The sequence below is a fragment of the Mixophyes fleayi genome, chromosome 9 (assembly GCF_038048845.1).
Source record: "Mixophyes fleayi isolate aMixFle1 chromosome 9, aMixFle1.hap1, whole genome shotgun sequence".
Taxonomy (NCBI): Eukaryota; Metazoa; Chordata; class Amphibia; order Anura; family Limnodynastidae; genus Mixophyes; species Mixophyes fleayi.
The window spans coordinates 32,192,434-32,336,612 of record NC_134410.1 but is presented as its reverse complement, the minus strand read 5'-3'; the positions used below and the strand labels follow the sequence as shown (position 1 = coordinate 32,336,612).

General features: G+C 38.9%; 2 protein-coding genes and 1 long non-coding RNA gene across 3 annotated transcripts; 2 read left to right on the top strand and 1 right to left on the bottom strand.

The window, feature by feature from the left end:
* Window positions 1-23,816: 23,816 nt before the first annotated feature.
* On the bottom strand, window positions 23,817-27,308 carry LOC142101550 (uncharacterized). The gene is made up of 2 exons (XR_012679032.1): window positions 27,189-27,308; window positions 23,817-24,365 (listed from the first exon to the last, which is right to left on the bottom strand). It is a non-coding gene; the product is annotated as an uncharacterized LOC142101550 (long non-coding RNA).
* Window positions 27,309-61,467: 34,159 nt separating this feature from the next.
* Window positions 61,468-91,851, top strand: LOC142102380 (sodium- and chloride-dependent neutral and basic amino acid transporter B(0+)-like). The gene is made up of 14 exons (XM_075187227.1): window positions 61,468-61,662; window positions 63,829-63,973; window positions 67,059-67,190; window positions 68,464-68,625; window positions 69,819-69,954; window positions 70,429-70,561; window positions 73,159-73,299; window positions 74,447-74,675; window positions 75,810-75,935; window positions 79,376-79,494; window positions 80,931-81,030; window positions 83,555-83,664; window positions 84,761-84,928; window positions 88,177-91,851. The coding sequence occupies exons 1-14, from the start codon at window positions 61,600-61,602 to the stop codon at window positions 88,342-88,344; spliced, it is 1,932 nt and encodes a 643-aa protein (XP_075043328.1). The 5' UTR covers window positions 61,468-61,599; the 3' UTR covers window positions 88,345-91,851.
* Window positions 91,852-94,843: 2,992 nt separating this feature from the next.
* Window positions 94,844-128,270, top strand: LOC142102379 (sodium- and chloride-dependent neutral and basic amino acid transporter B(0+)-like). Its single transcript, XM_075187226.1, has 14 exons — window positions 94,844-95,004; window positions 101,007-101,151; window positions 106,029-106,160; window positions 108,878-109,039; window positions 109,796-109,928; window positions 111,515-111,647; window positions 112,515-112,655; window positions 112,997-113,225; window positions 118,708-118,833; window positions 120,060-120,178; window positions 122,471-122,570; window positions 125,211-125,320; window positions 126,155-126,322; window positions 127,659-128,270. Exons 1-14 carry the CDS (start codon window positions 94,948-94,950, stop codon window positions 127,809-127,811), a joined length of 1,908 nt encoding a protein of 635 aa, XP_075043327.1. The 5' UTR covers window positions 94,844-94,947; the 3' UTR covers window positions 127,812-128,270.
* Window positions 128,271-144,179: the final 15,909 nt, after the last annotated feature.

Sequence of the window (144,179 nt, the reverse complement as noted above, 5' to 3'; positions counted from 1 at the left end):
GTGTTCATATGCACTTTTTTCATTCTTAATAAAATAATTTAATGTACAATCATTGGTGTTAGCAGTCAGATGAGATTAATAAGCAGATACAAATTAAGTCACCACCCTGGATTTATTTTTTGTATTCAGACAGGAAAGAGTAAAGCAGAAAGTACTATTTCATACAATGAGATACTGTACCCAGATGATATTGCATTTTTTTGTTACATAGCCAAAGCAACACTTTATTTTATTAGTCTTTACAGTTACCAAGAGAAACATTAAAAGTTTACATTTCAACATATTCATAATATAGTATAATTGGAAATATAGCCACTTCTCCAATATTCTAGTCTGGAACAGTGGATATAATTACTTACAGTTTACAATATAACATTGTGTTATAGTCGCTGCTGCTGCTGCTGGGACCTGATTTCTGCAGTATCATCATCATCATTTATTTATATAGCGCCACTAATTCCGCAGCGCTGTACAGAGAACTCACTCACATCAGTCCCTGCCGCATTGGAGCTTACAGTCTAAATTCCCTAATATAGACACACACTACCACACAGACAGACAGAGAGGGAGACAGACAGACAGAGACAGACAGAGAGGGAGAGACTAGGGTCAATTTTGATAGCAGCCAATTAACCTACCAGTATGTTTTTGTAGTGTGGGGGGAAACCAGAGAACCCGGAGGAAACCCACGCAAACACAGGAGGAACATACATACTCCACACAGATAAGGTCATGGTCGGTAATCAAACTCATGACCCCAGTGCTGTGAGGCAGAAGTGCTAACCACTGAGCCACCATGCTACACAAGTTGAAGTAACATTAATCTAGTCCCAATGGCCGCAGCCACTCCAGGGACTGACCCCAGAATCCAGCACTAACACAGGCTGTACCTACAAAGCTCATCTTCCATCATGCTAAAACTAATATAAGTACCGCCAGCCATCAAACCTTTGCACCTTTGTGGATCTGAAGATTTGGACTCTGAGAACCAGCTGTCCAGATGAGGAAATGATATAAATGAATTTATATGTATGTATGTATATATGGGTGGAATCTCGAGAAAATATTTTGACTAGGGACCCATGGGGTCTTAGTCTGGCTTTGGTAGTCACCAAGTCTATAATGTGGTAATTGTCAGGGATTTATAGTGGGCATATTATATTGGTCACTGGACTCTGCCTTATATATTGGTCACTGGAATTTCTGCTTGTTGTTGAGAGCAGTGGCGGAAGTACAATTAGACCCTGAACCGTCTTTTTGTGCAGATAATCCTTTGATATTTCTACACATTGTAAGGGTTTTTAATCGACATTTCAAAATAAATCCTGTTTAAGAGATTTTAAACATGTGTGGCTGAATTTCGGTCTGTGTTTGTTTGTAGCACAAGCAATCTACAGATAAACATAATGAGCCACATTTATTACGGAAAGTAAGACAAATAAATGAGTACGTTTTTTCCTGGACAAAACCATGTTACAATGCAAGCGATGCAAATTAGTTTAATATTTTGCACATGTTAAATACTGGTTGTTTTTTTATGTAGCACACAAATACCTGATAGCTTTATTTTAACACTGAAATGTAAGGTTGATCTAGGACATGCCCTACCCCAACTATAAATCTGATATCACATTTTAAATTTACCTCCCCCTTCAATGCAACATGGTTTTGCCCAGGTGCAAAGTTACTGATTTCCCTGAGTTTCCCTGGTTTCATTCCCCATTTGAAGAAACAACTACGGCACTTGCAGATAACTAATTTAATTTTAGCTGACATTTGCTTGTTTAGTGCTGCCCTCGTATCTGGCAATTGGGACATGGTGTCTTTAGATAGGAAACCACATTACACATTTCTATTAGGGATGTGCACCGGCCACATTTGGTGTTTTGGGTTCTGATTAGCTTGATTTTTGGGGTTCTGATATGTTTCGCCAAAACACCTGACGAAAGGTTTTGGTTCTGATTTAGGGTTTTGGGTTCTGATTTATTTTTAAAAAAGCATAAAAAGTGCTAAAACCAATTTTTTTTTTTGTTTTTCACTCCTACGCTATTATTAACCTCAATAACATTCAATAACATTCATTTCCACTAATTTCCAGTCTATTTTGAACAACTCACACCTCACAATATTGATTTTAGGCCAAAAGGTTGCACCGAGGTAGCTGGATGTCTAAGCTAAGCGACACAAGTAGGCGGCACAAACACGTGGGCCATCTAGGAGTGGCACTGCAGTGCACTGCAGGCTTGAATGGCTTTTTGCTGCTCCTCCATCCTCTGCAGCATATAGAGGGTGGAGTTCTAGCGCGTCACTACCTCTTGTTTTCGTTGATGACAGGGCATTTTCATTCTTTTTATATTTGGCAGTAACATTGAACGTAATTTTATATCTGATACTAATATTTCTGGACTGCAAGAAGAGTGAACGTATTTTAATTGAGCAGTACTAATATTTCTGGACTGCAACAACAGTGAACGTAGGTAAATGTAGCAGTACTAATATTTCTGGACTGCAACAACAGTGAACGTAGGTAAATTGAGCAGTACTAATATTTCTGGACTGCAACAACAGTAAAAAATGTTATGATTTTTTAATATTTTTAAAATAACTATGGACTTAGCAGAACAAAGCACAGGACAAAAGCACCACTGGACTCAGCAGGACAGAGCAATGGCCAAAGCACCACTGGACTCAGCAGGACAGAGCACAGGACAAAAGCACCACTGGACTCAGCAGGACAGAGCACAGGACAAAAGCACCACTGGACCCAGCAGGACAGAGCACTGGCCAAAGCACCACTGGACTCAGCAGGACAGAGCACAGGACAAAAGCACCACTGGACCCAGCAGGACAGAGCACTGGCCAAAGCACCACTGGACTCAGCAGCACAGAGCACAGGACAAAAGCACCACTCAACAGGACAGAGCACAGGAGAAACTAACTAACTAACTAACCACTGGACACAGGAGCACCACTACACTATCTACAACCTCCCTTTTCCCTGATCTCAGCCCGAATGAAGATGGCGGCCGCAAGCGGGGAATTTATGCTATGCGAGTCTCGCGAGACGTGGACGTCAGAGCCTCGTTTTCATTTTTTTGCCCGCCGGAAATATCCGAACAGTACTCGGATCCCGTTCGGATCCGCACTGTACGGGTGGGCTCGGATTAGCAGAATCCGAGCCCGCTCATCCCTAATTTATATGAGGGGTTTCTGTAAAAAAATATTGGTTAGAATGGTTGGGAACATATAGATTGAACAAAGTATGCTTGGTCCTATCAATGGTTGCATCTAGTATGACATATCTGCTCTCTGGATCTGTAAATTGTTAATCAATTGTGTATGTGAGTGGTTTGACAAATAAGATTGCACTCCCTCACTTTTTGTTGATGTAGGGAGCTGATATGCAGTCTCCTATACATGTGTCCCATAGAGTCATCTTATCTTCTGCTGTCCTGTGAGTTTCTTGCAAAAGCTCTATGTGGGGATTGAGCCTTTTGAGACGGAAGGCAGCTTCTTTCTTTTAACGGGATGGTTCAATCCTTCCAATCCTGGTAAGTCTTGAGTATGCTGCAGTTTGGATTTTGTCCACATGATGGCAGTATAATTTTGTTTATGTTTGTCAGAATGTTAACTGTCTTGTTCCAGCTGAGGAAGCTAGAGAGAAGTTTAACAATGTGCTTGTTCCTATGGCCTCTGCTTGTCTGTGCCTGGATGGTGAAAAATGCTGGTCTGTAGACGATTCCCTAGCAACTTGTGTCCGGTTGGTGTCGACTATATTTCTGCCAAAGCTGTTATGCCACTAATAGTAGGTACCTATCTTTTGGGATCTCAGATTGTGGTGCCTGGTTTTTAAGTTAGAGATGTCAAATAAAATGAAATTATACTTCTGCACTGACCCCTGGTGAAGTAATATATATTTAGCACAGCATGCTCTGTTTCTTTGTCTTGGTAGATAGACTCTTTCTCCAGTAGGTGTTCGTGCAGCACTTTGGTAGGATGAGGGATCCAATTCAAGAGGCCTGTAATGAGTTTTGGTCTGTTTTGAGTTAGGGAGCAATGTTTGAGGGCATACGGTCATGTTGCGATTGGTGACCACTGTCGGCTTCCATTGATAGGTTTGGGTCTCCTGTCCTCTGGACAGATGTAAGAGAAATGTTTTTACTGATTCGTTGGCTGGGTGATTCGTCTGGCCTACCACTGCCCTGGGATAGAGTGTGTGTTCTGGTTTAGCCACAGTTATTTGTCTCTCCATTTCCCGTGGTTTAGTATTTGTGGCTAGGCCGAAAACTGATCAAGGCGTCTTTCTTTATTTATTTTTCCCTGTTCAACATGTCAGTGGGCTACTCTCAGGTATGTAAGGTTCTTCAGACCTGATTAGTGGTGGAGCATCCCACAGTTTTAATGGCAGCGAGCCAGCTGGCTTATGAATTACTGTCCCGCCATTAGGTCCGAGATGGATCTTTTGGTTCAGGAGGTTGGATGGTCCTGATATATGGCTCAGCAGTTTTAATGGAGTTCTGTGAGTGATTTTTATTTTAAGGATGATGTTTTTAGACAGTGGAATCCCTGAAGGTTGTGGATTATCGCTTTCACCTGGTAGGTCTGCTTGGGTGCGTCCTATCTTATGGATCTCATGCTGCCCCTTGTGTACTACTTTAAAGGGGTCTCAATTCACTACATCATTCTGGATTATATACCTTAATCTACTCCATACAACAGTAAAACCAGGAGCACATAGCTGGGATGCATACGGAAGGTCTGGCTAATCTTTCAGGCCCAGGCATTCAGCTCACTTAATTATAATTTGCCACTGAAGTGCAGCCATTATCATCTTTACATTATAAACCAGGTGAACAACAATTCCAAAAATGTTTCCAATGAGAGCAGCATTCAGATGTTTAGATTTCACAAGTGTTCATTCCAGGTGGAGTAATGCACTTTATAACCTTGCAAATATGTCAGTGCAATGATGCATAGACCTAAAATGACCTTGTACTGTAAGTGTTGGGTCAATAAGGATATGTTACTCCCTACGACTAATTTCCTTGAATTGTGAGAGTTCATGGTCTAGCAATTGCTAAAGTGCAGTAATTATCTGTAAGTAAGGAATCTGATGTATTATAAATGACATACCACCAGAACCAAAGGGTGATTTTGAGGAGGGTCATTCAGAGTTGACAACCTGGTACATTTGTTTTACAATAACTGCCAAAATACTATTTAAAGTCAGGCTCTATTGGTTATTTGAAACCACCCAGAACTTAACAAACACAGGAATTGGCAGCAGTTAATGATGCCAAAGGAGGATCACCGATCTACTGACTCAATATTTCCACTAATATTTTACCTTTTCCCCAATATTAATTTTGTGTAAAAATGGACATTGTTTTGTAAAAACAGGGTTTTTTTTTACTTGTTTCGGTATTTTATGAAACAATTAAATATCTGTAAGATGCTGATTAATATGCATAAAAATGTAACAAAATCTGCTGATTAAAAATATATTAAAGAAAGCAAATTGGTAGCAAAACGAGAGGCAGCTGTTGTGACATAAGAAAATCGTGGACATGGCCTGCACTTAATAACAAATACACCCAATCATGACACTAATGACAATCATGACACTACACCTCAAAGAACACAGCTCAAACCAGCTAACAGAAGCTGCCCTCTCCATCCTGCTACTTCATCGCAGATCTTTTTCTCATCATCTCTACAGCTCTAGCTCCATCGTTACAGTCCATGGCTGTAGCCCAATCCACAATTCATCAACCTCCAGTTCCCATCCTTACTTTATCTCTCACCCTCCCACAGATTCCTTCCTCCACCATTCACGTCAATCTCCTCCCTAAATACCAGCTCTCTCAGTCTCTCTCTCACTGTTCAGCACTTCTCAAATACAATCAATCCCTTTTCATATGCTCCTCACTCACCGTAACTTCTACTTCGAAGACTATGCCAAAGATGCAGCCTAATTTACCAGTGCTAGCCCAGTCACAGTAAGCTGCAAATTTGGGTTACTTACTAATTTAGGGATGGTTGAGGTGGCATGATAATGGGAGGCCCTGCTCCCTATGCTGGCTTCACTTGCTTCTAGGCCTATAGAACAACCTAAAATATGTGTACATTCCCACCATACAGAACTGCCACCCTTGCAATTGGAAGTGGCATAATGAGTAGGGGATGATCAGAGGCCTTTGGGCATATGATACGTAATGCAGTACTAAGATGTTGCCTGGAGGTTAAGTATTGTGAGGACGCAAAGAAGGATGGCCTGGCATAGTTGTGCAGGGATGAAAGGTGATAATAATTTCCATCCATGGGGGGCTGGAAGGATAGGGGGCATTGCAGTGGGCAGTTATGTGAAAGATAATGGCAGGGTTATCATCATCATCATCATCATTTATTTATATTGTACCAGCAAACTTAGGATTTACAAGTGGGAACAAACATAGTAATAAAACAATGCTGGGTAATACAGACAGACAGAGAGGTAAGAAGGTACTACCCGCAAGCTTACAATCTATGTGACATTGGTTTTATACATGAGGTTAAGTACTACATATTGCATATTGGTCCAGCTAGATATGCAAAGGTAAAAAGTGCTTAGTGGGCTATATGATCCAGTCACACAGCAATGTTAGTCAAAGGGTTGTTGTCTTTTGTGAACTGTGTAAAGGGAGGTAATAAGGTAACCTAGGGAGGTTAAGAGGGTGGAGGAATATTATAAACTTGCCTGAAAAGGTGGGTTTTCAAGGAGAGCTTGAAGATATGAAGACTAAGTGAAAGTCTTATTGTATGAGGGAGGGAATTCCACAAACTAGGGGCAGACCGAAAAAAAATGCTAAATAGATTGTACGGGTGAGAGTCTGATTAGGGGAAGACCAGTAAGAAGGGAATTGCAATAGTCAATGCAGGAGATGATGAGTGCATGAATTAAAGTTTTTGCAGTGTCTTGTGTGAGATATGTGCAATGTATGTAACATGATTTAGATATAGAGTCGAAGTGGGGGACAAAGGATAGTTCTGAGTCAAGGATAACGCCTAGGCAATGAGCTTGTGGGGTGGGATTTATTGTCAAGTTGTCAGCAGAAATTGAAATGTCAGTTAGGTTACTTCTGTTGGTGGGTGGGAATATTTTTGACTCTGTGTTTGAAAGATTGAGTTTGAGTTAGCGAGAGGACATCCAACATAAAATGGTACCATGGGCCAACACACATGGTGAGAGATCAGGAGAGGTAGATAAATTTGGGAATCATCTGCATAGAGATGATACATAAATCCAAAGTAGCTCATTAGTTTTCCAAGAGAAGTGGTATAGATAGAAAAGAGTAGAGAACCAAGGACTGAGCCTTGTGGCACTCCGACTGATGAAGGGAGTGGAGCAAAGCAGGGGCGCACGCAGGATTGTCCCCAAAAAAACAAAAACAAAAAACACACGCGAGAGAGCTGCTGCACATGCGCCCGCACATGCACAGCAGCTCCGTTTCGTCAGCATTGTACTACACAGCAGCCGCGGCGCTGTCAAAGAAGCATCCGCAACGATGCTGTACAATACAGCATCGTCGCGGACGCTTCTTTGACAGCGCCGCGGCTGCTGTATAGTACAGTGTCGCTATGGTGGGCACTTAGCGGAGGGGGGGTTCTGGATACCCAGAAACCCCCCCTGCGTGCGTCACTGCAGAGGTGGATTCAGAGAACCTAACACTGAAAAAGCGATTAGATTGGTAGAATGTGGACCAGAATAGGACACTGTCTTGAAGACCTAAGGATTGTAGTGTTTGTATGAAAAGAGAGTGGTCAACAGTGTCAAATGCAGCAGAGAGATCCAGGAGAATTGGAAGTGAGTAATGGCCTTTAGATTTAGCAGTGATCAAATCATTGACAACACAGTCTCTGTGGAGTGTTGAGAATGAAAGCCAGGCTGAAGAATATCTAATTGGTTGTGTGAGGAAAGAAAGTGTGTGAGGCAAGTGTAAGCAAATCTCTCAAGAAGTCTGGAAGCACATGGGAGCTGAGATTTGAGACAGTTATTTGAAAGCGAGTTTAGGTTAGAACATAGTTTTTTCAGACAATTAGTAATCACTGCATGCTTGACTAATGATGTAAAGACACCATTAGAGACAGAGAGGTTATAGATTTTAGTTAGGGGTGGGATGAGCACAGAAAACAGAGATCTACTGATTTGTGAGGGTATAGGATCAAGATGACAGGAGGTAGAGTAGGAAGATAAGAAGAAAGTAGATACTTCATCTTCATTTGTGGGATCAAATCAAGAGAGGGTGTTAGCGGGGGCTGGAAAGGAATTGAGCTGGTTGTTTGTTGAGGAAGATGATACCATTTCAAGTTGGGTCTTATCAATCTTGTCCTTGAAATAGGAAGCAAGATCTTGGACACTGATAGTAGTCGGAGGGTTAGCGGTGGGACAGTTGCGAAGAGATTTAAATGTGTTAAAATGGCATTTGGGGTCCAATGCATGAGCAGAGATGAGAGATTGGAAGTATGTTTGTTTGGCAGTGTCCACAGCATTTTGATAAGAGTGGTAGATAGCTGTATATGTGAGGAAATACAAGATTTATGTCAGTGACATTCTGCTTTGCTAGAATTTTTTTGCTGTTTATTTCATGTTGTTTTATTGTGCCGCAGCTAACATCAAAGTCAACATGGAGTATGATGAGCCGCTGGAGCCACTTGATCAAGAGCTGTTGCTAGGGTCTGGTGAAAAGTAGGTACTGCCATATCGGGGAGGAGAGTGTAGAAATTGAGGAGAGAAGGTGCTGAAGAGAGGAGGAAAACTGTTGAAAATTAAAAGATTTCTGCGGGTATGAGGAGGCCTGGTAGAGTTATACAGTAGTGAGGTTACTGTACTGGGTGATGGATGACATAGTTCTAAAGATAATAACATGAAAGGAGAGCATGTTAAGTAATTTGTTAAACATTGGGATTTAGGAATAAAAAGCAAGAAACTGAGTCAAACAGAAACAAAAACAAAATACCTAGTTGCAATGTTCAGTGTACTTAGAGAAGAAGTGCAGAGTTTGTAATAGATGTAGCTTATTTCTGGATGTCTACAGATGGTGTTTAACGTTTGTCCGACTCTTTTGTTTATCTGTACATTTCCCAACACTTAGTGAGAGAAACCCACTTAGTGCAGGGAACCCCAACCACGTCCCACCCCAAACATGTCTCCCCTTAGATGAATGCTAAGATACAGTTGGGGTGAGTACAAACTAGCTATATCTGTACTAATCTGTCAACTGATCAGAGAAAAAAACCAACTATTTGTATTATTAGGCTAGATGAGGCCAGGCCACTATTATAACGTATGCATCAATGACCACTAGCCCAACACAGGTTAAAGCAATAGATAATACATTTCTGTTCCATTTTTAAAAAAACAAAACAAAAACCACAGTTGTACAGATGAGTAGTACAAATTAATAAGATGAGGTTCAGAATAGCAGAGGATGGGGGTAGTAGCTGTTGATATACATACTTTTAAAAAAACACACTTGCACAGAGGGTCTGTATAACTTGGAAGGGGTGTGTATACAATTTGCAATAGTGGGGCGTTTGCAATGCAATGGGGGGGAGGCTGTGGTGCACAGTACAAAGCCATAGGGAGTGCCTTGGGGGCCTGTCCTAAAGACTATGTAGACCAGTGTTATGAGCTTTGAAATGCAATGGGGTCTATGCTATGGGTGTGATGCTAAGTGCAATTCAAGTCTCTACCAAGTGTAATGGGTCTCTGTGCAAAGCGCAATGAGGTCTGGGTCATGTGACTCTATACTATAAAGAAATCCGGGCCAGGGTGGTCTTTGCCAAGTGCAATAGGGCCTGCACAGTAGAGCTCTATAAAATGTGATTTTGGATAAGGAACAGGTATTTCTTTTTTGCTACTGTTATAAATTGTGTCTGAACTATTGTAATTGCATCTGCCTTAATATTTTTTTTTTGTAGTCTATTTTGTTCACGGTATTAATTTATAGTAAGTGAACATTTTCCCCTTCCAAATCCTGTGTTTTCCTTGGCCTCTATCGTTTTAATAAAAGAATTAATAGATGGTATAAACTATGGTATATTTTCATTTGTTTTTTTAGTAACACAAGATCTAGTGTTATTATGATTTAGTATCTGCAAGTATTGCCATTTGCTAATGGAATTATGTAGATTATATGAATTTTGGAATATAATGAACTTGTTATTTACAAGACGGACATGTATGGATGTTGTACTTTCTCCAAACGTTAAACTAAAGGGAAACATTCTTTGACTACAAAAAGCCATTTTCTTATCGGCATTTATTCACATTAATGTCAAAAGGAATGACTATGACAGCAAAATCATTTGAGATATATATCTGTTATCACTTAGAAATCCACAAGACTTAGGTCTCAGGGCTGTTCAGTGTGAAATTGTAAAGGATTTGAAATATTATCCATACTTCCTCCGGCCATCTAAACTGATGATGAAAACCATGTTTTGTTGCAGAAATATATCCATCATTCAATCACAAATTTTACTTGTAAGGATACAAAATCTTGATGATAGAAATAACAGATTATTGTGAATTCTTCTCTTTTCCTTTCTGTGAACAAATTAAGACAAAAATATAAGTTTGTTTAAAAACACATTAAAACTATGGTTGACTAAAAATACCCAATAAGTGCAAATATACAAGTGAGATAATATTTTTAACTTTGAATTCAACCATTGCAACTTTACTAAGCCCTGTAATTACTAAATCAGGTTATTCTATTTTACTGAAGCCTTCCATTCTGAACATATAATATTTGTATCATTCTATATGCAGTTAAGTGGGGGTTTTTTTTTATTTGTCAGGACAAATTGGTCTTTCTTTTGGTTGCATATTGGGATACAAATTTTTTGGGGGATGTTACAAAGAAACATCAACAACAACTAGAATTATTTTACCCATAGATAAAGCTGCAGTTAAATATGATATTAACTATCCGGGACGTAAGCCGTCATCTGTTCCATGTATTTTTTTCTTTCCCCTGATGGATTACAATCTGCCCATTGGATTAAGCCAAGAACAAGAAAGAAAGAAGAATTTAGCTACTTATTATGAACATTTAATTATTTATTATTTATAGGGGGATTATTTATTCATTTCTAATGTTGAGAATATTTAGGACATTAGAATTTTCCTATGGGGGCGACATTAAGACATTTATTAACACTTCTTATTTCTTGATGGGGTCACCAGTTATAGTGCACTCTTGTGGCACTACAAGTGTGAGCATTCAGTAACATTCCTGGGCTGTCAGTGTATGCTGGTACTTGTAGTGCCACAACAGGTTGTACTATATTATTACATTTTAGACTGGTACCCAACGGCCAAAGGTACCAAGTGGGGCCCAGAGCTAGTCAGCATTGGGCCAGAACTATCTAGGTTAAGGGGTTGAATCATTTTTTGGGTCACCCCCATAGTAGAGGATTGAGTCCGATGTTGACTAATCTGGGGAGTTAGCGAAAGGAAGGAAGAGGACATTTTTTATTTAAATGTAGTAACACAAGGGAACCTGGCAGGGTGGCACCCACTGGACCTGCCAAGCCGTCAGGAATAAACCGCTTGCAGCTTAGGGATGTGGAAGTCTCCACACATTGGATACGGTTTCAGTTTTCACCCTCCAAACCACAGGATGAGAAATCCTGAGGTTTAGATCTAAAAACCATGAGCCACACCTGAGTCAATTTCCCTCTATGAGTTATTCAAGATGAAAAGGGCTCTGGTCCCAGACACTTAGGTGCATACTGGAGGTTGGGAATAGAAAACCATCTTATTGTAGCCTGTTCATGGGATGGAATTCCTGATACTTTGTGCAGATGTACCAGCAGGATGCCTTCAACGCTAAAGGTGTGTACATATAATATATATATATATTATAATTTTAGTATTGTGAGACATATTGTTATTTTATGAATAAATTAGTTTGGAGTTTACAGTTGTATGTAATTGTCTCTCATCATTATTGTCATTATTGAATTTATATGTTTGAGGGGTTTTTTTTGAGCGCCTCTTAATTTTTATTGTGAATTTGTCTTTGTATTGGATTGCAGAGCCCCAAGATGCAGCCATTTCTCTTATACAATTACAATTGTGTTTCATTATTTGACCCAGTGGTGGAACTAACATTGGTGCAGCAGGTGCAGTGCACCAGGGCCACTGGCGATGAAAAAATATATAAATATTGCCCCACTGGTGATGAAATAGTTACATATATAGTAACATAGTTGATGAGGTTCAAAAAAGACACCAGTCCATCAAGTTAAATCTATATTGGATCTCCTACGATCCTGCACTTATATTTGAAAATTAATCCAGATTAAGCAACCCCCAATCTGTTTCAATTGGGAAAAATCCCTCCAGACCCAATATTGCAGTCCTATTTTTACCTTATATCCACTACTATCCTTCATTTTAATTAACGATCGTATCCCTGTAAGCACTTTTCCGCTAAAAATTTGTCTAACCCTTTCTTAAACATATCTATTGAATCTGCCATCACAACCTTCCCTGGCAGTGAATTCCATATCTTGACTACCCTTACTGTAAAGAACCCCTTCCTTTGCTGGTTGTGAAACTTCCTCTCCTCAAACCTTAGAGGGTGATCGCAAGTCCTGTGTATGGTCCTTGGGGTAAAGAGTTCTCATGAAAGTTCTCTGTATTGACGCTTAGGGGGGGTATTCAATTGTTGCTCCGGCCGCCGGAAGAACGAGCACGTTAAAACTATTACCGTTTATACGGTAATTACTCGCTGAATTTCATCTCGCAGCTCCCTAATCTGTGAGATGAAATTCAGCGAGTAAACTACCGTATTAACGGTTTTTACACGCAAGTTTACTGTATAAACGGTATTAGTTTTAACGCGCTCGTTTTTTGCGGTCCGGAGCAACAATTGAATACCCCCCTTAATGTATTTTTACATAGTAATCATATTACCTCATAGACGCCTCTTTTCTAAAGTAAATATGTCTAAACTAGCTAACCTTTTATCATAACTTAATGACTCTATACCTATAACCTTTATCAATTTTGTCGCCCTTCTCTGAACCCTTCTAGTTCCAAAATATCTTTTTTAAAGATTGGTGCCCAGAACTATACTCCGTATTCAAGATGAGGTCTTACCAACAACTTATACAGTAAATAGTAAGCAACTGTAATTAATAAAACAAAAAAAACACTTACATTCAATTTATACATTTGGGCCACTAATTTATTCTTAAAATAAATTGTCCCTCGTAAAAAAACTCATAATCATTTTGCCCCTCTACAACAAAAAATGGTTTATTGAAACCGGTGGTAGTCACTTTAACCATGCTGTAAACTCTGTTGTGTTTACAGTGACATAAATAATCCGAATGTAAACACAGCGACATGTGAAAAGCACAGATTTACGTATACACACACTCAGCACAGTTCCGATGTGAGGAGAGCCCGACACTTTAAAATGACTTCACGGTGAACCGCGGCCTGCTTATTTAAAGCAGCAATGCAACGGACCCGCCATACTATCATGTGATGGAAGTATGAACTTTACCGTACCAGGATTAGGGTTAGGATTAGGGTTAGGATTAGGGTTAGTATTAAAGTTCATACTTACATTACACGATCATACGCTGGGTCCGTTGCATTGCCGCTTTAAATAAGCAAGTTGCGGTTCACCATGACGTCATTTTAATGTGTTGGACTCTCCTCACATTGGAACTGTGCTGCGTCTATGTATTACGTAAATCTGTTTTTTTCATATGTCGCTGTGTTTTCATTTACATTATTTATATCGCTGTAAACACTATTGTGTTTACAGCATTGTGAATACGTACTACACCCATGAATACGAAACTAACATTGTGCCTCCTGTTATATTAACATTGCCCTGCAGTGTAACAGTGATGTGTTTGCCAATCTCGCCTATAGAAAGCAGTGTGTTGTATCTGGGGATTTTGATTTCAAACTCGGGCGAGTTTGTGTTTAATCTCCGGCGAGATTGACTACAACACGGGAGAGATAGGTGTTTTAAAATCGACTCAAATCCCCAGAGATTAGATTTAGGAAAGTCAAAATTGCTGGTTAATACATATGGCGATTTTGCACTTCAAATCGCCGGTTATCTCTTGCGATTTGCAGCGATTGTAAATCACTGAAACAATTGCAGCTTGATGCATTTACCCCCAGGTCTTCCTGCTAATCATTGCGAGCATGACAATGACATTGGGGTCAGATGGACACTTTTAATGGTAATAAAGCACTGGAATTAATAGAGGACAATCACTTTATTGCAGACAAGGCATGATGCAGCGTCATCAGAACTTAACTTTGACTGTTCTATTAATAAACTGGATTACTGGAATAAACTGTCAATTTAAAAATAAATCTGCCCTATGTTGTATTGTGTGCCAGAAAGCTCACCCAACGATGCAACAGAGGTATAAAAATACATCTTACTCTACCACCAGATAAGAAGGTCACAAAAACAATGTAGCTAAAATATTTTGAAATTAAAGTTAATGAGTCTTTTATTATGTGGTGTTAGCAAATAGCAGGAATTCCTTGTGTTTTGCAATTACCCTTTTCGGATTAAGGTGTTTTGGTTTTTTGATGGTTTAGAGAAAACATTTGTTGACAGAAGTGATTTGAAAACAGTACAGTCACACAGTTTACCATGCTGCATTCCTGTGTTATCCACTGATAGTCACTATTGCTAAATCTTGGAAATTACCTTGTATAATCATTTTCTTTCCTTTCTCCTAAAACCAGTGTTGAATTTACAGAGGAGTGGTGTCATTAGAAGTTACTAGTGAGGAACTTTATCATTATACATAACTTTTTTCAGTTTGTAAGTGAGACTTTCAACTTTTAACATTTAAATCTTGAGCTGAAGAACGCTACCCTACACTGATGAGCTTCAACAGAATTAGATATTCTATCTGGACGTGAGATTCTGCTTTGGCACTGGCCCGTGTGATGATCAGATAACTCAGTGGGTAAAGCATCCACTCACAGGCCTACCTGTAAATGGTGCACTCAGAAGTGCGAGAGATCACCCCTGATGTTACAGTAATAAGTACATATATGTATAGAAATTGGATTCCCTAATTAACTGCTTATAGTTATAACCGTAACACGTATTAATGTGATTTCTATATTATGTGGCTTTTTATCACACTATGACAGTGCATAATATATTTATTGCTTATATATGGGTTTAGTGTGTACAGTTTTGGAAGAGGTTAACATCCAATAGACCATAGAATATCTTACTGGAATCATTAAAGAAATCTTAAGGAATCATTGTTATAGACAGCAAAAGCAACAGTGAAATTATCAATCTACATGAAGGTGCAACACAAGAACACTAAAAAGAAGTATAAGTTTAACTAAGCACATTAAATACATAAGAGTGAAATAAATGCCAGCTATGTTTACCTTTACTACTTAACTGTAGTTTTGCAACTCTACATGTTCAGGTACATTAAAGGTCGCCTGTTACCTCAGCTTTTCCAGTGTTTATACATTCTTTATTTCTTGTTCTGATTTTTGTTTTCATTTTGTTTTGTTCTTGATTTTGCTTTAACTTTAGTGCTGTTTTTATTAAATTTTTTTCTTTCATTAACATTCATTTTATATGTTTTCTGGCCGAAACATACACTATATGGACAAAATTATTTGGCCACACCTGTTAATTATTGAATTGATGTGTTTCAATATCAGATCCGTTGTCAGAGGTGTATAAAATCAAGCACCTAGCCATGCAGTCTCCATTTGCAAACATTTGTGATACAAAATGGGTCATTATGAAGAGCTCAAGGACTTCAAGCGTGGTACTGTGATAGGATGCCACCTTTGCAATAAGACGGTTCGTAAAATTTCATCCCTGCTGGATATTCCACAGTCATTATTATTAGAAAGTGGAAACGTTTAAGAACAGCAGCAACTCGGCCACGAAGCAGAAGACCACGTAAGATCACAGAGCCGGGGCAATGACTGCTAAGGTGCATGGTGCAAAAGTCGCCAAAGCACAGCTGGTTCCATAGCTGAAGAGTTCTGAATTTCCACTGGTATTAATGTAAGCACAAAAACTGTGCAACAGGAGCTTAATGGAATGGGTTTCCATGGCCAAGCAGCTGCATGTAATCCTCACATCACCGAGACCAATACCAAGCGTCGGATGGAGTGGTGTAAAGTAAACTGACACTGGACTGTGGAGCAGTGGAAACATGTTCTATGGAGTGACAAATCACGCTTCTCTGTTTGGCAGTCAGATGGGCAAGTCTGGGTTTGGTGGATGCCGGGAGAACGTTACCTGCCTGACTGCATTATGCCAACTGTGAAGTTTGGTGGAGGAGGGATAATGGCATGGGGCTGTTTTTCAAGGCTTAGGCTAGGCTCCTTATCTCCAGTGAAGGGCAATCTTAATGCTTCAGTATACCAAGTCATTTTGGACAATGCTATGCTTCCAACTTTGTGGCAACAGTTTGGGGAAGGCCCTTTTCTATTCCAACATGACTATGCCCCAGTGCACAAAGCAAGGACTACAAAGACATGGTTTGATGAGTTTGGTGTGGAAGAACTTGGCTGGCCTGCACAGAGCCCTGATCTCAACCCTATCGAACACCTTTGGGATGAACTGGAACGGAGATTGCGAGCCAGGTCTTCTCGTCCAACATCAGTACCTGACCTCATAAATGCTCTACAGAATGAAGGAGCACAAATTCCCACAAAAACACTCCAACATCTTGTGGAAAGTCTTCCAAGAAGAGTGGAAGCTGTTATCACTGCAAAAGGAGGACCAAATCCATATTAAAGTATATGTATTTGAATACAATGGGCCTGATTCATTAAGGAAAGTTAAGTAAAAAAAATTGAGTAAGTAGTCTCCTGGACAAAACCATGTTACAATGCAAGGGGTGCAAATTAGTTTTCTATTTTGCACATAAGTTAAATACTGACTGTTTTTTCATGTAGCACACAAATACTTGATAGTTTATTTGTACACTGAAATGTAAAGTTGATATTTGTGTGCTACATGAAAAACAGTCAGTATTTAACTTATGTGCAAAATAGAAAACTAATTTGCACCCCTTGCATTGCAACATGGTTTTGTCCAGGAGACTACTTACTCAATTTTTTTACTTAACTTTCCTTAATGAATCAGGCCCAATGTCATTACAGTCCCTGTTGGTGTAATGGTCAAGCGTCCGGATACTTTTGTCCATATAGTGTATGTTTAACAATGTGTATATCATATATTGATCATGAGTTTATCACATTTATGTTATGAATAAATGTTTCTGGTTACACAGTATTCCTTGTTATCATACTAAGTTACTCCTACATACTCCTTGAGTACCATTTAATTTGGTACCTTAGAGCTTTCATTACCATTAAATCACTACTTTAGTAATAGGATTAAGGGTTCTCTATTACCTTCATTTCACAGCAATGCTTTCATTTAATCTCTTACATTAGGGAGCTCAGCTAAGGCCATTTCCTATGCATTAGAAGCATGCCCATCCACAATTTGTTCAATATACTGGAAGAAATGAGAATTTGTTAAAACATAACCTTTACTACATAATCATTATATGCGGTCATTACATGTGGTAGGGACTTAGAATGTAAGCTTCAATGGGGCAGGGCAGAGCTGGATTTAGGCTTTGGGGGGTCTAGGCACTTAAGACAGAGGGAGGGTCTATGGTTTAAAATTGAGAGCATAGTGCCATCATTTATGGAGAGAGAGAGTTACTTACTAACATGGAATCATTTTTTTATATAGTGCTTTTCTGCTTAAAAGACTTAAGCACTTCACATTTGCAGAATAAAAACACATGATGCAAAATAAACATATAAAAGCTTTACAGACTACAGAACGAGCTAAGTGTTTGGTTATTATGAAAGTAGAGGTGCATTAGTGAAATGCTTGATTGAATAAACAGGTAGGTATTTGAAGATTTCTTGAGTGGAGACCCATTAGACTATCCAGAGATGGCGATACCAGAACAGGTATTGCAGTGGTACAAGTACCGCATTCAGTAGCTCAGCAAAAAAGATTCAATTGAGAACACTGCTCATACCTGCCAACCTTAAATTCAACTATGTGACATTGAACACTGTGCACAGGGGAAAAGTGACTGGTGTGGGAAAATGATAGCAGAAGACGGGAGATAGATCTTATAAGTGGGGTAAAGTGACAGCCACACAAAGGAGGAGAAACAAGGGTCAGACACTGCGGAGACAGAGACAAGCAAACACAAAGTGGGGGAAAAAGAGACAAAAATGGGGAGACAGAGGAGTACCTACAAAATTAGAGATAGACACACAAAGAGGAGGAAAGATAGGGAAAGACACAAACGAAGAGGAGACAGAGATGCACACAAACTTAAAGGGCGCAACATAAGCAGGCAGACATAGAGGTACACGTATAAAACTGGAGACAGTGAGGTAAACACAAAAGGGGAAACTGTGCATGATAGATGAAGAAAGACCCGGGGAGGGCATAAAGAAGCAGAAAGAGGGACAATGAAGGAGGCAGAGTTAAAAATAGGCGATCAGGTGCCATGCACTGCCCAGAGGAAGAGTGGAGGTGGGGATAGGTGGAGTACATGCACACTGTGCACAGACCTTATCTAAACCAAGTGGCCAAGCACTGCCTCTATATAGCAACCAATTGTGCAGAGGAATGGGGCGGTCATGCGGGTGCTCCCTTGAGACTGTCCAGTATGATAGTGTTCAGAGCTGATACTATGCATTACAGACCTGGCGGAGCCCCAGAAGAAAATTTAACATATAGCAACCCCAGGACAGTAGTGCAGCTTTAATACCAACTTGCCAGTGTGTCAGGTATGTAAGTTTTATTGTGCTGTGAGTAAAATAAAAATGGTGTCTCCCTGTTATAGTGGAAACAGTCCAGAACCCCAATTTGAAAATAATTTTTTTTTTTTACCATGATTCACAAATTTGGAGCCAAAATTTGTCTGCTTCACTAAAAACAAAATATTTGAAGCTTCATACAACCCTACCCTTATTATCATACTGTAAGCCACATATGCACGTGATTGTGCAACAGAGTTAAAATACTTACCAGCAGGGTAAAACCTAACTCTCCTCAAATGTTCAATAAACAAAATATTTTTTTTGAAATGTTGTACCTGCCAATCTGTTCTAATTAATTGTAAAATGTGAAATTTACAAAATAATAATATACAATTGGTACATTCACACTACTTATTTGGTTTATTTAATCATATGCATAAGTGGTCTACAGCAGGAAGGAAGGGCTAAAAAGAGATATAAACATTCAAGGGATCCAGAACACTGTAACTAATTATATGCACCTTAGTTTATCTAAACATTTAATTACAAAACATGTTATTCCATGTTTTAATAAATGTCTATAATTAGTCAGTGCAGACTTCTTGTGCACTTTATTAAAAATACTTTTACACTGTTAACTGAGCAATTGTACCTGGCATGCTTAAACTATTTTGGGAAAAGGACTCAATGAACTTCACTGATACAATGTAGTTCATTGCAGTTACTTGTTAGACTCCACATAGACCACCACTAATTAATAGAGAGAATCTTTCCCCAGCTCTGACCAATCATAGTGAAGCTGCTCTGTATTGATAAGAAACTGAAAGGCCACCCAGCTTGTCAGTTGTGACGCAGCTCTGCAAGGAGTATGTCCTTGTCGCTCCACAGGGTTTATTATTTTTTCTTAATGGACTGAAATCAGGAAGCGGGTTGTTTTCTTCTAGGGAAAAGACGGCATTTTTTTTGCCTGCCCAATTCCTGTAAGCAGGGGCATAACTACAACTTGTGGGCCCTATAGCAACATTGTGAAGAGGATCCTAAAACTTCTAGAGAAGGACACGTCTCACAACAGTGCCTAGTGCTACCCAGGAGGAGTGTCTAGTGCTGCCTAACATTTTAATGCCCTGTGACATATTTATCTCCATCATAATCGTCTTCACCTGTACAACCACTCATATCACCATCATATTCTTACATCATTATCATTACAATCTATAGTACAATATTCTGTGAATGGATGATGCATATGCAGTGAGTACTATGCGATGTGACAGCCCCTGCATGGACCGCACAGTCTGCCTGCTTCGCATCTCTTGTAAGGTAGTCGCTAGATCCCCTTCAGAGTGTGACATCACCAGTTCATGTGACTGCAGAAGTCACATGGTACACAGTGCAGGAGCTGCTGGAAATCTTCCTGTGTAGCTGGAAGTTACTGGTGGAGAAAAAGATAAGAAGAAGGGGTAATGTGATGGGGAGGGAGCATGTGTGAGTAATGCATGTGAGCAGTGGGGGCATGTGAGTGTGTAAAGCATGTGGGCAGAGAGCACATGTCTGTGTAAAGCTTGTTAGCAGAGGTGTCGTGTGTGTAAAGCATGTGGGCAGAAGGGGCAAATGTGTGTAAAGCATGTGGGCAGAGGGGGCATGTGTGTGTAAAGCATGTGGGCAGAAGGGGCATATGTGTGTAAAGCATGTGGGCAGAGGGGGCATGTGTGTGTAAAGCATGTGGGCAGAGGGGGTATGTGTAAGTAAAGCAGGTGGGCAGAGGGGGACATGTCTGTGAATAGCATGTGAGCAAAGGTGGCATGTGTGTGTAAAACATGTGGGCAGAGAAGGACATATTTCTGTGAAGTATGTGGGCAGAGGGGACATGTATGTAAAGTATGTGGGCAGTGGGGGCATGTAAAGCATGTGGGTAGAGGGGGCATGTGTGTATAAAACATGTGGGCAGAGGGGGCATGTATAAGTAAAGCATGTGGGCCGAGGGAGCATGTATGAGTAAAACATGTGGGCAGAGGGGGCATGTTTTATGAGGGGGGAATAGTAATGAGGGGCACAGTGTGATAGGGTTATAGTAATGAGGGGCAGTAGTGTGATGGGGTTACAGTAATGAGGGGCAGTAGTGTGATGATGGGACAGACATATCTGTTATAAATTACTCTTATTCTTGTGATCGTATAGCTATATAGTGAGATATATATATATATATATATATATATATATATAATTAGCCAGGTATGTAATAAAAGGAGCTGCAAGGAGAAGATATATAAAATATATATATATAAAGTGCAATATAAAGGGAAGTTTGTTTTTGGGTGCTTTATTTATTTTCATTATTTAAGATCTATAATTTATAATAATAAAGTTTTGCTGGGTTTTTCAACACTAAAATAGTCTCTTTCTTTATATTGATGAATATATATTGTACTAAAAACCTTTAAGGACAGGCCGCTTATTATGGGCCAGTGCTGTGTGTGTTATGTCTACCAGCTATCCCCTGGAGACATGGATGGAGTCCTGTGACAAAATTCGCTATAACTTTATATATGAATGGGTAGGCAGGGTTGAGGCAGAGCCACAGGCAGACCTCTGTGCCATGAGCAACACTTCAACCTTATAGATGAATGAATGGGCAGAGTTAGGGCCATGGGCTGTCAAATCCCTGGGTTCCATAGCAACCACAGCCCCTGCACTCTATAGTTACGCCCATACTCTAGGGAATTCAGCCCCGTGCTGAACAAGCTAGGGCTAGTTAACATTACGACAGTTGAACCCAAACGCTTCGGTCTCCATGTTATACAATCACCTGTCAAGCCTGTCATAGCCTAGTGCTGGTAGCAGTTGTTTGGGTGCAACTTCCCAATCTTTGCACCCCTGATTTTGTCACTACCAACCTAAGGTATGAGCGCTGGTGCTGGGAAACTTTTTTGAGGGGGAACATGCCATTTTTTTTAAATTGTTAAAAATAATTTTATATATACTGTATATGTGTCACACATCGCACCAGCTAACCTCTCATTCTGGCTGCCCTGAACTTTTCAAAACTCCCTACATTCACTTGATTGGCTAAGTACCTGTCAGCCTGTCTACTTAAAGCACCTGCATCCTTACTATGGTTGCCAGATCTTTAGGTCTCCTTACCTGTTAGGACGTCTCCTCCTCTGGCTCCTGTTTATTGCTTCCACCTCATTGTATTTAGGATTAAACAATTACTCTGCAGATCGTTGCGCATCTCCTCTGATCCTGCTCCAGGGCTTCCAGCTCATCAGGACCTCAGCGCTTCATCACCCTGCAGTTTATTGCTCTCCTGTGCTTACCTTTATCACCTCCGCAGTCAAGACGCTGTCGCTACTTTGCAGATCGTTTCACATCTCCTCTGATCCTGCTCCAGGGCTTCCAGCTCATCAGGAACCCGGTGCATCAGCATCCTGCAGACTGTTGCTCTCTCCTACAATCTTGAACTTCCACTTACCTGTTGGGCCCGGCTCCAGCACTCTGACATTTCCTTACTGCAACCATTATCTCCTGATCCTCCATCTAGTCACGCTCATCGTCCCCTAGAGGACCACGACCTGCTGTTAGAGATCCTCAAAACCTATATTCCCATGCAGGGAACCCTGGTGAAAAACTCTCTTTCCATTAGACACTGCACCTCTCTGGGGGTAGTATCCACCTGAGCAGACTTTGAGGCCCATCCTGACTCTGATTTCAGGACAATATGAGATGGTGCCCCAGCGTACCCCATGAAGAGGGTGAAGAAAGAAAGCAAAGAAGACTTACCTGTCCAATGATCCAGCGCAGGTAAGCCCTTCTTCTGTGTTTCAGGTCCCAGTGCTGGCAAAAGCGAATCGGAAATGATTCGCTGCCTGCCAATCAGTGCTTGGAACAATGAGCCAATCAGGGCTCACTGCTGGCCATTTTAATTTTTGGTGCCACTGCGAGCCAATCAGTATTCACCTTGTTACCAGTCTGCGCCCACTCGATGGCCAACCGTCCAGTGAGGTGCAGTTTCAGTTCGAAGGCAGAGAGAAACCTATATGGTGCTCCAGAGCAGAGATGGCATGTTCAAGAAAGAAAATGCAGGGGAACCAGCGGAGGCAAGAAGAGAAAAAAGAAGACGGCGACAGACAAAAGACTGCTGAAGACACCTTCTAGCATAAGCAGCAAGGGGGCATCTTACACTGGTGTACAGGGCCCTGGGCATCTTTAAGACACTAGCCCCATGTGGCAGCAGTGGGCATTATGCCCTGGGCATCTTTTAGGCACTATCCACATGTGGCATCAATGGGCACCCTGGGTAATTAGGAGTGTGTAGGTTATTGGTCCATTTTTCTTTTGGCGCATTAGCCTGTGTCCTTATTTGAAGTACATGATTAGCCTGTGGTCTCCGTTATGAGGTACCCTGCCATTGTGAGACTGCACCTGGTCTGTCCTGGCTGTATTGTATTTAGGTGGCCATTGTGCGGTGGTCCCTTTCTCTGTACTTTATTGCATTGTGCTGTACTGTATTATTGTGTAGTATTTTCCCTTATCAGATACAGGATTCAGGCCCCCGTTAAAGGTAAGCTTTTGGTTTCTGTATTCCCTGTGTCTGCATTTTGTGATTTGTGTCTGTGATTGTAGAGTTTGACTTAGGGCAGGACACGGCACCTAGTGCTAGGAGCTTATAGTTGCGCAGCATCTGACACTTGGCATCTGTTTTGGTTGTCAGGAACAGGGCGCTGTTTTGTTATGATTTTAGCTAGTACTAGTGTAGGAAATACATATTAGCCAGGTAGGCAGCATTGTGGATGTGGATGGGCTGTCTTGTGTCGCCCCTTTTCCTAGACGCAGACCGTGGGAGTGCAGACGACCATCAAGAGGAGGAGGCGATTACCCAGTGAGCATTATATATATTTGCTACATTAAAACATCAGTCACACTCACAGCACCTGTGATATAACTGTATCAACTTTGTACTTGGACTTTCCTGCAGACATTTTTATTATTACTTGTTTTTATTGTCACCAAAGCATTGTGTTGCAAAGCACTTGTATTATCACTTTAAACATTTAAAGTTTCCAAGACACAAGGATGACTTAGATTTTTACATTATAGCAGTATGCAAAAAAATTTATATTGTGTAAGTACAAAATTAGCTTGCCAGTAAAGATGGTCGCTGGAACATTTATGTCTATATTCTTGACAACATGCTAGCCTGAGTCATGACTTTTCTTGTGAATAAGTAAATAGCCTCCAGCAATGAAACCTGGCATCGCTGGTTATATTGCAACAATGGGATTACACACTGTCTCTGTAATAGTTCTATATAAATATACACTGATCAGCCACAACATTAAAACCATACTGCATCCTGGTGCCATCTGTTCCCCAGGTAAACGGTACACACGCACATGGCCGTGATTCATCAGACCAGCACATCTTCTTCCATTGCTCCATGCAGAGTCGGACTGGGCCTCCGGGGGTCCACGCTATCTCTAGGTAGGCCTTGATTGCTCCCCTCTTCGTTGGTGAGGGGAGCGGGTAACTTTAAAAAGAAAAAAGAAAAAATTGAAATAAAAATACTGTCGTGACTGCGACGCTCCACGACTCTTCTCTGCTCCGTTTGCACTAAATGTCGGGCTGGACGTCATGACGTCCGAAGTTCAGTGAGGATTTGCACAGAGAGGAGTCGGTAAGAAGAGAGAAGACAGAAGAAGAGAAGAAAGAAGCCGAAAGAAAAGGTAAGTGCAAAAACGGAAGCAAGGGGGAGTAAAGGCAGCATGGCAGAGTGTGATGGGGAAGCACAGACAGCATGGCAGCGAGTGAAGGGGCAAAGGCAGCATGGCAGAGAGTGAGAAGGGGCAAAGGCAGCATGGCAGAGAGTGAGAAGGGGCAAAGGCAGCATGGAAGAGAGTGAAGAGGGGGCACAGACAGCATAGCAGAGAGTGAGAAGGGGCAAAGGCAGCATGGCAGAGAGTGAAGAGGGAGCACAGACAGCATGGCAGAGAGAGAGAGAAGGGGCAAAGGCAGCATGGCAGAGAGTGAAGAGGGAGCACAGACAGCATGGCAGAGAGTGAGAAGGGGCAAAGGCAGCACGGCAGAGACTGAAGAGCGGCAAAGGCAGCATGGCAGAGAGTGAGAAGGGGCAAAAGCAGCATGGCAGAGAGAGAGAGAAGGGGCAAAGGCAGCATGGTAGAGAGTGAGAAGGGGCAAAGGCAGCATGGCAGAGAGAGAGAAGGGGCAAAGGCAGCATGGCAGAGAATGAGAAGTGGTAAAAGCAGCATGGCAGAGAGTGAGAAGGAGCAAAGGCAGCATGGCAGAGAGTGAAAAGGGGCCAAAGAAGCATGGTAGAGTGTGAAGGGGGCCAATGCAGCATTGCAGAGTGTAAAGGGGGGCCAAAGCAGCATGGCAGAGTGTGAAGGGAGGCCAAAGCAGCATGGCACAGGGTGATGAAGGGGTGCCCGGAGAAGGGGGAGGAGCAAAACAGCATGGCACAGTGTGAAGGGGGGGCAAAGCAGCATGGTAGAGTGTGAAGGGGGGGCAAAGCAGCATGGTAGAGTGTAAAGACGGACCAAAGCAGCATGGCACAGGGTGATAAAGGGGTGCCCAGGGAAGGGGGGGAGCAAAAACAGCTTGGCACAGTGTGATAAAGGGGGACCAGGAAAAGGGGGGAGCAAAAGCAGCATGGAGGGCGCAGTGTGACCATAAGGAGGCACAGCATGGTGATGAATGGGCACAGAAATGTGTGTGTGATGGCACAGCGGGTTTGTGGCAACGTAATGTGTGTGTGGTAGGTGGTGGCTAGCTAATGGTTGCTATATTGTTTGTGGGGTGATGGGGCAATTTAATTTTCTAGTGGGGACTATTAATTTAAGATGGGGTGGTTTGGGCGCTATTAATTGAATGCGGGGCTGAGTTTGAAGAGCATGAGGTCTATTTATTAAATGTGACTACGAATTATTTAATGGCAGTGACGGTTGTGGGAAATAGGTATATTTATTAAATGGGAATACTATTACTTTAATGTTCGGGCTGGAGGAAGGCCAAAGTATTAATTGTGGGTCCTATTGATTTAATGCCGGGGCTAGTTGGAATTTTTTAAATGTACCCATTTTTTTTTCCAAATAGGGCCCCCAACATTCCAGAATCCAGACAAGCTGCAACTAAAGAAACCAGCAAGAACAGATAGGACAGTCTATAAAATGTTCTGAGTCTAGTGGAACAATCCCAATTTTTAGTACTGTTCTGCCCAATCTAAGGGGCAGGTCAAGACTGTGTATGCTTTATATACCCACTGCATTCTTTATATACTACACTATGGTGCTAGCTGTCCTTAGTGGGCTGACCACTCCCCCTCTAGTGTCTGGTCTCGCCTCTTTGATGGCTGGCCACACCCCGTCTAGTGGGCCCCTAGCGTTGCATGCCTATTGTAGGCGCTTTAGGCAGTGGACAGGGGTAAGCATAGGCACTCTGACCGGTCTGCGGCTATGTAGCCCCATACGCAGCAAGCTGCAATGCACTGTGTGTTCTGACACCTTTCCATCATTCCAGCATTCATTTTTTTAGCAATGTGTGTTATATCAGCTCTTCAGTGGGGACCAGACACTCTAGCCTTCGCTCCCCACACTCATCACTGAGCCTTGGGCGCCCATGACCCTGGCACCAGTTCACCAGTTATCCTTCCTTGGTAGGTACTAACCACTGCATACCGGGAACACCCCACAAGACCTGCAGTTTTGGAGATACTCAGACCCAGTTGTCTAGCCATCACAATTTGACCCTTGTAAAAGTCGCTCAGACCCTTATGTTTGCCCATTTTCCTGCTTCCAACACATCAACTTCAAGAACTGACTGTTCACTTGCTGCCTAATATTTCCCACTCCTTGACAAGTGCCGTTTTGATGAGATAACCAATGTTATTCACTTTACTTGTCAGTGGTGTTAATGTTGTGGTTGATCAGTGAATACTCAGTTTTACTCACAGTGCTGTCAGTGTACACTGTATAAACAATAGTTTAGTCAAAGTGGAGAAACATAATATTAATATTGTATCCAAGGGGGAGATTTACTAATGTGCAATTTTACTTAAGGTTTTGCCTTCCATGACGCAGGATTTACTATCCAGCTTTTTGGAAAGTGAAAACTCAAACAACTGACACTGTGTAATCCTTTTAAATCCCCTATATCACACGCAGTGCAATCCAAATCATGTACGGTTTAGGGGAAGAAAGTAGTCAAATAAAACTGAGCTCCCTGTTCTACACAGCATCAGGCCCCACACCTAGAGATGCCCTGCCCAAGTAGCACTGGGTCCTTCCTGGTATCTATAGATGTGTCACACTCCAGGCTCTCAGGTTCTGTCACTTACCTCTTCACTGCCTTTCCAAGTTGTCTCTGCGGTCCTCAGGCTCTGCTGGTTTCAGACCTCTCTGTAAGATGCTGTCCAGTCTGTCTCCACTCCAGAGATCCCTCCAGAATCAGAGTATGGGCGTGGCCATCTTGATTCGGTCACATGATTCCTCTCAGCCAATCAGGTGATGACAGTCTCCATTTCAAATTCCCTTCAAAACCAGTCCATGGGAGCTGCCATCTTGGATATAGTCACCTGATCCATATCAGCAACTCAGAGTGCTGCTTCTGCTCAGCTATTTGCTGTCTCCAATCAGGAATCAACAACAACTATAAAAGGACTTCCTGGAACCCTTAACTGTTGTCAGTGCAATGTTGTATATCAGACGCCAACCTGGTTCCCAGCAGTTTGCAGCCTTGCTATCTATCTTGCTTCAGCCTTGATATTAATCCAGCTTTGACAGTGCAGTCTGCATTCTGGCTCCAGTCTGATTCCAGCACTCTGATTCCATTCCAGCATTTCTGTTCCATTCCGGTTACAGCAATCCTCTTCCAGCATTCTGGTTACAGCTTTCTGTTTACAATCCGGACCAGCATTTCAGTTCCAGTCCGGTCCAGCAATCCAGTTCCTGTTTGCTCTCTCCTGATAGTGTAATCACCATCTACACCAGTCCATTCACTACATGCAGAGGAACATTATCAGACCACCCAGCTTTGTCCATGTAGTCACCAGTCCAGCTCCAGAGACACAACCCAGTCTGGGTACAGACAGTCCTCAGGCGTGACAAGATGGAGGGTACCAGGGAAATAAAATAAATCTTATGCTCCCTTGTTTTAAATAAGATGAATGTGCCCCCTTTGTTAAATAAGATATAACTGTCCCTCATTGTTACATAAGAAATGACTGCCCCCCTTTTATGAAATAAGAAATGACTGTGCCCCCTTGTAATAAACAAGAAATTGCTTTGCCCTTTTTTTAGTAAATATTAAATGATTGTGCACTCTTTTATGAAATAAGACAAAATTATATTGCTTGCATTATTATTTGTATATTAAATTCCTTCTAAGTCTTTTTATAATGCAGTGTTAATAGAAAATAGATCTTCAGTTCTTGATCCAACGTAATCCACAGAAAGAAATAAAATCCCACAGAGACGAAACGGCCTGCTCCCGACGCAAAATGAGTTAATATCCGGTAAGCCCATCTACATAATAGATGGCCAGCCAATCAGGAGTGGCCTCTCCTCTTTCATGGAACATAATATACAAAATAATAATGCAGACAATATAACCTCAAAATAATTGCAGAAAAGCTTCTAGACACCACACTTTAGTACATTTTCCCCCAAGTCTCTTTGTTGTCTAACAAACACAAATTGAAAACACTTTAAAAGAGCTCTCAGAAAACAAATGGGAATCTGTCTTTAAATACATTAAAGCTACGGCCACAAATGTCAGCTGACTAAACAAAGCTTGAAACTAGAAAATGAGAAAAATGTTCAAAATTGTTTCACCTGGTTCCACATTGGGCTGCCAAATTTTCACAATCCTACACCAACCACATCACTCAGCAGAATATTTACAAATGCAGAGCGAAATTTCTGCAAAATTCTGTATAGAAAATTATATATCTGGAACGTAGCACCTCGGTGTAACGGGCTGTTCCGTTATAAAACTCGATTTATGTAAAAACGTCATTGTGATTAGGCTCATCTCTACTGGAGACCACTACACCTGTAGTCTTGTATTTGTAGTAAGGGCACATAGGTCCTGGCCCAGGGCATCAGAGTGGCAGGGGAGATACTATGCTGTCTTTACATGTCTTTTTCTTGATTTTTGCACATTGATATTAATTAATTACTTATTATAAACATTTAAACATGGACTACATTATTTTCATATATATACTTTATATACACAGCATGCACTGATGATTGCAGCCATTGAGAGGTGTGGTGGCAGGCAATGAGGTTCAGCAATGACAATAAATGGCCAAGGATCAAATAAAAGGAAATCTCGCCCTGTAAATGTGGTATGTGGTATCCGGTAAGGGTACATTTATTCCCCCATGAACGGTTTTAGTGTTTCCAAAAACATTGGCACCAGGTCGAGTATGTGGACGACCAGTCAGTTTAGATCAAAACCATTAAAATGATCAAAACCATAGTCGGAGCAGAGCTGACCCATACGGAATGCAGGGATTACTTCTTTGTATATTTTTTGAGATATGTGTTTCTAAATATAAGACCATAAACAATATCAAAATCTAGTGGTCACAAGTCCTAAAATTTGATGAATCTCATCTCCTTAACAAATAACACGTAACAGATATTAGTTTGTCATATTTATTTAACAAAGGCCAAAATGAAGAAGCCATGTGTAAAAAAGTAAGTACACGCCATGATTTAGTAGCTTATAGAACCACCATTAGTAACAATAAATTGAAACAATTGTTTTCTGTATAAGTTCATCAGTCTGTTGCATCGTATTTGTGAAATTTTAACCCACTGCTCCTTACAACACTGCTTCAGTTCATTGTTTTTGAGGATATATGTTTATGCCCTCTGTAGGACCTGCCAAAGCATCTCAATGGGGTTGGAGTCTGGACTTTGGCTAGGTACACACTGGAGCTTTTTCGTCCAATCATCATGCAAAACAGCCGACATACGACCGTTCTTTCAGATGTCGGCGTAGTGTGTATAATTACACGATGGTCAAAAATCGCCCCAAAGTGACGATTGTTGGCTCATTTGGTAGGTTGGACTGTTTAATAATCTTGTTCCAATCACCTTAGATCATGTAATGTGAAAAATTTCCGATTGATCCACGACCAACTGCCGATAGTTCCTCAAGTTGCAACTCCTTTCTGATGCCTGTACCTCTCCCACATGGTGCGGTGTCCGCGTGTCACTCAACTGGTAATTAGGTGATTCGAACTGTAAAGCAATAGCAGCTGTCTACTGCATTAATGTGTATAGCATGTCTGTTTGTTTAGTTATACACACTTTGTCAATACAGTCTACAAGAAAAGCACAAGGTGAAATTGATGTGCTGTATTTGAGATCTGCCAGTGTCCTTCCTGTGGTCAAAAAAATCAGGGTAGCAACCAGTCTCTGCTCTGCAGATATGGGTCTCCTTAAACGGGTGGGATCCTTCTGGATCAGGGGGGTGACTAGTTGGAGCAGTTCCTGGAATGTGGGTTCATTCATTCGCAGGAAATTCCTAAAGTCACCAGGGTTGCTGACCTGTATCTCCTGCAGCAGGGTCATATGAGAGAAGGAGTCTCTCCTTTGGAACTACTCTTTAGTCCAATAAGACCTATTCTTTCTCCTTCTTTACTTGCAGTCTTATTGTCATAGCGACTAGTAAAAGAGCAGTTGGTCGGAAAATTCTTCAGTGTGTACCTAGCCTTACACTTGGTCATTCCAAAAAACTTGCTTAATTTTTTTTTCAGCCATTCATTTGCAGATTTGCTGGTGTGCTTACGATCATTGTTGCATGATCCAATTTTGTCCAAGCTTCAGTTGTCAGATGGCCTCACATTTTCCTGTAAAATGGTGTCGTATAAAGACAAGTCCATGGTGGACTAAATAATTTGCAAGGATTTCAGGTTATGTGACTGCACAACAAGTCCATGTCCCGGTAAGGGCTGTAGTCACTCTGCCCCTGTCCACTAAGGAGGGAGGAGTAACTTAGGAAGATCTAGGCCTAAAAGCTAACCAAACTTGGTGGGGGCATTCTTAGGCCAAACATCACTCCCATACAAAAGGAGGAAAGAGGCCATAAGCCGAACGAGGCTAAAATCACGTGTTTGTTGAGCTGACATGTACTTGCCACTTAGGGGTTAAGTCTGCAGGAGAAGCAGCCAATGGGATGCAGTAGGAGTGTCCATAAAATGTTATATCAGCGGGGGGAGATTGAGAGGTGGTTCCTGTTTCCCTGATCCCATACCTACCCATCCACCCGGCATTAGGCATGGTTTAACGTTTAACATTTTCCTTCCATACAGACGAGGCACAGCTTTTTGGTAGCATACAGTACTTACTTGTTTGGTCACTGGTCACTGTTCCCCTCGAAGTCATCAGACTCTTTGATGCTCGAGTAAGGAGTATCTGGAATACCTAGTAAGGAAATAACTTGGTTTAGTCCAGAGGGGGTATAGTCACTCATTACCTATAATAGTACCAGTCAATAGATAAGGTTTAACCTGGAAATGGAAATGTGATGATCTTCCACCTTATTGGTTTGTGCGAGTTTAGCTGGCTGTCCTGCTCTTCGCCACTTACCGTTGGTTTCCTTATAATTATAAGTGACCTTTCTTCCAAAACTTATGTTGGTGTCCGTGTCATCATTTATTGGTTTAAAGTTTAAGTAAGACTTTAGCGGGAAGTGAATGCTACATGGGAAGAGTAATCAGCACTGTGCATTTTAATAAAATAAAAATTAGGACACCAAGTACCAATGTGTAATTCAAGTCAAGTTGCTATTACATTCTTGTTGCTCTCTCACGTAATTATGCAAATTTGTATCCCTTGTATTATGAAACTCGGCTTGATGCCCTCTTACTGCCAGTTGTTAGCAATGCTTGGCTCAGTTATGTCGTTTCACTTTATAAATACATTGCAAAATACATTGGCAGTGAATTATTGCAGTTATAAAGCCTGAAACTCTCTTCAACTTACAATTTTAAGGTAACACCCTTATGACAGGTGTTGGTGACTCAGATACTAGGGGCACTCACTATTAATGAAAATAACGCATGGGATATATTTACTTTGTGAGCAAGCAAAAAAAGGTTGTGAACATTATGAAATAAAGACTTTGTGTAACACAATTACGTTAATGTAAAGTAGAGAATAATCCTAGTTTATACACGGTGGAATGTTCACTTGTTTTTTTGTAAGGTAAGAATGACTATGGCCAGAGCACCTCTTTGTAATCAATATTCATTTCTGCTTATCTGTGTGTCTCTGGGTGCAACAGCAGGGTAGCTAATAAAATCATTGGAATTCTAACAGTAGATTATATCAAGACATGAGGGTACTGAGTTTGTGGGAGGCACTGACCTGTCCATTAATGTTGATAATGTTAGTGAGAACAGTGCTAGGTGAGAGAGGCAGTGTTAAGCAGGGAATGGAGGCAAGCAGGAAGCCACAGACTGAGGCTTTAATATTGAAATGAACAGGGTACTCCAACAGCACAGTTCTGAAGAGTGCACCTCTATAGGAAAAAAATGCATTAAACTTGTTTAGTTTATAGTAGAGATTAGTGGTTCAGATTCTATTGAATCCAACAGTTCTACCATTCTGAGTTAGAACTTGGATTCACTCAGAATATTCCATTTATCTTAGGTCAGAAAGCAAGGGAAAATATTACTTTCCATAACTGTGAAAGCTCACTAGCTTTGACCTCTGAAATATCTCATTCCTTCTGATGGCTGTCAGGGAATTCAGTTCAGCATAATGTACTGCGATGTATGTCCGCTCAATTTTCCTCACACCCCATAGAGGTGCATAGAAAAATGACTATAAATTCCTTACAGTTATAGGCTGAAATGTGCACAGTCGGACATTGCGGTGATGTCCGGCGAAACATTGCTCCTCATTAAATTCCCTCCTTTGAGCGCTGTGCAAAAAAACAGCAAATAATCATCTTAAACTTAATTAATTAATTAATTAGTGAAAGTAATGGGAATTACAGCTCTATAGGCTAGGAAGTTATAGATCAGAAATCTGTTCTTTTTCTGCAGGGCACATACATGTGTATAAGTTTCAGCAATAGCAGAAGCAGTGCACATGGCGCCTGGGTTTTAGTTACTGAATCTCCCTAAAATGATTTTTCAAAAGTTGAATGTAGTATCACTAACTATAATAAAGCTGACTTAAATGTAACAAATGTTAGGATCGCCCTCAAATGAACTAAAGTGTTTAAAGAGACCTGATTCATTTGCCCACATTTTCATTATGACACTTTCGGCATTAAAGGTATTTTATTTCATGATCAGTAGGACGTGAGCAGCAAGTAAAGGAATCTGCAAAATAAATTGAGCAGACAAAGATGTACCTACACACAAACAAGGGGCAAAGGCATATACTGGGAGAGAGAAGCAAATGCAAAGGAAGAGACAGGTGGGTATATATAGGCATATACTTGGGGAGGAGGGGGATGCAGACAGCCACAATGAAGGAAGCAGGGGGGGATATTGTGCATTAAGCATTGTGCATTGATAATTATGCAACCAGAGAATTGCAGGTTTTAATTTCCCTTCATTTTCCAAAAATTTAAAAATTATCTGCTTGTTTTTTACTTGAATTTTATTGGTTGCACGGTCACATTACAGATGAAAAAAGATCTGACATGATTTTTCTTGATTTCTGGCTTTATATCACAAACAGGGTGTGTAGACTTTTTATATCCACTGTATATAAATATACATCATTGTGTCTGATAATTCAAGTCAACAACGGATAACATGTGATACCGTTATAGGGAGTCTGGGTACCACCTCTGCGAATGTAAGAACCTCATCTACCTGGAGCAACTACATGTGACACTGTTATAGGGGGCCTGGGTACCACCTCTGCAAATGTAAGAACCTCATCTACCTGGAGCAACATGTGACTTTCATTATCATCATCATCATTTATTTATATAGCGCCACTAATTCCGCAGTGCTGTACAGAGAACTCATTCACATCAGTCCCTGTCCGATTGGAGCTTACAGTCTAAATTCCCTAATATAGACACACACTCACACACAGACAGACAGAGAGGGAGACAGACAGACAGAGAGGGAGAGACTAGGGTCAATTTTGATTGCAGCCAATTAACCTACCAGTATGTTTTTGGAGTGTGGGAGGAAACCGGAGCACCCGGAGGAAACCCACGCAAACACAGGGAGAACATACAAACTCCGCTCATTATATATTTGTTATCCTGTAGCCCAATAAAAATGGCCCCTAGGATTATTCTAATGATCACATAAAATGTTCTTCATGCTGTTATATTCACTATTTTTATCCAAGTGTATTTGTTATTTATGTCCCAATAATAGGATAGTTTTATACATTTTATATCAATGTTTTAAAATAGTTCAACTTTGCACCAGTGTCAGACCTGATTTAAGAAAGTGCATTTTTATTTCTAATGGTATGCTGTCCTTTCACTGTTTGTTTGTTTAAAACTTTTATTGCTAGTGTTTGTTGGGGGAGTTTATTGAGGGTCTGATTGAAGAACACGGATCGCATGTGTCTGTTAACCATATATAACCATATATAATCATTGTAGAACAACTGCAAAGCCAGTGATGGCTGCATTGCTGTGTATATAGTTCTAAAAGTGTATAGTTTCAAGTGTAAAAAATTGAAATAGCATATTTCGGAGTTATATCAGAGTTAAACAGGAGAAGAACATTCTGCCTATTACCACAGCTACATAAGGACAACAGTCAGTATTCACCTGAAACTCCATATTCTACTCCTGATGTTTCCATCTCTCCCTGGCTACAAGCTACACACCACATCAAGACTGTTTTGGACTCTGATATTATTTTCCTCTCAGCTCATGAAAGTTTGTTTTAACTGTCAGTTTATTTTACTGTCATGACTCTGCAAGAACGCAGTTACTACATCACCTGTGCCTTATTACTCTCCATTCAACAGTTCCACCCACTTCCCCACATGGCTCCCCACATCATTACTCCATGCTATCCAGACATCCAGGAATAAACTACATCTACTGCAGCCTCACTTTGCACTACTCTATTCTCTATCTACACCACTTCTCTTGGAAAACTAAAAAGCTCCTTTGGATTTCAGTATCGTCTCTATGCAGATGATGCACAAATTTATCTATCCTCTCCTGATTCCTCACCATCTGTGTTGTCTCGCGTTACCGATTGTCTTTCTGCCAATTCATCTCGGATGTCTTCTCGACAACTCAAACTCTTTCAAAAACTGAATTAATAATATTCCCACCCAAAAACAGAAACATCTCCCGCATCGATTATTGCAATTCCCTCCTTACTGATCTTCCCAAAATCAGACTTGAACCCCTACAATCTATTTTGCAAGCTGTTCTTCCTCTGCTGAGCTACTCTGCTAGTTTTTATATTGGTTGACTGTTTTTCAACAAATCCAATATAAAATTCTTCTACTAACCTACAAGACCGTCAACAACATTGCACCGACATTCATCTCCTCACTTATCTCAAAATATCTCCCACCTTGACATCTCCATTCTGCGCAAGATCTGCATCTCTCTTCCACTCTCATCATATCCTGACATTCCCGGTTACAGGACTTTGTTCGGTCTGCACCCACTTTGTGGAATTCACTCCCTCACACCACAAGTCTTTCCTCTAATCTTCAAACCTTCAAGTGTTCTCTGAAAACCCACCTCTTCAGCCAAATTTATGATATTCCTCGACCACCCTCTTAATCTCCCTAGATTACCCTATTACCACCCTCTACACAGCTAACACAAGACAACAACCCTCTGACCAACATTGCTGTGTGACTGATCACACAGCCCACTGAATACCTTTTACCTTTGCATTCTAGCTGGTCCAGTGTACAATATGATGTAGCACGTGCCCTTGTGTATCAAACCCCCATTGTCCCATAGATTGTAAGCTTGATTATAGTGGACAAATCTGTATTGTTTATAATCCTGTATTATGATTGTAATATGTAATTGAAAACAATGTACACTGATGTAATTGGCTGATGTGAATCATGTAATTACAATGTTAAAATTGTTTGCTCCCAGCCATGAAGCATGTTGCATCATTTTTATGCATCTCCTGTGTTGCACTTGCTTCTGTCATGGATGCGTATCGTCATATTGACTTTTCTCATTCTCCTCTAACATGGCCGTAAATTCATGTGCAGCGTGCTGACGCATTTCTGATGCATGAGTCACATTGTGTCTTTTTGGCAGGAGCATTTGTGTATAAATAGAACATTTGTATGTACACATGTATGACACATGATAGCGAAACCTGGGTTTGGCTGAAAACATTGACCTATGGAAATATCTGTCTTTTTGAGTGATATTTGTTTTATTGGAGAAGTTGCTTGATGGTAATGCCAAATATTGAGACATGTTCAACAATGTATGCCTACTGTAATCACCCTGAGGAGCAGTGAAAACATATTTAATGAGGAGGTGAATGCTAGGGGCATCATTGTGGGAAAAGACAGGGGGATATATGAAATGGTTCTTTAAATTATCTAGACAAAGGGAATCCCTATGCCTTCCAGAAAATAGATCCGATACCTGTATGCTTATTAAAAATCTATTTGTTGGGAATAATGTATATTAAATTAATACTCTTCACAATGTACACATAGATGTCCAACTGACAGGTAGACAATATTTACATAATTTACTCAAATGTATTCATTATAAAAACTGAGATAGTGAAACGGGGGCTCACTACACAAAATGAGTAGGATTTCCATTATTTTAACACAAAAGACCAATACACATGTGACCTGAACCGTGTTTGGGTCCCCAATGCTTCCATTTGAGTTCTAAATAAAGCAAAACAATTATCAGAACCAACAAGGCATACCAGTAGGTTGATTGGCTTTTGGTAGTTATCGCTTGCTGCTGGGGGTCTTTAGGTAACCTGATTTTCTATTTTGTTGGATGTAATTCAATTCCAATTTTATCTTGTTTGTGGAAAACAATAAATATTTGACTATTCATTAGTCGTGAATGCAGAGTGAATCCAGTCCTTCTGAATACAATACATTACGCTGTCATGTGTTACTGAAAAAGTCCCCTTGTAAGTTGTAATACAGATCAATAGTACCTGTTTTATCATGGCAACTGATTCACATAACTATCCTGCTTAGTGGAAACATATCAAAACTATATTGCTTAATTCAGATTTTATATTGGGCATTGGATTATAGGCAAAAAGATGACAGATGTGTTACGGATAACCCGTCTGCCCAAACAGGTTCTAAACAAAATCTTTCTGCCATTAAACTTGTCATAACATGTGAGTTATGTAAACATTATGACTATTAATGTTGATGAATAGAATTTAAATTAGTGTCAATGAGTTTAAGCATAAGTGGAAGGTTAACTCTAACTGTTCGAAGGCTTTCTCATGGACGATCAGTAAAACTGCATAATACGTCTACTAACCTAAAAGGCCATCAACAAAACGCCACCAACATACATCTCCTCACTTGTCTCAAAATATCTCCCGACTCAACATCTCTGTTCTGCACAAGATCTGCATCTCTCATCCACTCTCATTACATGCTCCCATTCCTGGTTACAGGACTTTTTTTTCGAGCTGCACCCACTTTGTGGAATTCCCTCACTTGCACCACAAAACTTTCCTCTAGTCTTCAAACCTTCAAGAGTTCTCTACCACCCACTTAATCTCCGTAGGGAGCCCTATCACTACTCCTTTACACAGTTCACACAAGACAGCAACCTTCAGCTATTGCAAAAAAATTAAAATAAACAACAACAACCCTCAAACACCTGAGCAGTATTGCTATGTGACTGGATCATATAGACTACTAAGCATTTTCTATCTTTGGTTTCCTGCCCAATTTTCTATTTGGACAGCTAAACCTTAAAATTGAATTCTTCAGATGTGCAACATGGCGATAAAATTCACTCTCAAGCAGTGGTGGAACACTGCCAGACCTCATGCCAAAATTTGGGGCAGGGGCAGGCCGCTCCAACCTCCCGGGCCTGGGTCCTTCTTTTGAGAGCAGAGCAAAGGTTTCGTCTGAGCATGGACCGATCTAGTGTATGTGCAGTAAAGTTTCGTTAAGTACACCTCCCCATGTACCCCTTAATGGCGCCAGTGAACAAGAGAGAAATCAGTGCTTGCAGTGAAAACTGGGGAAAATCTGCTTAGACTGAATTCCTATTTAGGAATGAGTTTGGCAACTCTCACCTTTCCCAGATGTCAGCACTGAGGGATCAAGTGAGTGCGTTACAGTAATGATAATAGGATTAGGGAGTGACGTCCACGTAAGACTGGAAAGAGGAGGATAAATTGTAGAGATTATAAAAACGCGTACAACCCCTTGTACACTTAGTGGAATTGAACAATTCTTATAACACTCGATACAGATAACTGAAGCCTAATCTCACATATTTAGAGTACTGTCCTAACTATATAAATAGGGCAGGACCAAACTTTAAAGCTGCACTACTACCTAGGAAAATATTTTTCAAAGGTGGCAGCTCCAAGAGATTGCGGCTTGTGATTGATCATCCTGCTCATGGACCCCCTAGCACCTATGAGTAGATTGGTCCAAAAATTTAACTTATCAAAATAAGAAAATAAGGATACACAAAAATGAATACAGTTCAGAACAGTTCAACATAGCATTCTATATACTAGCTAGTTTTTAAAATGGAAAGAACATCTATTACTTTAATAGTAAATATTAAAACATTACCAAAATAAAACTACAGTTGTAAACATGAATTTTAGCACTTAAGCTGTACTGTTACTAGGGATGTGCACCGGCCACTTTTGGTGTCTCGTGTTTTGTGTTTTGGATTCGGATTTGCTTGAGGTTTTGGGTTCGGATTTGTTTTGCAAAACACCTGACGAAAGGTTTTGGTTCGGATTTAAGGTTTTGGATTCGTATTTCTTTTGAAAAAAACATAAAAAGTGTTAAAAATCAAGTTTTTTGGTTTATTTTCACTCCTACGCTATTATTAACCTCAATAACATTCAATAACAATCATTTCCACTAATTCCCAGTCTATTCTGAACACCTCACACCTCACAATATTGTTTTAAGTCCAAAACGTTTCACCGAGGTAGCTTTCTGGACTGCATAGTGCAGTGGTCCCGGTACACAATTTGGTACCGGGGCCACAATACCTCCGCCTTCAAATGGTCTGAATTCCACTGCACAGCTGCCTGCTCCTACATCCTCTGCAGCATATACAGGGTGTAGTTCGAGCGTGTCAATACCTCTTGTTTTTGACGATGACAGGTCATTTTCATTAATTTATGATTTGGCAGTAACAGTCAACGTTGTTTAATATCTGATACGCCTCTATCTGGACTGCATAGTGGAGTGGCCCCGGTACACAATTTGGTAACGGGGCCACAATACCTCCTCCAACTTTCAAGTGTAGTGTTTATAATTTATAAAAACTCTAGTAGTTATAGCACGTCAATAACTCTTGTTTTAGACGACCATGGTTACAGAGCATTCATCATTGAGATCCCATCAAGTATGTGAAAGACAGACAGCGTCGAAGTGTTATTTGTTGACTTTGTTAACCAAAAAATTGTCCCTGTTGCAAATATTCGTGCAATGAAGAGTGACTTTTTCATTTTAAGGCTCAAGCTTTCAAGTGTAGTGTTTATAACTTATAAACACTACAGTAGTTCAACCACGTCAATACCTCTTGTTTTAGACGACCATGGTACAGAGCATTCATCATTGAGATCCCATCAAGTATGTGAAAAACAGACAGGGTCGAAGTGTTATTTGTTGACTTTGTTAACAAAAAAACTGTCCCTGTTGCAAATATTCGTGCAATAAAGAGTGACGTGTCGTAAATGGCATATTGCCAACTTTACGTTTCTCCTCAGATGATTTTAAGTTTCTCTTTTTGCTACTTTTTGAGAACTTGGACTTTTTGGATTTTACATGCCCTCTACTAGGAGATTGGGCATCAGGCTTGCCAGACGACGTTGATGGCATTTCATCGTCTATGTCATGACTAGTGGCAGCAGCTTCAGCATTAGGAGGAAGTGGGTCTTGATCTTTCCCTACTTTATCCTCCAAATTTTTGTTTTCCATTATATGTAGCACAAGAGAGCGTACCCCTAAGCCACACACACTCGGCAAAGCCTTTAAAAATTATATGCGGCACAGGAGAGTACCACTGGACTTATACTGCTGAATCAGTGAACTTTGTAATATAGCAGTACCAATGGACTTATACTGCAGAATCAGTGAACTTTGTAATATAGCAGTACCAATGGACTTATACTGCAGAATCAGTGAACTTTGTAATATTGCAGTACCACTGGACTTATACTGCAGAATCAGTAAACTTTGTAATATAGCAGTACCACTGGACTTATACTGCTGAATCAGTGAACTTTGTAATATAGCAGTACCAATGGACTTATACTGCAGAATCAGTGAACTTTGTAATATTGCAGTACCAATGGACTTATACTGCAGGATTGTTTTTGGATATTTTTTTTTAATTTCTTTTTTTTATAATTATTATTATTTATTTTTTTTTATAACTTTTTTAAAATTTTTTATAACTTGGGAATAATGGGGAAATAACAATGCCCTTAGAAGGACAGAGCACAGGACACAGCACCACTGGACTGAACAGGACACAGCACAGGACCCAGCAGCACCACTGAACTCAGAAGGACAGAGCACAGGACACAGCACCACTGGACTGAACAGGACACAGCACAGGACCCAGTAGCACCACTGAACTCAGAAGGACAGAGCACAGGACACAGCACCACTGGACTGAGCAGAACACAGCACAGCACAACACAGCACAGCACAAAACGAGATATAGCAGGACAGAGGACCACCTAACACAACCTCCCTCTACCCTGATCAATGCCCGAGTGAAGATGGCGGCGACTTAGGGGGGAATTTATAGAATACAAGTATCGCGGGATCCGACAGCGGGATTATGACTCAGAGCCTCGGTTTCGGTTTTGCAATTGGCGGGAATACCCGGATCTGTCTCGGATCCGGCTCGGATCGGCAACGTTCGGGTGGGCTCGGATTTCAGATATCCGAGCCCGCTCATCTCTATTATCATCATCACCATTTATTTATACAGTTATACAGCAAAGGTCCAAAAGATGAAATAGAGGTTATGCATCATGCAGCTAATCTGGTAGTAGCGTTGATGGGTGATTGTACGATGCATGTTTCCATTTACTGTAAAGGAAGGTACAATCGGTTAAAGGTGTCATTTTTTTAGAAAAAATTGTAATTTCTGCTTTTGGCATAAATTACAGCTATTGTAAACCAGGTAACCACATCCACATTCTTACGCTAAATTACAAATGTTGTGTTACAATTCATACATTTTTTGATCATTTTTTTTTTTTTTTAGCTGAATCCAAAAATACTTGTTTCTTTATTTATATTCCTTACAGTGGCTATAAAGATAAAACATTGAACATTTATTATTTATTATGCTAGTTTTGTATTTGTTTTATAAAGAACAGAATAGTAAAGTAATAGAGCAGTAAAGTAATATTTGTTTTATATCAAATCTGAGTATTGAAGTTTTTTCACCAGACTTTAAAAACCATTAACCCATTAAAATATATTTTCTTTCTACCCTCTGTTCCCTGTCACAGTGTACTTGTCATGGCTCCCTGTGTGAACATTGTATTAGACTGTGAGAAGCTCTACAGGAGTAACGTTGCTACTCCATAAGACAGTCCATCTTTAACTGGTTTAAAAGAGGTGTCAGAAACTACGACTTCTACACTGAAGTGTTCCCTGATGAATCCTGCAGTGTATAATGACAGCAGCACACTAAACACTCAGCAGTTTGCACCATCAGAGAGTCCTGCAGTGTGATTGATGCTCCCCTCCTGTTATAAAACCAGAAGATTGGCACAAACTCGAACCTGATCATTCAAGCTTCGGCTGACTAGCAGAAGATAGACCCCTGTTGTTTCACACTAAGGGCGTCATGTTGAGCAACAAGCGCTTTTTCGAACTGCGCAAGTTCAGTAGCCAAATATAGGTCTGCTCTCAGACTGAGACGTAAACCCCCTTGCACCTACCTACATTTGAGAGGCGGAACAGGGCAGGCAGTGGGATGGAAGGAGTAAGCCTTGTAATATAAGTATTAACGCTCTTACATTTTATGCCTCTAGGAGGTAAATCTAATGTAGTGTTTTACCCGGGTGTAATATTCATGCTGTTCACCATCAGCATGAACCTTGCTGTGATACAACAACAAAAATATTTTGGGGGCACACAATTAAAAAAAAAAAAAAAAGATTTATTAGCCTTACAGGGCTGTGGGCAATGGTAAGCTTAAAGGGTATCCCAAGTTCGTAACGTAAAATATGCTTAAAGTGTATCTTATGAAAATATATGCAATTCGCATAATATATCTTTAGATATGTGCAGCTCGAAATACTTAGCAAATTACAGGATGCATAAATTGCGCCAAATGTACCTGAGGCTCTGAAAGTTTTACTTATCTCTTATGTCAGAATCTCACATACTGATTCAACTGTTTCTTCTGTGGATGAGGCAATTATTTTTCCATCTCACCGGACTCGAAAAATAGCTTTACTTAATGAACCAAACTTTGTGCAAATTCATGGCCTGATTATCCATTAGGCTGACTAGGCTGCACCCTAGGGCGTAAGACTTATGGGGGGGACACAAAATTTTGTGGGGATGAAAAATTGTGACAGGTATAAAATGAAATTCATTTTAAAATATAAGATAATAGTTGTTCTCCAAAGTAAAAAGAAAATATGAAAGAAAAATGCAATAAGGTTTTAATCTTGATATATTCCCATGGTAAAGGCTGAAAACAAAGTTATCCCTGGGTGGGCGCTTGAGGATAAGCGTTTTAGAGAGGCAGGGATGGCGACAGGTGCAGGCCTCATAGCCCTCTCCACATATACACCCTCAGTGGCGCTTGTTAAAGCCTCCGGTCTGCTATACAGTTCTGTTTTTTATGAAAACTGATTGTGTGACAAAGATTGCTGTTACCTCTTTTGAAAAGCTAAGTGAAGATGTGTAAATACAGGAACATAAGCATTGGGAGGCACTGAAACCAGTTTTAAATTAAGTACGAGTTAGTTTTCTGGCGTTCCAGGCGTATACCTGGCATGGAAGGTCAGGGGGCATTGCGAGCATATTAGCCTATGGCGGCCTAAATCCTTAATCCAGTGGTAATTGTACCACAACCCCGACAACGGCAATACCTACAAAGAAACACTGATTCTTTAAAAAAAAACAACATCAATATAAACAGACTTACTTACAAAGCGACGCTGCAGATTTCCAGTGGGTGGATGATGTTGACCGCAAGTAATTCCGGCGACAGACCTCTCCGGCACTTGACTTCCACGTCACTCAACACTGCGGCCTAGGAAACTGTTCATTTAAAGCAGCAATGTTTTAAATGAACAGGTTAACACTTAGCCTGTAGGTAAGTCTGTTTATATTGATGTGGTTTTTAAAAAAAATCGGTGTATCTTTGTACGTATTGTCGTTGTCAGAGTTGTGGTTCTCGGAAAAACGCACCCAACCCCCTTAATAAGGCCCTGTGTAAATTAGATTAGGTGGATTATTTGTGACTCTCAATACATGTGTGAAAAATACTCCAATAAGTCAAGTGTATCCAAAAGTATTGTCCTTACAAAATCATGGACAATAAAGGCATGTAATAGGTTGACCTTTGGTGGTCTCTTGCTATACATTTCAGATAAAACTCTTTCCACAGGCAATATCAATCAACACTCTATTCTCAACACATTTTTAAAACAGTTGATCAGACCAAACCAAACCAAAAATATAATATATAGTGTGTAGTGTTTTTCTAACTAGGAAAACAAATGCCTGTCTGGATCCAGATTGAGCAAATTGAAATGTGTCTATCATTTTTCTCGGTTGATGACATGGAGCACTGGGACAACAAAAAGATTTGATATATGACCTTTCACCTGGAAGGAATGCACTACTATCTGCATACCTCACACAACATTCCTTGACAAAACATTAGTGACAAAGTTAGCTATGCCCTCGATCTGTCCAAATACTACCATATGCACCCAAACTGAGCCCCTAGTTATGCATCTGTTATAGAAAAGCTGAAATAGATTGTAAAATGTAAACAATTATTTAGAGAATAAAGCCCTAAATTGCTGTTAAAAATGATAATGATATTTACTTTAGTGTGTATGACCCTGATGCAGTTCAATACGAACTATAAACTTGAGGAAATGCAAATTATAGAGAAGCAGTAAAATTAAAGATTCCATCCCTGTTGTAAATATTTCTAAATGCTTATCATGCCTCTATATTTCAGCTGGGATTAGGAAATCATTGAACATATAATCAGCATGGCATTTAGTTATGTGTGTATTTTATGAGAACTAAGAGGCCAGTAAACCAATTTGAACACTTAATTTTTAAACTTTTATACTAGATGGGCACTTTTGTCCAATACAATGCAAGAAGTCTGTTACGACACAAAGTCATAATGTCTCACTCACTGCCATAAATTTCCAATGAGGGGCACTCACTACAGTTTATGAGCTACCAAGGAATGACACACATGTATATAGCACATGTATATAGTAATAACCTATCACTGTAGATAATATAGAGAAAAACAAGTTAGCATGCAGATAGACAAGGAACATAATTGTAAGCAAAATAAAGCTAGTTTGTATGTAGATTAATTTCCCTGAGATATACATCCATTGTCAGTTTTATTGCCCACAGAGGATATTATGTTTCTTAGTTATTCATATGTACTTATGTAGCAGGTGTAACTGTTGCTGTCGTTTTCTTTCTATTGGATACTTTGTATATCATGCTCATCCCACACAAAATTCACATTTTACATCTACCTTCAGATGAGCGGCTCAGGTTCCGACAGATCGGAATTCTGGGGTTCCGAGCCGAACCGAGCCATGACTTCGATTCTCCAGGCCAATTCAGGTCTGAAATCGTGTCAAAGCATCATTTTTGGTAAAATCTCGGATCTCACAAATTTTGGGTCGATATCTTCTATATATAGCCCTCGCCCCCCTGTTCTCATTTACCATTTTAGAAGTGATAGCATGTGGATAGGAGGTTGGCTGCACTTCTGTGCTAAGAAAATCTCTTGAAGAGGATTGGACAGGGTGAAATAGGCTATTTATATTGAAATAGCTGTGATTTTGCTGCAGTTTATTTAGAAATCAGTCTGCTAGAATTGTGTGCTGATAGCAAGGAAATAAAGAGAGGTAGGCAGAAGAGATTGCCTCTGAAATCTACAGAGCCAGAAGGTTGAAGATAAATATGGGGAGAGGGCTATTACAGTAGTAGAGGTGGAGGCTGGATATTAATTTAATGGTGAGGGTGGGTGATAGGCATTTAATAGAGAGTGGGAAATATTAATGTATTTGTGGTTGCCAATGTATTTGATGATGGAGACTATTTCATTTAATAGTGGGTCATTAATTTAAGGTGGTGTAATAGCATTATTTAATTAATGCTAGGGTGGTTTGGGGGCTATTAATTTAATGCGGGCTGAGTTTAGGGAGAAGTAGGGCTATTTACAAATTGTGAAAACCAATTATTTAATATTGGGGCAATTTGTAGGGAAATAGGTATAATTATTAAACGGGAATACTAATTGTCAGGCGCCGTCTCCGCACTTACACTTGCTTGGTGCAGGAGACTGCACCTGCACCTTCTCGTCAGCCGCATCCCGTTGCCTAGCAGCAGAATGCTCTCTGCTCACCTGTCAGTGGTCAGCGTGTCTGACCGCCAAGTCTCCATCACCCAATCAGGATGCACCTTATGGTATATAGAGCACCCTCTGACACATGTTAGGTGCCAGAGTATTGGTTCACTAGTGTTCCAGCACTTACTGAACTTCTGATCCAGTGTTCTTCGGTTCTGACTCTGCTTCGTGTTACTATTTTCTTGTGTTTCATTTTGGTACCTCGCTGCCCGGCCGGTTTAACTATTTGGCTTTACTTGACTTCTCTCTGGAACCTCCCTGTGTATCACACCGCTCGTTTGTCTTTCACCTGGACTGCCTGACTACGCCTGTCTACTACTTTCGTTACACCGGTGACTGTAGCCCAGCACCCTCTCAAATGGTCCCCTTACATAGACTCTGGCAGCATGCCCTATAAACCCCCCTCTATAAATCTCTGCCCCTGGCAGTGGTTACTGGTTGTTGTAATAGCATATTATAGTATATATAGTATAGACATCTGAACTATTACGTGGAGAAAAAGCAGGGTGCTGTATGACTCTGAGCAGTACACCCCAAAAAAACAAATAGATTTCTTGCTTTCAAAATCCCAAATGTTTCAATCTGCAATCAACTGTGTGAGGGACAGTATCTGAGACATCTTTAGTAAGCGGCTAAAAAGCAATGTGTTCTCTGATAAGCGCACCTCCATCCCTCCCAAATAATTTTTTTCTTTTTTTTATTTTAAAATCCCAAGTGTTTCAATATGAAAGACATTGTGTGAGGGTCAGTATCAGTGACATCTGCACAGTGGACACAAAGCAGGTCACTGTGAATAAGCTGGCACCGTGTGCTAGCTCTACTATGCTAAAGGGATGAGGAGGATGATAATAATGCTATAGTCACTGCTGCTGCTGAAGGTGGTACACCTACCCTGTGGGCTGTCACAGTCTTGTCCACATATCCGTAGTTAACTGGAAACTTGGTACAATGGCATTTTTTACTACTGAATCACTTTTTGTTTAACCTCCAGGTACAGCTGAGGAGTTGCTGTATGAGAGCAGTGGAATTGGTAGCGTGGACACATGATCTCAACTAATCTGCTAAAACCTTATGCATTGATGGCGAAAAATTGGACGCACATCCAATACTAACATAGCTGTCACGGCTTTAGTGATCCACTGTGCAACAGGATGCTGGCTGTCATACGTGCAAACACTTGCTTCATAAACAATTGTTGTTTTAAACTGTGCTCACTTTCTTGGTCCCCTTCTCTAGAGAAGTTTCATCCCCAGGAGCAGCAGCAGCAGCAGCCATAGCACAAAAGGATGCCTCTTGGGAATCATGGACTGCATTAGGGGAGTCAGTTTACATTTGAAAATTGGACGCTGGACCACGTACTAATAATAAGGAGGTTGATGATGAAGGTGTTGATGGTGAAGATAGCATGAGGTGTGTATCTATGTGGCTGGTAGCTGATGCTGGACTACTTGTTACTATAGATGATTTTCCACCTTTTGATAAACTACTTGATGGAACTCGCTGAAAATAACATAACAGGGAGATTGTAAGCCTGTGTGCAGGGCCCTCTCACCTCTCTGTCTGTATTACCCAGTATTGTTTTATAACTGTGTTTGTCCTAATTGTAAAGTGCTACAGAATTTGCTGGCACTGTATAAATAAATGATGATGATGATGGTGATAATAATAAAGGTAGGAGGAGCCTATCTCTACTTATTGTGAGGTCACAAAGGCTAGAGATGTCTTGACAAATGTTGACTGGGATTGGCTAATGCCAGCATGGTCTTTTGCCTAGGCATGATAATGCACTTATTATGGGCATGAGGTGGTACCACTGGTGACAAGGGGCAGGCTGGGCTGGAGGGCAGGGTGACATCTGCCCCCCAAGCCAGCCCCATAGTGGGCTACCTTAGGCTGGGTCACTGGGCCACCTGCAGTTTTTTCCTAATAGGCTGCTGAGTCGAGTCTTGTCCCCTGGGCTAAAATTTCCTAGCCCTCCCCTGCTGGTGACTTACTTGGAAGCATACATCATTCTCCTCATTACCTTGTTCAAGTACAACACATTATAAAATTATCAGATCAACAATTGTCCCCCACATTATATTGCAAATTAGCAAGTTCCAAAGTAGCATCCTCAATTTCTATGTCTAAATCATTGTCATTACTACTTATCCTTACATTTTCAAAGGAATGTGGTCGAAAGACATTCATTTGGTCAACATTCAGAAAGTTGACAACATTGCATCGACAATTCTTGATAGCTTATTTATACACTGAAATTTAAAGTTGATATTTGTGTGCTACATGAAAAAACAGGCAGTATTTAACTTATGTGCAAAACAGAATACTAATTTGCACCCCTTGCATTGTGACATGGTTTTGTCCAGGAGACTTAAATAAGACGTTTCTTAAGTTAAGATCCTTAATGAATCAGACCCTTAATGTTTATCCAAAGATAGATATATACGTGTGTATAAATATATATATATATATATATATATATATATATATATATATATATATATATATATATATAGGGCCTGGTACATTAAGGAACACAAATGCTGTTACAGGCCATATTTTACGTAAAAATTTCTCTGCGCATTTTCAGAAATAGAACTAGATGCCAGTGAGCACAAGTGCAGACAACTGCTTGGTTGGTCACATGATCTGCAGATTATGTGATGTCACCTCACAGAACTCTGATAAGTGTAAAAGGAACTGTCACAGCATCACCTGCTCAGTATGTGGGAAGCACTACATGGATCAGTAGCCTGGCATAGAGCTGCAAGCAGTCTACACTACTGTAAGTACAAAAAATGAGGAAAACTGCTAAAATTAGCTAAAGTAATAGGAAAGTTAAAAAAGTGTTTTTTTTCATGATGACCAAACATGGCTACGTCTTCCCTCCTTAAAGACTATCCTCCCCTCCCACCCTTTCCATCAGTATTGGCAATACCAACATCTCTTTCCCCCAAGTTCAATGCCTGGGTGTCATCCTTAACTCCCCTCCTTCACCTCAATGTTCCTCCGCTCCTCTTACTACCCGCTCTTGTTTATCTCTTCCTTCAGACTTTTAGTTCCCTGACCCTGACTCCCCACTTTGTGTTACCTATCAATCTACCCCTTTCCCTTTTGATTGTAAGCCCCCGCAAGCATGGCCTTCTAATCCTCTTGTCCTCCTCCTCTTGTTACCTCTGCCTTCGGCTCCCTAGCCTCACTTTTGTACCTCACACTTTGTCCCAGCCCTTGGTTCTCCTCTTCCCCTTGCCTTCGCATCTCCATCACTGCTCTGATCCTGTTATTCCATCCACACTATTTTTCACAGGTTCAGACTGCTTTAGTTCACTCCCCACCTCTCCTCCTTCCCTTTACTAGCTTCTAAGTGTTCTAGTATTCACTTAGACCTCTTTGCCCTATGCACCTGTTATTAGCTGAGTTGGTTTTAATTGCACTTTGTTTTTGTACTGCACTAATTTGCACCCCTTGCATTGTAACATGGTTTTATCCAGGAGACTTAAATAAGAAGTTTCTTAAGTTAAGATCCTTAATGAATCAGGCCAGTAGACAGGATTATATGGTTAGGGTTAGGGATAGGGTTAGGGAAAGTTATAGGAATAAGGTTAGGGATAGGGATATTATTATCAACCTAAAAATACTGTCTATATTGGAATTGTCAACCTATAAATAATGTCTACCTTTGAATTGTCCACCTATAAATACTGTCTACATTTGAACTGTCGACATAATAATCTTGTATACATTCAAATTGTCACCCTAATAATACTTTGTACATTTCAGTTGTCAACCTAATAATTCTGTCGATGTCATTATTGTCGACTTTCCAACCCTATCTATATTATGGTGTCGACTATATAAATGTCAATCATGTAACTGTCGATCATATTTATCACAGCCAGCAAGAGGTAGTAGCAAGGTGGAATAACACAGTATAAATGCTTCAGCGATTTCATCAAACCATTTCTGTTGTGAAGAGATTGTTAGAAAATAGTCTGTAAATGACTGTAAATGAATGTTAATGTTATAAATAGCAATGTAGGAAGAAAAATAGCTCAAATCACATGATTTTACCTATTGTTCACAATTTTTAACTAAATTCAGATCCAAAACCTAAACCAAAACCAAAACACAAAGATGGTTTTTAGAACCAAAACCATATGTGCACATCCCTACTTTTAACCCCAAATACCTCAGAGCAGTGTCTCAGTCTCTATTGAACTACTGGTATGACCGTACACAAAGCAAGCAGACAACATTGGCTTTAACATTAGGCTAGTTTGTTTACTAGCAGATGATTTTGTAGGTTTTACATAGGTTTGCATTGCTGAAATTATTGTAAATATCAGTTAGGTCATGTTACCACAATTGCACATTAGTGTTTGCACACAAAAACAATAAAAAAAAAGAAAATATTTTTTTCCAGCTCTACATATATTCAGTAATAATGGGCAAATCGATTTGGACAATTCTAAGATTTGGAAGCTGTTGGCAAATTATTTTTCAATTGGTTTCCCATTTGCTAGAAATTTGGCTATCAAATAGCACCCACTGGAGAATCAGGCAATCCTGTCCCCTGTTTACAAAGCAGCAGTGATCAATTACCTATGGTTGGAACCAATGCACTACCATTAATTCCTATGGGAGCTAGTTCCACAGCAATAATTAATCCATTGACCTCGGTGACAATCCAGACATCACAGGATGGATAGGGTTCAAAGTAAAGTAAAGTAAATCATTTTTAAATTATTTATCTTCAACTAGCACTAGACAGCCTAGATCAGGCTTGGCTAACCTGTGGCACTCCAGGTGTTGTGAAACTAAAAGCCCCAGCATGCTTTGCCAATATATAGCAGTTTATAGCTGGAAGGGTATGCTGGGACTTGTAGTTTCCCAATACTTGGAGTGCCACACGTTAGCCAAACTTGGCCTAGATTATGTTCCACTATAAGAGCGAGACCTCGAACGAAGAATCCATCTGTCGTATCAGAAACCAGCTAAAGGCTGGTCAGTGTAAGGCTGGCGTCTCTATGAGGAGGAAAAAGAGCTATCAGCTCTGCTCTGAAAGATATTCTTCACAAAAATCCAGCGCTGAGGGACCTGAGATAATGAACATGATTGGCAACTTGGTCACCCCTGTGGTACCAGTAAAATGGATAGTTTCTTATACAAAAAAAAAAACCACACCGACATCAAACCACTTTATCAAAATAAAAAACCTTCATCGCTTCTTTCTCCATCCTTGAATCTGACATAATTGACATAAAAGAGAAAAATTTGAAAAATCCCCATAGACAAATGCCCCCATCACACTATTATAGACAGGCGCTAAAATTTAAAGCTGGAAGTCTCCAGGCTCCCCTCCACCACCCAGTCAATCAAAACCAGTTTCCCAAGCTGGCAATGAAGAGGGGCTCCTAGTGTGCATAGAGGGGTCTTTCTGATCTTGATTTGTTTTAGTGCCCCTGTTTTTTTCAGTTGCCAGGCTAGTAACCTCTGGCAATGATATGGAATATTCTGTACAGACCAGCCTGGGCCTGGTTTTCACTATAGCGGGGGGATTCCGCACTTGCATATCATGCTGCTGCTCAATGATAAGTCATACACAATTTCAGAAACCCTCCCACGGTCACTGTGAGGAGCGCTGCTACTCATGGTACTGAGGAGGGGAACACAATGTGCAGTGTGTTGAAATGCAAGTATTTTAAAACATATTTTAGGTACAGTGCTGCAAATTATGAGGATGAAAACCCCTTTCCCAGAAGTCACATACATTCTAGATACAAAGATAATTTACCTGTAATTCCCATGAGCTATCTATATATTTATCCGTGGATGTACTCCACTAGTTCATTTCCTTTTGCTGATGTTCTGTTCTCTTTGTTCACATACTTATTAAAAGGAGATGAGAACAGAAGCAGATTGTTCCCAAGAAAAGTTACTGAATACAAATAAACACATGTCAGGATCCTGCCCAGTTACCTGGAGAAATCCATGTGCTTCTTATGGACATTGTGGGCTGTTGTGGGGTTTGTTTGAATATATTTTTAGAGTACACAATAAACCATGAGGAAAGCTCAGTTCAAGCAAACCTATAAAATTTTAAATCTTTAAAAAAATAAATATAAAAACTGCGCAAACAATGGCAATAACTCTAAACAAGTGTTGAACAGTAAATTTGACAAAAATATTTAATAAAGAGTAAAAGTTTTAGCAGGTAATCAGACAATGCTGGAACCTATCTTTTAAAAGGGAGCTGACAGCATCTCCTCAAATGTCCATCTCCTCTCTGCACTGTCCCCATTGGATTGGTAACAAACTGTGAATGACATTAAGCTATTGGGAAAACTTACCATTTAGTCACATAACAGTTTTTTTTTACCATAGAAAAGAACAGGGGTATTTATGGGTTCTCACCTTTGTCCTCATTGACATTTTGTTGGCGCAAGTCGATTTCCTCAGTGCAGAGAAATGCAGCATTTTCCCGCCATTTTTATGCAGTACATTTATGTAACTATAAAGATGTGAACAGCAATTCCCTTTTCAGACATTGATAATTTGGGGATGTATCAGGAGAGGACACCATCGTTTAATGCTACCTGCAGTTATGAGGAAAGATGAAAAAGGCACCTACATAGGTCTACATGTACAGTGCATTTCTAAACTTGCTTCACTTCCACAGAAGCGACGGCAGCCATTTTGTGTGGACAAACTTATCTGGAAAAGCAGAAATATAAAATACCTTCAGTTGACTATAAACTAGTAACATCACTGAGACACTTGTTTAGCTGATTCACATATTAAACAGGTGGTTTCGGATTTCCCTGACCGGATCATATAAAGGCTTATAATTCTAACATGACATAGAGGTATTTGCAGCTTTCAGCTCCCACTTCAGATTGTAATTGTGACAAGTGGGAAGAATTAATCGTGTAACAAAAAAAAGCTTTGAAAAAACATCTGCCAATAGGAGAGTCATTTTTTTTTGTTAAATAGTAATGCATTAAAATGAATGAACTTAGGGTAGACCTTTTGGTGAAGGCTCGTGAACATGCATATTAATGAAGTAAGAAGAAAAAGTAGTTACTGTGTAGCAAAAGTACCTGTGACATTGGATGGGAGGAAAGATTATAGCAATAACACACATGTACTTATAGTAAGCCTATCATATAAACAAATGCTTTATAAAATATAGTATGTATACATATATGTATAGATATCTGGCCAGTTTAAGACTGCTATTTTCATTTTAAAAAATGTAACCTGATTGGGGCAGTAGTAATAGATTCGCCAAGCTGGAGTAAAAGTTTCACTTTTAGGAATCCCTTTAGTCTGACTGTTGTATAGTGTTTAATCCCTTTAAACATAACAAAAACATGATTGGCAGCAGCATTGATCACAGTTTCTTGCCCTTAAAAATGTGTACAAATTAATCATGCATGCATTAAATTAGCCTCTGTCAATGATCATTGGATTTTATTTTTTAAGTATAATGGGTTTAAAGCATAAAAATATATGGTGATAATTGTTTTACAATTAGTTGGTTACACATAAAAGATTATTATCTGCTGTTTTATCAATGTAGTTTGCATTTGCCTTAAACTATTTATACAGAGGGATAATGCTGGAAATCTTTTCTAACATCTTACAGAGATAATGTAAATACCGTTTGACGAGATAACATTTCCTGTTTAATTTAATCATAAGTTAGAAGGCTTAAGAAGAGATAAATGAGTAAGGTTTAATAACAATTTGTTACCATTTATAAAGGGCTTATTTAATCAAGCCTAACATCATACAGAAGCGTCTGTTTCCACATGGTTTAGGCAGATATTATTATCAGGACCATTTAACATTAGCCTAAATTGGGAGATATCAGAGATATCTCTGGTGTTAGACTAACTATCACAGAATAGCGCAGTCCTCATTATTCTCATGAGGGACTGCGATCTGGGCCTGTTTACCAAGCTCTGAAAAGCTTCACGGCACTAATGTGGATTTAGAAATCAGTTTTTGTATATCAAAAGAAGATTGAAGAAAACAGGTGAAAGAATCATTAATAAAATGACAGAGCCATTGAGCCTGAGCAGGGATAGAACAGTGAGTCACCGGACCTCAGAGAGGGGTGTGTGTGTGTGTGTGTGTGTGTGTGTGTGACCGGACCTCAGAGAGGGGTGTGTGTGTGTGTGTGTGTGACCGAGCCTCAGAGAGGGGTGTGTGTGTGTGTTTGTGTGTGTGAACGGGCCTCAGAGAGGGGTGTGTGTGTGTGTGTGTGTGTGTGTGTGTGACGGGGCCTCAAAGAGGGGTGTGTGTGTGTGTGTGACGGGGCCTCAGAGAGGGGTGTGTGTGTGTGTGTGTGAGGGAGGTGGCCCAGCATTTCCGGTCACCCCATTTCTGGGAGCCCCATAGTTGCCATACCCACTTATACTTACACACTCAGGTTTGAGACTCTGGGCGTTGGGCCAGGGCTCACCTTATTTCCACTAGAAAACTCTGATTCGCTTCTATTCATCGTCTTTAATTGAGAAGAGATCACATGATTTAAAAATAAAATAAGAATGGCAACAATAAAATATAGTCCTGCATTTCTGGTGTCAGTGAAATCAGAAGGACTAATAACAATGCTGAAAATAATTACCAAAAAGACATACTGTACTAACATGGTCTAATATGACAGGTCTATTAAACGGCAGATGCTCGGATGATCAGCTCGTCTACGGTTAGAGATGCACTGTTACAATTATGAGGCACATTCTAGTGTTATGACTTTGACGATAGTGGATTTTAGATAAAAGTGGTTATACAGAAAATTCTGTTTGCCGTTGAAATGGTTCTTGCAGTAAACCCCATCCACTGTTTTTGACACTAACTTACTATGTCCAATAGGCTCTGGTTGGAATTAATGGTCCATCTAATCTGCCCTCCTAGCTTGTCCTTTTCCAACCTGACAACCACTTGCTTGGAACCTATTTATCTATCTGTACCATATATTACAACACACTACTTCCCTTACGTTTTACAGAAACTGCAATCAAACTCAATGACCCAGATGCCATTTACAACATGAACTAAGTTACCTTTGTTTTGTACACGGTAGGTGTGACATTCTAGACATAGATACTAACTGTCTGCATATAAAAGGATTTCTTTCAGGATGAGCTGGCAGTGACTGCTATAAGTATTATATCATCTTATATCAGAGACTGTTAGACCCTAAAAGAATGTTGATCAGATAATTATATTCTTAAGAAAGTTGTGATTCATGTTTGCAAAGGAAGATTTCTAGAGAGAACAGGAGTATTAATCCAACATTGTCACCTGCCTTTAGATTTAAGATGATTTATTTGTGTGTTGAAGATTTGCAAGAAACTCAAACAGCCCCATGTTGTCTCAGAACATACACTGCAGTAAATGATTATCTGGAAAGTAACTTAAGCCATTGAAAGTCAAATAACAAAAAAAATCTTAATATTAAAAATTCATGTTTTTAGGATTAATAAATGTCTGTTTTGATGTGGTAGTATCTAAAACAAACTCGAATAAAGTTTGTTTTGTATATGTTTTTTTAACATATGTGTTTATATAAGTGTTTATATAAAGTAAGAAGAAAAGAAGAGAATGTATAACTGATAGAGAAATTGGGATTCCTGTATGTTCCAGTTTTACCTAAAAACACTTTATTAATTTTATTTTTAATATATAAAGCAAAACATATTCCACAACGATGTACAGTAAAATGATAAGCTTAAAAATTAAAGACTTCCTCTAAGAAGAGTTTTAACATGTAAGACCAGGGGGTAAATGTATTAAGCTCCGGGTTCTTCAACAACCACGAGTTCGGCGTCTTCGGCGTTTAAATTTAAAGCGGCGCTGCCTTGTAAAGGGAAACTTCCCTTTACAAGGCAGCGCCGCTTTAAATTTAAGACGCCAAACTCGCGGGTGTTGAAGAACCCGGAGCTTAATACATTTACCACCAGATTGTAAATCTGCTGTTCAGTTCAACTCTGTCCAACAGATTCTTTTTTACTAATACATTTTGCATGTAAGGCTATTATTTTCAGATTGCTCAGTTTATAGGAGATATGTACTTTGACAGCTTCAGATTTGACCATATAACAGAAATCTACATCCTATAGATCTTGGAATTTTACTGTCAGTTGATCTCTGAACTTCCTTATTTCAAAGCTTAGAGACATATGGTTTTGTGAAGTGACAACGCTGAGCACACACACATAGGTGACATTTATAATGAAGAACCTATGTAATTCCCCAAAAGAGAATGGCAGAATGTGATGTACTTGTATACCTTCAATTAACTTCAATCTATTGAGTTGCACTTGCAGAAGCTTTTTGCTTACATTGCTTTAGCTAGTTATTGTTTGAGTATCATTCTGTGATGTCTAACTATTTATTTATATAATCAAAAAGAGTTGCTTATTTTCTTTGCCCTGATACAACAAAGAGCTGCCAGGCTCTGTGCGTTAGAAACTGTTATATTCCGAGAACATATTTGTGTCATATTCCAGAGCAAACAAGGATAAACAACTCTTGTTTGCTCTATAAAATAGAAAACAATGCATTTAGTAACATTGGCAGGAGAACTTATCAAAGCCAATACATTCATGTTGTCTACAGGTGAAAACTGACATTTAACTTGCTCAGTGAAATGCATGTAGGTCATAAACATTGAAATATGAGATATTTTAAGAATAGCATTGGAAACTCACTTTCAGGACATCAAGTAGACATGGTTCTACGAGAATATATATTTATTTCTTTTACTACTTACTTTGTAGTTAGTATATACAATTGGGATGCCTCCAGAACTTCATTCACTCGGGAGAGAGTATTTCATACAAAGATCTGTATGTACTATGATCTGTACTATGCGCCGTAACAGCTGAGGGTTCTAAAGGGCGAAGCTTATCCAAGAAAGAGGATAGCGCACTCAACAACATGCTCTCTTCCAGCCGATCTGGGATACTGTTTCTTTTTCTTAGGACATAGGGCACTAGGTATTATGCCATGAAGCAAAAATATCATTAAAATCATATGACCTGGTGACAGGACCACTTTAAAAATGACATGAAGTTTTCCTTACTCCGTAACACCTACATTATCATCATCATCATCATTTATTTATCTAGCGCCACTAATTCCGCAGCGCTGTACAGAGAACTCACTCACATCAGTCCCTGCCCCATTGGGGCTTACATTCTAAATTCCCTAACATACACACACAGAGACATTTCTCCAGTGAACGCAGTTATAGGAATATATTCTTACTTGTCCGGCTAATCTAAGAGAAGAAGGATTTTCAATTCTTTACAAAATAAGTAATTCAAGTTAATATTTAAGTCTGGACACAAAACCTTGTACTGTCGGAGAAAAACAGGCCATGTAGCCCTCCCGGAGATGGAACGGTGTCCGGGGCCAAAAAAAGTTTACTTATGACTCAGGAAAAAAGAATTTTAATATACAAACTTAGCTCATTATATATTTGAGAAGCGGATTACTTTAATAGTTGCTGCGTAAAACAGAAATTTCCATGATAATAGTTCATCATTTCATTAATAAGTCATTGTAATAAGTAAACTTAGAGCCATTGTGTTCTGCCCTGAATGTCCCTTTAGTTAATTGCACAATAGGTTCACATTCAAGTCACAATATAAATACACTCTGGCAGAAATAATGTTTACATTGGACAATAAATAAGACTTCCTGCTAAGGAGGATTATAGAATGGAAGAGGTATGATTTTGCAATAAGGTGACGTGATAGTGCTATGGCTTGTAATAGCAGAATATTTATCGTTCAATAACATTGTGCAAAACTATTGCTTTGTGATACATTTTTATGCCTTGATGTTCCTGTCACTTCTTCAACGAATGATTTGAAAGCTAGGTAAAATAATAAAAAGACAATTCTGTTACTGATTTATTATAAGAAAGTAATAAAGTATGTTTTTATTTTACCAGAGCAACGTCCCTAATTCAGAAAGAGAGTCATAATTATATTATAGCACTGTAAAAATTATAAGTAGAAGTGGACCCTATACTCAACGATGAGATAACTTATCACGTGTAATATAGAATTTAAATTTTATTTACTCAAGCCAAGAAATCACAGCGCATGCATCACTTAGTGAGAGGGTACGTACACAAACAATATATAAAAGATGAATGTGCAACAATATTGTTGTTGCAGGTAATGTCCTAGCTTTTATAAAGGACTTAGTAAGTTTACGTTCAGATTTTAGTTTGACTGCTGAGCTTTTGTTTTTGCATCTGCCCCTGTTTGGTCCTCACCAAAAGCATCAAGTCAATCATATTCATGTGTGATAATTGTCTCATACTGCAGCACATTGGGGGCATGACTGAAACAGGGGCTGGATCTTATATATTTGGTGATATAGTATGAGATCAGCTCTGTTGTACTCAGGTCTGGATGTCTTAAAATAACACGAAACATGCAAAAGGAAGGCAACCATTAACCTGTAAATTAACTCATGCAGGTATATATACTAAACTGCTCGTTTGAAAAAGTGGAGATGTTGCCTATAGCAACCAATCAGATTCTAGCTGTAGAACGTACTAAATAAATGACAGCTAGAATCTGATTGGTTGCTATAGGCAACATCTCCACTTTTTCAAAAGTAGTCTGCACAGAGAGATAGCGTAAAATATGTGTAGTATACACATACCCTTGTATTGGACACAGGTAATCAAAGCAAATGTTTGATCTTAGAGTGTGTTTAATTTACCCCTGAGCTAGCCATACATGGGGTCATCCTGTCACTTGGCCCATGCTGGATCAATTATGTTTTACAGCTAGACCCTCTTCAGATTGCATTGTCCCACATGTATAATTATAATTGAATGAATTTTGATCTGATAATTATTGAGCATCATGATTTGGGGACCAAATACTTCAATATGGGGCCTGCTGCTCATTACCACTATATCACAGTGTGTGTACGGTCAGGTTTATACAGTTTTATTATCTCTTGCTATATACTGTGACACCACAGTGCCTTTATATTGGTCACTGCATCTTATACTCTACCCATTGGCAGGATTTATACGTATAGACATATAGCGGTTGACTTGTCTAAACGCAAAGCTAGAACCCATCACGTATTTTCTCCAAAACTTCATCATCATCATCATCACCATTTATTTATATAGCGCCACTGATTCCGCAGCGCTGTACAGAGAACTCACTCACATCAGTCCCTGCCCCATTGGGGCTTACAGTCTAAATTCCCTAACATACACACACAGACACAAATGACCTACTCATGTTCCATACTTTGTCCATATTACATTCAGAAAGGAACTAGAAGGAAAATCAACATGCCAAGAAGGAATCAGGTGTAGATATAATGCACATATATAACTTGTGTGCACCGGAACATTTGAGAAACTTCAGAAAATATAATTAAAATCACATATGGACCACAAAATTATATTATCCAGTAAATCATTACACAGTTAAGACTGTCTGCTTTTTTATACAGTATATGGGTCCTTCTATAATACTTATTGTACCTTTCAAACCAGTTTTGAAAATGAATAATATACCTCTGTCTTCCTGGAGCGCACAAGCACATTAGCTGGCAAGAAAAGCTGTTCTCTACGGCTGATTTCATTTACAAGGCTCAGTTTATAGCAGAACAGGCACCATATGCTTCCAGCTTGCAGGATAAGAAGACATAGTACAGTAAATATTTAAGTCTATATATGTGCATTATTGCCGTCTATGTCTATAGCTTTGTGTTTATTTTTAAACGATAGTCATTTTCTAATTTAGGCAATACTGGGCTTGTGTCCTGTCCCTAATCTTCCCAGAGGCAGTGGAAAAAAATATTATACACAGTGCATGCAAACTTTTTTATATGGGAAATTTTAATATGTTTTGCAAATATAAAACTCATCTGTAGATTGTATTATAATTGGTAAGCTGTGATTTCACCTATTATAATCAGTGACAACTGGTTTCAGTGCATCGGAATACAATGGTAATCAGTGTTCGAAGAGCGGGTGTAAATGGTGGTATGTCATAGTGCTACTTCTACTGCTTTGCTTGTAAAACTATCAAATTCCATTCGCTTAGATTGTCATTACATTTTCCATACTGCCACTTATAAATATCCACTACGACCACTGATAGTAATAGAACTTTCACAGCTCATGTGTTTTCAGTAATTAAATGCCCTCTACTATTGTAGGTTAACAGAAGTTACTTGCAGTCTTGGGCCTTTGTATTTTATTATGCTATTTGTTGCGTTCTAGCTTTGCATGGTTCAATAGGAGTATATTACAGGCCTTTTACAAAGTCAAAAGCCATTTTGTGATGTTAAGCCTGCTTATGTGTGGTCATAGTGTGTCAGGATGTTGGCAACTGAGGGGGTGCCCAATTTTGTACCCTCTGATGGGCGGACTGAGCTTTTCCTTGCTGAATGTAGTCTGGGTACAGGAGTACGCTTCGTATTCGCCAAAAATTAGATTTTGGGGTATATTTACTAAACTGTGGGTTTGAAAAAGTGGAGATGTTGCCTATAGAAACCAATCAGATTCTAGCTGTCATTTTCATCATCATCATCATTTATTTATATAGCGCCACTAATTCTGCAGCCCTGTACAGAGAACACACTCACATGAGTCCCTGCCCTATTGGAGCTTACAGTCTAAATTCCCTAACATACACATACAAAGAGAGAGAGAGAGAGAGAGAGAGAGAGAGAGACTAAGGGCAATTTAATAGCAGCCAATTAATCTACCAGTATGTTTTTGGAGTGTGGGAGGAAACCAGAGCACCCGGAGGAAACCCACGCAAACACGGGGAGAACATACAAACTCTGCACAGATAAGGCCATGGTCGGGAATCGAACTCATGACCTCAGCGCTGTGAGACAGAAATGCTAACCACTAAGCCAGCATGCTGCCCCATTTTGTAGAATGCACTAAATAAATGAAAGCTAGAATCTGATTGGTTACTATAGGCAACATCTCCACTTTTCCAAACCTGCAGTTTAATAAATCTAGCCCTTTGTGTTGCAGGATAAGATATTTGAATACCTTTCAAGGTGTAGAGATTGTGCATTTAGGGGGGTGGTCCTGATTTAGCAGGTGGCCTCAGAGTCGAAACATCTGTAACTGCTATTGAAGCCCATACTCCCATACTTGTGAAAAGGAAATTTCACTTGTTTCACGGAGATTGCCAAGGCCATAAAAAAAAACAGCCTATTCTTCCTTTTGGATGCCAAATAGAACAGTTAAATGGTTGTACATCTGAAATTTGTATTATTTTAGACACAGAAGTCTAATTGTCTAGATAATGATCAGTCCAAGTTAAAAATTTACAGTTGCAAAAACACAGGAATTTCCTGGAAACCTTTATATATATATGAAAGTCCTGTACATAGAGATCTCGCACAAATCACAAAACAACATCTTCTCAGCTTCAAAGTTTAGCCAATTTCTATCAATATACAGTACCTCTGTACCGATGCTCTAAAAAGATTAGTCTTATACACCTGCAAAGCACAAGACAAAAAAATTGGCTTGTTGACACTTGTCTGTTTGACTAAGTAGATTGGTAAACTGAACAAAGGCTGTGTTAAGCCTGCTGGAAACACTATCTTACTGAAACTCCCAGCACATTTCATTGTTTTAACAAAAGTGATTTACATGGGATGTTGCAAGATAATTTGTCCGGCCCACTTGTTAAACTCATCATTACAGTAATTGAAGTAATTATGGGAGGTACTGATCTTTCTTCATAAAGGAGCTCTCTTTATACCTGTCTGTCTTTCCTGTAAGGTGAATTGAAGAGGAGGTTGGACTAGTGAGTGGCAGAGCTTCTAAGGACAAACACAAGTACCTAAGAGGAACAAGAACACAATACAGTCACTGTCAGCATCTGGCTGCAAGAATGGGACTCTCTCTGCCAAATTTCCTCAAGTGCTGTAACAGAAAAGCCAGTAAGGATCTCGTGGTAAGTACCCAGCGTGGAGAGAGAGAGAGAGAGAGAGTTATAGAGGGAGCAAGTGGGAATATTAATGTCAACTATCTGAGAAGTATTCCAGCTTGAGACGTATCTCCTGCTTGAGTGGTTCTGCAACTATATTGGGACAATGGTAAAGGCACAGGATATACTGTACATAGAATAAATCTACAAACTGCATCACACTCGCTGTATTTTGCTGTAACAATCACCTATATATGTTTATACAATTAAAATATAAAACAGCTATTTGAGTTACAGATGTGAACATTGCTTGCAATGTGTCATCACACTTAATAATTCAACTTTAACTGACAAAAGTAAGGATGTTTGGTTTTATAAATGATAGGTCAGCTAGACTATCACTATCTACTACTGATATAGTTCTGATTCATGATTAGTAAGGACGTCTCTGCATATTTAGGACAACAGTAAAAACTTTATTGTATATTTGTGTTTGTCTAGGTATGTGAGCTTTTTCTGTCAATCTGCTTTAAATAATGACATATCAGAAGTCAAACTAACCTACTAGTTTCTTGATAGAGTGGTAGCCTACTAGTATGTGTTGTATTTTTCTTGAAATAGGCGCTTGCATACTTTATCCTAATAGATATTGACCACAATTTGCACTGTGAGACTTTAGCGATTGCAGATATCCTCTGTGCAGCAGATTGCTTAATATTACTTTCCCTAAGTACGGATGTTAATAAGTAATTTCCTTGCTTCTGTAGTTTGTAATTGCAGATAGACGGGATACAGTAGCCAGCTAGAGATTCTAGTGTTTCAGAGCAGAACTCTGGGCAGTAATGAGCAACGAAAGCCTTGATTTACTTTGCTGAAACGGCCAACCATTATAACACTGTCTCACTGCAGCCTAGTATAAACACTAAGGGCCTCGTTTAGAGTCGGACGCAAAGACCGTTTTAGGCGCATCGACCACAAAACCACTATCAGGCATGTGCAGCAAGCACCATATCCGCCTGCATCTCGGGCGCAATTTACACTTGCGACAACTTGCAGCTTAGTACGAGGGAAAGGGCAGAATGCGGAATTATATTATTTAGACACAAGGGGTGTGACTCCGTAAGTAAATCCAGGACGCAGTAAGGCGCAGACGCAACACACGTCAAAAAAGGGCTAAAAATGGGCGTCAGGAATTAGGTGGCGCAAGTAGTTAGCTAGCTGGTCGCAGCTCCTTGGGGTATTAAGAGTGGCACGCAACTGGGATTGCATGCCACTTGTAATACCCTACCAAGCTGCGGCACACTCCCACTGCTCCACGTCTTAGACGCACATTGCGTCCGACTCTAAATGAGGCCCTTACACATCATCTACGTCGTTAACATTTCCTAATTCCAGTTCATTTGTTCTATAATTAGTCTATATATTAAATTTCTGTTTCTTCAGAGATGTTTGTTTAAAGAAATATTGTATGAAATGTTATTTATTGCTAGTATTCCCACACTGCTGTGTTTTCCCAAGTTTGCACATTTTTACAGAACTCGTCTATCAGATAGGCTTTATCTGGAAGTCTAATAGGTTAAATACATTTGACAGATTTTGCCATCTGAAGGGAAACATAAAGGAGCTTTTGTAGAATGCATTGAGTAAATATAGAATCTTACACTAGTTTCCTGTTTACAGTTCAAATATTAGTCCGGTACACATACACTATTGAAAAGGTTCATGATAATTTATACTGGATGTTAATGGACAGTGGAGCATTCAATTATATATATGATGACATAAGTGGCAGGAACAGTATGATAAGCCGTTGTTGTAAATAAACACTTTCTCAAAACATTTCAGTTGTACAAAGGATAATAAACTATTCATGCAAATGCAAATGTTCAATACAGGCAAAAATAAAACAAAATCGATGCAACTAAACAAAACAAAGTAAATTGTAATAACAGCAACCTATGAGACATATATGGGAATATGGAAATGAGAAATATATGGGAAAAAGACAAAATACATTTTGCTTATCATGGGCCAGAAATAGAGATCCGGGAAAGACTACCCATGAAGCCTATTGTGTAAATGACAATATATTTGCTCCAGATACAACTGCGGTTTATATCGTGATATATCAGCTACATGCAATGAACCATTTTTAAAACGGTTTACTAACTTATTCTGATTTTGCACGACTAGGATTCAACTGCGAAAAACACGGATGAGAACACAGAACGTGGAAACTGGTCCAGTAAATCAGAATACCTACTGTCCATGGTGGGATATGCTGTTGGTTTAGGAAATGTTTGGAGATTCCCTTACCTCACCTTTCAAAATGGAGGAGGTAATATACTGGAGCTCATTTTCTGTATTTTCAGAAGTGGGGAACATTTTTTAAATATAAGGTACCATGAGAGTTTACACCTAACAACCTATAAAATCCAGCTCTAAAGTGTCTTTATGGCATTTTGCAAACTGCCTCCTGGCTAATCAGCCTTGGCTATCCCTCTTTAATATCACCCCTGCCTCGGGGCGTTGCTGTGGTCCACTTATTCTTTTATTATAAGACAGACATGTACTAATATATTTGGTAGCACATTTCTTATTTTTTTAGATTAAAAATAGCCCCAATGTGCAATTAGATTGTTTCATGCCTTACTGCATAACTGCAATGTTCAAGGAGCACAAGAGTTCCGTTCCTACTTATTAAGGTCTACCAGCATTATTATTTGATTAGAATCTTTATTTTGTGGGTTCTAGCCCTGGCAGCAACTTTCCATTAACATTTATTCCATTTAGGAAATAATATTTATGCCATAACAGATGAGCAAAGAGATGCGACTTCCCAGCAATAGATTTTCACTTTTTGCTTCGCCAGTCTGTACTGCATTTCTAAAGTTCGCTTTACACTGAATTTATAGTCTATAAATAGAGTTGTGACCATGACAGTGTGAATTCATTCTGCTCATGGTGTGTTTGGGGTATAATAAGAAAGATGTCTGGATGGAACAAAAATTACAGGATAATTTGGGGGAATGCTTAAGACCATCTTTTATCAGAGAAACATGATAAGGTTTTTTTCTTTTGCAGGATTATTTATTCTCATTAAGAGCTGTGCCCATGGGGCCCCTGGGCAGCTGCCCATCGTGCCCAATGGAAAAGATGGCCCTGCATAGAAGCTTGTTTTTTATGAAAATGTATTGCAGATTGTTTAACAAGCATGTCACTTAGGGCCTATGCAGAGGTGGACATAATTTACACTTAACTCATAAGTGTAAATTGCATCCCGTAATTTACACAGTATTCCAAGTCAAACGGATCTTTAAATCCATGCAATTCAGAATACTATGCAAATTGCACAACACACCTCTTTATCTGCCTTAAGGGCCAGTCTGCATGATACACTTATGTGTAGCAGTCACAGCAGCCATGTAAGCAGATTACTAAATAAATTAATTAATGTTAAAAAAAAAAAAAAAAAAATGTTCCCTCCCATCCAAACACAACAAGGGTTGGTTATGATGTTTTAATTAATTTTTTATTCCTTTTTTTAATACTGCAAGGTCTATTGCACCAGCAGAAAGCACCCGCAAAAGATATCCTAGAGACTTATCTGCGGCTGCTTTCAGCTCAGCATAGCATGTAAAGAGTGTGAACATGTCTGAGATTGCTAGGCTCGCCCACTACCTCCCCCGTTCCATCTCTCTAAGCGGCGGGAGATCCGGCTCAGTCTGAATACAAACTGAGATGGATCCTTGGCTAAAAGTGCTTACTGTCCAAGCTGGACACTGGATGCAGTGAACGAGGGCAGGAAACCCGACTCATGTGTCATTTAAAAAAGTAATATTACAAGCACTTTATGTATAGTAAATGTCTTAGCAACGGTGATATGTAGCTGACCCGTACAGAGATCATTGTTATACAAGAGGCTGAACATACACCAAATCAGTGAAGGTTTCTATACTGAACTGTAACAAGGTGTTTCGCTAAGTGCTTGAGTCATACTAGTTGAATGGCTCACCTCAATGAATGACACAACTGCCTGTTGCAATACTTTAGAGGAACATGTGTTGTAACACAACAAAAAAAGCATATAAAAACAGATATAAACAATACAATGACCTGGGTTGCACTCTAGTCAATGGATAATATAAAGCACATTATCGGACAAAATGCCACATGCTGGATTGGATTAATAGCAAAACAGTGCAATATACTATAACATGAATATGTGATACCATGAAATCAGCGTCTTCCGTTTCTAATGCAAATTTTCATCTGGTTTTCATGTATCCAAAATACATTAAAACTGCGTAGATAGGAATAAATCCTAAATTCCATGTCTGTTAAAAAACTGTGTTGCTTCTTAAACTTAGATCCACTGTGGGACATGCATACAATAAATGGATGCAAAATTGCCATAGTTCAACAATATTATGTTAATAATTAGTGATCCAATTTATAAAGGGGAACAATTCTACTGTGAAATAACATTTTGTAAACAATGCATCAAAAATGGAAAAGGATGAAATGATGACAAAAAAGTTGAAACACTTTAAGTCAATGATCAATGATCTGACAATTAAAAGGTAAGTCTAACAAAAATAACATTAATGGCAAAGTAGTATTAAATAAGTGTATCTGTTTAAAACAGGACATTTCTGATTTTTTTAAACTTCTATAAAGCAATATAAAGGTTTTCCAGACTATTTCTGAATATTAGATTTATAGACAGTTATATATTTTCAGATCTATTTACCACTATTTTACATCCATTTATGAATATCAGTTCTTGGATCATTTTATTTCTGCACTACCTTGTTTTCATTAAATTGTTTAAAGTATAATATTCAATCAAGTTGGTTTGGAAGCTAAAACAATTCTGCAGCCATCACAATACTGCTCTAAATGTGCTATCTCCACCCTGACGCCCATTAAAATATTTCATTCTGCAGCAAAAAAATTCTAGCTTTTGCATATTATTATATATTCAGGTGCAGTACTGCATAGTAAGCATTCAGCAGGGATTACAGTTTGGTATAATTTGCAATAGCACAAAAATAAAAGCAAAGTGCCTTAAAATAAAACATTTGTGCTATGCATCCACAATCACAGTCCTTAGTAATGTTTCCTGTACTTTCAGGAACTCCTAATTAGCAGCTTCCAGCAACGGTGATAACTAACATAGTAAGAGAAGTTATCTACGAAATTTTTACCCTGATGATATAAGTGCAAGGCTCAGTTATAATATGTATTCTCAACATAATAACATAATAAAACTTATGTATTCATAATAATTCTCATTTAAACCGACCACAACCCTTCTTAAAAGGTTTGCTGTCGTTTTCTATAGGACCTCAGCTATGGATATGCTGCATGTACCCTACAGTAGTCATTATTTTTATAAAATATACTCTGTTTCTTCGTAGGTGCCTTTCTTATCCCATACACCATAATGCTGGCTTTTGCTGGATTACCCATGTTCTTTCTGGAGTGCTCCCTTGGACAGTTTTCTAGCTCAGGACCAGTGGCCATGTGGAAGGTACTCCCTCTTTTTGAAGGTCGGTACAAGTCTCAATGCCTGTATAATTCACACATATCATGCATTAAACATATGCTTAATTCTCTTGTAACTTTATAGTGGGATAATATACTGTGATGTGTACTTTGTAAGGATATTGGGAGTTTGAAGACCTTATACAGAAGTAACTACTAATATCCTAATAAAAATAGTTTAGTAAGTACAATATACAATATTCTTTGCAATGATAAGTTGTATTGTTAGTAATACACATACACTGCAAAGTTTCGTCACACGCAAACATACAAACAGAGGGAAGCACACACTGTTATTATTGTCATGTATGTGTATAGTGCCACAGTGCTCCACGGTGCCGGCTAATGGGAGAAACAGATTATGGGCAGCACGGTGGCTCAGTGGTTAGCACTTCTGCATCACAGCACTGGGGTCATGAGTTCGATTCCCAGCCATGGCCTTATCTGTGTGGAATTTGTATGTGCTCCCTGTGTTTGTGTGGGTTTCCTCCGGGTGCTCCGGTTTCCTCCTATACTCCAAATACATACTAGTAGGTTAATTGGATGCTATTAAATTGCTCTTAGTCTCTCTCGGTCTGTGTGTATGTTAGGGGAATTAGACTGTAAGCTCCAATGGGGCAGGGACTGATGTGATGAGTGAGTTCTCTGTGCAGCGCTGCGGAATTAGTGGCGCTATATAAATAAATAGATGATAATGATTATGATGATATAAATCAGGGACCACGCTGGTACTGGGATATTAACAGACTTCCTCCTTTCACCTGCCTTGCGTGGACACCTCTGTGTATTACAAGGAATAATATACCATGTACTGTAAAGGACCACCTCAGATTTCAATGACCTCTATAAGATCACTCCGACTGTAGCCGTGTGCCTTTATACTATCACAGAATTCTTTGGTGACGTCTAATATCGCATAGATAAATAACAACGGAATATATTATTCAATATATAATCAAAGATTACTGACTCCAGGGGGTTAATGTATCAATCTGCGCATTCTGCAAGTTGTCGATATTCGGCGACTTTGTAGGGCAGATTTAAAAGCACAAAAAAATCATTCTAGAATAAAAGAATACTTCCCAGCATTAAAATAGGAAAAACATAATACTGAGTGTTAAAACACCAGAAAAAAAATGTTAATATACATGTTATTGAGTTTCAAGGTATAACATTTTTTATTAAACTATGCATTGGCTTGGTTTAATATGTTAACATTGTTTATTGTGGTCATAGATCCTTATATATTGATTATAATGTGTGTTTTCTATTTCTCAGGAGTGGGAGTAACAATGGTTCTGATTTCAACTCTGGTCACCATTTATTACAATGTCATTATCGCATACAGCTTGTATTATTTATTTGCCTCGTTTACAAGTGTATTACCCTGGTCCGAGTGCTATGATTGGTCTGACAGCAAGTGCAGCAAAGTACCGAAAGGTTTGTATTTTCATTTATTGATAAATACCTACTATCATTTTCATCTGGTTATCAGTGAGTGCCAATCCCAGGGAAAATACCTTTAAAAAAAAAAAACATACTTAAGGACAAACTCCTTCTAAAAATGAGTTGTTTCTCATTTATTTCTCCTTGGCCCCCAACCACTTGCACTTTGGGGTTGCCATGCCATAGATCTTCTCTTTCTATTTGTATATATGGTTTAATATGACAGCTAACAGAATATTGTTGCTTAAACGTCTGGTTGACAAATATTGTCCCTTAGCATTCAATGTCAGTATCGAACGTTTTTTTGAGCTTTTGTGGTCATTTAATGTCCTGTATTGATATCTAGGGGGTATATTTACTAAACTGCGGCTTTGAAAAAGTGGAGATGTTGCATATACCATCCAGATTCTAGATATCATTTATTTAGTACATTCTACAAAATGACAGCTAGAATCTGATTGGTTGCTATAGGCAACATCTCCACATTTTCAAACCCGCAGTTTATTAAATATACTCCCTAGTGTATGACTCATGCACATGGCTGCAGGTCTGTGACACTTTGTATGTTTTTTTTATCAGGTAACTGATAGTAAAGTGTGTTACCTGATGGTGAAAAGACCAAAGATATGTAGGTTAGCTCCAATGTAGAGGAGTGCAATGACGCTTGTGGGTATAAGCCCATAAAAGTACAAGAATTAAATGTAATTAAGTACTTTGTTTCACACCACAAATTAGTTTGAACCATTGGTCTATCCCTAATAGCATAATATTAGTCCATTAATAACACTCCAGGGGGTATACTTACTAAATTGCGGGTTTAAAATGTGGAGATGTTGCCTATAGCAACCAAACAGATTATAGCTGTCATTTTGTAGAACATTTGTAGAACATTCTAAATAGATGCTAACTAGAATCTGATTGGTTGCTATAGGCAACATCTCTACTTTTTCAAATCAGTTTAGTAAATATACCCCCAGGAATAACTTATTGACAAGTTTAAAACAAAAAAGGACTGTTTAAGTTTACCACACACTTCTGTGGTCATAGATATCCATTAAACATTAAAAAAAACAATACCTCTGTGTCTGACACTCTAATAACATTACAGAGAGATTGAGTATTGAGATGTATTATGCTTTTCTGTTATGTGTTCCTGATAATGTTAATAATGGGTTATCTTTTCACAGGGTTTTGTAACATAAGTATGCTGTCAAATTTCACTGAAACAGTAAATCTTACTTGGGTACGAGAGAATAATTACACATGTTTGGAGAACTCAACTCTGTATATGGAAACTGAACTTCCCAGCAAACAATATTGGGAGTGAGTATACTAATAAACAAATATAGTTTTTCATTAGCTTTTAGGCAGAGACACGTGGAAGTCATAAAATAATCAGATAATGCCTCACAGCATGTCAGTGCACCCAGCCTCTTCAGCATCCCCAGGAGAAGCATTCTGTAAATAGAGATCTATAATAGCATTAAAACTGGGATTATTTTGAATCATTACTTTGAGATCATTTGCAGATTTGTAGATGTTCATTAGTAACTCTGTCCAGGTTCAAACCAATTCCATTCCATTACTTTACATGTTGTTCAGATGAACATTCAAATAGAAACTTCCTATGTAGAAACAGGGCCCGTACTATTTGCTAATTACAATAAAAATCAATATAATAGCAGACTCCAATCTTGTTCTACCCACAGTCAATTTCCTATGGACACAAAGCCATGCGTGCTATTTTATAATGATTAGTCATGTTATGCTGACAATAAATCTTATCACATATTCTAGAAAAGTGACTCTCCGTCGGTCCAGCGGACTTGATGAAACAGGCAATGTTGTTTGGTACTTGGCTCTCTGCCTCCTCTTAGCCTGGATGATAATTGGCGCAGCTTTGTTCAAAGGCATAAAATCTTCTGGAAAGGTAATATCTTACATACTTTATGTGCTACTATTTTATATTGAGTATGAGTATGTCAAAATGTAGGAGATCAGTTTACCATGAAAGTTAGTTTTGTTATGGAAGTTCCTCGCGGTAAACCTATGCTCACTTTCATAATGGAAGGAAAATGATCATTCACCTTAATTAGATAGGCATTGTATTCCCTAGTATTGTACTTGTATTTGTACGTTTTGTTAAATCATAACATATTGAAAGTCAGAAAGTCCTGGTAGAGGGTCTACTTTATTATGAAGCATCAGCAGTCAAGTTTGACTTTGATCCCAGTTAAGAAGCATTTACAACCATGGGATATGAAATGTTTTTTCTATTTGAAATTTCCTACGCTTTGTGTGTTATTTTAAACAGGAAATGACACCATAATTTGAGAAAATTAAGTATAATTCCCAGTTTGAGTTCATATAATCAAGGGCAATTGCTTGACAAGTAGTTTCTCTCAGCAAAGTATATCCTACCCTCAAAGTGCTGCAGCCTAACTCTAAACCCCTCTGTCTCACCTCAATTTTGCCCCCAGTCTAACCTATTCGACAGCTACATAAAACATAATCTGTGACTGTAGCGTGAAGCATGTAGTAGAATTCTTGCAAGCAATTGGGGCAATTTTTTGTGAGGATTTATTCTGGAAGCCAATTACTTTTCATTTTATTTTGAGCAATTGTCCGATGTGGGTGATTCCTATGTCCACATTAAACAATGTTTAATTGAATGCACTCTCTTCAAGTAGTACAAAAAAGTTGTTTTCAATAGCCTATTAAAGTTAGTAATCCTTCTCTACATTATATTAAGCTGTATTCAATCAAAATTGTCCATGGTTTTTCCTCTATTTCTACATAAGAACTGGTTCTTATGTAGGAATAGGAAAATAGGAAAAAAAAATACTGGCCAAGCCAAATACATCCTTGCATGATTAGGGAAATCCTAAAAACATGACCTATTGGCGTACCTGAGCACTAGCTTTGAGAATCTCTGTAGTCGTGTATCCATTTGTTTTGACATTAGCTTAAATTTGTGCATTTAAAATATGTATAAAATTCAAAAGGTGATAGCGGCAAAAGAATAACTAAACAGCATTAAATTGGCAAATGTTTAGCAGCCTGGTGAAATATAACAAAATGTACATGATATTAGCATGTTGATGGTTAATGTATAAACAAGGATGAACACTGTGCTTCTACTTAATGAAAGTCATAGTGAAAGTCAATTGGCTCCTGTACATAGTTATACCTAACATAAAACTATATTGTACTCCACTATATGACATCGTATGCCATTAAAAGATTAAGCATGAAATCCACTACCTGTACTTCTTTTGAACAAGCCCCAGCACTAAAAAAAATACCATTAGTAGCATAAAACATATTAAAATGATTATCCCATAAAGTATGGACCATGAAACTCTACAGAAATAACCTCATAGAAACCACTGCTATGTCTGTCTACAAAGTACATCCCACTGTAAACCAATAAACCATGGCTCTGTAAATTATATATGCAGCCATGCATTAAAATGCATTTTACTGTAAACCATTAAATGGATGGTGTCATAAAGACTCCAAATGACCCCAACCTGAAATTATATTACCCCATAAAGAATCCATTTCTACCAAATATTAACACATGCATGTTAGAGAGGTTTAACACTTTACTGTAAAATCCCAGATTATTTTAGGGATAGTTTAATTTAGCTCCCTGGTGACTGCTTGTAGCCCTGTTGATGTAACAGGTGCTTTGGAACAAAATTGGCTGGTTTTGTTGTAATACAGTAAAATAAATATTAATAGAAGCTGTTATATTATTACTTATGTGTTGATATAGGTAGGATGGATGATAATGATAATAAATAATATTATAGGACCCCCCACTCTAACTGAGCCACAAACAGGGGAGGGCTGGCAAATTTTAGCCAGAGGGCTAAAAGACTTGACTATTAGGAACAGGCTGGTAGGCATTCTATATACTGGCTTCTGGCATGTGTGTTTGGACCATTGAAAGTCAATTTGTTTATATGACACAATCACAAATTTCAGATACAATCTATAATGTAATTTTAAAATAAATTTCATAATGATTTGCTATTTATTTTAGGAATAATGGTTTCTTCTAAAGTTACATAAAAAAAAAATAATTCAACATGAAGTGTACCTAGTCAACTGACTGACCACTTATATCAGGGTATCCCAAACCCAGTCCTCAGGGAACCCTAACAGGGCATGTTTTCCAGGTCACAAGTGGGAAGTGACCTGCGGATCTTTCAAAATGTGTTTGTCAGTAATGAACCAACCTAAGAAGATATGGAAAACATGTAGTGTTAGGACTGCCTGAGGACTGGACTTGGGTAATCTATATAATAGAATCTGCATTACTACTGATCCAGGTTATCTGAGTGACTTAAACAAGACATAAATAAAAAAAAATATTTTGTTGTTGTAAGGAAACCCATAAAACTGAGCGTTAGTGCACTTTAAGAATAAGTTTGGTTATTTTTATGATAATGTTTTGCAACCCTTTGTGAACACATTTTAGTACAGCATGCTGATATCTTAATGGTTGTTTTGTTACAGGTGGTATACTTTACTGCTATATTTCCATATGTTGTCCTGTTAATTCTCCTGATACGGGGAGCTACATTAGAAGGAGCCTACGAGGGCATTAGTTTTTATATTGGAACACAGTCGGACATTTCAAAGCTATCAAATGCAGAAGTAAGTGTCCTTGATGCTGGTAACGATGACATGTACTTTGTATTAGAATGTTATTATTGCATTGGGTTATGTGCAGAATTAACATAACGTGACTTAGATGTTGATGATGATCTATTGAAATACAAAATATACTATTTGGAAGAAGGGATTTTTTTTCAGATAATGTTCCAATATTAAGCAGCAAACAGGCTACCAACAGAATACAGTCAACAACAGGGGAGTGCTTTAGCAAATTTTAACCAAGGGGGTAAGACTCAGCAGCCCATTAGGAAGATTTTAAAGGTAAAAAAAATGAAGGTGGACTGGTGACCCAGCACAAGATAGCCCACCATGGGACCTCTGTCCTCCAGCCCAGCCAGCCCTTGGTCAACAGTATGTTTCCCATTGTCCTGTTAATTTTAATCAGTCCTTAAACCAGTGTATCCCAAACTTTTTCAGTTCAAGGTACCCTTAGCGTATCCATATTTTTTTCAAGGCACCCCATAGCCAAAATAATTACCAAGTTGCCCCCCACCGTGCTTACAACTGGTCCTGGCTGAGGCACCCCTGTGAGTTTGCCAAGGCACCCCAGGGAGCCTAGGCACACAGTTTGGGAACCACTGCCTTAAACTGATTTTGTATTAGTGGTACTTTTACACAATAGTCTCAATTTTCGCACGACTGTCCTGATGTTCATACTCAGGTATGTACTATCAGCCTATCAGCAAGCCTGTGTGGCTTCTCAGAAGTAAAGTGTACACTGGATCATGTTTCTTAAAATCACTCCCCTATAGGATCTGAAAAGTGTGGCTAGATTGCCTCCCAGTACTGTAAGGAGCTCTCCCCCTTAGGTCACACAACACTTCCCCAACCTTCTTCTTCGGGTTCAGATCTGCTTATTAAGGTATCGCTTGTTGTTCCTTGTTCTCATGATTTCTCAAACCACCTTATGCCCAAGCTTGAGAATTCAGTTGACATTCGGTTAAGGAATCCCCTTAAATGCTGTACTCCTCAATAAAACTTAACTTAAAAAAATAAATATATACACATATCTAATATTTATTATCCTTTCAAGGTCCAGTAGACTTCCCTGTGTAGGATTGTACTGAGTAGATCATGCACGTGTTTGTAGACATCTCTGAAATTGTTTTATTGCATCCGGCTTTAGGTCTGGAAAGACGCGGCCACGCAAATCTTCTTCTCTCTGTCCACGGCGTGGGGTGGACTGGTGGCGCTTTCCTCCTACAATAAATTTCACAACAACTGCTATGGAGATGCTATAATGGTGTGTGTTACTAATTGCCTCACCAGTGTATTTGCTGGCTTTGCCATCTTTTCTATCCTGGGGCACATGGCATTCAAAGCTCAGAAAGAAGTCAAAGATGTAGTGGATTCAGGTGAGCTAATAAAGTTTTTTATTTATATCAGACTGTATTACTAGTAGAAGAGTCGAGATGAATTATATGTTTTATAATGTGCTATTATATACAACACAGTGGGCGAAGTGCAAATTTATAAGTGGTGGTATGGAAAAAGTAAGGGAATGGAATTTGATATTCTTACAATGAAAGCAGTAGGAGAAGTGGCGGTACGGCGTACCACCGTATACACCCCCACTTCCACCACGGATACAACACTGATAACTTGTAATAACTGTATATATTATTAATCACACAAAGGAAGTACAGAAGAAGGAACTTCCATGATTTCAAATGTGCATTCCTCAGCAGTCTTCAGCAAACAATAGAGCAATCCCAGGGACCAACCTGGTTGGTAACAAACCAAAGTTGTTATAAAGGAGAGAACAATGCTGATCAAATATATATGTAAACAGAGCTAAGATTACGTTATACTGATGTAAAAAAAAATGTAATACCGCGTAGTTTACTGGGATTTTAAGGGAAAGCCACAATGTAGCCTTGGAGAGCTGCTTCCAGTTCTCGGGGCCTTTACTTGGGCAGCACTAATATAGTGTGGCTACCTCTCTTTACATGTCTTTGCTCCTTAGCGCTTTTCAGTTGAGGACAAACTCAGTAATAAAGCAGATTGGGTATTAATAGACAGTCAAAGCATTAAATGGTTGATTAATATATATTTTAAAATTTCATAGGGATCTAGTATCCTTACTGCAAATAGCATTTACTCTAAATTCTTGATGTGATGATTGTCAGCAGCGGGACTGGCTGGCAAATTTTAGCTGGGGTGAGATTCGGTTCAGTGGCTTATTAGGAATGTTTTAATTGGGAAAAAATACAGGTAGCCCAGTGATCCAGCACTACTATGTGACCGGCCTGGGGAGGGGGGGGGCAGATGGCTCCTGCCCCCCCAGCCCAGAAAGTCCCTGATTTTCATTGTATTCTTTTAGTTATCACGATTATAGAGAATATTTCTGTGGGCAGCAAACATCCTAAGTATGGCTCTGACTTTAGTAGCTGAATAATGTATGTGTGCCATGAATTAAGGGGAGGGACTAGCAGCTCTACAATGAATATCTGTCAGTAATTCCAATGTGCTGTTTTTTTCTGTTGTAGGATTTGCGCTCGCATTCATTGCCTACCCAGAAGCTTTGTCTCAGTTGCCTGTGTCCCCACTATGGTCAATTCTGTTCTTCTTTATGCTGCTGACATTGGGCCTTGATTCTCAGTTTGCCTCTGTAGGTGAGTATAGCTCTACAGCCTGTAGTAGGAGTTACCTTAATATCAGCATCAGTCACTGCTGAGTTTTTGACTTTCTTAGAAAGCAGCGTATTCTGCAAGCAGCAGATATTGGCAATAATCCACAGCTACTAATTAGCGTGGGTTGACTAATTAAAACAAATCTCTGATTGGCTGCTATTGTTTGTCATATCTGTGTTATTAAATAAGCCTGATAGCTGAGCTATAAATAGTTGTTGTGATTAGATGCATTACTTTACAGTTGTTTCTGAAATTGCAAAAACCGTTTACTAAATTAACAATGGTACAGTACTACTGATAGGCTGTGTTAATGCATCTTACTAATTAATGTCCACCCGTCGCCTACACACATTGAAGACGGCCATCTTGCCTAGGTCGCCAATGAGGGGCACCTAAAACATGGAAGAGCAGTGTAATGTCATTTGTCCAGTGTTGCTAATACCGTCATAACGCCCCCCACATGGAGAATGTGACGCTGCCAGCCCCACATGGAGAATGGGAAGCTCCCCTCTTGCTGCTCCCACATGTTAATGTTTCACTGGGAATGAGGCACTTGGTTATGATGTCACAGCTATGCACCACACCCCTGAGGAGCAGTGGATGTAGCTACCCCTCCCACCTGCTCAAGTAAGAAGCAGTGGATGTGGGGATGCAACACCCAAAGGAGGATTCAGCTTTTGAGTAGGGGGTGTTGCCACCTAGGATGCCCAAAGGGCTTACGACGGCCCTGCATCTTGTAGCCTGAATAAATATTCATGATAATGCAGCCCATCACTTTACTAAGAACCATTGTCTCACACATACTGGTCATGCCTCATGGATATTGAAAGAGATAAGCAGTTTCATTTGCATTGATGGTTTACGATATTGGGCCAGTACATCTATTTTCAGCAAATCAGCCACAAATTTTTATTAATGGCTTGAACAATGCAAGTAATTCAAAAAGATATGTGAATATTATAATCATTTAGTGCTTATAATGTAAATTTTGCTCAATTGCTAATTGCTATATTTTAAAAAGGTTGGTGTTCAACAACATTTTAAAAATTTGTTCTAAATTTCAAAACAATATCTAACACGACCTCTGCAAACTATTTTGCTGACTTCAAAATACCAATAGTCGTAGAAATTCAAAATTTGTTCAAATGATTTTCTCATCTCTAAATATTAGGCATCAAGTGCCTTGTTGATGTTGCTGGTTCCTAGTGAAACAGTAAGCAGCATTCTCATGAGTTCAACCTCCTCTGTATACAGGCAATAGGTACTCTATGGGGGAATTCAATTAGCTGCATGGTGCCAACACAGGGGTGCACGCACCCAGAAAAAAAACAAAAAACGAGAGAGCTGCTGCGCATGCGCCCACACAGCTCCGTTTCGGCAGCACTGTACTATACAGCAGCCGCGGCGCTGTCAAAGAAGCGCTTGACAGCGCCGCGGCTGCTGTATAGTACAATGCCGCTATGTAGGGGCACTTCTTTAGCGGAGGGGAGGGGTTTCTGGAGACCCAGAAACCCCCCCTGTGTGCGCCCCTGCATCAGACATCTCCTCGATATCCTTCTGCGCACATTACTCTTTAATACGGTACAGAATCTCTGCACATTTTTTCCCTCACATCTCTATGGTCAGAGGGGAAAATGAGTGGAGGTTTAAGAAAAACTCCAAGGCAATGTGTCTCCCCATCTTATTCAGGAGTCCCATCGCGGAACCTCATGTCTAATTGAGTTCCCCCCATTTATGTCTGTAAAGTTGTAGGCCAGTGCAAGATGCAACAGAGCTACACAGAGTTTAACGCTACTTGACATAAAAGTGAGTTAAAAAAAAAATAATCTAAAAATAAATACATATATAAGGAAATAAAAAATATCCTAAATCCAAGGACTACAAATTTCATTGTTTTTTATAAAGTTCTTACAAATGCTTACTGGAACATTTTGCAGTTGGTTGTAATTAGTGTTTAACCCCTCAGGGTTGAGTCATAGATGAATAATGAGATTAATTTTATGTCCCTCCTTAGTGAGTCAAATAATTTGTTTTATGCTGTGGGAAAATGTTAAGGTTATGACACAACATGTATTTCACTTTATCACCTGTAAATTCACGTCCCTGCAACAAGTGTAGCAGGGAAGCGTTGTGTCATATTTGGTCTCAAGTCACCAAACACATACGGGCAGATTTATCCAATCCTCTAAAAAGGAAAAGTGGAGATGTTGCCCATAGCAACCAAATAGATTCTGACTATCATTTTCCAGAGATAATGATAGCTGGAATCTATACAGTGTTATTTTCTCCTGAGACAAATTTTTAAAACTGTTCGAAGAAATAGACACCTCAATTAGCATTTAAATGCTGAATTGCACGCGTTTCTCTGGTGGAATTCCACCATGAATGTTCCGCAATGGTAATTCACTCACCTTTTTTGCTCCACCGAGAATTATCCACATTATTGTTGTTCCACCTGCTCCTTCTCCCCTTTTCCCAACCACACCAAAGGTGAATGAATTAACACTGCCGTCATTCCAGCTCTATTTATAGACTCTTAATTCCCTAACATGGGGAATACGAGATTTAAGAATGCAGAGTGGAATGGTCATTCAGCGGAATGCTGAAGCAAAAATGGAACTCTAAGACCATCGCTCATTTCTACTCCTGTGAAACTGTGATTATTTGACAAATACAGGAGTTAGTTTATAATTGACAATTCAACATAGTGTTTAGAAACATGGTGCAACTAGCACATCTATGTTGTGGCCATTAGCATCCATCAGATGTCAGCTTTCTATGTGATTTTCATTAGTCATTCAAAGATATTGTGCAATTGGTTTCTGTGGTTTACAGAACACCTATGCTACACTATTCGTACCAAGTTATTTATAAAAAAAATATGTCCTGGATATCCAACCTTGATCCTATAATTGTTTTATTATGTATGTTGCTTTTCTGAAGACCAACGCATTTCTGGGGCACTTGTGTCAATGTAATAATGTAATAAGTACAGTCAAACATGCAAATGGAACATATATTAAAGACAGTCCCAATGTCACCTCACTCTCAAGATTAATTTAAGACATAAATAAGTCTAAAGCCAGCAATGTTTTAGGACACAAATGTAAAAGTTTAAATGATTGAAGGTGGGGGTCCTAAAGTGGGAGTGAGCTGGACTTTGTAGTCATGTTTGCATTGTTTTCACCTAATACATGTTTAGGAGTATAAACCTATAACTGCAAAGTGCAAACGTATCTTCTTTTATAAGTATGTCACCTCTTATAATCTTGGTAACTATGCATAGAGTGAATTACATGTACGCTATGTGAATGGGGTGTCTGGTTCTCTTGTTAAAAACAGAAGCCTTATATAGATAAAAGATCAATTATTTCTATTTCATTTGAAAGCTGATTAAACAGATTCCGTATTTCCTTTGACAGAAACAATAACTACCACCATACATGATGCATATCCAAAAGTGATGAAGAAAATGAGGGGTCTTATTACCGTGGGAGCTTGCATTATGTTCTTCTTGCTTGGACTTGTGTGTGTCACTCAGGTACGGTGTGCTTATGAGGCTTATGAGGCTTTGTGGTTCTATTACTTTGTTTTGTACCTTTTTGAGAAGTAATGGCATTATTGTTGTCGCTCTTTAATAGGAGCACTCGTTTTTCCTACCAAGAAGTTTAATATGGCTGCCCTGAGCAGGACAGCTGGGTATAGATGTGCAGATCACTGCCATATAGGAGATATTCATATGGAGAAATTTTCAGCACTTCTGATATATTGGGTCTTGTCGCCTGTTGAGAGAGCTGACTGGCACTCTGCTGCTATCCAATCAATTCTCTTATCCAATCAATTCTCTTATCCAGTCAATTCTCTTATCCAACCAATTCACTTATCCAATCAATTCTCCCTAATGTCTAAAGTGCTGATATTTAAAAATCAGCTGCAGGATAATTAATCATTATCGACATGCTCGAAAGTGGGGCAGAGGGTGGATGGTGGACAGGAAAACAGACCTCTTCCGTTCTGATGGTTTTGGGATATAGGGGAATCTTCAGTTTTAGTGTCCATATTGGACTATTTTCACAATTAGCTTTCGTCTATAAATGTTCACTGAAATATGTTGGAATTATTCAAATTAGAACCTTTTTTTTATCTATATATCTGCATGTATTAATAACGAGTGCGGGGTGCAATAAAGTTTGCTGTGAAAATGAGTTGGCACAAAACAGCGTATGTGTTGCCTCTTCCTTAACGGAAAAAGTTATGTCAGTAATATACCGAACTCTCACAACTGAACTTCTTGTATACAGTACAGAACGAAGAACCAGTAAATATCCTAGTGATAATTTAAGTATGTAAATGTAATGTTACTACAACAAGTGTTAATCTCTAGCTCCCTGTTCCACAGATCTGTGGGCAGCTATAACATTAAGGCTCTGTACACACTACAGGTTTTTCACCCGATTATCGTGCAAATCACATGATAAATAACATCCTATTGATTGATTTGATTTTACAAACGGACTAAATATCACTATGAACAATGGAACGATGTCGGGCAAATTCTGCAGTGTGTATGCACTGACGACCAGCAGTGTAGACAGATCTCTATAGAGTGTGCAGAGTCACAATCTATTCCACCGATGGTTATGACAGATGAAGTGCACAGATCTGACGGTAAATCGTGTAAAACAAGTATAGTGTGTACGCATGAATCGAAAAAAATTCTGTAGTGTGTATCCAGCCTCACTTGTTTCTTCCCTTGAGATGTTTATCTTACACAGATTGCTAAAGAGCGCCATCTTGTGATCAATGTACAATGGAATATAGCAGAATTCTTTGCAAAACATTTCTCAGACTACGAGTGTTAGTATATTGTTCCTCTCTTGTGTACATTCCTTATGTTTACTTTCTACAGATCACTCAGAATAATTCATTTATATTTTTCACAATATTGTAACTTACTTTTTACCATCTATTTTGCAGGCAGGAATATACTGGGTGGACCTAATTGATTACTTTTGTGCTGGGTGGGGATTACTTATCGCTGCCATTCTAGAGCTGGTTGGGATCTTCTGGATTTATGGTAAGTGAATTCATTTGGGCCAGAAACTACTGTACATCATGTAACAAATGAAATTAGACAACACTGCGATCGTCCAACGATCGTCGCCTCTCTTCCCCGCTGATTATACTCCTCTCACGCACGTATCCAAGACTTCTCCCGCGCCGCTCCCCTCCATTGGAACAAGCTCCCCCGCTCCATCAGAACTTCCCCTAATCTGTCCTCTTTCAAACGAACATTAAATACTCACCTTTTTCTTAAAGCCTTCCAGTCTCATGCCTAAACTCCCACCGGTCAGCTACCTCTCTTTCTCATCCCCTCTTCCCTTCTCCCCCTTCCTCCCGTCTCTCCGTCTCATCCATGTGTCTGTCTGTCTTCCCCTCCCTTTAGATTGTTCGCTCCTTTGAGCAGGGCTCTCCTACCTCCTGTTTCCATCACTTTTAACTGTGCTCTCCAGCTACTCAGCTCACCTCCTCTCAGTCCCTCTGCCCTGTGTCTCCTCTCGCTTCTCTCCGCTCCCCTCAGTGACTCTCAACCTGTCATCCGTGCCCACCCTCTTGGGCCATAGTTACCTGCCTGTACTCACTTTTCCCCTCCCTCCCTCTCTTTCATGCTGTGCCTGAGCCCCCAGAGTTATAGTGCTTACTGTTACTTGTACTGTGCTGTTTCACCTTGTACTGTGCCATTGTTTGTCCTTGTACGGCGCTACGGATACTTTGTGGCGCCCTATAAATAAAAATTAATAATAATAATAATAATGGTGCGTGGTAGTATAACTTCTGGCAGATGTATTCATATTTTGTATTGATTTAAAGTTAATATGGTTAAAAGTTCAACACTCGTATATAAGATACATAAAAGGGATTTTTTTCTTTGATCCAAGAATAAAAATGTATGAAAAAAATATCACCAGGGTAGTTGAGCGATAATTAAACTGTCCCAGGAGGCGGTAAGGGTTAACATAACTCTTCGCTGAGCCAGTCACTGTTGATATGGGCACGGAGAGTTAAAGCTCATATTCGAACTTTCTGATCAACTTTTTAAAATGAAAGAGAAAAAAAGTTTAAAAATAGACAAAAACTATTTAAACAAATTAAAGTATATTTAAAAACCCTGGATATTAAAAGAAAGCTTTATTCAAAGATTATGATAAGGCAATAACAGAATATATATTGTGGCAGTACAGATATTGCTGCAATACTTGTTAAAAAGACTTTTACATGGGGAAGTCAACACTGGCGATAGCAATGTTATTATCAGTGGTAAATCACCTGGGCCAAACCATGATACACTCCAGGGGTTCAAATTTAAAATGTGATTTAGACGGGGTGGGCTGGGAAATTTTAAGACTCGACTTAGCAAACTATTTTAAAGGAAAAAAATGTAGGTGACCTAGCCCAAGGTAGTCCACTATGAGACCGGACCCCTACCCAGCCTGCCCCTGGATTTAGAGGTGGGACGGAGGGCCTAGCTCTACAATAAATCGCAGTGTAAAAATGAAGCTGGCCAGTATTTGTGTGCTATATGATTATATTTCCCTGCATCAAAATATAGTTAATTTGCTTCACTTGCATCACAAATGATTTGTCAGGGTACAAACGTGCACCCTTTATCTGGATTTACTTCTAACAATAAATTAGGCACATTATTGTACCACTACACAGTACTGCACCACTCTCTTAGTGTAAAGTTAAAAAACAAGACACCTATTACTGTGTTTATTTCTAAAGAGGTTTATAAATCCAACAAGTGCACATTACATTTATAACAATTATTTACAATATAGGAAAAAAATTCAAGAGTTTTGACAAATTCAAAGTTGATGTTTTATTTCATGTACAAATAAAGTACAAGACACTTCTGTGCATTTGTGCTTGCTTATGTGCTTTTCGCAGTTTTGTCTGCTTTAAGATAGCAGTTAAGCGGTGGTATTAAAAATGAGGGTGGGCTGGGGGAGGCATAGCCATAACTGTGTGTGTAAATAATAAAATGTTGGATTTGCAAGCTTGATATTTAAATGAGCGAGGAGTTGATTTGACAACTTGGAGGTGTACACGTTACTTTCAAGGATGTGTAGAACTGTCCTAGGGTTAAAGAAGCTGCAAGTTTCTGGTGGGTTTGAAAAGTGGAGATGTTGCCTATAGCAACCAATCAGATTCTAGTTATAATTTTTAGTACATTCTACAAAATGACAGCTAGAATCTGATTGGTTGCTATAGGCACCATTTCCATTGCAGCTTGATACATTTACCCCCTAAAGTGCAAAAATGCTGGATTTTTCCATGACTTCCTAAGTCATTTATGTTCAGATTGTCAACCCCGTGAGTTAAGTATATAGAAAGTTATTTGCTTTAGAAAATAGTTTAGCCATTAGATACAACTTTCTCGTTAAGGAGTTGCCTATCCAAGATCAGCAACGCACACAATGAGGCACAAATGTACAAACAGAACATGTATTTTTATAGCCTAAATGATATATGTTGATCTAAACAGCTCACTGAGTGGTGAATATGTTACAATATTTGTTTTGTTGTATCTTGTGAAGGTGGAAACCGTTTCATTGAAGATATTGAGATGATGATTGGAAAGAAGAGTTGGCCATTCTGGCTGTTTTGGAGAACCTGCTGGTTTTTCATAACTCCTCTTCTGCTTACTGTAAGTCTGAATACAAAACTTGTTGTAAATTATATATGCAATGTTTGTATTGAAAGCATTAATGTCCCACTAAGAGACCTTTGTTACGCATTGCATCATTGTAGTGTATGTATGCACACCTACTACGCAACAAAATAATTCTGGGGGACATGCCTTGTTATAAATCTCAATTAGAGCATTAACATTTGTGATAATAGAACGTAACTTACTCTTCCTAAACTGGGAGTAGAACGGGTACCAAAAGCTTTGCTAAATTGAAGAATTAGGTGCCCAATATATATATATATATATATATATATATATATATATATATATATATACGATTCCTAAGAACCTGTAATTTGTACAACAGTTGGATTCATGCATAGATTAGTAATTGTGTTGCATATGACTGTGTGGCCAGTGATAGCTTTATTTTTACACTGACATTTAAAGTTGATCTAGGACATGCCCTACCCCAATTATAAATCTGACCTTACATTTTAAATGTACCACCCCCTCTAATGCAACATGGTTCTGCCCAGGTGCAAAGTTACTTATTTTTTATGCTTTGCTCTCCTTAATGATTCAGGCCCGTAAGGTTTAAAGAATTTGAATCAAATCACATCAAGGCCAATTTAACCACTTAGCCTGACCACCGAGATACAGGATCATAATCTACTTGGGTCACACATGAGTAGAAAAAATGGATGAGACTCAAACCATTCGGTGCTTGGGTGGAGTGGCAGACACTTTTGGGCTTGTTAGTGTGGTTGTAAAATGACTACAATTAAGAACCACTAGCAGATATTTTCCAAAAGCATTTATATTGCATGCTCGATAGACAGCCAATCCTATTCAATTGTATTATTATCTTGCATTGTGCTTTTTTGGGAGCCACACCCTCTAAAGAATCGTGCCAAGTCCCTATGGCTATCAGTGATACTGCATTGTGTGGGTCACTAGTATCACTGTGTATCTTATCCCACTTCCTTTCTCCATCCCTCCATTCTTACTCTGCTTAATGCTTTATTAAATGGCAATATAGCTAATCTATATACACACAGAATTTGTAATTAAGGAGAGAAAACTCATGTGTTCCTTGTTTAATCCACAGGCTATACTGATTTGGTCTTTGGCTACTTTTTCTTCTCCAAAGCACGGCAATGTGGAATATCCTGCCTGGGGAGTTGCCGTGGGCTGGTGCATGATCATTTTCTGCATCATTTGGATACCTATATTAGCTATTGTAAAAATATGTAAAGGCGAAGGAAGTCTTTGGGAGGTGAGTAGTCTTATTCAGCACTCAACATAGTTCATCATATTGGCTATAGGCACAAGACACGGTAATCAAGAACTGGTTAAACAGAGGCAGGGAAGGCAAACTAATAATGAGGTTACTGTAATTCCAATTATAGAACATTTTCTGGCGCAGCACAACACCTGGTCCAGAGACCCCATCTGAAATTAAGGATTTAATTCTATTGCTCTCTTTCCCCTCAGTAAACAGGCCGTTGCCAGTTAGAAAGACTCCTAATAATGGTTCCATTAGAGCATTGTATATTTAATCCTTAACTGTTTAGCTGTTTAAGAGCTGGATTAAGAACAAATGGATCCCTGGCTGCTATAAGACAGGGCAGCAGTCTTTGGGTGCTCAGTTCTGGTGCCCCTGCACACGACTATACTGTGCCTTCAAAAATACTCAATTGAAAGCCCAATTACACAGACCCCATTGCACAGACCCCCCACATAGCACAGACCAGCCTATATATAGAATGTCCCATATACTGCACAGACCACACGTATTGTGGATGCTTCCTCCTTATATGGAGGGCCAACAATGGCCCCATCCCATAGCACACCCCACGTTACTGCACAGATCCTAATACTGTTCACCTTCCCAATATTACACAGACCAAGCATATTGCACATTTTCCTCCATAATGCACAATCCCTAGTATATTTCAGATATCAGTACAGATACATCAAACTCCCACATTGCTTTGCCTCATTACACTTACCTGCTCCTGAAGGGTGTGGGTAGACAGTGACATTTGTACTTGTGGTGCTCTGAACTTCTCTTGGAAACTCCTAGGGGTATATTTACTAAACTGCGGGTTTGGAAATGTGGAGATGTTGCCTATAGCAACCAATCGAAATCTAGTTATCAATTATTTAGTACATTCTACAAAATGACAGCTTGAGTCTGATTGGTTGCTATAGGCAACATCTCCACTTTTTCAAAGCCGCCGTTTAGTAAATATACCCCTTAGAGTTTTGCAAGTTTTGAATAAGGTCAGAACTTTAACTCTATGAGCATCTCTCTGCTTTTTACTGAATGAAGAGATGTGTATCCCACTAGATGACTCCAGAACCTCATACACAGGGCAAACATCATGCAGAAATTCTAGTGGTGGTACACTGGTTAGTAAAAGCAGGGATGTAAGACACCAGATGCTGACAGTATGGTGATGACTGTGGAGGTGCCGTCAAGTAAACTGGACTCCTGTACTTTGCATAAGCTAGTCTTGCTAGTGGTTGCCTTGCTGATAAATCAGTCCAGAGCTCTGAGTCTTGCTCACTGAGGGATAACTGGCAGCACAAAATGAATTATTTATGGCAACATCAGAAATTCAAATACATTTTTCTTTCTTATGTGAAATGAAATGTACTGACATAAAATGCACACATTCTAAACTTCACAGTTTACTCTTTCTGCTAATAATTTACAGATCACTGACTTACTAACTTTTCAAGAGCATAGTTTCACAACGTCTATTTGATTATCCTCATAGGTATTTTTTGAGGTTTTTCCCTGTGTGATATATGTGGGTCATTACCGACCATGTCAAATCAATGACATCACCTAATGAGGAAATCCTTAAAAAAAATAAAACATTTTTTTTTTGTTTTTGGTGTTGTTTGGCACAAGGACTAAGGGGTTTGTTTATCATTAGGATCCCAATAGCTGCGATAAGTCTGACTTTATGCAATTAAACAACAAGCAAGTTAACACAAATATCAATGTGACAGCTGACAGATACTCAAGTTTGAAAAATGACAACTGCCCTTTAAACTCAACATATTCTGATAATAATCAGAGACAACTCTTATGTCTGAATTTACTTTGCTTAAAGTGCACCCATCATGTTTAGCAGTGGTGTTTAACCTTTTTTTTTATAACTGGGACACCAATTGTCAGTGTACTATTGTTTCTGGCACAATAGAGGATGTTCCTATTAGCATATATTGTTTATTTGAGATTCAGGCTCTGACTAAGCCGATAGGGCGAAACGTACGTCGGGTCATGTGTGACGCGTGACGTCACACACCCGGAAGTTTTGAACTTAATTGATACAAGGTTTACACTTATGGGTATTTTCCCCAGTCAATTATAAGTGTCACAATTTTGTGACCACCGGCTTCCCGGAAGGGCATTTTTAATAATCGTTATCACTTGTCTTTATTTTCATCACCTCTTTATTTTAATAATTCGCCTAGTCTCATATCCGATATTTGAATTTTTTTTTTAATAATCATTAATAAAGTTGATTTTATAAAACTCTTAGGGACAGGAGTGCCCCATATACTACTTTTTTCAGTTGATGTCCATCATCAATTGATTCCCTTTATGTTCTAGAAGTTACCAGCGGTGGTAATCGTTTTTCCGATTACCACCATTCCGACATCGCTAATGCCTCCAAAAAATACACGAAAGAAAGAAAAAGCGATTTGAAAATAATCAGACTTACGCCTGACGTCATCGCGATGTCTGTCACCAAATATTTAAAGTGGCAATCTGAGGTTAAGTGTTTAAACAATTAACCTTAGTGGTACCCACATTGCCGCTTTACATTTTTAGTGACAGACGTCGCAATGACATCAGGCTGCATTGCCGGTCAGTTCTCCAAATGGAATGCTTTGCTGTCATTATGCTGGTTTCTTCGGTGATATCCAGCGTCGTCTTCAAGGTAAGTCTGATTTTTTTTTTAGGTCGCTTTTTCATTCTTTTGTGTTTTTTTTGGAGGCATTAGCGATGTTGGATTTATCACGTACCCAACCCGTTGCCAGACCCCATACCAGTTAAATACTGTCTGTTTTTCATGTAACACACAAATACTTGATAGCTTATTTGTACACTGAAATTTATAGTTGATATTTGTGTGCTACATGAAAAAAACAGTCAGTATTTAACTTATGTGCAAGACAGAATACTTATTTGCACCCCTTGCATTGTAACATGGTTTTGTCCAGGAGACTTAAATAAGAAGTTTCTTAAGTTAAGATCCTTAATGAATCAGGCCCAAGGTTATCTAAAAGAAAACTAAGGACTAAATAGAGTCTGAGGTTTTTAGAAATTAACATGTGCAGACTAGATTAAAAGTCTGGTTCTTATCCGCCGTCAAACTTACCATTTTTATTTTTTTATGTATCATACGTTTGAGGCAATTCCATAGATCCGTGCTTGGAGCTAAAATCTGCTTGTAAAACGGTTAATACTTGTTTTAATTCATTATTATAATCATTCCACAGCGTTTTCGGAAGCTTTGCTCTCCAACTTCAGACTGGGGACCTGCTCTGGAGCAACATCGCTTTGGAAGATATAAAAACACCGGTGACGTCCACAAAGAAGTAAATGGATTGGAAATTCCCACGATTGAAGCAGGCTTGTCAGGCCACGACAACAAAGCCTTTTCTTAATAGACAGAATCAAGCGCAGTGTGCGCAATTGGAACACTATGGAAATTTGTTTTTGTGTTTAAATAATGATGGTATCACCATTTGTCCCGTGAAAAATATAAGTAAGATGCCATTTATTAAATCTCCCACATCCTCTGGAAACATAGTGACAGCAGTAGTGTACATACATTTTTAAGCTCATGCTTGGCCAGTTTGAGTACATCCATCCTGGTTTACGCAGACAGTTCTGTCTATCACTAGAAGCTTAAAATTGAAATTAATTCTGATATAGCTAGGAAATCTGCTAGGAAATCTGGACAAACATTAAGTGGCTGTTGTAGATTTGACCAAAATTGTGTTCAATAAAAAATCACAGCTGCAAAGCAGCAACAACTGCGCCATATGCGCAGGTCTGCACCAGTAGCATCTGCGCCCAGTTTTACGCCTGTCACATACACTTACACCCATGTTTGTTTCGTTTTCAAAATACGTAGTCACTCTTAGGCATTGGTAAAACTTTAAAAACCTCTTTAATACAGGAGAAACAACTCCACATCTCACATACGTTAAAAAAAAAGATTATATTGCATAATATATAGCTGTGTAACGAAGACAGCCCCAATCAGCTTCAATGAAGCATATTCAAGCAGCCAATCACAAGCGGTCCGCTATTGCTCATCATCATCCATTATTTTCCCCTGCCCTTGACCACCTGCAAATAGTACAGAACAGGCTGAGACAGGGGAATAGCATCTGAGTCCCAGATACATCAGTTTGCAATTGCACAAACACTCCCGTTCTGTACTCAGCCTATGTTAGAATGCCACTTCCCTCCCTGGTTCCGCCACTGAAGCCGCAAGCGGGCGTCCGTGCCAGAATCTAAGCATGAGTCGTTGATTTAATTCAAGATACGCTACGCAAACTAGCGTATTACTCACTCTGCATCAACCCCTAAATTCTGTCCTCATACAGCATGAATACTGTAGAACAACTGCATTGCAGTCTAATTTAGGCACAGTATGAGTTTAGAAATGTGTGTACACTGTTCCTTTACTACAAAATGGGAAAATGATAATGCAAATACCATTGCACATATAACTGCACTACTACTGGTGATGATGCCTGGTTCAGCTACACACTTGTGAAATATTGTATATATTCATCAACATAGATTCCACATTTTGTTATGTAATGTAAGCATTAGTATATCTTTTGTAAGTGATTGGTAAATTCTAAATGTAGGCTTAATGAATTCACTACCGTTAGCCCGAGGAGCTATCTTAAACTGCCCATCGAAAACCTACACGATTCTCATTTCATTTTCTTAGCAGTTTTATAGTAGCTTTAGAAGTAGAGTTTGCAGAGCCAAACAAAGAAAGTTATCATGTTGTATATATTGTAGTAGAAAATAATGTACAGAATGTTTACATTTTTGTAGGAGAAGTGAAGAAATACCTCATTGAGTTGTAATATGTAGCTTATGGTGCCCAATGGAAGCTGCAATGTTAAATCTTTCTTTAATATGATTGATAAGTCCATGATTTATTTGGGGAAATATGTCATCAGAGTTGTGTCACTTGGTAATGTATTCGGTACGCATGCAGGAGAACACTTTCACACTATCAAAACAGAAAAAATGACACACTTAAGGGCATAGTCGATTGTTGGCGTTATAGCCAAAATTAACGCGCCGTGTGCACTATTATCGTCATTACGGTAATAGTGCACGTAAATACCGGTATTACGGTACTTTTCTCGCTGGATTTCAGCTCGCAGCTAAGGGAGCTGCGTCTTACTATTACCGTAATGCCGGTAATAGTTTTTCCGCGGCGGAAACCACCAAGAATTGAATATGCCCCTTAATATACAATATATAATTCTAAGTCCGCAAATAAAAATATGTTCACGGCCATCAAGCAAAAGCTGGAGTGATATCTTGGAGTTTGTACAATCTCGATAGTTGACAATTGGAAAATCAGTAACACCCCCTGGTTTTGTTGCTGCTTGTTTTTATATATTAACTACAAACTCTGGTAACCTACAATATAAAGATTCAATTTACGATGTATTAAAGGACTGAATGCAGTAAAGGGTTAAAATGTACCTGCAACGTAAGTGGGTTTAAATGAAAGTTTCCTTTTCCTAACACTTTCACACTGACAGCTTAAAGAATAATAAGTCATCAATATATTGGTCTGCCTTTTTAAAATATGGTTGTTACCTTGCTCACAATCCAGAAAAAAGATAACTTTTGAGAAGAAAATAAAGACATATTTATCTTTACTCAAAACACATTAGCTGCTACTGCTGAGAGATATTGCTCTTTTGTTCAGAGACTTTCCTCAAATGGCCATAACCCAAAAACTGTAGTATCTGAGCAGCTGTCTGTATGCAGTGATGTCACTCACTTCTGTCAGTAGAATTTCCTAGGGAGCAATTTATTTTTGGACCAAGAATTCCAGCAGTCTGGTAATCCAAGGTCATCTTTTTAATCTCCGAAAACCACCCAGAGGGCATTTCAATAACACAACTGACCCATGAGAATGTCACACACACGGACACAGCCCACAGACAGCCCACCTACGATCACTGTGAGGAGCAATGCTAAATAGTTTAATGAGCGGACGACTGTCAGGAGCAATGTGGAGAAATATGGGTCGTTTTTAAATGTAATTTAGTATGTTTTAGACATTGTGCTCCGAATGATAGAATAGGCCCTATCTAGTAATCCTGTTATTATAATTGTATATTTTACTTTTAAAGTACATTCCAGGCATTTAAATTATTTCATTAAGTTGCACTAAGTCAAGTTCTAATGTGGTTGTATGAAAACAAAATTTGGTCCTCTGAGACTAACATAAATTGAACAACATCTGTCAATTCAAACCATCGTTCTATCTATTTGCACCATTAAGTGTTTTCCATATATGAAAGACTATTGAAATGCTTGAGCTTATTGTGAACCATTCTGAAACTTAGCCGATCTTCTGGTACCATTTATTGTCCTCTACTAGTACTGAAGTCAAATGTGACATTTAGTTTTATGATTTATCATTAATAAGTCAGGTTGATAACATGTCAGTATTTAGATGTTGGGTAACTTGAAAATGGGATTTAACGTGATTTTGGTGAATGACAGCAGTGTTAAAGTAAGGTGAGGGGTCAGGTATCTGACATTCTCAATAAGATAGCATAGAAAGTATTATTAGTACAGAACATATGCAACAGAATCATCATTTAAAATGATAGAAATGTTCTAAGGTCGTGGTGAACACAACCTGTAGACGTATGTCTATCATCTGCTCTGCATGCTTTACCCGATATCAGCACAGGAGTACGAGAACAATTGCTGGATTATAAGAAGTGTTTATAAGATCTCAGAATTGCTAATGACATTCTGTCCAATCTTACATGTTTAAAAAAAAATATGCAGGGTAAATGATTCCAAATATTTATCATATATATTTTGTCTAACTAGGTGCATACTTCTGCATTTTATGAATCTGTTTAAATAAAGGTTTTATTGCATATATGGTTTCATTGATATTTTCTGTACAGTGTTTAAAGGAAAAATATACACCTGGCTCTTCCCTCTAATTTGTGTTTTCCACATTAAGGGTCTGGTACTCAGATGGACATATGCCCGTTTGAGTAGAGTAAAATCCACAAATTTGGACTGTGCATGCCCCCCCAAAACACTGCAGCAGAAGGGGTGGGCCTTTCCTGCTGCTCTGTCTCAGTCTCAGAAAAACTGATGGGCAGAGTGCTGTGTGAAAAAAGCCAGTGGACAAGAGCTGCCATGTGTGAGAAAAACTGGTGGGCAGGGGCATGTGTGAGAAAAACTGGTGGGCAGGGGCATGTGTGAGATAAACTGGTGGGCAGGGGCATGTGTGAGAAAAACCAGTGGACAGGCTATGAAAGTATGTAAGGGAAAAGCTATTGGGTAGATGGGCATGTGGGAAAAAAGCTGGGGGCCAAGGGGACATGTCAGTGTATACAGAGGTCGGAACTAGTGAGCTGTGGGCCCCGGTGCTGGGAAGCGGGGAGGAGGGAACCGGGGCCCACAGTTTGCTAGTTTCCCATGCAGTGGGTCTCATTACCTTCACGGGCCCTGGTGCACCCCACCTGCTGCTCCAATAATAGTTCCGCCACTGAGTGTATACCAGGTGTGTGATGTTAGTGTGACCTGTCTATAATCATCAGTGTGTACCAGGTGTGTGATGTTAGATGGACCTGTCTATTGGGTGTGTGATATCAGAGTGACCTGTATATAATGATCAGCGTGTACCAGGTGTTTGAGGTCAGTGTGACCTGTATATAATGATCAGCGTGTACCAGGTGTTTGAGGTCAGTGTGACCTGTATATAATGATCAGCGTGTACCAGGTGTTTGAGGTCAGTGTGACCTGTATATAATGATCAGCGTGTACCAGGTGTTTGAGGTCAGTGTCACCTCTATATAATGATCAGTGTGTGGCATCATCAGTGTGTACCAGGTGTGTGATATCAGTGTGACCTGTGTACAGTGGTCAGTTTGTATTGGGTCTTTATGTAAACTGTGAACTATAGTATATAGTTGATTTAATGGGCACCTACGAATGTAAAATACTCTTTCTTAAGTATCACGAATAGTGTATTTGATACGATTTCATCTTATTATAATGCATGAGATAGGTACACAGTTCTTCATACCCAGCTAAATAGCTCTGCAGTGGTAAAATGTTTGGTCAAGAGGCTGTTATTGTTCAGAATGTACAGGAACTGAGCTTGGATTCTGAAGGTGAGTTGCTTCCCTGAGTTATTTTGCTCATGTCGCTGATGAATAGGTTTCCCAGTGCATGACACTACTATGTCCAATACTTCATTTGATTTTGCTGTATATAAGCTTGCTAAGGTTGCATGTACAGAATATTAATAACGTCCACAAAAAGAAGACAAGAACCATATGCACTGCTGCCACCTAATTATTTTAATGTAGTGGATCCCTCTTAAAGTCGAACATTATGAATGTGTTAGAATTTAATTATATTAACATATGTTATTATAATAAAATGACTCAGGGAGCTCTCCTGGGATAATAGTGAGTACAATACACTTAGGAATACATTCCTAAGCTATTTTATGAGCAAGGAAATGCCAGGTCAGTGCGGGGAAAGACTGGAGTTGGTTTTATATGTAGAGTAAATTTAGTATATTTTATACATACTGCTCCAAATTTAGGATACTAGAACGCATACTTGTACTTAGTGGACGCACTATCTTCCCACTGAGACTGATATGTCACTATATAGCTTGAGTGTATAGGGTAATATCCCTCATCATTGCTTTTAATATCCACAATATAGCCCTATATACTAAAATATAACGCAAGGTACTCACCCTGGCTCCCATAAATTGCCACCATCTCCCAAAATGGAAAAATTTGGGACAAAAACAAGCCACGCCTGATCCAATCCAAACGCACCTATTTTACTGTATGATCAAACATGCCCCTGTTTTCAAAAGTCATGGCTCCGATCTGATAGGTAACAACCCATTTTGGTTTCCAAAATCAGTGCTGTCCCACCAAAAGTAAATTATTGGGAGCTAAGCTTTCTACACAGAAAGGCGCTGCTGTTTGTCACACTGTAGGACTGTGTGACTTAGCAGATCTATAACAAGCATGAAACCCAACATTGGAAAAGCTAAATCAGGACAAAATCGGCCCCAAACATAATCAGTGAAAGCCCCATCTCATCCACCCCCACATCTCTGGGAAGCCATTCCCTCTCTTCAGTAAGCTGTAACTCATGATGGTCTACAAATTGGGTCAGTTCTGTTGGATAATACTATCTCTCCAAGCTGCACGCAGAATCTCATACACATTCATTTTCACCTCCATGAAAACCTTAACATACATATTTGTGAGTGTTACTAACGACTCTTTTATATAAGACAACCAGCGTTGTAGGTTAAGCAAACATTTAACTGCAATAGATTATTGGGAATTATATCACAGCATCAAAGATTTAAATAACTAAAAATTTAAAATTTAAATAATTAAAAGGCATTAAAACAGAGATGTGCAACATGAGAGTTGGAAGCCCAAGGTGGTTCCAGAACTGCATTTGGGGTCCTCTGATTTTCAGATATGAAGTGCATTCTATTGGGAATTTCTTTCTTCGGGGTCCCAGGATAATGACACATGTCCTTAGTGTGTTAAGCAGGAATATAGGGATATTAGATAGATATTAACAAGCCCATAGATGGGTACATTTGCAAGAGCCTGTGCAAGGTGTTATATCTATTTAGCAAATGACTGTCATTTAGTTTTTATTTTGCACAACAAGTCATATATGTACAAATTTCCCCTTTAACTAAAATAACATATATAACTAAATTTCAGCCTTGTTTGCAAATTGTACAGTGTTCTTGAACAGTAGAAATTGTGTGCCAATGAGAGAAACAAGGGGAGGTGCTAGTTAATAGATATACACCTTTGTGAAAGGAAGAAAAGAGCATTACCTCTTTATTAAAGCTCCACAGTACAAATGAACAGTTTGAGAGTGGCAGCCAAAACAAGAACACTGAAACCTAGAAAATTGACGTTGAACTGTTTCAAAGAAGTGAGCTTGGAACTGGGATTATGGGTATGAAAGAGAATCTAATATTCAACAATCAAAATTCTACTGATGCGAAACAGGTGAGTAGTAGCAAGACTATATAAGCAACTAAACTGTTTGCAAATTGCATAAAGTCAGTAAATGAATAACTTACTGAATGGGCTACTGTGTAAAATAATGAGTTCTTAAGAGTCAAGTAAGCAGAAGGGAAATACACATATAATGGTAAAAAAATGGTAATTATGTAAAGTAATTATTGCAGTAAAATAGAATCCATTTAGTTTACTTATTTTCAATTTGCTAAATATGTTTGAGTTTAGTGTGTATATTACTCCAATTCTCAATATTTATGCCTGGGAAATTTACTTCATTTTCATTAAATTCTGCGATGTACTGGCTCCCATTTAATGTCACTTGTAGGCATTACTAGATTATACAGGCAGTTCTTTTCTTCTGCTTGATGGAATGTCTTAAACCAGCTTTGTTATTCTAGAAATTGCAGAATGCTATGTAAATGATGCATACTTCTTTATGTTCACATTCTGTTCCACAGAGGAATGTGACGAAAGGCATTACCATAGCTAGATACCCACCGGCCCTATTTAAAAATATTAGTCTCAGTCTCCCTAACTTGCCTTTCTTCGAACCATGACCTAATATATCTTAGCCTGAGGCTGTATTATATGTTGGAAATGCATAAAGAAATTGCACACAGACCCCAGGTTTGCCATCCATATTGTACAAAGATTCCCATGATAACCAGCCACGTTATGCTGAAACCCTATGATGACCAGCTACATAAAACAGACATGCCCATGATCAACAGCCACATTACACAGAACCTCTGTTTCTCAACCACCCAAGTCATTCACTACACACTTACCAGTTCCAGGGACGCTATACCAGCATTGTCTGGAGGTTCCAGGAAGTGGAGGTTCTATTTGGGCCTCAAATCTCCAGATGATGCAGGAATGCATTGATGGTTCTGGGCAGAACCATATAACAACACTGATGGGGCTTTTGACATTACTCTGCATACTGGGCTCCACAATCCAACCTGACGGCAAGCAATGTAGAAACAGGGGCCCAGTTTGTGATAGAGCAGTGCTTATGGGATCATAGCCAGGGTACCTGTTCCTCTAGGCTTGGTCTGATTTGATATTGCAGCAATCCCAGTTACTGGGCTACTGACTGAAAAGAGCAAAAGCAGTCCTTGCTATAACAAACAATGATATGTTGTTTCATCTTATTTCATATCAATGTATGTTGTCCACAATATGCTGTCCTATGATACTGTACTGTAGGTATGTGCTTTGCCATGCTACTATATACTGTTATGTAAAAGGAGGTAGAAGTTGATTCTGCATATATTTCAGAAAACCATATAGTCAGGGAACCCAAAAATGAGACAATCCCCTTCCAGCGTGATATTATATGGAGCACAGAAATTAGAGAAGGAAATTGGTGATCAAGGCAAATGTCTATGTACATTCATATCATGAGGAAATTGGAAGTCAGAACTAGGAACCTAAAGTGATTTATAGCCACAGCTATCATGACATTAAAACAAATATGATTGTACAAGTGACACCCACTCGTACAATTTCAGGCAAATTACCATTTGTCAGCAATGGTTCTCCTGAGATATGGTATATAGGGGTATAACTTATGGTACTAGAGTATAATATGAGTACCTAGAAGCATATTATCTCACATTCATTATTAATTTCAAGACTAAGTAAAACATTTCTTTGTATCAGTTATTCCCCAAAAATAACTTCAATTTATATGAAATGGAGGAGCAGAGCATAACTTTTATTACATATAGTTTAGGGATTTACACAATTATAACTACCAGAATTTTTTTATTAAAATGCATTTATGATACAGTGTTTTTTTAAACTATCTACATATATTTTATTCTGAAGGAGAAATGCCAATCACCTGCTTTCTAGCTGTTGTTGAACATTAGCCAACAGTTCTAGCTTCTTTATTTAATTTTATTTGTAAGTTCCATTTCAAAAGAACTACTGTTATTCTTTCTGTTCCTAGTACAAATTCTACATTACTATTTAGCTTTACTTATATTAAATAACACATACCCGTTGTTATCACTTTAATGGCAGTGAATCAACCTAATTGTTTTATTTATAATAACATTCCTGGCAATCGGTATGTACAAATATATTACACAACACTGTGCATTGACAAGATCATGATACAAACAAATCACATACAATGACATGAATCAGAAAATGTAACTGGCAAATGAGCTTATACTGGAGAGGTGTGGGGGAACAATGGATACATAAGGTGGAGAAATAACAATTGTAGCTGATGAGATAAGTGAGTTTGGCTACTGTATGGCAGAAGCATTGGCATTTTTGTGGGGTTGACATTAGAGAAAGATAGGAATGTAGAACCAGAAAGAAGAACTGGGGCCTGATTCATTAAGGATTTTAACTTGAGAAACATCTTATTTCAGTCTCCTGGACAAAACCATGTTACAATGGAAAGGGTGCAAATAAGTATTCTGTTTTGCACATAAGTTAAACACTGACTGTTTTTTCATGTAGCACACAATACTTGATAGCTTATTTGTACACTGAAATTTAAAGTTGATATTTGTGTGCTACATGAAAAAACAGTCAGTATTTAACTTATGTGCAAAACAGAATACTAATCTGCACCCCTTGCATTGTAACATGGTTTTGTCCAGGAGACTGAAATAAGAAGTTTCTCAAGTTAAGATCCTTAATGAATCAGGCCCCTAGTCATCTTCTGGCAACCATGACCGTGGTTCACTATTTATCTTAATCCTGCGTTCTTCCTTTTCTGATTCTTGAGAAGGCTTTCATTTTTGTGCTGCATAGGCACCCTTGTGGTTATCCGGAGGCTTGGAGTAGCTGTGTGCCTGGTGCTTTCATTTGGCATAGTGCTAGCTGCAGGACACATAGCAAAGACACGTTCCCCATGATTGCAGAAGTTGTGGAGCAGCTGCTATCACCAAAGGCAAAGACATCACCAAAGTAGGACCTTGGCTGCCAGTTTGTGACTTTTTCATCAGAGAACCAAAATCTCTAGTCCTGGGCGGAGTGGGGCACTTGTGATGGAGTTTGGAGAAACCAGTAGAGAGCAGAATACCAGTCACCTTCCACCCAATGCTGTAATCAAAGCCCTGGCTGTATGTTAACTCACTGGTCCATTGTCTGCCCATAATGGAAGCCACACTTTCCCTAACAGTAATGTAAATATCCCCAACTTATAACTAAATAAACTTCTTGGATGAATGGTCCATCAAATATCTAACAAGCTGGCACTTTGTAGGTGACCACAAGCGGGTAAGATTATACACAGTGAGATTAATACAGCCGGTTAGGCAGGATCGTCTGTCAACATATACTCAAACTCACCAGGTCCTGCAGTCCAACAAAGATGGCAATAGAACAAATATTAAGATTTAATCTAGTGCTCTTTATCTCTCATCGACCCAATAAAATGATGAGCAGGAAGATACTTATATTTGTTGATTGGTGAAAACCTCATAAATCCTCAGTGTTGAGTATGAACATAAAAAGAGAAAACAGAAACAAATAATAGTGCAACAGCGTAATGATATAAGTGTATACCAATTATTTACGTTATATCTAAATAAAATGAATTTCCTTGTGATCCAGTTGTCCTGTGAGGACTATAATACCCCTCTAATGATTTAACTTACAAAGAGCACACTTGTGTTTATGCATCAAACATCTGATCTTATCAGCCACCATTCTTTAAGATAACATGTTTGAAGCATGTATTAGTTCTTTATATATGTTCTATTGTCATATTTTATAAACCAGTGTATAATTGCTGTAAACATTTTTTAGCTGCAATTGAAAGCGAAGAGCTGAAAATCCATTTTCCTTCTTTGATACTAAAGAGGGTAATACTAATAGCAATGACGTTTGAGCTGACTTGCTCCAGCAGCTGAACTGACAGGATATTTTAATAGATCCACAATACAACCCTGTCCTTGATATAATGACACTTCTGAGTATCACCTTGTAATTTCCAACTGCCTTCAACAATTTTTAATTGTTTTATATTTGTTAGAAGATTATTATGTAGGAAGTATGACAGAGTTGATCTAAAATGCAGCCATCTTTAATATTTTTGTTTTGTTTAATAGCATAACCAGTATCTAAGAGTAGATCTGTTGTATATATTATTTTGCACTGGTATTGTATGCCTTCTTTAGATTTGGATGTTTTTTTTAATACAAAGCACTGAGGAAAGAGGATACATTTTGATAAAAGTGGTAACGTATTTAATGTAACCTTTTTATTTTTATTCTAACTTACTATATCACTACTACAGTACTTTTTCTTGCCCTGTAAATACAGGACATTCCAGTATCCCTAAGAGGGCTTGTATCAATTAAACTACATTTAAATTTATATTGAGAAATTAGTCATGACTAAAATGGAGTAAAAGTAGTGTTTTAAATTCCCATCCAGTTTAAACATTGTCAATGCGCCATGTTGGCTTAAAATTACAGAAAGTTTTCAGCACTATCCAGTCCCTTTAATTGGTCAGCACCAAAAGATACTTTGATTACAATACAGGACAGCCTGGTGGCTTAGTGGTCTGCACTTCTGCCTTACAGCACTGGATTCATGAGTTCATTCCCAACCATGGTCTTATCTGTGTGGAGTTTGTATGTTCTCCCTGTGTTTGCGTGGGTTTCCTCCGGGTGCTCCGGTTTCCTCCCACACTCCAAAAACATACTGGTAGGTTAATTGGCTGCTAACAAATTGACCCTGGTCTGTGTGTGTGTGTGTGTGTGTGTGTGTGTGTGTGTGTGTGTCTGTGTGTGTGTGTTGGGGAATTGAGACTGTAAGCCCTAAAAAAATGGGGCAGGGACTGATGTGAGTGCTGCGCTGCGGAATTAGTGGCACTATATAAATAAATGGTAATAATAATACAGGAGCACACCTACTAAATGGTAGATTTACTAAAAATCGTGTTTGGTGGTGGTTTTAAACTCCCACACATCGCCGGTGGTTTAGTGCTCCTCCGCATTTACATAGGGCGGATTGAGGCTACAATGTAAAACGCCTGGGGATGTGGTGTGGTTTAGTCAAAACCACCATAAAAAAAGAGTTTTATACTTACTTCTGATTGGCTTGCCATTCAGAACATAAGAGGAGGATTCATTGACTTATAAATTATAGGGGCAATCATTATTTATTGATTAAGCGGCTAGATTTATTTCTAATTAACTTACTGGGGGCAAATTTTATTTTTCGTTATATTAATTATATCCCCCTTTAACAATCAAATAGTATCTCCAAGTTAATATGATTATATATTCATATTTCACCCATAATATAATACAATAATTGTATACTCTTATTATAATAATTATAATGTAAAAAAAATGCCCCCACAAGTTAATTATAAATTATTTTTGCCCCTTAATCAATAAATAATGATTGCCCCCCTAATTTAGATGTCTATGGTGCACCTCTCACAACCACCGCTTTTTCTCTGTCTAGCAGCAGCTTAGTAAATCTGTCTGTTTATACTTTGCTCATGTTACAAATCAGGATGACAATTTGTAAAGTATTGGTTTGCAAAACTGGTTTTCAGCCTTTAATCTGGGGGTTTGGCTTTTAGTAAATCCTGCGGTTTTTCATCAAACCGCCCTTTAGTAAATCTAGCGCTAACAAAGACATGACACACTACTTTCTCATAAAGCAGGATGCCTTAGAGTGAGGTGTTTTTAGTCACTTTTAATTATTCTGTTAGAAATGGTCTTAGTTAAAAAATAATCAAGTTTAAACCTCTGCTGCAGTGTATTATATTAAACTATATCTTTTGCTTTAAGACAGCCATTGACATTTTTTTAAGTACTTTGCATCATCTCTCAGTTATGTCACTAGTTTCTAGTGAATTGTTAAACTGAAAATGTGTCCAGTTGACACAAAGGTTTCTTCATCTGTGGCAGCTACATACATCTATAAATGTGTGTGTTTTGATTTTCGTGCTGTAGTATTACTAACTATGTTATGTACTTCTGTTGGTTTCTCAAAAGGATTCTCATGGAGACAATGATGATGAAAACATGGAACGTGGAAATTGGTCCAAGAAATCAGATTACTTGCTGTCTATGATCGGTTATGCTGTAGGTCTGGGGAATGTCTGGAGATTTCCTTATCTCGCATACAAGAATGGAGGAGGTAAAGACATCTAACTAAGCATTGTGGTAGACTAATGGAGACTTACCTACTGAGGGCTAAATATATTGAAGGCACACTTCAGCACTCACAAAATATTCAGGTTCTTATGTAGATAATTACATGATGATGTTACACAAGACATATATGGACCTGGGGCCTGATTCATTAAGGATCTTAACTTGAGAAACTTCTTATTTCAGTCTCCTGGACAAAACCATGTTATAATGCAAGGGGTGCAAATTAGTATTCTGTTTTGCACATAAGTTAAATACTGACTGTTTTTTTAAGGAGCACACAAATATCAACTTTAAATGTCAGTGTACAAATAAGCTATCAAGTATTTGTGTGCTACATGAAGAAACAGTCAGTATTTAACTTATGTGCAAAACAGAATACTAATTTGCACCCCTTGCATTGTAACATGGTCTTGTCCAGGAGACTGAAATAAGAAGTTTCTCAAGCTAAGATCCTTAATGAATCAGGCCCCTGTTTATTAAGATTTGGCAATAGGGCTGAATTTCTATTGAAACTGATTGAAGAGATAGAAAACCACCTATTTATCAATACAATGTCACTGTGGTAGCTGAACGATACTCAGCTGGCAAGGCAACACTGGTCAGGAGAGGTAAGACTTAACGCCTCGCCTGGATAGTCACAGGAGATATGCTCATGCGTGACCTAGCCGGTTGGTCTTTTAGTTCCATTTGTTCAATTTATTTAAAAAAACAAAACAAAAAAAAAACAGGTTCAAAATATTTTAACAATTCCATATTTTAAAATAATTCCTATGTGAAAAAATGCTTTATTTAAATAATAAAGCATTTTTCATTGACCTTCTTCTGCTATCGCTATACTGAGATAGAGATGATAAAAAAAATATTGTGGCGTTACTTGTACCCCTGCAATCTTTTTCAAATAGGCTTAAATAAACTTTGCATGGAGAAGTTTTTGCTGGCGAGCGCATCTATCGACGGTGGTAACCATTTGAAAGGTAGGGCGCAGACCTATGTCCGGGGAAAACATCCATTTTTCCAGGGATGCGGCTTTTATCCAGTTAATAAATGGACCCCATAATCTGATAATTTTAGTTCAGTTCTAGCATTGTTACACTTATACAAGTAACAGTTCTGTAAAATATGCATGCACATGTGTATTCTTGAGGACGAAATGGCATTGTATGCTTTATATCTAGCCATGTATTCCTCTAAATTGCATTCCCAGGAAAGAAAATAAGATAGGGATAGTTCAACATCTTTTTCATTTTATTTCCATTTTGCTTAACCTTTATATCATTTTATATTAAAGAATATCTTCACTACATATCCATGATCTGAAAGGCTTACATTAATTTCATGTCATTCTAATGCTACTATTGTTATGATATTTAATTATTTCTAAAACAATAGCAATTCCATAGCACTGTACAAATGCGGGGCTGACATACATTTATATACATATACACACATACATACCAACTTTAATATACGAGCTGGCAGAGGACCCCGCCTATGAAGGAATACATTCTAAAAGGGTTAGGAAGCACATGTGAGACTTAAGGACTGCATGGATAAGAAGGTGTAGAACAAGAAGGTGTGTGTCTAGTCATCATGCCGCCTTAGGCCTTATACACACTGGCCTTTGTTTTGCATTAAATAACACTAGTACAAATGCCAGTGAAACCTAATGTCAAAAGCAAAAGCAGTAGTATAATATATCCTTGTTGGTAATGTTCACTGAATTGGCACATAGAACCATGAGGTGAAGGAGCTATTGAAATGTTAGACAGTATTTAATTAATTTAGTCACCTGCCTTACCAGGAACACCACCCCGCTACGCTATTGTCTCCGCAGTCTAGACACACTAAGCCATGTGATTTCCTATACGAATTGATAAAATGATTCAAAAACAGATACATAGGGGTTTTAAAAAGTGGAGATGTTGCCTATAGCAACCAATCAGATTCTAGTTAGCATTTATTTATTTATTCTACAAAATGACAGCTAGAATCTGATTGGTTGCGATAGGCAACATCTCCACTTTTTCAAACCCGTAGTTTAGTAAATTAACTAGTGAAGCAATAAGCCGAGGGATTTTAAAATTATGTGTGAGGCTTTGAATTTGCACTTACCAATGAGGGTTAATGTCTGGTGTTTACAGTTGTAAAGCCAATAGGATTTCCGCTGGGAGGCGTGGTTTGTGCATAGAAATTCTGCTCCCAGTGGATTCTGGTCCTTTCAGTTCCTGATCGTCAGCGATACCACCCACCCGTCCTGCTTTAAGTTTAATTGGATGACTTCTAACAACAGAGGAGGTGCAGTTGGTAGGAGAGCTGTGCAGTTAGCGACTTATCGAAGGTGCTACCCGGATTGGTCGCTCGTCACTGCGCCTTTTCGAAGCACCATGAATCTTGACCCTTCTGAGGGGAAGGTCCCTTGTTTTGCTTTACGCGGCACGACAATGTCCAGTATAGAAGGGGAGCAGTCATGTGATGCTAGATTTGCACCTGCCAATAGTAAAGATATCATTCTTGTTATTGGTTAAAAGATTGGTTGTTTAGCTGACTGCTATGCTCTATCCATCACTAATAGAGTTTTCATTCAATGTAATAAACTGCAACCTTTAATTTCCAAAAAATTAGGAGTGTCTCTGTCTTATTTCAGTTGACAAGATTACGTACACATTACATGTTGGTATAGAGCAAGAAGGTAAAATTTCACACTATTATTTTAATACTCCAAAATGTTCTTTTCTCTGCAGGCTCATGTTTCTGCAATTTTGTAAATGACCTTTTTAGAAACAATGCTATGTTTTTTGATCTCTCATGGTCAGCTTTGAAAGGGTTATTGATTCGCACGTGTTTTTCAAAGTTAAATCAATCCTGAGTGATGCATTCAAGCATTGGTCAATATGCAAAACATTGCATTGTGTTTTTATGCAGTCACTAGTAATCTGTGACAAGACTCTACATGCTTATGTAAACTTTCACAATACTCTGTCAGATAGAATATAAATACCATTGCACTAGTAATACACACTAGAACAAGTAGTACAGATTTATTGGTCCAGTAATAATTAGTGCAACTGTCCATAGAGATTCAGCATTGTCATTAGTCCACTTTTAATATCCAGCTCAAACATCAGCGTTAGATTGCATTACAGAGATATACCTTACATTCTTCTAGCAGACAAAAGATTTCAAAAATAAACTTAACGATTTATTGATATCCACAGTGGAATTTTTTAATGACCTTCCGTCCTGCTCATTGTGATGAAAGTCATGGTTTTTCTAAATATACAATATGTGCTTAGCACTTTATAAGAGGAAGTATGTAAATATTTTATACACTTACATGGAGTACCCTTGGTACTCTTCCCAGTCAGGGAATATGTCATATTTGGAGTATCAGGTCATTGTAATCCGAGAAAGTACATTTCTCTGAAAGTATTCTTAAAGCAATAGAATATACAATACAAAATTATGTTAAAATGGCTTACCTTTTGTCAGATAATAGAACTGTGCCACAAGAGGACCTCCATTATTAAGGTCTAACTCTTGGGCTTACATACATGGACGATGGGTGCCCCTCCTCTCTGTAGGCCCCCCGCTCTACTCTTCTGAACATGCAGAGGTGATCCTACACATGAACAGTGAAGCCCTTTTCTATAATTTACAGCCCAAATGGGGCCTCATAGCACATGTGCAGATCATCGCAAATGCTTAGAAGAATTGAATGGTGGCCAGCAGAGACAGGCCACTGCCTTCCAGGCCCCACGGCTATAGTTCCATACCTGCCCACTTCATTACTTTCGACCGCTACATGTTCCTCCTAAAATACTTGTACAAACAATGTCTTACATGGCTCCTTGCAGTAAGGGGACATCAGTCCTGTCTTTATTTCATGTGTTACATTTGCACATTTTAGTGTTTTTGTTACATTGGTATTTGTGTGCCTAAAAATCTGCTCAGATGGTGCATCCCAGTTACCGACTCTATAAGGGTACCTGTAGAAGGCAGGTCCTCTAGAAGGGAGAATGAGACGTTGCTATTAATTACCACCGAAATGTGTGCGCTCCATCCTTGAGGCTTATTTAAACATAACATTCCACACAACTAAGTCAGTTTGAGTTTTACCATAATACAATAGAACAGTGTTGGCTAACCTGTGCCATTCCAGGTGTTGTGAAACTACAAGTCCCAGCATACCCTTCCAGCAATAAGCTGCCATACATTGGCAAAGCATGCTGGGACTTGTAGTTTCTCACAACACCTGGAGTGTCACAGGTTAGAAAACACTGCAATAGAAGGCACATTATTTTGCACTAGCCTGCACTGTGCCTGTGGGGAGCATTTTGCCACATGTATAAATGAATTATCCTTAGTAAAATAAGAAAAATGAAGACACATCTAATTTTTATTGTACAAATGACGCATTGGTTGGAAACTACAGCACTAATATGCTTTAATTTCTGGTATATTTTCAGAAAATGGGGGGATATTCTTTTTCAACAACAAAAATGTATTCTGAATCTATCACTTACATATCATGTTGCCATTGGCAATACATTAATGTATACAGTAAAGCAGATTAAAGAGACAGAAGCAAAATACAATAAAAAAAGAACTGAAACTGAAACGGGACAACATTTGCAGCCACATTATTAAGAATATGTAGAATATCTGGCGTGTGATCTATTTACTTTGATGTGTTATGAAATATTTAATATTTAATGCATGGTAACATTTACTGTAGGTTGACATAATGTAAATTACTTTTGTGGTTGCATTTACACAATTATACTTTTTTCACAAATTAGTGTACTCAATTATGTATCAGTATCAATAGCATTTATTGTATTACTAACTTACCTTCCACAGGGGCATTCCTTATACCTTACACAATTATGCTGGCATTTGCTGGACTCCCCGTCTTCTTCTTGGAGTGTTCCATGGGACAATTTTCCAGTTTGGGCCCAGTTTCAGTATGGCGGGTTGTACCAATCTTACAAGGTATCTAAACATTTGCATTATGGCTTTGATATGACTATTTTTGATTCTGCAATTTAATATATGATAACTTTTAGCTTGAAACTGAGATTGGAAGGGGATGTGTCATTTGTGTATTTAATAACTATAATCTAGAAAGTGACATATGATATAACCTGTTTTTACATACACTGCCCTGACATTTCCGTCCTCACTGACTTGCACGGCAGTGCTCTGTACAGTAAGTGCTCATTTCTGTATGTATGAATGAATCACAGAGCAACGGCAAGTATTTACTACTTTCTAGACTTCTATACTTTCCGGATTGTGGAATTTCTGACTACAAGATCCCATACCTGTATACATACATCAAATAGAGCAGCCTCTTTCCCTATTAAAGCATTGCAGAAATTGTGTTCAATAATGTCTGTTTCAGCGTCTCAGCAAGAACAATAGGCTTTATTGACATTATCTTGTATTTGCTGTGGGAGTCTTGAATCTCTTGTCTGGTTTTTGTTTTCAATAGTGGCATGAGGAAGTTGGCAAGACCATTAAACCTCTACCCTTTCATTTCTATACACACAGTAATCCAGGCTGAGTGTACAGAGCCCTTTCACAACAAGGACATCAGTTCACTTAACCCTTGTGTTGAAATACGAGATGGAAATCCACAGATTATGTTCATGCATCTCCCCACCCTTACCAGTGCTTATATCATACCTAATGGGCGATTTCATGCTTCTTTTTCCATCTTGTCGATGTGTATGTATACATAATATAGGGATCTACATCCTGGAGCAGGATTGAGTGTAATGCTTATATTCCCTTTTCTTCCTCCTTATCATCCCAGGCAATGTGTTAACTAGAATGATTTTACCAATGACTATAAAAAAGAAAGTCCCGATCAGCATGCCGATTTATGTGTATGCACTGTACACGTTTTACAAGATTTACCCTCAGATCTGTGCTCTTCATCTGTCATAACCATTGGCTGTCAAGATCATGACTCTGTAACCTCTATTGAGATCCTGATTGTGAGTGCGTACACACTGTAGGATTGGAAGGACTTTCCAACGCTGAAAGAGATTTTAGTTCAGTTTAAAGTTCTCGTTAAGTGATACGATGAGCTTTGGAATGACAATTGTTCATCGTTTCAGTGCACACACTAGAGTGATATTGTGCCGACCGCTCTTTAATCGTCTGATTGGCCCAATAATTGGCTGAAAAGATTGTAGCGTGTAACCATCCTTATATATGACTGCTAATATTTTGCCCTAAGCAAGGTGCTCTAATTTGTTTATTGTGGTCCCAGCCCTTATATTAGCTTCATTTGACATTGTATAAGTAGTATGTATGCAAAATTATTGGTGCATATCCAAACAAAACTATTGTATTTATCTATTTACATTAATCCAAACTTTCCTACAGTTTAATTCATATTATTTCCCAGCATTGTAATGGTTTTAATCTATCTAATACCTTCACCAAACCACATTGTAGAATCAATATTAATACCAGATGAAAGATGCGCAGACACTGAACAATTACGCCAGGCAATTTTCGTGTTTTGAAAGGATTGGTCATTGCTACATATGTTAACCCAAAAATAAATCAGCAATGCCAATCAAAGACTGATCAAGGTCAATCAGACCAGGGGCCAGGGGTTATTTGGTCCAATCGCCAAAAAAGTAAATCTAATTTAGATTAGAGGTGATAACTAATAACTTAAATAATTTTCTTACAAAAATTGATGAAAATTGGACAATTGCAAATGAAAATGAACCTTTTGATGTGTGATGCTTAGAGAAACAATTTGCTACTTCTGAATTTATATTTTCAATTTTTGCTTGTGTAAAGAAGACTCTTTGTAAATACCTCCATAACATCTATTAATATGAAACAGAGAACAAGGATTGTGGAATTGACTCCATATTAGTAAATCAACTTAAAATTGTCTTTCATTGACTTATCAAAACATTTTGAAACATCTTCTTGGAATAAGAATAAAGCTAAAAAATTAAATTAAATTAAATACTCATTCATATATAAACTATCTGTTCTGTCTACAATAACCAGTAGAATAGCAGCTATTCACAACGAGCCTGAGTCAATAGGGAAAGTAAGGCAAAAAAAGGAGTAAATGTACTCTTGGACAAACCATATTACAATGCAAGGGGTGCAAATTTGTTTATTATTCTGCACATAAAATAAATACTGGCTTTTTTTCATGTAGCACACAAATATTTGATAGCTTTATTTTTACACTGAGATGTAAAGTTGATCTAGGACATGCCCTACCACAACTATAAATCTGTCCCCACATTTAAAATTTACCTCCCCCTCCAATGCAACATGGTTTTGCCAAGGTGCAAAGTCACTAATTTTTTATGCTTTGCTCTCCTTAATGACTCAGTCCCAACATGTACCCAATCTCATATTGTTCTGCCTATTTGTGGCCTGTCAACATTTGCATATCAAGATGACAATTTTCGGCATTTGTGGAAGCGGTGGAAACTCCACTTTTGCGGAGCATCAACTTCTACCATGGTCGGCAAGTCTTTAATAGTGAATCCTCAATGAGTCAACCAATGTTTCTTCATCTACCGGCTGACAGTACCTGCTTGGAGGTCCAGTTTAAAACAAATCTAGACTGTATACAGTTTGACTGGTACAATTAAGTTAATTGTGGTATATTGGTATAACCAGATACAACTAACCATTTTTTTTAAAATTTCTTTTAGGTGTCGGCATCACAATGGTCCTCATTACAACATTTGTGTCCATATACTACAATGTTATAATCGCCTACAGTTTGTATTATATGTTTGCCTCCTTTCAAACTGTGTTACCCTGGTCCGACTGCTTCAATTGGGCTGATGCCAAGTGCAGTAAGACCCAACAAGGTATAACTTTTATGTCTATGTCTAAGGAAGCATTTACAGTATGTAGTATAGTGTGTATGTTTAGTATAGTATGTATGTTTAGTATAGTATGTATGTTTTTTATGATTTATTATTATTATTTAATCAGATCATCATTGTTTAGACTATTGGATACTAATAATAATTAACTGAAAATACAGTGACCTTATGCACCGGTTGTTGTAATAATTTTTTGCTAAATTACTCCTGATACGTCTATGTTGCACGCCAAATATAACTGCTATCTACTTGAGGGTGATGTAAATGGTTGTAAAAGGGTAGGCTAACAGGATAAGTGTTTCCTGTGGTAGCTTATTATTATTATGGTTGGAGAAAGTAGGGTTGGAGAAAGTAGGGGATCATAACGAAACACATAACTGACTGGAGTGCTGACCAGCAATGGTCATTCAGAAGCCATTCCATAGAGATGGGCATAACTGGCAGTGTCATTGTGTCTACACAAATAAACGGAGCTTAAAATGCTTTGTTCAGTATAATTGATGCCCGTATGTCTATTGATAAAATGGAATTGTTGCCAAACTTCTCACTACGGTATATTTATCCATTTAAATGACCTTATTTACCTCAATATTAAACACATCAAGGATTGGTAAAATATAACAATTTATATTAATATAGTTTAATTTTAACATTATATTGATGCATTTTAATTCCAATTTTGAAAGAGAATTCTGTTTAGTACTAGTATTGACTATAGTCACATTTTTCTGAACCCAGGTGTATGCAATGTATCTCTGACTAATAATATAGTCGCAGTGAACCTAACGTGGGTAAATGAAAATAACCTGACCTGCATGGCCAACAGCACTGCACTGGTGGAAATGGACCTGCCAAGCAAGCAGTATTGGGAGTAAGTCTATGGGAGATATTTTCTTTGACTTTACAGCCATTATGTCATCCACATTAAAGATGCTTTTTTAATGCTGACTCAACACCCAATCACTGAAATTGACTGTGTATGAAAATGTTATAGGATCCAGGTCACCCGTAGTGGCAAATAGCTCAACATTAAGCATGTGATGTGTTATGACTTAGAATAACAGCAGTTTACTTCCTTTCCTCCATGCCAAATCATTGTGAAAACAAAACAATGTTTGTATTGAGTAAAGAAATTATATTCATATAACATCCCCTCACTCCTCTCCTGAATGGGGTGTTGTGGACATGCTGCACTCATTTTACTCACAGTCAGTGCAATGTTTCCCTCCTGTCACACTCCGGTCCCGCAAATGGACACCTGTCTTGTTACCTGCCTCTCACAGACTATGAAACCGGCATACCCTGGTATCATACTCACACCATACGTTACTCTGCAGTCACATCTGCGGAGGTGCAGAGTCTGTTCCCCCTTGAGACCTCCTCTCTTCCCTCATTGGCTATGGGATTATGGAGCACTATTTAAACCTCCTGGATTCACCTGTCTGATGCCGGTTCTTCAAGCAGACTTCCTGCAGCCTGTGGTTCTGGTTCCTGTCTTTCTTGTGGTTTTCGTTTGGTTCTGACCAAATTGGCTTAGAACAACCCATCATGTGAATATATCAAATCACTCAAATAACATAGGAGCTGAGTGGCTCAGTCACTAAACGCTGGGATATAAATCTCCTTTACAAATACTTAACTTGAGTACCACAGTCACATTAGCAGCAGTTCTTTTTCTTTGACTATCTGCAGCAGTTAACACAGTCACATATATAACATTGGATATCATTGGTGCACAAGTTGCATAACGTGAGTTATGTGAGTGTCTGTTATGTAATTGCTGCAATTCTTACCTCCTGCACTTCTCCACAAATGATGTAATAGCTATAACTCACTGAACTTGTAAGTGTCTTTAATGGATATAGTTAGATAAGGCTGCAGTAGCACAACTCAGGAAGAGTGGAAAATCAAATCCCACTTTAACTGTGCAGCATGTGCATATGTGATTAAAGGAATGAGTACACTTATTTGTCATAATGGAGGCAAAGACTCTGGGCAGGCTGTAGTAGCAGCAATCCACTGGGACCAAACCTTGTCTTGCTGTCTTCTCTGCTCACTCGCAATTCATCCAGACCATGGGGTATATTTACTAAACTGCGGGTTTGAAAAAGTGGAGAGGTTGCCTGTAGCAACCAATCAGATTCTAATTAGCATTTATTTAGTACATTCTACAAAATGACAGCTAGAATCTGATTGGTTGCTATATGTAACCTCTCCACTTTTTCAATTGTTCCCCACACCTCTTAGATTGTAAGCTCATGTGGGCAGAGCCACCTTTACCTTCTGTTTCATGTCATTGTATGTTATTTATTTGTATCATGATCCCCTCAATGTACAGAGCTAATTAAAGTGTTGGTGTTTTATCAATATAGGACAACAATAACAATAATATTATTAACAAATATAGAAGGTCTATCCTTTTGGCCATATAACATTTCTCTTTATTGTCCTGTATAGGAAAGTAACACTTCGTCGTTCAAGTGGCATAGACGAGACTGGTGACGTGGTTTGGTACCTAGCTCTTTGTCTACTTTTAGCTTGGATAATTGTCGCAGCGTCTCTTTTCAAAGGGATAAAATCATCAGGGAAGGTACTGTCAGAAGAAATATGTTTAAAAACAATGGTACATAATGATACACGAGCTGTGGTTTTCTTCTACGTCTACAACCATTATTTATACATCTTAGCCCGCTTCTCAATCATTACACTGTGGTCGTCCCTCTGTATATGTGTCAGTGTGCCTCACATGTTTTTAGCAGGTGTTACATATGTGCCACAAAACCAGATAAATTGACCAGAAAATGTGCCCCATAGTGCGTTGTATATTCAAATGTCCCTATTTGCACGCCAATAAAATCACACTGCGCCTACTTATGTAGGATTGTGCGACCAATTGAAATTGCGGATGGTGGAGAGAGCAAAAATGTGACCGCCATCCTTCATTTCAACTTTTACCTTTTCTTCTGAAATACTACTCAGTCGAGCATTTTTTATGTCTTAACTAAACTAGACGTATGAGGGGACACTGGAAGATCTTTATTTCATGCATCAGTATTGTACATTTCAATGCTTTTATTACATAAGTTGACATGTGACTATAAAGCTGCTTTCCGATATAAAATACGCAAAAGGCGTCCATTTGATCTTATAGGCCCAATGTAAACCAATTCCAAGGATGTGTAAAAATCAAGTTCTTTTCCAACGCGACACCACTGTAAATATGATTTATCCACCCTTTCATCATCATCAGCTGCAGCTATTTATATAGCGCCACTAATTCCGCAGCGCTGTACAGAAAACTCACTCACTCCAAGTGTAATTCTGATATAATGGGTATAATCCCCTCATTTGAGATATAGCAACTATATAGGAGATAGTAGATCTACCTGGTGTGATATTAATTTCTTTCAGTGACTTAAGAATAAAGTCATTTATATGCCAATTTTCATTGTTACAGGTGGTGTACTTTACTGCAATATTCCCATATGTAGTCCTTCTCATACTGTTGATTCGTGGTGTCACCCTAGATGGGGCGTTTGCTGGGATTGATTTTTATATTGGAACCCAATCAAACATCACAAAACTAATGGACGCAGAGGTAAGTGTGATCACCACTCTTAATCTTATCTTACAAATCTTAACGTGTGAATTTTTACATGCGTGCAAATAGTACATTTATGGAGTTATATGGGCAAATCGGAGCGTTGGTGCAGATAACCACATGTTCTGGCTTACTGAAGTACTGAAAGCTGATATTAAATTTTACAAGAGGAATAGTCCACGTAAAGCCAATATACAGGTGTTGGTATATAATCTGGAGATATCTGATTGGTTAATGAGGTTGCAGTACATCATTGCTTTCAACAATATTATTAAATAAAACAGAGATGAATAAGATAGTTTTCTTGAGTTGTCTTTCTATTTTGTCATTCATTACAGGTTTGGAAAGATGCTGCCACTCAGATATTTTTTTCCCTTTCCACGGCCTGGGGAGGACTAATTGCTCTCTCTTCATACAACAAATTTCACAATAATTGTTACTCTGATGCCATTGTGGTTTGTGTAACAAACTGTGCCACCAGCGTGTTTGCCGGATTTGCCATCTTTTCTATTCTGGGACACATGGCTCATGTTTCTGAGAAATCAGTTTCAGAAGTAGTAGATTCAGGTAGGTACAATTGTGAATAGTTTACATATACAACTGTAATACAGCACTGATCATAGATTTTAATGCTCTATGCTCTAGGACTTTGGAGGATACCTCCATTTATTTCTAGCACATAATTAAATCAAAGGGGAGGTGGTAGGATGGAATGGTGCATTTTCGGTGCATTGCAATGGTGCAAATTGTGCTTCTTATTTTGCTGTTAATTTAATTTGTGGTGACTTCCCATTTTATATGGTATTGTATTTGATTGGCAGATGGTATGGACTCTTTGCACCTGATTCAATTTGTAATACAAAATGTGCATATTTTACGCAAACATTGTCCCCATTCCCACCATGTTGTAAGGGTCTTATAAGTGTCAGATGCATGGAGATATGAATCCCGTGCAATTGCATACCTTTGGTTTCTGGGCATGCGCAGTGCGAATTCACACTATCCTAACGAGCGTACGTCTGTACTTGAATCAGGTCTCTATGTACACTACGATTAATGTCAATTTAAATATGGCTTGCATCTCTTTTTCCCACTAATTCATTAATAAAAAAAGTCTTAACACTAATGTTGAATTGCTCAAGTACCTCTAGCCACAACACCAGACTTGCCAACTCTCCAGGAATGTCTGGAGGACTTCCGAATTCCAGGTAGGTCTCCCAGACTCCCGGGAGAGTAGGGCAGTCTCCTTATTCTCAGGGAATCATGGCATTTTGGCCCTGCCCCCTGCTGTAAAGTGACTTGGGGCAGGACCAAATGACGCGATTCGCCAAGCTCCGCTCCCCGCGCACCCACCTACCACCCGGCATCACCCGGACGCCTACTTCCTGAAGTTGGCAAGTATGCACAACACACTCACAAAGCAGATAAGTTATTTCTTTTTTGTTCCAAAGAAACCTACAGCATTTGTTCATGGCGTACATACATATGTGGACGCTTCTATACCACTTTTGGTTAGAGCTTTCATGAAGACACTTTGCACGGACATGTCCAAAAAAAAATATCACTTTAAAATCCTGTCCATTACTTTGGACCACCCCATAGTCATCAAATACGATGATATGTATATCCTAATATTGTATACTACTTATTAGATAATATAATTTATTTTTTTGTTTCAGGACAGACAGGGCTTTCTTTTGGTAACATGTTAGAATAAATATTGTTTGATTTTATGTGCCTCATAAACACAAATAGGAAAAAATACATGTTTCAGTGATTCGTCTCATATTTATTTTCACCTAATTAGTGTTACCCCCAAATATTTGCAACAAAATGCATTGATCTAGTTCTCCTGAGTATAGCAATACCAACCAATAAATAACAGGATTTACAGGGAACGGGAACAAGTTAGTTTTCAAAGTTTTATTTTTCCTTATGATATCCTACATTCGCACATGGGTACACGTTAAGGAACGTTAAGGAAATGGGGAGGCAACTTTTGACGGCTTGGAACAATTTGGAGAGATTTAGAAATTGTCCTGATTCATTGATCAGGTTATTTCTTTGCATGTCTACTTAAATAGCAACTTTACAGTTTTAACCATTAACGTGCTTCCAATGAGTGGCACACAAGCAGTTTCATTGATATTACTAAAAAGCAAAAAATGTATCTTTGTTGCACTAAGTTGCATTCCTGTCACAACTTCCCCAGATAACCCTTTTGAGAGCAATTGTGACCCACGTGTAATGTGGTCTTCAGCTTCAGGGGCCCCTTCTTCCTTTAGTGTGCAGTGGTTCACCTGTATTATGGTATGTTGCACCCAGGTCTTAAAACACATAGTCCTTGATGTTCCTTAGTGAGGTTGACAAGGAAGGAGGTAGATAGTACAGTTTGCAGGAGAATAATCAAAGTCAAACAATTGAGGTCAGAACCAGTGGGCTAGTCAGGGACAGAATCAACAAACATATAATAAAGCAAAATAAGGCAGAAGTAAGCAGGGTTGAGCCAAGTATGAGGGGTCTCAGAGAACTCAGAGAAATTGGGAAGTCTACTAGACGTTCCAGGAGAGTAAGCAAGTGTGGTTCAAAAACAGGTAGTTAATCAGCACCCAGTAGTCGTATTAATGTCAGAGGTCAACAGGCATTGCAAAGGTGCATAGTGTCGAATAAAATAGAATCTCCCACTGTTCACCACAGGGACAATGTAAATCCATATCTGTCCAGCCTTCAAAAATGATCCTTGCTATCTTTAAAATAATGTTAATATTTAAAAACTGTAAGATCATTTAGGAAAATAATCAATTTAACAAATGCCCCAACATATCAAACCTAATGCTCATTATAGTTGATCTTTCATCATTGTCTCTGTGGGCAACTCACTTCTTTCTTATCTTTGTTTAGCTTATATGTGTTGGCAGTTTGTCTCCAGCATGTTCTGAAGAGTATATTTTTTGTTTTAAAAACCTACAGTATTATTCTGTAATGACTCAGTTATGTAAGCCCTCTCATGCCTATAAAGTAGGTTGTGTTTCCTGTATATTTTGTAAAAGAATTCTTCCCGCAATAAACATCCTTGAACTTTTGTAAATTAGTACAAAATATAATGTTCTGTAAATCAATGATCATTTTAGAAATCAGATGTGCCTGAAATTCCTATCTGTTACAGCAATTACCCTGAAATAAAGACGTCAGAGTTTAGGTAATATAAGTACAGGGTGTACTTTAATGACATTTCTGTTTACGGAACAAATGTATAATAGTTAAGGAACAAGGGTCTCAGAATAGTCTTTAGAGAAGGCTACAATTTTGCATCCTGTATGTAAGAATAAGAATAATTACAGCCGCCATATTTCTGCCAAACATATTTCAGTTTGATATGGCAGGAGATACATCAGTCATCGTCATCAACATAATGGTGATGACTACGGTTTTAAAAAGTAGAATAGATTATTTTGGAGGAAAAAATGCTTACTTGGGGCAGTGGGGTCCAAGGTAATGTTTTCAATTCAGATAATCATTAAGCACATTTGTGAAGCTATAAGACCCATTAAGCTCAGGCAGCCATTGACTGATTGGGCATGTTGGCACTTGTAGAGCTAGAACTAATTTAGTTCTGCTATCTCCACATGGGTGTCCCAATGCTACCTAGAGCCCAGCATGTCTGAAATAGGACTTAACATCTTCCCTTATCGCAGAGTCACCACCTCCTCTCAAGTCTCCATCAAGACCAGCTCACAAGCCCGCTAACTTGGTGTCATACTTGACCCTGCCCTCTGCTTTACTCATCACATCCAGTATCTATCCCTGTCCTGTCCCCTTCAAAAAAACAAACAAACAGATTTTCATGATGGTGTAGCAACCGACCTCTTCTCTTATTGGAAAGAGGAGGACATTACCTCGATGGGATGTCTCACAGGTAAGACATCTAGAAACTTTACACTTTTGCTCAAGGCGTAGTGAAATATAATTTTTTGCAACCCTAAAGAATGGCTTTCTTACAAGCCCACTACTATATTAGTAACCTATAAAACATTCTTGGATTCTAAGAGGCACAATCCCCTTGACCCCAGGTTTTTGTCTGTGCCACCCAAACATAAAGCCATTACAATTTATTACCAGCTATTGCGAAAGCGAATCATCCATAGTGAAGTGCATGCAGGAATGGCTCAATGGTTGCGTTTTTTCCCCTCCCTCGGAATAGAAACTGTATTACATGCTCTGTCAAACTCATATAACCTTATATCAGCCAGCACATACAATAACATGTTTATTAATTCATTTCATAGGGCATATTTGTCCTCCCATAAGCAGTTTTTGGTGGGACTCTCAGATACTTGTGCTAAATGCAATCAAACTGTTGTAATTGTCTACAGTGCTTGATTGCATTTGATTAGAAAACATAATCTCTAAATTACAAGACATGCAACCTGTTAAATTAAGTGCCCCCTGGATGTGTAGTATGTAAGGCCGCAAGTTCAGTAATGAAAGGAGGGAAGTGGTTACTACCGGCCATTAGAGCTGCAGCCCACAAGGTCATTTTACAGTCACAAATCCACAGAACATGTCCAACATTCTCTTTATTTAAGGAAAAATTGTTTTACATATTTTGGATTGACTGGCTGGAAACCGCACTAGGCAAACAGAAAAAGACTCAACTTACATGGGAAAGTTATATTAATACTCTAACTAGAGCAGCTACGAACCAAATTTATCATTGTTTACAGCATGTCAATTGGTAGGAAATTCAAAGCCTTGTGAATGACACCCCATAGCCCCACCACCACCCTATTTTACTTTGACTTATGAATACCCAATAGTCAAGGAGTTGGGAACCCTTTTCATGCTTCAATGCAGAAACTTGGAAATCCCAGCTATGGAGCCCAGAATATGATGAAAGCATAAGATGCTTATTGAACAGAAGAATAAAGAATAAACCAGAGAATACAGGGAATGGTATAAACCAAGTATTGCAGATACTGAACAATGATTTTCAAGTGAAGCTGGAAACTGGTAGCAATAAGGAAGACAGCTGATGCAGGTAGAATGACTGTGTGGAGAGGACAACAATAAGAAACAGCAACATAACAACAATGACCAGCCAGGGGTGGATCTAGAAAATTGCTATACCCCGGGCGATTTAGGAGGGCGATTTAGGCCCTGCCCCCTTTCCGACATCTAAGGCTGCCGGCGGCTGCATACTATGTGCAGGTCCGCTTGGCAGTGACAGTGTGCTGCCCGGCTGCTCTTATTGTGTTTTAAACACAATCAGAGCAGCCGGGCAGCACACTGTCACTGCTGAACGGACCTGCACATACTGTGCAGCCGCCGGCAGCAAGTCCCTGCTAGGGGGGGGGCGATTGCCCCGATCGCCCCCCCCCCCCCCCCCCTGGATCCGCCACTGTGACCAGCACTAGTAACTGGGAGAGGCAGATATAAATATGGAGCCACCAGGTGCAGGTGATTAATTAGTGCAGCAAGTTAGTTCCTAGTAGTAAGAAGAAGCAAGGCACAATAGCAGCACCTCTGGCGCATGAGAGGTACTGCTGGATAATACATTCAATGTAACAAGTCCAATATTGTCCCAGAGGCAGGAGCTGCCAATACAAAGCAGCATGCAGATGCAATGCTGCAGAAAAGGTGAAGACAGATCCTGTCAACCCTCTTGGGACCCTCAAATTCCACATCAGGTGAACTCTTCTGGTGGTATGATACTAAGCCACTTTTAATGTTTGTAAACCTGTTCCACTTTCTTACCTCATTGTCAGCATACCATGGAAAATTATTCCCTAACTTTATACTAACGTTGCATGTTGTATTTGTCATGTACTATAACTGTGAGTGATGACAACTTGCATATACTTTGCCTTTAAATTGTAACACAATGCTTCAGCACCAATAAAAAATATAATTAAAAAATATATACATTATTGCAAACCCACTGGTTAGCTCTCCTTATTTTGATGTATGTTTTAGTAATATATTTGTTGCAGTTGTTGTGATTGTAATAAGCACTCAGTCTAATGTATTGTTTTTAATATTGTCCTTTAAGGCTTTGGTTTGGCATTTATCGCATATCCAGAAGCATTAACCCAGTTACCAATTGCTCCTCTTTGGTCATTTCTGTTTTTCTTCATGCTGCTTACCTTGGGTTTGGACTCTCAGTTTGCAACCATAGGTAAGAATACTTTTAAAATACTTACAGTTTTCACATACATTTACTAGATTTGTATTATAATACAACAGGCATGATACACATACCAGTTGTTAGATCATTCAATATGAGCTCTCAAGGTCAATCAGAGGCATTAAGCATAAAGACGCACAGCAGGACAATTGTCTATTAGTTACCAAACTAGTAGAAGAACAACGTAATTATCTCTAGCAATTAATTTAATAATAGGAATGCAAGAACTGTGAGTTAAAGATTTAGAGGTCCATTTATCATTTATCAAGCAAGACCCCTCAATTATGAAGATTTTTGCAGCGATAGAAAATTTCCACTTTGCTGAACGATGTTTAACTCCCCAGCGGCACTGGCCGGCAGAGGACTTTGATAAATTGGAAAAGGCCCTTAATTGAGAGTCTATTGATATTAAATAGACTCCCTAGGATCAGGGCCAGTGTTAGCATTTCTAGCACACCTCTGTCGGAGTTTGTGCATGCGCGGTGAAGCCCTAGTCGGCCACTCTGCGCGTGAGTCCGATTGGCCAACTGATAAACAGCTACATATTTTCAATATGTAGATAATATGCTTTGTCTAATCACTAATGTTCAGCACTCAGGGGTGGACCTGTTTTTTTCCCAGGCCCAGGTGCAGGCCAAAGTCCCGGTCCCCCCCTTGTCTGCCTCTTCTTCCACACAACATCTGGAAAGCAGTGGGAGGAGAGGAGTAAACACATTCTAAATTATCACAAGATAGCCTCTAAGCAACAATAGGGCAATATTCTATAATATGCAGCACCTCTATGTCTTATATTGTGCATTCAGTATCCACTATGAACTATCTGTGCACTAACTAAAAGGCCAAAAAAGATCATCTGTTCCTGAACTTTCCTGATGTCATTGATAGCCTCTGTAAGTCCAATGATGGCAGGATACACTCTAAGGCATAGCAGTTATGTATGTGGCATTGGCCATGCAGACCATCACAATCACAAATTACTTGTGACTATGATGGTTACTCCACTGCCAGCATTAAAGGACGCTATATCCAGAGCAGGATCACACCTGTAGAATCACAAGCGGTCCAGCAACCACTATCCCACATCTACTGGCATATATATCATGGCTAAAATAGTCTTACTGTACTCATGAATTCTTATTTGTACTGTTTATCATGCCTGTTTTTAGAATAAATATCAAATAATTAGTAATTGTATAATTAAGTAACGTATTTTGCAGAAACTATCACAACATCTATACAAGATGCATTTCCTCATTTAATGAAGAAAAGACGAATCCCTATCACTATTTGCTGTTGTGCTGTTCTGTTCCTGCTGGGACTGGTCTGTGTTACCCAGGTATCGTTACCATTTCCTTTATCAAACAGTGAAACACAGTGATGTGTTGTGACGTACAAGATGGAGAGACTGAGCTCAACTAAGAGCCATGACAAAAATAAGATGTGGAAAAAAAAACATGGATACAGTCGCATTGCATAGTTGCCTGTAGGGACTGCTTCCTAGGACAAGCTTGACAATGTTTCTTCTCAGTCTTAGTTGCTAGACATTGTGGAGGAAAATCTAATGTATTGACCAACAACGTGCAGCATTCACGCCAAAAGATGAATGCTGTATGTCCTCCTGGGGTCATAGTATGATTGGCAGCAAGCATTAATAAAGGAAAGCACCCTGATTAATGGATCCTAGCAATGTAAAGGATCATCCCAGAACAAATCAATTGAAAACAAAAACATGTCTTGTCAACGCGTTTCATGGTTACCACTTTCTCAGAAAACATATATACATGGAACCTGAAAAAGTGGTAACTTCAAGACCACTAAACACATTAATCATCAGTATCGATGGAACTGCTTATTTCCAAATAATTGCATTGTTCTGTGTTTCTGCAAGTCAGCTGCAATTGATTTTTTTACGGCCATTCCTGTGAAGTCTTCACAGTAATTCTGCTAGGATCCATGTCATCGCAATATGCCTACGTCCGTAGCTAACAACATTTGAAGGTCAGCACTTTTTGGCTCAGCACAGTCATCTTGATTTATTTGTCATTACACTATCAGGGGCCTCTACTTTCCTTTGCTTATAGATAACTACTGTAATACTAAAGGGATTAGCCGGTGAGACATTGCATATTCTCTCTTGGATGTCATTACTGTCAGTGCTGGTTACTGGCAGGTAGCAGTGCCATTCAGGATGGAAGGTGGAACTTGAGAGACAGGGTTTTCACAAAAACGCTACAACGCTGGGGATCTAGTGAAATACTACGTTTGTCATTTTTGCATTTTTTTTAAACATATATTATGTATTTAAACATTTATATTGTAATTTTAAATATGCCATTATTCACTTGCACATTACTATACACAGCCAAGCTGGTGACAAGGGAGCTAATCAATAGTATACAAGGCTGCATGTAACGGGACCCTGGTGTCTTCTCGCTCATTGACCAATATTACCTGGCATTAAACTATTAATATGCTGCCCTAGACATTGTGGGTGAATACAATTTAAATTAGCAGTACCCGCCCCCCCTCTCCAAATGCTTATGCCTGAGTACTGAACTCCCTACTATATTATTTTTATGGCTAACGGAGGTGGTTGGTAAAGACAAAGTAGCAAAAGTAATATTGTAAGATATAAAAATAAATGGTAGTATTAAAAGATATTAAATAAATAAAATTAACATAGTTCCAATAATGTCCTGCCATAGGTATGTGCATAGGTGATTGCCGATATATTAAATACAATCCTGTAACTGGGGCAGCATGGTGACTAAGTGGTTAGCACTTCTGCCTCACAGCGCTGGGGTCATGAGTTCAATTCCCGACCATAGCTTTATCTGTGTGGAGTTTGTATGTTCTCCCCGTGTTTGCGTGGGTTTCCTCCGGGTGCTCCGGTTTCCTCTCACACTCCAAAAACATACTGGTAGGTTAATATCCCTAGTCTCCCTCTCTCTCGGTCTGTGTGTGTGTATGTTAGGGAATTTAGACTGTAAGTTCCAATGGGGCAGGGACTAATGTTGCGACTGTATTCAAATCCAAGCGTATCTCAAGATACAGTTGAATCTGGTTGTAAGTAGGCTCTGCCTAAACAGCACTTGCCGAAACGGAGACACACAGAACAGACTGCAGTATTTGTACATGCATATGTGCAATAAAAGGTCATATCAAAACACATAAAATCTTTATTTGATCAAAAACTAAAATATAATTTATATAAATATTAGTTTTTATATATAATATTTAAAAACATTTATGTTATATTAATTACATAAGTAAAGATGACTTCAATGCTTACTGTACATACAATGCGTTTTAATTGCAAAATCAAGGAACTCTTTCAATGTGTCCTAGCACAACAGCAAATTATACATATTAACATAGATGTTCAATATTCTGCTTTCGTTCAAATATTTATAATGAACGATAGAACTGACAAGAGCAGTTCTATCTCTCCTAGTATTTTCCATACGTAATGATGTAATTTTGTCACTTTGTTGTATGCCTTAACCCCTAATGTACGGCATTACAAAACCCGTGTAATGCCTTATAAATAAAAGTTAATGATAATAATGATAATAATAATAATAATAATAATAATAATAATAATAATAATAATTACTGTTTTCTGAAGTCAGGAATTTTTTGGGTAAACCTGATCGATTACTTCTGTGGCGGATGGGCCATCCTTTTTGCTGCAGTGCTTGAGTTAGCAGGAATATGCTGGATTTATGGTAAGATGTATTCAAAATATAATTCTATGTACTTCAGTCACTGATAGAGTGGAAATGATTTTGCAATACGCTTGATAAATGTCACTTAGTGTAAAAATACAACCGTACCGTGCAAATTATGTTTTATGATGCTATGTTTTTTTTGTGTAAATCCACCCATTCATATCCAACATGCCTATGTAATCTGGGCACAATGGTGGCAACTGCAACAGATGCATCATTTAGCATCTTCTGGTACTAGGAATGAGGTTGATCTGGACCTTCCTTGCTGATTGCGTTCAGGCACATGCATGAACCCTTAAGATATTTAAATGAGGTTGGCATTTTTGGGAATGTTCCTGGGTTAGAACGTTGTCACAGATCCTTTTTCTTGTGCTAAACAAACTGATTTTAAAAGATTCCTAGATCCCAGTAATCAGGGGTCATTAATTACCATTAATGGTACAACCTTTAGACCATCCATGTGGGAGTGTATACAGTGGTATGCTATACCGCCACTTCTTCTGCTGCCTTCATTGTAAAACCATCAAATTCCATTCACTTACTTTCCCATGACATTTTCATACCACCACTTATAAATGTCTATACCACCACTTGGTCACTGGGTATAGTACATCCTTATGCACACAAATACCATTGTCATACAGTACATGTTATAAATACACTTTTAATTTAAGACTTAAAGGAGACTCAAGTGAAAATATAAAAATTCAAGGAGAAGAATGTAAAAGTTGAAATTAAGTGCTTGCAGGCAGGACTTTGAGGTGTCATTTAAAATTTTCCACCATGCGGAATACCATGTGGATCAGCAAGAAAAATTGGTGCAGGTGTGGGCCTGCTGCTGTGTGTGCACCGCACAGGAAATAGGTGTATTTAGGGAAACATCATTAATGGAAATCTATTGTGAACATTTCTCATCTCTCATTAAATTATTAATAATGTTAAAAAACCCACACGCACGCACGCACGCACGCACACACACATGCACACACTCACGCACACACACACGCACATATACATGCACTCACGCACACACGCATGCACGCACTCACATACACACACATACACACACGCACACACTCACGCACACACACAATTTTTTCAAGGAACAACGAAAAATTTGTGTAAAATCTGCTAAGTGTAAAAAGAGGCAAATGTCTAAAATAATGAAAAAAATAAAATACGAGACGATTTGCAATTGAACAGAGTAGTATTAGTATATATTAGTATAGTATTTTGTGATTTTTGCATTGCTACAACATGAACTACTACACTGCAATGACCATCTGCTGCAATACACAAGAAGATTGCATAGCAAAACTATCAGTCTAAAAGACAAACTAAGAAAAAGCTAAATAGTGTTTTATCACCATCTGGTGACAAAACTTGGTAATGCTGCAAATATATCTATCTATATATATATATATATATATATATATATATATATATATATATATCTATCTAACTATATATATATATATATATATATATATATATATATATATATATCAAAAGAGAAAACATGGAAGGACGGCGCCTTCAGGTGTATATGCAAATAGTTAATATATATATAGTCAGTAAGCCCAAAAGGTCCAGAGAACGTAAAGTTCCGAAGGTATCAATAGTGCAGGTGGATAACAGCATATACCAGCAAATGAAATGGTCAACATATATTACAGTATGAGACACTGTGCAGGATATTGGTAGAGATGTGTGCGTAGCAGAGATAAATAATATAACAGCTTATCTGTAAATAGGCTCCTCAGTAATCCCGGGTGGTGGTATCCTTCGGTCACAGAGGTATGATGTAAAAACAGTATGTTCTAATAATAACTGCTGCATCACCGCTCAACATTAGGAAAAATATAAGAAAGCCATATGGTGTAGTATTTTTGCAAACAATTTATTCAGCAGATGAAATTATAAAATGCAAACTCACAATATAGATAATAAATATAAGCTTATCTGTATACTATACAGGTGAGATCACTGGTTGTTGTATCCCTGGTGGTAGTTATAGATGTCCCTCTATAGGCTCCATACAAAAGCTCAGGAAAGGGTGAAATCTTAGATAGTAACTCCCAGGGTAGATCAGTATAGCAGTGTTCTCAGAAGGTGCAATGTGGGCCTCAACGCATTTCGTTCAGTAGAACTTCATCAGGAGGATATATATATATATATATACACACACACACACACACACACACACACACATTATATATATATATATATATATATATATATGTGTGTGTGTGTCTCAAAAAAAAGGCCAGGTAAGGACATGTTTGAGTCCTACGGACCAGCAGATGAGGTAAGCACTTATCTCCTCGTCTCTTCCTCTCTCTCTGTCTCTTCCCCATCTGTGTTTATGTAAGAGCAGTGTTTGGGAAGTGTGGGGTGTAAGGGGTCCGTGTGGCAGCAGCTCTTTAGGCACACTGACCAATAAGTCAGCCAGTCTATGCATAAAATTAGTGCCCTGAACTGATTGTTCTATGAGCTCCACACACTGTGGGGTCATTTGACTTTTATGTCATTATTGTCATGAGATAGCGAGATTAGACGGTATTTATTGTTTTTTTAATTAGGTTCCAATAGCTTAACATCTTTGTCACATCCTAAGTCTGTCATGTTGTGTAACAGGAGCTAACCGGTTCATTAAGGACATTGAAATGATGATTGGGAAAAAACACTGGAGCTTCTGGTTGTTTTGGAGAACCTGTTGGTACTTTGTGTCACCAGCCTTATTAACGGTAAGTAATGAACCCATATTTTTTTTCATCACACTTATTCCATAGTTCTCCTTTTACTAAAAATGTAATGGTAAATATAACAATTATACCTATCATAATTAGTTATGGAGAGCAGTGATTTCATCTTTGTCGCTGCCGGAAGCAAGGTGTGCCTCTTCCATCTTTAAAGCAGTAGCAGCTCCTAAAAACACAAATATACAATCGTGACTCCATTCTGGTGTCATATATAGTAGAGAATTGATTGAAATGTCCACAAGAGTAAATAGTATTTGACTTACGTATACAAAAAAAAGATTACATTTTCACCACTTACAGCGTTTCATCATTTGCTCTCCTGCAAACTTTGCAGCTAGGCAACATTTTCATCTAACTCGAAATCAATTTTAAATAGTAAAAATATAATAGTCAATTTATAGTTCATAATGTATAAAGTACTCAGTAAATAATAACTAATTGTGGCCATCCCATAGATTGTAAGCTTGCGAGCAGGACCTTCTCACCTCTTTGTCTGTTTTACCCAGTTTGTTTATTAGTTTACTATGTTTGTCCCCAATTGTAAAGCGCTACGGAATATGTTGGCGCTATATAAATAAATGATGATGATGATGATGATTTTGTCCTGACTGTAACCTATTTGCTTCTTTATGATTATGTAAGGGATACAAACCAATTAATAACAAAGCAATTTCTGCTGTCCATTTAACAGTACTTTCCAAGGTATTTATATGCCTGCTAGCTAAATACAACTCGGACATAAATATATGTATAAAATATAATATACAATATGTTATACTACACAGTTATTCAAGTATTTACTTCTGTGTGTTTCTGCAGGCAATCCTCTTGTGGTCATTAATTACATTTGAATCCCCATCATATGGCACCATAAAGTATCCTACCTGGGCAACAGCTCTGGGCTGGTGTATAATCTCCTTCTGTGTGATATGGATTCCTATTACAGCCGTAGTAAAGCTTATCCGTGCAAGAGGAAACATTTTACGAGTAAGTCAATTAACATAGGGAACCGTCTGCAACAGCTTAGCAGCAGTGCTAATCCTACCATGTGGCAAGGTTATAGCCGCCTTTCTTTATTGACTGTCTTCACTAACTTGAAGTAAAGAAAGAGCAGGAAGGAGGCATTTAAAAGTGGGGAACCCCAGTCTCTAACTTCAGCTCTGTGACATCAGATTTTTGTGGGGTTATAATGCTAGAGCCTGATGCATATAGATATAGAGGACCACATATAGATTTTAACCTCAAGATAGCAGTCGTTACAGAATGTGCAGATCTTGTACCTTCTGATGGGTGGATCAGTTCGGTACCAGATAGGCATTCCTTGGTGCCACAGGCATAAGATGCACATCACTATGTACCAGATCAACAAAATGTTTTTTTTATACAAATACAATATATTTATGGTGTGGAGTAAAGATGAGCAAAGTAGAATTTCGCACAACTTGAATTTTGCAGGGTAATAAGTAGTTTCCCAGAAGAGCAAAGATTCAACAATAAAATCTTTGTGTTCAGCTTTTCGTTTGCCGTTCTACAGAATGCCGGTATACACATTCGTAAACTCTGCATTTCGCAACGTTTTTTTGTCTTTAAATACAACAATGATGGTGTCAATTAATTCTACTCATCATAAGATTGGTTAGGATTAGTGAAGTGTATATACAGTTTTTCATACATAAAATAACGAAAGGCCACAATGTCCCCTTGTTTCAGAAGTACTATAGCAAAAATAGTTTGAAATTAGCATTGTGTGACTCTAGCACTTATTATTATTATTACCATTTATTTATATAGCGCCACTAATTCCACAGCGCTGTACAGAGAACTCACTCATATCACTCCCTGCCCCATTGGGCTTACAGTCTAAATTCCCTAACACACACACACACACACACACAGACTAGGGTCAATTTGTTAGCAGTCAATTAACCTACCAGTATGTTTTTGGAGTGTGGGAGGAAACCGGAGCAAACACGAGGAGAACATACAAACTCCTCACAGATAATGCCATGATCACGGATTGAACTCATGATCCCAGTGCTGTAAGGCAGAAGTGCTAACCACTTAGCCACTGTGCTGCCCTACACTTACACCCAGCGAGGGACGCACAAATGCAGGCTGAGAACACTAAGGCATGTTCGTGCAAATGCAAATCAAGCAGACCAGCAAGAACATGCGTATATGTCTGATCGGAGGCGCAGGTTTTGCACCTTCTATAGGGCAGGTAAAAATGCACACTGATGATGACTTATCTTATCCAGGCGATTTTGCATCCAACTCTGCTTCAGCCACTATGAGACATAACAGATTAATAACTGTTTTTTAGATCTGTCGACCAGCTGACAATTGGGGACCCGCGCTGACTCAGCATCGTGGAGAACGTTACAAACACATGCCAGACAACAGCAATGAAAAGAACTTAGTAGAGATTCCAACAGTGACCGCCATGATGGGATATGATAATGATGCTTATCTTTGATGTGGATCTCTAACAGATGACTGACGCTTGGAGTAAACCTAAATCGAGAGTGAACGTAATCCTACTTAACTCCTTCACAGCTGAAGCTTTTTCACCACTGTGCTGAGCCTATTTTGGCACTTTTTGCGTTGGACACATTACAACATCAACATCAGTAATTTGTTTATGCAGCACCTACACAGCTTATACATGGTTTTTTTTCAGAAGACATTGCATTTTCAGAAAATAGTTTGCTTATACCTCCTGATATGGCAAAGAAACTACACAAAATGGTCAAAAAAATTTTTTATTTAAATTGCAAGAACGCGAATCAAAAGCAAATGTGTTTTCTAATTTCTTTTCTAATCACCGCAAAACTTTATGGTCCTTGCATTGGCATGAATCCACCTGTCCAACACAGAAAAAAGACAAATTTTACACATAGATTTTTATAATAAAATATGTACTTGAAAGTGATAATGCATATTTTTTTTCTAGTTTGCACTGTCTTGAATTTAATGCAGAAAAATGTGTAGAATAATATGGGTAGCCCAACGAGGAATACATCTTGAAAACTAGACAACCTACCATTTTAAATGAACTGACCTTTAAGTTTATTTGAGTTTATTTGAGTCAGGACAGGGGAGATATGGGCATTATAGCTTCCGCAATCTGGAAAGCTTAATGCTTACTGTAGTGTGGCGTGTTATTTTCTGGTGATGATACATGATCACAAACAATAACGTCTAAGGGGACATATCAATTGAAAAACAAGGGTGTCCCTGAATGTTTAGGTGCCAAGGCCAGGCACTTTTTGTGTCCTCTCATCATCTCCAGACGGAATATTTCTATCAGGTAGGAGCCAGGGAGGAGCTTAGGACAGTGGTTCCCAAACTGTGCGCCTAGGCTCCCTGGGGTCCCTTGGAGATCTCACAGGGGTGCCTCGGCCAGGGCCAGTGGTAAGCAAGGTGGGGGACTACTTGGTAATTATTTTGGTTTAGGGGTGCCTTGAAAAAGGTTTGGAGACCCTAAGGTCTCCAAAATTTGAACTGAAAAAGTTTGGAATCCACTGGCTTAGGATATAAAATGCTTGTGTTTCCTGTTGGTAGGACAATCAGCATATTGTGGTGGTTATAGGCTAGGTGATGCAGGCGTGGAATTGTAGGCTTCCCCCCCATAGAATTGAAGAGGTGTGATTACACACCTGTCAGTAAAGACATGCAGGTGGCAGGAGTGGTGTGTCTTGCAGGAGGAAGGACTGAAGAGATGCTCAGCAGACAGAGGTTAGAGAGGCCTGAGAAGACAGCACTGTAGAGAGAGCTGAGTAACCAAGTGAGGGGCTTTGGAACAGCTTGAAGAGGTTCAGAAGAACTGGTTTGACCTGCAGACAAATAGACTGCAGGAGAGAGACTGTTTGATATAGTAATTGGGTAGAGAGGGTTCAAGAAGTGAGGCATTGGGCTGTATAGGGAGTTTTTATTTTGCTTCTTTGTGCTGTCAATGAAAGCATTTTTATGCTTAAAGTTTAAGTTTGAAAGGCTGCTTTCAGAGTTAATTGACTGTCAAACTTGGTGGAGAAAAAGCTTCATGTGAGAATCTACACACGTAAAATTTGAAACTCTGCAAATGCAATATTGGATGTTTTGACCTGCAAGCAGAAATAGGAGTACACCAACAACTTCCAGACAAACCCATGAAGGTGGTGCGTGACAGGTTTACTGTCACCTGTTAATAATATAGTTATTAATGACAAAACATTAACAAATACAATTAACTCCCCCCATAAAATACATTTATTAGGATGTTATTACTGTACACTGTGCATAAAATGCATTTTTACTGTTGCTCCTGATTACAAACACATGTTCTAGCATGTATACACAACCGTCATCACTAGTAACTGACACATGCCAGACTTGTAGCTGGTGCAAGTAATTCAACAGAAAAACCTTTCAGATGCCCAAAGCTTCAATCAGGTGCTGCGGCGTACACTTGAACTTATGATACACTCCCTTTTTATACATTGACTGTGTGCATGCGTCCAGTCCCCTCCCCGTTCTGCCCCAGTAATCATAGGCTATAATAAGGGTCCATGCACTCAAAGATTAATTGAATGTTGCTGCGTTCTATGGCGTATGGTTTGTTTCTGCGCATTTGCATAGTGTTTTTATGCAAAAGACCACATGTATCGGCATTTCATCCCTTATTAATACCGCCATCAACTGCCTACCAGCTTTTCTCTCATATGTGCCACTGTCCAACAGCTTTTATCTCACTTGCCCCCTTCCTCCAAACAGGGCTCAGCAAATGCTCCTCTGACTCCTGGTGCTCACTACTCACTAGAGAGAGAGAGCTGAAGGACGGAGCGCTCCTGCTGCTCTACCAGTGAGTGTGGCCCCAGAGCCTACAGCTTTCAGGTGCCGACCCAGTGGTGGGATCTTTCAACTGCGAACAGCAGGTGGAATGAGGGCCCACCGGGCCCTAGGCAGCCACTTGTAACACCGTCTTATGAATAATGAGGCCCTGCTGCCACTTTGCTGCTTGGGGAAAGGCCATTGCCATCCACCAGTCAGTGTGCTAAGCCTGTCATATCCAGTAACAGTGTATGCACTAAACACTAAACTAATTGTACATGTCTGGGATTCAGAATCCTCCTTGTTCCACAGCCAAGCCACCCCTGTGTGGGCTGGTTGAGAGCATGGGTGCCGCTCATTCACACAATGGTTAAAACCATACACTTGGACAATAAAGTTTTAGTGGCATGGGCCACCATATTACTTTCCAAGGTGCCCCCCAAAAATGTTAAATAGGCCATAATACTGTTTATATTGTATATAGGGCTGAGCCACCGACCATTTAAAACTGTGCATGAAAACAAAAAATGTGTATCTATCGCTATATCCATATCTCGTTATTCTCTCATCTCTGACTTGTGTCTCCTTGTATCTGTAGAACAGGGACGGGTGAGTTAAGGGGTGGGTTTGCCTTGGTCAAGAACAATAAGTGCATCATTTACTTGTGCTCTACTTAGCCACAGATATTCCTGTTGGAAGTCAGGTGCTCTAACCCAGGAGCACAGACTGCGCTGATGTGTGGCCCCCTGCATAAGCCATTGCCAGCACTAGACTATGGCTGGCTGGCTGGGCTGCTGGTATTACAACAGAGAAATCTGAAGCATACTTTCCCTTGTCATAATGTCAGTCAGTCCTAGCCTGTTCAGTACAAGGCTGAATTCCCTATAAGATTTGGTCATGCAAAAAAATGTGCCTCCCCTAAAAAACTAGCCTTATGCTGAGGCACTAGTTCTTCACAACCCTTGTGCCCAGTTGGTGTTGGGGTAATAGATAATTGAAGAATTGTTTTCAGCATTTTTTTCTTTCACTACCGGTCCCAGCAATCCCAGGCAGCCATACACAGCTTAGATATGCTGGCAATTTTTGAACTACAAGTTCCAGTATATCCATTGTTGCCAGAACATACTGGCACTTGTCATCTAAGGTCCAATGGGACCTGTAGTACACCAACAACAACAAAAATAGTATTAAATAAAAAAGACTCTCACACCTTGAAAAAAATATTTTATGAAAATAAACACTGTCCCACACATTGGGTGGGTATGGGTTAATGGCTATGGGAAAGCCGACGTACTTTTAAACAAAGTGACAAAACGATTTGTATAAGGGCGATAATAATAAAAACACTAATTACTATATAACAGATATTAACTTTTTCCGAAGGTTTAAATGACCGGGCACTGTAATCTCCGAATGGGCTAAACAGGTACAGTAGGAAATTACGTCACTTAGCATAGACAGAGTAAAAGTGCCGGTTTTAAAGCGGCAATAGCCAGACCCCATGCCATGTATAATAGTATACAGATGTGGGGTCCGAGTATGGTAGAGATGGTGTTTCTTGACTCAGAGTAAGCGGGTGCTGAATCAGATAAATAATATGAAACATATGGAACATATGGAACTGCCCTCCAAAATAGTGAGACAGTGAAGTTAATCATTAAATGTACACATTGGGAACTTTAATAATCTGTACATCTATGAGCAAATATATTATGTAACATACAATATGCAATTTGCTTTTAAAACAATTTTCAAGGTATCACTGATAGAAACATAGAATTTGACGGCAGATAAGAACCACTTGGCCCATCTAGTCTGCCCATTTTTTTTATTAACCTATCGTAACCTCAAACTCTATTTGGTCCTTTAATCTTTGTAAGAATATCCTTATGTTTATCCTGAGCATGTTTACATTGCTCTACTGTATTAGCCTCTACCACCTCTGATGGAAGGTTATTCCATATATCCACTACCCTTTCTGTGAAGTAGTTTTTCCTCAAATTTCCTCTGATACAAGATATAAGTTACAAGAGTGTTTACTGCTTCCTCATTATCTACAGAGGGCGCTGTTATCCTGTTATGTAGACCAAACCTGTATAACATTTCAACAGTAAAACCTCCAGTCATGGTTCTGTGTACCAGTTTAGTTTTCACAGCATATTAAAGATGATAGGATAACATTCTTAAGAATGTAAAATATAAAAGGAATACCAAAGACTTTCATTCTACAAACTACATGTATAAAACCCCAAAAGTGTTAACCAGTTTTGAATATTACCAACAAAATCTCCCCACCCCACCTCAGAAAAGACCACTGAAACCTGTATGCCTGTATACCACCCAACCTTGCCCCTGTGAAAATCAGTACAGCGTGTGCTTTGACCCCGCCCCTGGTGCGAAATCGTCATTTTGTGGCTGGGGTGGAGCCCAAATGGCGCATTTTTGTGGTGAATCTCGTCATTGGGGTCGTCGGGGGCAGGATGCAGGAGAATTGCCTGCTCTCCCGGAAGTCTGGGAGACCTACCTGGAATTCGTGAGTCTCCCGGACATTACGGGAGAGTAGGCAAGTATGAAATGTTGAAGTTTATGTAATGATAATATGGAGGAGAGTGTGGGGCATTTCCACTGTGTCCTTCCTGTCTGCTTCCGGGGAAGGGGGTGGGGGGTGGGAGGAGCCTGGAAGAAGAATTAGGACAGACTGAGGGTGTGCTTGCCTAATGAGTATATTACTATGCAGAATGTTACACCGCTCTCTTCCCTGCTCCCTGTCACCGATGAGGTGGCAGAGGGCGGCTCTGGTCCATTTTTAAACAGAGCAGTTTTATACATGATAACTAAATATTACAATATGACGTCACTCTGCTGCAGAAACAGAACACTGGAGCTCTATGTACTTAGAACATAGAGAGTATGGTATATAATTAATTTTGTGAGTCAGTCCTATCTAAGTAGATTAGTTACAAAATATAACCAGCTGCCAATATTTGCTCTGAATTGTAGCTATAATACTCACCACTGCACCTTGTAGAAGGAGCAAAACTGGGATATATATTAGTGCATCAGTAAGTTACAAAGAGCAATATACAATATTTCTCTAGAAAATAATATATGAGATGATCAATGGAAATATTAATTACCTTCTTGTAGTAAATGTTATCCATATTGTTTAAGATTTATAAAGCAGAGATTACATTTAGACAAAAACTAACTTATGATACAACATTATGACACTAGAGCAGTGATGGGCGACTCTGGAAGGTTGGAGGGCCGATGCGGCCCACCAAGAGGACAATGGGCTGCACTGCGGAAGGAGGGAGAGCACACTTCACTCCCTCTGCCTCTGTTATATATCACGCAAGGTCAAGATAAAGCAGAGATTAGGATCGGGAGTAGCTGACTAGGGAGCCACAGGTGACTTTTGCCCACCACTGCATTAGAGGCTCAGAGATAGATGTATCAAACTGTCATTTGCTAGAATCACCAATTTTCTGTGCTTATTTTGAGGCTATTCCTAAATCAGTGATGTATTAAGGGGCAAGAGGACCAGTTACAAAATCGCCAGTTAGAAAATCACTGTCACAATTTTTAAACATTCCAGAATACCTATTGAGACATGTGAGAATTAGACTGTTTAATATTCCTAATGAAATCTAAAGTGAGGTCTTCAGCATTTGCAGTTGCCCACAACACAAAGTGCATTGTGTTTTGATGCCTAGTCCCTGCTGACCAGTATACAATATATTGTCCAGTCCATGATGCTCTCAAGATCCTCTAAGGATCATCTGAATAATAATAATAATCTATAATAATAACAATCTGAAGATACATTATTACAGATGGAGTTTGTCAACACAGCTGATTAACCAATCTTTGTCCACCACCTACATCTGCAGAAGTTATGTTTGCCTCCATATGCAGTGTTCTGTCTAGGCTGATCTTGGTGCACTATAACCCTCAGCAAACATGTTTTTCATGTCCCTGAAAATCATTGTTGGATTGTTGGAAACTATGCTTAAAAAATACTTGTCAGATTTGTGGATGAGCACATTGAGAATGAAGATGAGGATGAGTCATTTATGGTTAAATAGGTCATTGAAAAATGCAATCAGGATCATTTTAAATCACCAACTTCTAAATGTACACAGTTTTATTGCTTGTTTAAAAAGTAAATAACGGCAATTAACCTATAATAATTGACATGATCAGAGTGTAAAAGTAATGCTAAGGAGAGCAGTTTGCAGCTAGAAGTAAAGGAAAAACACAACAAAAAGTCCAACAAGGGCATCAATATTGTGATAATGAACAACAAAAAATGTGAGAAACTAGATCAGAATATCTTGAAGAACAAATGGCCGTCTAGAAGCTCCATTGATTGCATGTGTAGAAGAATGGTTTAAAAATCACAGATGATACCATATAAAGAGGAGTGATAACAAAGAGACAAGCAATATCTTTAATGTATAGAATCCCGAAGACAGTAAACTTTAAAGCCATACCTAGAACTCACAAATCAAGTGAGGCTTATAATATATAGGCAGCCGTGGATACATTTCTGTACATATCGATTCTTTGTTTTTTTGCAGAAATGTGTTAAATATCTTTCATATCTATCATTTTAAACATGATAGATCAGGTGAATGACAAAACTCTGGACTTCATTACATTATTCACAGAATTAACTGTGGAGACACTATACTCCAGCTTTCTGAGAGAAGAAAGCTTTTTTTGGATGAGCTTTGATGATTTGTACTGGGACATCATATTTGCTGGTAAACACTGTATTTAGTGTTAGGTTTGGGGATGGCTGCTGAATTTAGTGCAGTCACACCAAATCTGATAAGCAGTAGTCTGAAGATCAGATATATCGATTTACAAATGTACATCAATTATATTGACTCCTGCTTAGTTCACTGTCCCTTTGACCCTATACAGTGTGGATATTCCCGACCCCTGACCCTGGCTTGTCTGACTGTTACTATATCTGTCTTTACTATGTCCCTTAGTTAGTTTCTTTGCATAATCTCATTACTTTCCTCTCCTGTCCATTTATGTTAATTTCTGCCCTGGGATTGGTGACTGCAACTTACAACCAATCAGATGCCTCCTTGAGTCTATCGCCCTTCCTTGAGACTTCTCTCTGCTTATTGCTGTCCAAACTAGAAATTGGTATTTGTAACAAGAAGAGACAGAACAGAGGTTATAAAGAGGGGCACTCTAGGATACGAGGTTAATGGAAATGTGTATGATAAAAAGCGAATCTTTATTGGTATATGTTAAAATACACACATCCTAGCAAAAAGAAAGCTACGCGAAATAGTTAAAAGAAAACAAAAATAGTGAAATTAAAAGTTGCAAATAAACTGCAACAATCGCTCTATGGTCAAATTCTTAGGGCTAATAAATCATATAATATGCTATCATATTATATGATTTATTAGCCCTAAGAATTTGACCATAGAGCGATTGTTGCAGTTTATTTGCAACTTTTAATTTCACTATTTTTGTTTTCTTTTAACTATTTCGCGTAGCTTTCTTTTTGCTAGGATGTGTGTATTTTAACATATACCAATAAAGATTCGCTTTTTATCATACACATTTCCATTAACCTCGTATCCTAGAGTGCCCCACTTTATAACCTCTGTTCTGTCTCTTCTTGTTACCTATACATCTTTAGGTTATAGGGTGCACCTTTCAGCGATTCTGCTGATTTCAATGACAATATATTATCAATTATAAACTGATCTATATAGGATACTTGGCTATAGACCTAGTGCGGTTGTACTCCCCCCCTTTTTTTCCTCAATAGAAATTGGTATTTATCACAATGGGAATATACAACCCGATTTAAAGATATATATAACGTTCTATTGGGGAAGAATTTTGTGTCGTCTTTGACATGTAAAAAACATAAAACCAGTTGTGTTAAAGAGGGATATTTACCACAGTTCCCCTATAAGGGAACAGGTAGGAACACAGTTAGTCTGCAGCAACAGGCTGCAGAGAGGGTTACGTTTTCCCTAGGTTCCTCTTTTAGCACATACACACACACACAGGTGGTTGTAATTGGTTTGCTTTGCTGTGATTTGTTGTAGTGCTGGGGTGGAGGATAAAGACACTGTATGTGTGGGTGGGACCACCGATGCCAGTAAGTGGCCGGCTTGCAGACACAGAAGTTATGTCTAGCCAGATGTAGGTGGTGGAGATTTTTGTGTAACTGTTTCTGGATGACTGCTGTATCATTGCTGGAGCTGTTTACCACCCCGACAACTGCTAATAAACAGTTAAATGGTTCAGCATATCTGTGTCCGATTCCTGTGAATGCTGTACTTTCTCATAAAGTATGTAAGATAAGAATTCTCCAGTATTTTATTGATTGTTCTCATGATCACATTAACTGTTGGTTAAATATAGCAATATATTTTACATTACGTTTATCTTTACCATCACTTGTATTGCAGTATATTTTTATTATCACATTGATCAGAACATTTTTTTCTCCACGTGACTCTTACATAAAAGTTCCACCCACTCTGAACTCAATATCTCTGTCTTTCAAACTCTTCCTGTGCCGATCATTGTAAAAAGCAAGTGAGTCACATAATCCCTTTGTTTTTATAGTAATCAATGTAATATTTAAATAAAATATCCATGCTCTTTATTTTTTCTCTGGTCCAAAGAATCACTTTTTCAAGCTCCATACCTTGTTTATACCATATTTAGGATGAGGCTATCATCTACCCAAAGATTATTATAGAGGCCGGAGTATGCCCTTCCATATTAAGGGGCTCCTGTAGAATTATACGTAGATATGGACACACCTATAAGAAAAAGTACATTTATGTGCATATGTTCAATCTGTTGCGTCTCAACGTGCATTCAGCTGCACTACAAGCATATGCGACAGAAGTAACACGTCTACACTTTCACCCCAAAATAGATTATGTAGAGAAAGCTTGGAGACGGCTTGACAGTGTTAATAGTAAACATGAAAGTTGCATTTCTCTATTTGTGCACAATCTAATAATATATGTAGTGATATTAATAAAACTGAAGTTGCATGTCCCACCGAAAATGTAATTAGATACAAAGACTAACTATAAATACAAATTATAATACATACATCAGCCATTTTCCTGTTTAAAACTAAAACAGGAATCTTCTTTACTGCAGTAGTTTAAGTGGAAATGTTAATTAGGTAACACGAACTGATGATGTGGCTTAATACAATATAGCCAAAAGTCGAAAGTCATAATCGTCATCAGGGGAGGTCTGGCAAATTTTAGCCTGGGGAGCAATACTCAACTCAGCAGCCTATAGGAACATTTTAAAGAAAAGAAAATGCAGGTGACCCAGCCCAACGTAGCCCACTATGGGTCCATCCCAAGGAGGCATATGCCCCTCTGCCCCCCAGCCCAGCCTGCCCCTGATCATCATGGTATACTGTTGCACCAGCCCTCTAACACTTGCAAGAGTCAGGCATATCTGCATCTGCATTCAGGTCTACTTGAGTCGCCCATACAGGGTCATAACTTGGGCTGTGCGACAGGGGTGACTGCCTAGGGCACAACGCTGAAGGGGGGCGCAATTTAGGAAAATTTTAGGTTAATTTGGTTAAATTGAGGGCTAGAGGGGGCTGCATTTGTCTTTCTCGCCCCACGCGCTAGAATTCTAAGTTAGGGCTCTGCGCCCATACTATACTCGGCCTATGCTTGCTCACCCCTTTCCTCCAACGTTCCACCCTCCTGGTGTATGGAGTTGCAAGTGTAAGATGCAACACTGGATATGTATACGTACAGAAATATGTATCATACGCAAAAACACTGATGTATCTACAGCTTAAATAAGTACAGAATTGATATGCAAGGGAGCAGATAGGGAAATGACGCATTTCAAGATTATGTGCGTTATCCCCATAGGACCTTTGCATATCCTTTTAGGGATTTGTAAACTCTTAGTAGAAAGCTGTTTTGACACTTTACCAAAGTTTACAAAAGAATGGGAGAAAGATCTTGGTGATCAAGTTCAGGATGAGCACTGGCATGGTATTTTTCAGGCTACCCAAAACTAGCTCACTTAGTGCATCCGTACTTTTAACTCTCTACAAGATATTTTCCAGATGGTACCGGTGTCCGAATATCCTCACCAAAATGTACCCTGGGACTCCCAATACTTACTGGAGATGTAATTTGGCTATTGGGACCCCAGAACATACTTGGTGGGACTGCCCATGATTAAGACCATTTTGGAGGGGGGGGGTCATTGCCATATCAAAACAGATTTGGCAATATGATATCCCAGAGCACCCCAGTTTCTGGTTGCTGAATCTATGTTCCCGACAGTTAAATAGTGCAGCAAAGGCAGTGATTCAAGCTCATTGGAGATCCTCCTCTCCTCAAGCTCTGAAGGAATGGTTTGCTCAAATTGAATTATAGAAAAATATGGATGATCTGGTCCTTTCCTCCTCCGATAAGTTTGAAAACTACTATTCTACCCTATCTAGATAACCCCCCATGGAAAGCTTTAATTAGTGAAAACACACTACTATGTAACCCCAATTCATATATTTGCCATCGAAGACTAAGATCCTCATTCCTGAGACTACCCCTCCCCCCTTCTTCATCTTTCATCTTTCCAACCCCCCCAAGTTTCATTTTTTTTAGGTTTACACCTCTCTCTCTTTAAAAAGTGCTCAATGCTTTTCTTTTGATTGTTATTCTTTAATAAAAAGTTATTGCAAAAAACAAAACAAAAAACAAAACAGATATATGTTCAACTCTACTCAAAATGAATGTACAGTGTATTTTATGTGACAGAAAACCTTACTAGCTGATTAACAGGGCTTGATTGTTAAGTCTGCTGTCCACAAACACTCCTAAACACCCAACAATAAGAAAGCTAAAGTACTGTTATAAAATTCAGGGAGTAAGTCAAATGATTGTTCTTAACCACAAGTACATAATGTTACATTTGTTTCCATGTAATGCTATCTGTCATTTACTATCCCACCCCTCTAATCTATCCAAATCCCTATTTCCTCTGCCTATTGTCAGATTAAATCAGCAACTCATTGTAAAATGGTTGCGTTACATTCAGTCTTTGAAGTCAGTGGGAGATATTTGCAGAAGAGGTTGTACTGTCCATTCATACTCACCTGGACGCCCTTAAAGAACAAGCCTTTCTGGGCATTTAATGTACATTATCATTGCCGTTTTGAAGGTAGAACATGAACAAATATTTTTTTTTGCAAATGAAAATGTAATTTCTAATCATGGATGGCTGAGCTTGGTTCTCCCATCATTCATTAGCTTTTTTTAGATTTTCTCATAATATACTATAATTTAAACTTTATTTATATTTCATAAAGCTCTTAAAGGAAAAAAGACATAAAAGGTGAGAATAATATTTATTAGGAAGGACACCTATATTTTTCGGGCACTAAACAATACCAAATTGTGCAACATAAATAATTATATCCAATATTAACAATCAGTTAATATTATTATACATTCATATTTCTCCAATAAAATATTGCTATAAAATATAAAATCCCCATAAGTTAATATTAAATTAATTTTGCCCCTTAATCAATGAATAATGATAGCCCAAATAATTTAAATGTCAATGTTGCTTTCTTTTATGTTCTGAATGGCAAAATAGCTCAAACAGCAGCAGTTTGATCAATCTCGCCACTCACAACCACCTCTTTAATTTTGGCAATTTGGATGGCGGATTTGTGGCGGTTTTGCAAACCCCAGCTTAGTAAATCCGGTGGTTTGTATGTTCATCATTAATAAAATCGGGATGGCGATTTGTAAAGTGGTGGTTTTGAAAAATGACAATTCTGGCCGTTTTAATGCCGGTTTGGGCTTTAGTAAATCTGGCAGTTTCAAAACCGGCTGAAAAAATAGCCGAAAACTGTCGGTTTCACCAAACCGCCTTTTGGTAAATCTAGCCTTAGGCTTCTGAGTATCAGGTGCCCTCAAAGCTAACACAGTTTGTGACAACACCTTTATAATGCATTGGGCATGGTTAATATAACAGCATTTCCTCTTAGTAATATCATAACCTAAGGTTTTCACTACCAGCTTAAGTGACTCGATCTGACCAGCATTGACGGATATTGATGGTAATACTGGTTATGGTCCTACCAATCACCGCAACTTTGCTCTTTAGTGGGACTGCAAGTTCTGACCAGAAAGTTAGTAGTTTTCCCCTGCATTGGGTAAATTTGTAGACATGGGGTCGATGCAAAGTTGGACAAAAAAGGGAAGCGACTTACTGTTAAATAAAAGATCATGGAAAACAAGAGTATTTTTGCCCATATGCAGAGCCGTAAGCATCTCAAGGTGTGTCCACCTCCGCATCAGCAGCTGTTGTTTTCAACTTTTAAGTTATTAAGTACTTTTGTTATATTTAGTTTTACTTAAGCCTGTGGATGAGTTAATTGCTTTTTTCTTTTCTATGGGTGTTTTATTTGGGCTAAATATAAACATAAGTGGAGCCCTGTTTTTATTTAATTTGTTCTTGCTATTTGTAATATTATATATTTCAATTATATGAAAAAGATTGCCCGTCATTTTTATATTTTTAAACAGATCATTTAAACCTCTCATCTTGCTAAACAAAATTTGAATTTTGTGGATCAGGTACATTTGCTGCATTATCTGGTAAAAGTTTCAGAGGTTCCTTTTAAGCGAAACTTCATATGGCAAAGGCTACGGGCAACATAAGAAACAATTAGATGAGAAAAGAGTGAGGAAAAGCAAGACAAGGAATCAAATAGCGCAAACTGAATGTTGTTACTGATGATGATGATGATGAACAAGTTAAAAATACAGTAATATTTAGTAAGATAAATATCTTTATTTGCTGTCCTTGGCTATAGCATTGCTGGTCTTATTCTGAAGTGATACATAATCTGTATTACATGTGCATAATAGCAAGGCATTACTTATATGGGCAGTGTTTCAACAAAGATTCACGTGTAGGAAACAAGTACAAGAAAATTGTTTCTTTTATGTCAACCCCAGCGAGCAATGGTTACCCAGAAAGCAGCCAAATGAATAGTGGTTGGACCAAGACATGGAGCAGAATTGAAATTCACTTTGTTAAAGCCAAATTGCAAGTTAGTTTAAATATAATTTGATTTTGCAAACTTCCTACATACAGACACAATTGGGAAAAAATTGGTAAAAGGAGCAGAGTGAAAAGAATATTATTGGAAAAACTATTGATATCTTCACTGCTTCCAATTCTTTTAATAGATTTTATGATGTATGATGATTATTTTAATATCTAAGTACTGTCATTTTTTTAATATATGCCGATTACTATAAAAAAAACATTATTGTAAACTATATCATTTTTATTTTAATATTATTTTATCTTTTTTTACAAAATGTAATGACTGGCTCCCCCACTAACTCTCTTCTCACCTTGCCTCCATCATACTAGGTGATTTTACATCCCCACCGACCCTGCCTCCATCAAACTTCTCGCCCTCTCTTCCTCCTTTGGTCTTACTCAGTGGACCTCATTCCCACTCACTCCCTTAATCTAGTCTTCTCCCACCAATGTACTCTCTTGGACTTCTCCAACTCTCCCTTCCCACTCTCTAACCTTCATCTCCTCTCCTTCACTCTGTCCTCTTCCCCCCTTGCCCAAATCCACCCTTAACAGATGCAATCTAGATGCTCTTGACCCTACTACTTTCTCCACCTCTCTTGAAACTCTCCTCTCCCCTCTTCCCACCCTGGTCTGCCCCAACCACTCCCTAACCACTGCCCTTGATGCTGTTGCCCCAGCCTACCCTGTCTGCTGTTGCAGCTCTATTCCACAACCTTGGCATTCCAAGTTTACCCAACTTCCTTCAAAAATGCTCTTGTGCTGCTGAACACCTCTGGAGCAAATCTTGCTCATTAGCTGAATTTATTCACTTCAAATTTACCCTCTCTTCCTATACCTGCGCCCTCTCCCTCGCTAAAAGGTTCTTCTTTAAGTCCCTCATTTCTTCTCAGTCCTCTAATCCCCACTGCCAATTCGCCATGTTCAACATTCTCCTCTCCCCCCACTATCCATCCCACTCTCTCTATCTGTCTCCTTTTTCTCCTCCAAAATTGAGGCCATCAGACTGATATCTCCTTCTCACCTCACCCTCCTGCCACACTCTTAGATCCACCTTCATCCATCAAACAACCCTGGTGCTTCTTCTGTCCTACCTTGGGCAAAGAAGTCTGCTCCCTCTTTCTTTCCACCCTCCCCCCACCTGCCACCTGGATCCCCTGCCACCTGGATCGCCTTTTTGCTCCCTCTTCCCCACGGCCTGCACCTTACTTGCACACCTCTTCAATCTGTCACTCTCCATTAGCACTGTCCCCTCCTGCTTTAAACATGTCCTTATCTCCCCCATTCTTAAGAAACCCAATCATGAGTCTACCTCACTCGCTAACTACCGCCCCATTTCACTTCTCCCTTATGCCTCCAAACTATTTGAGCGGGTTGTTTGCAACTGCCTCACCACACACCTCTCAGGCAACTCCCTCCTTGACGCTCTCCAATCTGGTTTCCTCCGCCTTCACTTCACTGAAACTGCCATGGCCAAAATTACTAGTAACCTTCTCTCGTGAAGGGGCCACTTTTCCCTGCTTATCTGCCTGGACCGGTTTCCTCTCTGCAGCTTTCGATACCATGGACCACCTCCTCCTGTTGCAGACTCTTCTTTCTCTTGGGCTCTCTGGCTCTGTCCTTGCATCACCTTATACCTCACCAACTGCTCCTTTTCTGTTTCCACTTCTGACTCATCCTCACCTCCCTCTTACTTTCCCTGTAGGTGTCCCCCAGGGCTCTGTCCTTACTCATTTCACTGTACATCACCTCTCTGGGTGATCTCATCTGTTCCTTCAGTCTCCCGTATCACCTTTACGCCGATGAAATTCAACTCTACATCTCTTCTCCTGCCCCTCCTTCTCTATTGTGTATCTGACTGCCTTTCCATCATCTGATCTTGGATGTGCTCACTTTTTCTTTAAATCAACATCGCTAAAACTGAACTCATTGTTTTCCCTCCTTCTAAATCTTCCTTCAACCCTAATCTCTCTATAACTGTTAACAATACCAACATCTTCTCTGCTCCCCAACTCCACTGCCTGGGTGCCACAGTGACTCCTCCCTCTCTTTTGTCTCCCATTCCTGTCGCTTCCAACTGCATAACATCGCCTCTATCCTTTATCATGATGCCACCAAATCCATAATCCATGCACTCATTATTTCCTATCTTGATTATTGTAACCTTCTCACTGGCCTCCCATCCATCTTGACCCCTTTTGTTTCATACTCAACGTGGTTGCGAGACCTATCTTCCTTTCACGCCGCTCTTCCTCTGCCTCCCTTATCAGTGTTGTCTTACACTGGCTCCCCCTTCCCCTACAGAATCCTTTTCAAACACCTTACCCTCACCTACAAGACCCTCTCCCACTCCACTGACCCATGCATCTCTTCTCCCTCCATTCACACTCCCGCCCTTTCCCTGTGATCGGCCAATGACCGTCACCTCTCCTCCACTCTGGTCACCTCTTCCCACTCCAGAATTCAAGATTTCTCCCAGTCTGTCCCCTCCACTGGAATGACCTCCCTTGCTCTATCCAAACGTCCCCTAACCTGTGCACCTTCAAATGGGCACTTAAAACTCATCTGTTCCTCAAAGCCTTCCAGGCATAAACTTAACCTTCTCCATGCTTATTCCTCCCCCCCCCCTCCTTCCCTGTCCTGTACATACTTACGTTTTAGGTATAGTGGTCTTTAAAAAGAAATGACATATATAATATAAGTTGCTATTATTATACACCGTTAAAAATTAAAATAACGTTCTTTCACATAGAATAGATGCTGTTCAAGCTTCTTACGGAAAACAGTGCACGTATGTGACACTTACTAAGGAGTCGGAAACCCATTTAAAAGTGCATGATATGCAAAAGAAAAACAAAAGAACATTTACTACTGGCAAAATGTTCAGACAGATAGTGCATTTCCTTTTGGA

Excerpts from the sequence above, each read along its gene's own strand:
- LOC142102379 (XM_075187226.1), top strand. The coding sequence starts at position 94,948 with ATGGGTATGAAAGAGAATCTAATATTCAACAATCAAAATTCTACTGAT. Across the intron at positions 109,929-111,514 it reads CCAAGCAAGCAGTATTGGGA|GAAAGTAACACTTCGTCGTT; the intron begins GTAAGTCTATGG and ends TGTCCTGTATAG. Across the intron at positions 111,648-112,514 it reads GGATAAAATCATCAGGGAAG|GTGGTGTACTTTACTGCAAT; the intron begins GTACTGTCAGAA and ends TCATTGTTACAG.
- LOC142102380 (XM_075187227.1), top strand. The coding sequence starts at position 61,600 with ATGGGACTCTCTCTGCCAAATTTCCTCAAGTGCTGTAACAGAAAAGCC. Across the intron at positions 67,191-68,463 it reads GGTACTCCCTCTTTTTGAAG|GAGTGGGAGTAACAATGGTT; the intron begins GTCGGTACAAGT and ends TCTATTTCTCAG. Across the intron at positions 70,562-73,158 it reads GCATAAAATCTTCTGGAAAG|GTGGTATACTTTACTGCTAT; the intron begins GTAATATCTTAC and ends GTTTTGTTACAG.